A 144,179-nucleotide genomic window follows, 5' to 3' on the forward strand; every position below is an offset into this window, starting at 1 on the left:
TTGCTGCCTGTAGGCTCTTTTGTTATCATTAGCTGGGGAAGTTTATCCTGCACCCATGGAATGTGTGGAGCACAGGGTTGGGTATGCTGAGGTTGGCTGTTACATGGGTCATGAACTCCTCCACATACAGTGGTCTTCTGGTCAAGATTGCCCCAGTGCGTTCAGAACTGGTCCTCTCCCCCATGTCCCTCACACTGGTAGGTGATGATATATACATATTTAATTTACTTTCTTTTGTAATCATATAATGAGAAGTAGTTCAAGTTGTGAGCATATTAAAAAGCTTTGCTATTCAGAGATTTTAGGTACACTGAGGATGGGTACGTGTGGCAAAAGTAGGTGATCACAGTACCTTCTAGTGGGATACAAACCCTATGGAACAATAGCAGTTTTGTTTTTTACAAAAAGGGAAAACTAGGTCACTACTTCTGATGACTGGTAACAACTCAGTCTCTATCCAGAAGGATGCCTCTCCTTGGCTGCTAACCTGTAAATGATGCTGAGGAGGGGTGGATCCAGGCTCCACCCCTTCTGATCAAGGTGGATTGCTTGCACCTGAACTCCTGGGTTACCTACGCCTTCCCACTTGGTGCTCAGCCATTCATTCAGGCTGTGACCTGGCAGTTCCACTGCAGGGCTTGCATTTTAGGGTTGTTTTTTTTTTTTTTTAAGAGCATTGTTATTAAATGATGAGTATTCACATATAACTATAGAACTGAGATGTAAAATGTCATCGCTGTAGATGCTATTGATCTGCTCACTCGTTTTGTTTTCCTTACAGAATCAAGGCCATTGAAAGTCCCAATAAAGATGATGACACACAGTGGCTGACTTACTGGGTTGTGTATGGTGTTTTCAGCATAGCAGAATTCTTCTCTGATATCTTTCTGTCCTGGTTTCCTTTCTACTACATGCTGAAGGTATTTCAGTTAATGTACCACCACCCCTCCTAAAATATAGACCTACAACCTAACTACTTTAATGTATTCAAGAATAAATAGATGTCAGCAGTTTCCCTCAGAATGACTTCTGGGTCACATTTTATTTTTAAATGTTGGTTACACTTTAAAAATATTTTATTATATATAAATACACTTTAAAAATAAAAACAGTATGCTGGAAACCTCACAAAGAAATACAGAACTACTTATGTTATTCAGATGAGTTTCAGATGATGTAGTGCTAGCTTTGAAAGCTCTGTCTTTCCATTGCTGGTGATACTGATGTGAAAACAGGAAAACTGAAATACAAACTATACAAATAAGTCCTATTTGCCACAGTTACTGAAAAGTAGCATTACTGTTTTAATTTCAAAGCAGATCACTAAAGTTGCTTATAGTTACTCTGAATTTTAAATGTCTAGTTTGATACTTCTATACATACTTTCAGAGCTCAGGCAAATTTAGTTGTGGCACTTCCTGCATTTGAGTGTTTTGACATTATTTTATATAGCCACTTTGTAGTGTGTATGACGTTGGAACTGAGGACATATAAAGGTGCTTCTGTGATGAAGAGGCATGTAGAATTGTAGTAGGTTTTTTTTGGTTGGGTTTGTTGGTTGTTCCTTTTTTTTTTTTTTTTTTTCTTTCCTTAGCAAATTGTAGTATAAAAGCTCTATATAAACTGTGCAATCCAAAATAATTACCTGGTCTTGCACAGTGTGTATCTGTATCTTTTCATCATGTTGTTTTACCATTGGGATGCAAGCACAGTCTTTCACCTGCAACATGTCAGAGTGAGGAAATAGATATATATCTTAGCTTGATCTAAGTGATGGAAGAACGTAAACCATCGGTTGTGCCACGTAAGTCAGAAGTAGCTAGAGTCTAGTGTTTTGTCAGCTTTTATACTACTTCTGTACCTTAGGATAAAAGAAAAACAGTATATGCAGTCTTGATACACTTTTTACCAGTTCCGTTTTACTGCTACAGCCCACCATCTTCATCAGTATGCATAAAATTATTATATAAAGATTTATCGTGTGAAACAACTGATGTGCATGCTTACAGGCTGTGGCCATACAAAATGGAGTTGATGTAGTGTTTTAAATGAATACACTGAAGTCTGTGGCAGAGTTAGGAGGGCACATTCCCCTAGTCTCCTACTTTTCTACTGATGCAGCTGCTCTTCCTCCTCCTAGTGTGGCTTTCTGCTCTGGTGCATGGCTCCCAGTCCCTCTAATGGAGCAGAGTTCCTCTATCACCGAATCATCCGGCCCTTTTTCCTGAAGCACGAGGCTCAGCTGGACAATGTTGTCAAAGACCTGAAAGACAAGGCTGCAGAGACTGCAGATACCATTGCTAAAGAAGGTGAGTAAATGACCATTCACTGATCACACCATGTAGGAAGAATTTTCCTTTGCAGCTCTAGTCTAAAAGTTAATATTCACCATTTCTGGATTAAAAAAAATCCCTAAAAGATTATTCTGTTGGCTTTAATGAAGAAATTAATTTGTGTGAAGCTATCAAGAGAAGAGAATTCAAGTGAATTTTGCTTTCTAGGGTTAGAGTTACGCTAGAGTAAACACAAGCTGTATGAATATAAGAAACAACTAAATAGGTGCAGTATCTTCCCAATATACATAGCGTTATCAACACTCTCTCTAGGCAGGTGTCTAAACATCCTCACAAGATATCTTGCATAAAAACAGTCATTGTTTCTGTGTATTCTTGCATCTTTTAAAATACTGCCATTTCCAGTACCTGGTACTATAGAAGAGCTGCTACTTGTCCAGTCCTTGAACTGTAGCAAGTGACAACACTTGAAATGAAGGTTTCCTGTCAGTAAGATTTTGTATTTTCCCTTCCTTTGGAAATTGAAGATTTCTGAGCCAATTCTTAACTTAGATTTTTATTTGGTTGAATAACATAAGCCTGGAGTTGTGTAACTTTTGCTTTCGTTGCCTTGCATTGAAAGTTGGACACTTGAAAATATCTGATGGTAATTTTATGAATAAAAGAATGTAAGTAGCTGAAAAAAAAAAATTTTAAATAAATCTTATCTATTAGATACCTGAAAGCACATTATATCTCCTTTATCCCAAACAAAATACACAGTTTGATTTCTTTTTATAAGCTTCTTTTCTTGAATGAACACTACTTAAATGGTCTGCCTTTCTCAACTACTCTTGGAACTTTTGCTGCTTTTGCCTTAAATTATTATTGTTAGATAGGTATCTTAAACATTAATGACCTTCCATGTTGCTTATGTCTCATTTTCTCACTTATTCCTTTTAGTTTATTCTCCAATATATCACTTATTCTTTTGGTAAATACCTGAAGGGAGGGTGCAGAGAGAACTGAGCTAGACTGGTTTCAGTAATGTCCAGTGCCAGGGCATAAACTGGAGCACAGGAGGTTCCCTTTGAAACCAGGAAGCACTGCTGTGCTGTGCTGGTGATGAAGCACTGGCACAGGCTGCCCAGAGAGGTCTTGGAATCCTCCCTAGAGGTCTCCGAAAGCTGACTGGATGTGGTCCTGGGCACCCTGCTCTGGGTTTCCCTGCTGGAGCAGGGGCTGAGCCATATGGACCCAGAGGACCCAGCCAGCCTCAGCCATTCTGTGATTCTGTCATTGTATGATTCTTCCCTGCTTTACCATAAAACGGTTTCCACATTCATACCTTCTTTAAGAAGTAATGCACACAAACACATATTCTAGCATTGTTCCATCCCCATTTCAGCAGTTTGATTGTTGTCTTGCTATAAGCCTGTATGTTCTAAGGACCATCAGCAGCTCTTATTTTCTCAGTAAAATAATTGTAATTCACTTTGTGCTGTTAATTATGCTGCTCCTGGGATCTGGTTTAATTTTGAATAAAATAATAGTTTTTGTAGTTTCATCACTAAAAGCTATTATTTCCTTTTGTAGTGTAACAGGTAAATAATTTATTTCTGCAGCTCATGAACACTGAGTAAGCTGCTTAAGAATGTAGGAGCACTGCTAAGATTAAACTTTTATTTTTCTGCAGCCAAGAAAGCAACAGTGAACTTGCTGGGTGAAGAGAAGAAGAGCACTTAAAACTTTTAACTGGATAAAGCTTCCCAACCACCTTTATTATGAAGCTTGATGTTATGGGGATCTGTGGTATACTTTTAATAATGTTGCCTTGAAAATGTTTTGATATATTAAAGGAATGTGATACAAGTTTGCTTGCTAGTTTGCTGTTGTCTGCATAGAATTAATGCATTTTTATTTAAAAGTAATGCAGTGGGCAGTATCTGAAATTTAATGAAAATATTTTATTAGTCTTCATGGAAAAGTCTTACAGTAATCACCTTCTCCAGTAACATAAATAAAAAGTATATATCTCAGAGCCTCTGCACTTTAGTTGTCTCTTTATGCATGTAATTACTTTCAACATTGACTGTGTTGCATCTAGTAACATGACATTATTTTGCAAGGAAGATATTCATCTGAACAGATTTTCTGGAATATACAGAGAATTACTGAGACAGCTGGTGTAGCAAATTTATTCCTTGCTAGTAAAGTTATGAGTGATGATAGGCATCTCGTGATAGAGACTGTGTAATGTTGCATGTTTCAGTATAACATAATATTTACTACAGTGTTCATTTTCTTGAATGGATAGATACAAAATGTGGGAAGAGTAGTTTTATTCAAGTGATCAAGCTTATATTAGTGTGGGGTTATTTGCCAGACATGGATGCGTTATATTGCAGAAGATAAGCACAAGATGACTAAAGATGGCATGTACTTGCTATCTCTTTCTAAATAAAGTTGTCACCTAAAATTGTAAATGGAGTGCCTCATAATATCACACTCAAAAGCATAAACCATGTTTCATAAGGAGTGCCATTACAAACACTTGTTTCTATGGGCCTTTTGAAGTTTTTACTGTCTTAGGTGTTTGTTGGTCTCCAGAACTGCATTGTTACTGGGTCAGCCTGGAACCTCCCCAGGCTTTTTGTGCGCATTAACATCTGCAGTCTGTTCTGATTGTCCAAGAAAACTTTGTGTGAGCAGTGAAAATTCCAGAGTAGAGATACAGATTTCCTCATGTATCTTCATTTCCTCGTGACCAATTGGTAAGAATGGAGCTAAAATAAAGAAATAAATGCTTTTTCACAATTGATGGCCTTTTTTTTTTTTTTTTTTTTTGGTAAATCTGAAGCTGTACTTAATATTTCACATTACAGTATTTTCAAGAAATACAGAATTACTGAAGTCATGGTTCTCATATCCATGCTGGTATGTCTTCAGAACATGCAGTAGTGCTGTGACTGTTCTTAACTCACAAAACACAGACAAGACAGAAGGCAAACTTGAACTTCTGATGTGATAAGAAGTCATAATCTCTGGTCCTCAATCTTTCTTTAAATTAAATAGTAAACCTTAAAATGGACTCCTGAGGATCTTGGGATTTTCTCTAAGTTGGTGTAGGATTATTCACTAATTTTTCAGGCACAAGAACCATAAATGAGCATGCAGTTTGTCCGCAGATTTAGCTTTAAAATTGAGAAATGCCTATTATAAAAAGCAATGTAATAGTGTCTTAAGAGTATGCATGTAAAACATCAGGCTGTAAAACAATCCCTTACAGCTGTCAAAGAGCAAGATGAACAGGGAAGTATGAGGTCCACTACGCATCATTTTCTGTAGGACAGCATACAGTTTGTCATTCGTTAGAAAAATGAATAGTATTGCAGCTTATGATTTGCCAACATTGTTTTATTATGTGTGGATATGCTGTAGAGAACACATGGTAAAGCAGACTTGTAGCTGTGAGCTACAAAGTTTAACCTACAAATTTGGTGGTTTCATTTCTTGTCCTGTTTTTCAGTCTTTTACCTGCTTAACTTTTTTGTAAGCCATAGTAAATTATAATGTTGTGTTTTAAACGCTGTTACAGAATCACAAAATGGTTGAGGTGGGAAGGAAGTATTTGGGATTATCTAGTCCAACCTCTTTGCATTAGGGTCACATTTTGCCCAGGATCACATCCAGGTGGGTGGTTTTGGTTTCTCCAGTGATAGAGACTCCACAACCTCTCTGGGCAGCTTGTTCCAGTACTTTGTTAAGCTCTCAGTAAATGAGCTTTTCTCTTGTTCAGATGGAACTTTTCATGTTCCAGTTTCATGTTACACAGCTTCTTGCCTGGTACCACAGAAAACAGTCTGATTCCATCCTGGTGATTACCTTCCCTTAGTATATTTGTATACATTAATAAGGTCTCCTCTGAATTTTCTCCAGCTGAGCAGTCTCAGGTCTCAGCCTTTTTTCATAAGGCTTCCAGTCATCCGCTGGACTTTCTCTAGAAGTTTCCTGTCTATTGAACTGAAGGACCCAGAACTGGACACAGCACTCCAGATGTGGCTTCACCAGGGAAAAGCAGAGGGGAAGGATCACTTCCCTCGACCTGCTGACCATGCTGTTTTTAATGCACCCCATGATACCATTGGCCTTGGCCACAAGGGCACACCGCTGGCTCATAGCCAACCTGCTGTCTACCAGGACACGCAGGTCCTTCTCCACAGAGCTCCTTCCCAGCAGGTCAGCCCCTAATCTTTAACACGTGGTTCTTCCTCCCCAGATGCAGGACTCTACACTTGTTCTTACTGAACCTCATTAGGTTCCTCTCTACCCAACTCTTCTTCAATCTGTTTAGGTCTCACTGAATGGTAGCACAGTCCTCTGATGTGTGAGCCACTCCCACAGCTTTGTATTGTCAGCGAACTTGCTGAGGGTGGACTCTACCCCTTCATCCAGCTTACTGATGAAGATGTTGAATGAGACCAGAGCCAGCACTGACCCCTAGGGAACAGTACTAGTAACAGGCCTCTAAATGGACTGCACATCTGATTATAAGCCCTGCTGTTCACCCAGTTTTTAATTCACCTGGCTGCCCACTCATCTAACCTGCATCTTCAGATTTTGTGAGGATGTCAAAAGAGGCAGTGTTGAAAGTCTAGGTAGGGGACACCCGCTGATCTCCCCCAGCTAAGCAGCCAATCATTCTGTCGCAAAAGGCTAGGAGGTTGATTAAGCTTGATTTCCCCTTAGTGAATCCATGCTGACTGCTCCAATCACCTTCTTGTCCTCTATATGCTTAGAGATGACCTTCAAAATAAGCTGTTCCATTATCTTCCCCGAGATGAAAGTGAGGCTGACAGGCCTGTAGTTTCCTGAGTCCTACAGCCCAGTCAACCACATATAGAAGAGTTGCAGTCAGAGTAGTTTAGTTTCACCTCTTGAAATAATTTTAAATAAAGGTACTTAAAATTTTGATTCAGGTTACAAGTTACTTGTCTGAGACCAACAAGGAACTTGCCCTGTGCTGACTCAAACAACTCAAGCAGAACACATTGCAAGAAGGGAAGGCAGAAGGACGGATCGAGCCTTGCAGAGGCAGAGTGGCAACATGCTTTTCTCTACTTCTTCTTACGGACAGCACGTTTCCTCCTGTGGCTGAAAACCATCAGCCTGAGTAACTCCACACACTGAAAAATATTGGTTTGAGCAAATCATTGAAGAGGGTGTGTAATAACTGGAGACCCTTGCTGAAGACTCCTGAAACTTTTAGAACATCTAACTGCAGAGACATGGGGGAGCTGACATCCCAGCGGCAATCTTGGACCATCTGTACTATATAAAAGTGGGCATGCACGTTTATCTTTGTTGACTCACTACCACAGATCAAGACAACACCAGATCTAAGGAATGGCGGAATACTTAATATCTCTCTCTTTTCTTCTCTTTCCTCTAGATCATCTTCTACTCATTTTTCTTCAGCAGCCATTGCCTAAGTTTGCCTTAGAGTAGTTGATAAGGAAAAAACATTCAGGCCAAGTACCCTATCCATAATGCCTGTAATTGCTGTTAGAGTATTACCTAATTTTGCTTCAAAGTAGTTGGTTAATTGTTGTTAGAAAGCTCAATAAACTGTATTGCATTGTTCCTCTGAGTCACTGTCTGACTGTTGCAGGGAGTGCCCTATTCAAGGGATTCCAAAGACTGACCTTCCTTACAAGCTGAGTGGCATGAGGCAGTACTGAATAAGTCATTTCTCTAAAAGCTCTTAAATCTGAGACTTTCCATCACTAACCAAAGCAGATTCAAGACTTCCTTCTCAATTCCTCAAACTAGTCAACATCTTCTACTGTCAGTTCATTGTCATCTTGCGCTCTTGCTTCCCTCTCTTGCTCTTGTCTCTCCACAGAGCAGCAGTAGTAACCTCTGACCACCTCGTTGTTTCTAGTAACAAAACCTTCAGCTGCTTCTGCAGTGTCCATGCTGTTGTTTGTGCCATGTGGCATTCCACTGGGTCAGAGCAACTCCCTCAATACAGAATGGCTTAGGTTGGAAGGGATTTAAAGTTTATTTCTAACCCCCTCTACTGGGCAGGGTTGCCATACCTGTGTGTGTTATCAGAGAGATAATCCAAAGATCATTTGTGTAGGAAGTCATATTAGCAGAAAAAAAATTGAAGATGTTTGTAACAGCCATGCCCAATTACAGCCTCAGAGAGTAAGATTTCCTTTCCAAAGTCATTCTGCTACAGACTGTGTGTGTACTGGTAATCTGACAGTCAAGGGAGTGGCACGTCAAAGTCCACCAGGGCAGCTTTTAGATTTGATACAGTGGCACTGAGAATAAGCATGCACCCTCCTCCATTCAGTGCTGCAATAGAACAACACTTAAAACATCCTCCTAGAGGAAACACAACTGAGCCTCTTGTAAGTTGGGAGCTGCCATGCAGTCTGCTATAAATGCCTAGCAGCAGCAACTTTGAAAAAAGAAAAAAAAAAGGGTAAACTACCACCTATTAAAGCATTTGAATAGAACAAAAAATGAAAAACATAAAATACCTCAAAATACAAGCATGACTAAGTTGAGCAAACATATCATCAATAATAACTTAATGAAATTTCATTACTTTAGACTAGTCAGATATCCAGATGAATTCTGAATGCTGCTTATCTGTAAAATATGAAAAGAAAAATCAGCTTACCTGGCAGACAGATGAAAACAGAATATTGCAACATGAAAATTTTATCAGAATAATCTGATGACTTGTTACCAGTACTCATCTATGAAGCAGTGAAATAACTGTTCTCAAATACTAAGAATTAGAGAAGCCCATGAGGGATTTTTTTTTTAAACTTGAGAGAGGTAGCACTGTGTCTTTTTCATTCTCCTTACATTAAACTATCCCTCATTCAACTTGTTCAGTAATTTCTTCAGTTTCTCCTAGTGACAATTGTTCTGATCAATTAATCTCCAAATAACATCATATCCCTGCCTGCAGACTACATAAATATTTTAAGTTCCCAGACACTGCATGGCCTACACATCTGAAATAAAGCTAGAAAGCGTATTTCATGAACTCTTAAACGACAACCTGAAACAGGATAATACAGTATTCAAAGAAAAAAAAAAGGAAAAAAGTTAAATTGTTCAGTTATCTTAAGCAGTTAAAATACAAACCCTACAGTATGCCTCTGACTTCTTGAAATAAGCTGCAGAGGAAAGGTTAAGAAACAAAATAAAAGTCATCTTCTGACAAAAGGCTTCAAGAAAAGTTTTTCAAAATTACTATGCCACCTTTATTAGTACATTGACAATCATAAAAGATGATTAGGAAGTAAAGTTTACAAAGTCATAATTTTACTGATTTGCGTTTTTTATTGGTGATACAGACCCTCCAGAGTCAAGACAGTCAGTCAACTAGCACAGATAAATGGTTAACCAACCTGAAAACTGTTTGCTTATCTAGTCTGCATAAGACTTTTTATTATTTTTAAAAAGCTGCATATTAATTTTGGAAAAAATGATTCTCCCATTTACTTATGTTGTTCCACTTCCAAAACTGGATGTTAGCTTCAGACTTGCAGTGTGTGTGTGACGGTAGGTTTATTGTTACACAGACACAAAGCAGTTACATGCATTCCAGCTCCATAGTAAGCACGCAGTTCTATCTGTCTTGACCTGTTTATTTCATTCCCGTATCTTTCACCTCGAAGTTGCATTAAGTAATGTGTCCATCCATATCTGTTGTAATACAGCTATTACATATTACACTTATTTCTGACGTGGAGTCATTTCTTTTTCTTCCCTTTACCTTTCTTGCCTCCTTCTCCTTGTTGAAGACTTTGATCACTACCTCCCATCTTTTGAGTTCTTGTTTTCAGCTTGGGAATGGTTTCTGCAGCGTACAGCATCACTGATTTACCTAAAAATACAGGGAGGGATCATTGCTGATGATTGCTGATGTTCTGTTAAGAACATCCACACCATTTTCAAAGTTAAAAGCTTCATTTTCAGCTTTCTGTTACAATGAAAAAAAAAAAAAAAAAAGCCAAGGAGTTCTCTTTCATGTGCTGGATAGCTTCAAGTTCGGAAAAAGACTTTTGCCAGTTTTGTTTTGTTTTTTTTAAAGTATTATTATTTAAGCACAGGAACAGCATCACAGCAGACCAGAACAGACATAACCCCTGACAATACTCAGTTACTCTCTTTCCTCAGGTCTTAATGGCCTAAAATAGTGAGGACAGAATGACCACGCAAAAAGCTACAAGCACTGTTTACAAAGACACCATCATCTTCCTACAGGAACATGGTTTGAATTTGTCTCCAGATGCTTCAGCTACTCTCATATTGGTATTCTTCTTGTTCTTTCCCTTAGACATACCCTTCTTTGGATACTTGTTTGCTTCCCTATTATATACTGATTCCTTGACAAGAAAAAAGGAAAAGATGAACAGTTCATAATGAATGACAAGTAATTTTTACAGGGAGCTGCTCCAGGGCCTGCCCTTTATAACAATAAGCACAGCCTTTATAATAATAAATATGTGCTTCAATATGAAAATGCCAACATAAAACTGAACTGCAAACTCAGTGTTTTATTTTATCTGTTTGGTACCTGTACAAATGCCTAATGGATGCATACAGCCTACAAGTGGAATTTATCAATTTTGATATCAAGTATTCCATTGTGTCTGTCAAGACAACAGTAAGCTAAAACTGTATACTGAATATACCAACTATTGCTATCACACAACACTCTCCTAACTTCTTCTCAAATCAAGTACTGAAGAAAGAGCAGCATTTTTACAAACTCTGCTCACATAGACTTGATTTAGCTGACTTACAGAGGTAAAGAGATTTAATGCAATATTCTACAATTTTTGACAGTAAAATGAATTAATCAAGACAAAATGAAGTCTTTCTGGTTTAGTAACAGATAGAGTTTAAGCAAGATATTCTACTTACGTGTTGGAAACTGAGGTAAACATGGATTGCCATCATCCTGTTTGAGCTGAATTCGTACTCTACCTCTGTACTGCACATCACGATTCCACTCTCTAGGATACATCTTATTTTTCTGTCATACAAAAGGAAAACTCATTTATGTATTAATTACTGGAACAATTTTCTGCAAAAATTGTCAGGGAGCATTTCATCTAAGTCACAGCATCATGGAATTCTTAGCAGATCCAAACAGCAACTGCAGCTCTCCATCAGCCTCATCCTCCAAACACTTTGCCACTGTAGTAGCTAGAGCCCAAAGCTACACAGTGTTACATTTTCAGAAGCACTGCTGTAACTTACTGTTCATTGCTGGTAGGTAACAATTCAGTGAGTAACCAGCTACAGGGACTGTTCTACATGCCTACCAGCCTGGAACGCACACCTAAGTTTCTGTCTCATCTCCATGGCCACAAACATTTCTGGACATCTAGAGACAATCTCTAGTAAGTTGCAGTAGGTCACAGACTGACATCCACAATTAATACTCACTGCCCTTATTTCTGCTACAGGCTGATTTCTGGTACTGGCTATTTCACAAGTGAGTGTGCACTGATAGGAAAGTATTTGTCTTTCAAAAAGCAAAGTGAATTTCTACAAGCTTTGGGATGCCAGTCACTTCTGAAAGAAAACATCTACAGTAAAGAACTGATAGAAAATTCCACAGTATTTTAAGTTATTAATCACTTCAGAAAACAAAGAGTGCTAGAAACACAAGCTCATTCCATCAGGAGAAAATTAATCAAGAAACTGAAGACCAAGCAAGTATGGCAGTAAATAACCACTGCATACTGCAACTCTAGTTGAAACGTAACTCCAAAGGACCGTGAAGATTTTAAGCAACAAAATTCTGTTATTATCAGACACTAGTTCCAAAAGGTAATACCTTTCAATACAAATGTGCTTTTTAAAATTTGCAGAGTTGCACCTTGCAAGATTTGCTTTTATTCTGACTGTTAGGAACTTTTAAGAAACTAGGATAGTCTTCTAAGAAGAGCAGTTAACAGAGTAATCTTTTTATAAGCATAAAAAGTGACACTGACTTAGAGATCCAAGCAATTCTTGCCTTGCATTCTGTTTTCAAACATTTCCTTCATCGTTTTACTCAGTTAACACTCAAAGGAAGAAAATATCTTGGCTGCTATAAAAGACTTTATTGCGATTTATTCTGTCGTAAGAAAAAATAAAATCATAGAAGACAAGACACATACCAAGGTGTCTGTTTTTTTGTGGTTTTGGTTTGGCTGTCTGGGGGAGGGGAGGGGCCTGGTTTTTGTTACCTCTAATAGCACGTTGAATCCAACTGCTGCACACACATCTTGGATTTCAGTAGATGTGGGATTTTCAACAGCCTGTTGAAACAACATGCTAAACATTAGTTAAACATTTTTGAGACAAGTTACCTATACAGAAATAGTGGCTTCTCTATATTGTGGAACTAGAAAAAATGGATGGGAAAGGGAAAATTCTTCAAATAGTGACAAATCCACTGCAAAAGTCACCTGGGAGCCCTTCTACAGTCCACAACACAAAAATAAGCAGACAAGGATATAGAGAAATCAGTGAAACAGAAAGCAGATGAGAGAATTATTTAGGACAGAGGAACAAAGAAGGAAACAGAATTGCCTAAGAAAAATAATTGAGATGGCATACAGTTACACAGAACTAAAAAAGATAGCTGAGTAAAGGACTAAAGGGAAATTTACAGCAACAAGTGCAGGAAACAGTGGAACTTTTTTTTTTTTTAGGCACAGGGCAGCAGATCCATTCCACAGGTAGATCTTTCATTGGCAGTGTATAAGCTGTATAATTATTTTTACTTTTTAAACTACTATCAGGAAAACAGACAAAAAACTAACAGTGAGAAAAGCCCTTAACAAACTCAGCATTTGCTTGTTAAAACTATTATAAAGAGTGAGAATCAAAACTATTCTGGACAGATTGAAAGCAACAGAAACAACTGCATGCCATATACATTTTCAGTTCCATCTTTGACAGAGACCAGCAAAGGAGACAAAGCACAGAATATGGGCATACTTAGGGAAGTCAGCCACCAAGCTCACAGTCATCAACTAATTATTCTTTCCTGCATCTCTTCCAAATTTGGCACATCAATTCTGTAGTAGATGGAACATGGCTGATTGTCATTACTTCAACATCTTGCCAAAGGTGCTGCTCAGATGAAAACAGAAACCCAGGGCTCTTCCATCAAACTAACTTGCCACGTGGGAATTTGGAAGATAACTTTGAAATTTAGTTCTATTTTCCAACTCTCTATAGAACTACTACAGAACAAAACAAAATATTCTTTTTTCCTGCCATCCACAAACTTACTTTGTCTATAGGTATCCTTCTTCCTTCCGCTATTGTCTTCTTGTTGTTTAAATATGCTGGATAAATGCAGATAAATCTAAAAAAGAGAAAACAACCAGTTTAAGCTGTATAAATTCTTAAAATTGTTCACATGTTCTCCTAGTAAAACAACAACAACAACAGAATGAGTATCACTGCCAAAGCACAGAATCTTCCACAGCAGTTCAGAACAACCACTCATTTTCCCAATTTGGTAAGGTGTTACATAGTCCCACTCTCAGTTATTCAGTACACAGCCTGACCACTTGGCAGAAACCCCATTTGCATGACTGCACTCAAGAAGAGTGCACAGAGGACAGAGATACCAATTTGAGGGGAAAAAAAGAGAGGTGAAAAAATTTTTTCAAACCCAAACACTGAGAGAAGAAAGCATACTTCTTTGATTCAATTTCACCGAATCAAACATATTCTTTTCAGTGAAAAGAATGAATAAAAGTTTCCTTAAAATGAGGTAGTACCTCTATTAGTGATTAAATACTTCATCAAAGAAAGAAGTGCTTTTTTCTTGTGTATTTGAGTTTTTTTCTATCCATGTACAAGAAGCTGGATTTCCTAAGTTACAAAGCCTCTGAAAAAAACCATACTTAAAGGTTTGCTTAAGTTAAATTATGAGTTTTCAAGATATTTAATCCCATCAAGCACATACAGGTACACAGAACCTCAATTATGCTTCCCATTAGAAAGAGAAGAAAAAAAAAAAGGCTGAAGTCTACAAGAAGGACTGCAATTATATGAGGAGTTATGGCAGTATAAGAAAATGGGGAAGAAGAGGTAAGCAAGTTATCTGGGGCAGTCTGAAGCCCACTTAGTTGGAGACAGACAAGGACCTCTGATCCTTTCTGCTCCAACCTCGTGGGCTGAGGGAAGAGAAGAACTGTACAGGCAAGAAAACTTGCGGATCACAATAAAAACTGCTTCATATGTGAAACTGAAGTGGAAGAAGAAAGAAAAGCAACAAAAGCAAACTGCAGGGGGAAGGCAGTTGCTCACCACCTCCCATGGGCAGACCAGTGCTCACACAGTTGCCAAAGAGAAGGTAGCTTACCTCCCTCTGATTACCCTCCCTTCACATCGCTGAGCACAGCATTTGGTGACTCTGACTCTCTGCAAGCCGACTACCTGTATCTACATGGAACAGTTCTGCACAGGAAAACGTCAGTCTTGCAACTGGCATTCTCAAGCGTCAACACGCTACACTGCCCACCAATTCTGTCCTGGCTACCTTCTGCGAGCTTTAAAAACGACGTGCTGTTTTACAGGAGTGATAGCACAGTGCGGCACCGAGCCACAGAGACAAGAGAACGACACCTTTTAACAACCTCACTTCAGCCGCACAAAATGAGCCTCGTTGACGTGGATCTCTGAGGGAAGCAGGGGCGACGGCGCAGCTCCTTGCTTTCAGCAGGGCGCGAACGCCGCTGACCCGCGCCGCCGCTCGGGGCCGGCCCCGTTACACCCGCACAAACTGCGCGGAGCGGCCGTGCCACCTCAGCACGTGGCCATGTTACGTCGCGCACAGAACGCCCCGAGAGAAAGGGACCATCGAGTCCAGCTGCCGGCTCCGCACACCACTACCCAAAATCCAAACCCACCGTCTGAAAGCGTTATCCAAACGCTGCTTCCACTTGAAGCCACCGCCCGGAAGCCTGTGCCACGGCCCGATCACCCTTCAGCCCCGTCCCGCCCCGCCAGCCCATCCCAGCACCACGGCCTCCCGCAGACACCGGCCGGTTGTGGCGGCCCATACATCGAGCCGCCCCTTGCCTCACCTCTCCTTGTCGGCCGGCGAAGCAGTAGCGGCCGCAGCCATTCTAACACGGCGGCCCTGACGGCCAGGCCGGCCCGCCTTCCCTCAACCCGGAAATCCCGCCCCCTCCTCCCATTTCCGGGGATTCGATTGGACAGTGCTGCCATCTGTAAAGCACAACGGCCTATCAGAAAGCGAGGCGTATCCGTCAGCGCCGGAAGTTTGAAGAGAGCCGGACCGTGCGTGGCAGCGGCATCCCGCAAGGGGCGGTGCGGTGCTGCGGGTTGCCCTAGAGTTCCCTGCGGGGTCTCGGTTCTGTATCGGGGACGTTCTGTGCCGGGAGGTCAGAGTGTGGCTTTCCGGCGCCTCGGGGCCCGTGGCACAGCCCATGTCTGTTTGGCCCGTGCTCGCTCGGCGCTTACCCTGACGGGGTGCTCAGAGGGTGGCTGTTGGCCGGCCACAGCGGTGTCCCTCAGGTTCACGGACGGCCCCGGGGCTTTGCGTCCCCCCCTGGAGATCTTTAGAACTGGTCAGACTCGGGCTGCGCCTGCCGGAGGACGCGATGCCCCAGACGGCCTCCTGAAGTCCCTGCAACCTCAGCTGTGCTGTCGCTGCGAGTCGCACGGGTCTGACTTCGTGTGCCGTTGCACTCGGCCGTGAATTTTCACGCAGCAGCTGTGTGCCAGGACACGCAAATAAGTGAAGGTGTTCCAATTCCCTGTTACATCGTTACTGAATATCAGAGCATCCGCTTCTGCATGAAGTGCTGAAGAGGAGGATGCTGAGTCCCACTACAGCATAGGTGTGCTTGCAGGGAGGATTTGTTTGTGATGTTACTTGTGATGTGATTCCTGAAAACGGGAACAGCTGAGTTAAAACTTCAGAAAGAAGCCGGATGGCATTTGGCACCTGTCAGTGTGTTACTTGAGCTGTTCAGTCCTTTGAATGATGGGCAAATTTATTGTCTTTCATCTTTGCTCTCGTGTCAGAAGTGAATATGCTGCACAAAGTACTGCAGAAAAGCAGTGTGAGCAGTACAACTATGTGGTCTGTGCAGTAGCAGGTTTTGGAACTCTGCAGCTGTTCAGGAGCAAGGCAGGTCTACACAAGTATGACACAACATGCTCTGCGGTTCAAAGGTTACACAAGCAGAGGAGAACCAAGTTACAAGAGAAGCTTTTGATCCATTGGTAGCTCAGTGCTAAGGATGAGCTACTGGAGGGTGGTCTGATTGCCATCAAGATGGATAAAATGGAATGTAGCTGTCTAAGGTTATTATTGCAAGCAGTTATTTAGATAGCCATTTTCTGTTCTCATTTTGTTAGCTCTGGATTGATAATGGGTTCCCTATATTCTTGCTTTGTACAGTCTTTGTTGTATACACATACACACATGCATGTTACAGTTTAGATCTTCTATCTAAAGATCTTTCTAAAAAGTGTCAGTGCTACCAGGACCTTGCGAGCTGCTACGCAGGATGTCAGCGCTTAATCTGCTCATCCATCAAAGTGGCCACAGCTTGTTCTCTCAGCTGTTTTGTTTTGTTTTGTTTTCCTGGGTTGAAGGGGGAGGGAAGGGGAGCTGGCCTCCAGCATCTCTATCCCAAAGGTTTACACAAGAGATAAGTAGTCAACAGTGTTTTTAACACCTTACACGCAAATTCCACGCTCCCATTACTTTATGTGCAATGTGAAGTGTGGACAGACGAGATTTCATTACATTCACAGAATCACAGAAATGACAAGGTCGGAAAAGACCTACAAGATCATCCAGTCCAACCATCCGGCTGTCACCAATAGTTCTCACTAAACCATGTGCCTCAACACAAAATCCAAACGTTCCTTGAACAGGATCAGTTCTGGGACCTCACCAGTCAGCAAGGAGTGCTGATAGATAATGGAAAGTGGCTCGGCTGTCACCTCCGCCAGTTCCTTCAGCACTCTCGGGTGAATCCCACCCTACCCCATGGACTTGTGGCAGTCCAGTTGGAGCAGTAGGTCTCTGACTGCATCCTCCTGAATCACAGGGGGTTCATCAGCACCCCAGCCAAGACTACCAGGTCAGAGAGCGGAGTACCCTGAGGATAACTGGTCTGACCTTTAAAGACAGACATAAAGAACACATTCAGAACCTCCGCCTTTTCCTTATCCTCAGTGGTCACATTCCCAGCCTCATTCAGTAAAGAATGGAGATTCTCCTTAGTCCTCCTCTTACTGTTGATGTGTTTGTAAAAGAGTTTCTTGTTCCTTTTTACCCCAGCGGCCAGGTTGAGTTCAAATTGGACTTTTGCCTTTCTCATTTTTTCTCTACACATCTTATTTTATTTTTTTCTCTGTGCAGACATGCATTACCTACTGCCTAATCTGTCATGAAACATGGTAATCACTGTAACACATTATCAGTCAGGCTTACTGCAGTTTGTTTTTGTCAAATAACTATACACACACTTTCAGGGACACACGTTTCAATACTTTAAAAATGTTTAGAGCTAAATCTCCATCTGCAGGATGATACTCTAGCAAAATTTAAATTAAAGAACTATTTAATTGTTTGAGGAAAAAAAAAAAAACTGAGTTATTTGACTTCATTAAAAAAAAAATGTCTAGAACTTACAGAAGTTTTAAAAGTTACTTCTTCATCCTGTTTTTTCCCCCTTTTTCTTTCTGCAATATTTTAATTTCTATGTTACTTTTTAAAACAGATTGTGGTACATAATTGGACACCAGCTTGAGAAACACTGCTTTAACATTAAAGAAGGCACTGAATGTGGTTGCAATTTGTGAATGGCACAGTATTGCTACTGAACATTAACTTTGCTCTCAGCACACTTAGTTCAAGACAATAATTTTGTGCATTTGCTTAATGCTGTTATATTTATCAGTTGCATGCAGCTTTTTAATACCAACATATGGGAGTAATGGCTTTTCTTCTAAAACAATGTTTAAATTTACCAAAACAAAGCAAACACTACGTAACCTGTACTCTGGTAATAGCAAAAATGTTTATTTGAATCTTTTCCAGATGGAAAAGTCATGAAAAATCATTGGGATTTTCCGGAGTTATGGATTGTATCATATGGTGTATGTGACTGATCATGAGAGAGGTGAGTCTTTACTGTATATCCTATTATTACAAACCAACCTTATTTCTTGATGCGTGATATTTTGATACTACCATTCCTAAAATGAAGCATTCGGTACAAACACGGCCATTTAATCATAGAATCATCATTATAGAATGACTGTAGATGCCATTCAGTTGCTACATTTGTTCTTGGTTATAAGAAAAAACATTTCAGATTGGAGTTCTGTGCATTTCTTGCCTGAAGATTTCAGGGACAGAAGTAGGTCACAAAGCAGACTAGCTCAGACTCATTGCATCTGCTGTCCCTGATATCTGAAATTGGATGACAAAGCAAGGAGAACTTAAAGAGATTTTAAACACTAAAAAAAAAATAAGATGTAGTTGGTGGTGATGATAGGAGTCACGTAAGTTTGTAGCAAAATTTCAAGACTGCAAACAGTGTCTTTGCTTAGTACCAGGGACCCTCGTCTCTGAAGCTGTGTAGACTCCTGAAGTTATTCCCTTTGTTGTATGTGCTCTAGAAAGGGAAGTGGCAGGGAGCAGTAACCATTGCATTGCACGCATTCAGAAAATTCCCTCACTGCATATACCGTCAACAGCAAGTCATGTGTGCTTAGTCAGAGGCTGTTTTACTGTTGTTAAGCACAGCTAGGGAAGAAAAATAAAATTAAAAAACCTCAAGGCCCCTATAAAATTAAGTAACAGAAGTTCAAAGTGGTTTTGATAGAGACAGTACATTTCACTTGGGGTAAATCCAAATGGTTTGCACAAAAGGGGCAGAACAAGCACAAGCAAATAGTTTGAGCTAAAACTGCTGTGTTTTACTGAAAATGTGTGGAGATGGCAGCTGATTCAGACATAGCTTACATGTTCAATTTTCTCTGACTACATGTTACCCTGCATAGTTATGCTAGAAATGTCTGTGTGATTGGGACTAGTGGATATCATTCAGAAGGCGTGTTTTCAGCTAAATTGGTGCAACAGATTTGTAGTGATCTGCAGAAAATACAAAATAAAAAGGGGTTCAGAGTGAAATCTCAGTTGGTCCAATTGACACCGAAAGGAAGGAGCCAAGCTAAGAAGATTTTATCTGCAAATCATGTAAGCAAAGATTCAAAAGTATACATAACAAAAAAATGGAAACATGCTTCATGAAACGCCACTTTAAAATACTGCGTATACCATTTACTTGAAATCCAGGGACTACTCTTAAGTTCCTTCCATGTTAGCAAGCCAAAATCTTGTCTTCTACCCTAGCATTTCGAGATGTACTACCCACGCTTATCCTAGAGCGACAACAGCTACAAAACTGTATTTTGTAATCAGCAGAAACACCAGTTTTGTTCATCTCAGTGGTAGAAGCACATGAACAGTTGATATCCTGTATATCATTAAAAAGCATAGCTATGCTCAAGATTTCCTTGTTACAATTCAGCTGCCAAGAGCAGCTGACGTGGCATCAGATATTTGCCTAGAGACAGATCTCCTCAGCTGTACTCTGTTGAGAGCTCCAAGTTTTTTTGATTACATCACCAGAGCCCATCCCTTGATTTACATGGAGTAAATAAGTAAACACAGCAGACACTGCACACAGAATTTCACTGAGGCACGCAGGTGACTTTCTGGCAACACATTGCCAATGGACTCTATCTATTTAGCTGGGAACAGTAGAACCAACAAAATACCAAGAGAAAAACAGTGATTTCTACGCAGCTCTAATTCCCCAATAATTGCAGTCCTCAGTTTTACATCCTCTTACTCAGTGTCCTGCTCTCATCTTGTAGAACAACTGACAGCTACATAAAGTCAGTGTGTAGGATAAAAGACACCATCAACCATCCACATATATATGACACAATAACACAGTATTTGCACTGAGCTCATAGATTTCACTTAAGCTAGGGGGTTTCTGTTAGACTTCTAAATAAAATTAAACACTTGAGTGTCAAATAATCAGAAATGTAGGGACTGGAAGTGACCTCTGGAGAACATCTAGACCAACTCCAAATCTGATATGACTGTTTAACTGCACAATCATAGAAGGAACAGAAAGACACCAACCCCCTTTCATCATGCAATGGAATAAAAATAAATAAAAATCCCCCACATCCCCTTTCCCTCCCAGAAATAAAAATGACATGTTTCTAGACATTAATATTAGGGCTTTCTGTGATTCTGGGCAGCCTGCTTTAGTATTAAATGTGGAGGTTGGTGGCCCTACATGCAGCAGGGGGGTTGGAGATTCATGATCCCTGATGTCCCTTCCAACGCTGGCCATTCTGTGATTTTGTGATTCTGGGCTTAATCTTCTACCTTCCTGCCCTTCTTTACGTCTGCCATCACAGACCTTAGTTAAAGGTCTAAGATTCACAGGCAAACCCAAGTTCTGTTTATTGTATACACAAGCTCCTTTTTCCTTTTTCCCTCACCCTAAGCGATGTTATTTTGTACAGAATTGTTAAGAAATGTAAGCACTCAAAATCCTGTAGTTTCCAAAATCTCTACTGACGTTAAGCTGCCTTTTCTACATTCTGACTATAAACTTCTCTTTCTGCATATAAATTAAGACCAATACGTGTATATTTCTCTGGAACACTTCAAAAACAGGGTACCAACTAATCAGTCTAGAAATCAGAACTCTCCTTCTGAAAGACAGAGTTACAAGTATTAGGAAAAAAACCCCAAACAACAACAATGTAACTCGGCAATAGAGCCTTTTTTTTTTCCTTAAATGCTTCCAGTTGTGTGTCAATCCTAGAGTAAATAGAGGAGTGTAGAATAAGCATATGTATGTAAATTCATGTTTGTCTGTGTGTGCTGGGAATCAGCAAATCTAGGTCCCCTAACAGTCTCCCATCAGGGTTTAGATGCAGTAAGGAGGACTGAAATTAACTAAGCTAAAAGTCATAAATAAATAGGCTTTCTTGTGAACTTCTGGTAAAATAAATACGATGTTATGGAATTACACTGTGTGAGAAATAGATTTTGTGTAGTTTGTTTTGAAATGAAACATGGAAGAGAAGAGAGAGGCCTATTGGTGAGATGTGCATCTCCCTAGGCTTTTATCCACTTTAAAATGTGACTACTACCAAAATAAAACTGCATTGTTTCTTATATGGTTCTGATGGTTATATGGTTCTGATATGCTTTGTCATCATCTTAACAGCAACTTTCTTTTTAAATGAAAATATATTTCTAGTACAGCAGACACCTAAGATTTAGTTACAGCCAAGAAAAGAATTCCACTCTGACAAGGTGCAATCAGGAGGAAATTTTATATAACACCACCAGTAATAAGTTATGCATCGCAAGACTAAATTCAGAATTAGGATACTGTGAAGCAAAATACATCAGAATAATTGAAGAAATAATTAATTACAGAGATAAGAACAGTAATGCATCTCAGGCAGAAGCAAACAACAAAACTGAAGGAAAGATAATTGTGGGCTGAGTTCATCAAAGAGAAACAACATTCATAGGTGGGAAAAATGTATTTGGTATCAGAGGACAACAACTTATTTGCTTGCAGTGAGCCAGCTCAAGCTTTACACATTTAATTCCCACCAAGAAGTAGGGCCCAAGAGATGCTCAGTTTGTATGTATGTCTTGAGCTAATAACTTTGGATGGAAGTGCATTTCACTGAGTGAACAATTTCCCCCTACACCTTCATATCTTAATTGCAATTTCATGGCCACTCAAAAAAAAGAATGCTTTCACCAACAACAAAATTAAATAATTTCCTTAACTCCTGGAAGTGGCAGAAATCTGTAAATACAAGAATCTCCAACTATATGGAAATCTCCTAAGGAACAGATGACTTGCAAAACAAGGCTAGGGAGGCATTACTCAGTCTTAGAACGGACAAACTGCACATCTGGTAAACTGAAAGTTGACAGCAGAAAACGCAGATATTAAATACATACTTGGTATTGATCTGGCATCACAAATTTACTGACACCTACATGACTGTTGTGAACTCTTAAGCTCTTCAGCACCACACCAAATCCCCTTGCACTTCCAATATGTAGCCAAATACAACACACAACCAACTTACATTCAGACTAAAAACTCAACCTTATCTACATCAACATTCTCTAAAACATGTTTACAGATAAAATCTGTTACTCTGCATATAGTAAACTATGAAGCAAGAATGACATTTCTATACGTGATTTAAAATGAAAAAAGTGGGGACATCTCTTTTGGTGATACTTAAAAGTGCAAAGGAGATGGCTGTGGTAGCAGCGAGTGAACACATTTGCGTGATGAGGTTAATAAAGTCCTCAAAGGTCTAGGCATGGGAAGGAAGTCATGCTTCATATAAATGGACACCTCACTTCTGATTCGTCCAAATCACACATCCAGAACAAAGCTGTCAGATAGGTGGATTGGGCTTTGCATGGTGTTACTGCAAGTAGGTGAAATTACGTTTAGGTCCAAGTTTACAAAGAAATGTTAGCAACATTTATGTTTCTGGGTACTATTTAATGGAAAGTGTGAAAAGACATTTGGGAGGCACCTAGCAACAAAAGACTGCAAGAGGATGTTAAAGTTCTCTTCAGCGTTCTTCTAGATCGTCCCTATGGGTAATACTCTCTTCATTAGGGACAGGGTAATGTCTCTCCCCTTTTTGAGCCCCCTCTAGAAAACAGCTAACTACAGTAAATCATTCTATTGGAAGGATTTAATATTGCATTTAATATTGCAAATTTAAAAATTAGAATTTCACATATGGTAGAAAAAAATATTTCGTAGTTTGTGATGAAGAAAAAAAATTATTTTCTACAAACATCATACTTCTGATGTTAACTGTCAGAATTTCCAGGGTAAAGGACTTCCCTGGAACACAGCATGTTAAAAAAGCACTGTTAGGCCACTTAGCCAGAAATTTAATATGAAGAAGAGTACAAAACTTTTATTTGCTTTTGCCATCTCAAGAAGGATTAACAGCTGTTCTTGAGCTTGGGTGTACTGGCTTACAATTGCAAGTGATGGTTTGATACAATCTCCTTCCATCAACTCTAGCTGTTTTCTTCTTTTCTGCTTCCCTAGGCAGATTGTCTGATCTTGCACTGAGCAAATTCAGCATACTTAAGAGGCTTTAACCCAACTCCTTCCAACCAGTTCTGCTAGGTAAGAGCTGATCTGGACTACTGACGGGTCAGATGAGTGCTGTTGCTTACATTAACTGATGCTTATTGAAGAATAGCATAATTGATTACTTGCATTCAGAAGCCAACTCCCGCTTAAACAATATTCCAGTCTTGTCAGGAAATCATGGCAAGGCCATGGGCTTTCAATTTTCGAGCTACCAAATCTGACAGTTTTAAGAATTATCTATGAAGTTTCAAAGGAAAATATTCTGACAGAGAACTGTACGTGAAAAATACATATAGGTAAGTTCCTTTTAAAGTTTGCAATATTTAGTCAGAAAAGCTTCCATAAAAATTACATTAACTGTGTTAATTACAATAACATTAACGGTGGCATACAGCAAGAAACTAGAATAAACATTTTAAACATAAAAAACTGCAGAAAAGACATGTTCCCACTTTTCACATAAAGAACACAAAGCTTTATTAAACTAAATAAAGGACAACTGCAGGTCGGCATTCCAATCACTAAAGTTCCATCAAAATGTATATCCCCAAAAAACAGTAACATGAATCTTGGTTTCCTTAGCTCCTTGCTATCCCTTGTTTTGCCTCAACACTGATGATGTTCGGGTTCATGCTGTGCCATCCTCATTATAATAAAACCAAGGAGCAAGAGAAAACTTCAGCAGCATAAACCAAATCTGGCAACCATTAATCTAGACATTGTTTAACAAAATACAAGACTAAATATACTTAATACAGCCATTTTCCATTTTTCTGATTTTATATTTCCTGGACTCATTTTTATAGTTAAGCGTAAAATCTACCTTTGTATCCTAACCACTAATATGAATCAAACATCATGTATGCCCTTAAACATTCTAGTAAGTCTCTTAATGGATACTAAGCATTTTAGATAAAGAATCAGAGAAATGCTTTGGTAAGGAATTTCAAAAGATCACTAAGCATCTCTCTGCACAAAGGCAATGTGAAATACACTGAAGTCCATCCCCTTATGTTTCCTAACCTTCTTCTTAAAACTTCTGTAATGGAAATTTAACAACTCCCATGGGAAGCATATTTTAGTGTTTCACTACCCTTATACTTGGAAAGTTTATCTCATCGGTCTTTGCTACAAATGTAGGTTAGTTATGAGGATATTAAGAGAAACTTCCCAATTAAAAAGAAGTACCTCCTAGACTATCTAAAGAAGCCACTACAACTTTCAAATACATTCTGGTGTTTGATATGCATACAATTATTTATTTCACCTCATGTTTTCATGTTCTTTAGATTACCTCAGTTACAAAACTGAAACTAGAATTTATCTATAAAGTTTACCTTTAAATTCTTAGATAAAGGAGATGCAAAGCTGGTATTAACTGACTATCCTGGGTAAAATGGTATACCTTCAGAATATTCTATTCTACGTTATCAGTTACAAAACATCACAAAAAAAAAAGTATAACATACTTTGTAATAAAGATGGTCTTCTATTTTAAACGTAAGGATGGAGTATTCTACTCCAACAGAAAGTCCTGACTTCAAAACAAATCAGTCTGTCTCTATTTCATCTTGAAAAGTACAGTGATGTTCATATTAAAAGTTTTGTGAAGATACCACGTGCAAAATATTACGAATGCTAACATGCTGTTTGTTAAGAGCTACACCAGGTGGTGTGGAAATGTAGTATGTCTTGAAAAATTTGACAAGAGGCAAAGAATGAAACAAAATAAAATACCACTTGTTCAAAAAATCTGCATTTTTGGTATTGGCTTTGAACTTACTGCTGACAGTATCTCAATTCTGTTCATAAACACTACAAGTCTTATTAGGAATTCAAGATAAAGTTGATTAATCTTAATAGCAGATGAAGCACAAAAGCCACAGATGTGAAACACTGTAACAATGTTAAGCCTACCATAATGTTAAATTACTCTATTTCAGCGCTACTTAAAATTAGGGAATCTTGAATCCTGAATACCAACTATTTAGAATGCTAACTTAAGAACAGTCGAGCTGACACAGAACAAAACTGAAGCAATTTTGTGGTTTCTTCAATCATGCACAAATGGTTAATGTTCTATTATCTCATGTTTCTACTTTAAATGAAATCTTATTTAAATTCAATCTATTTATATATTTAAAGCACTAATCTACCTTTTCAGCATTATCCTAACACAAACCATATTTGCATCAAAAAGGCTTGAGGCAGCAAAGGTCCTGGTTTGCATACAAAATCATTTTTCCACTACAACAAACGTTCTGTGATGAAATTCTTGTGGTATTTTTCCCTTTATAATTTTTTAAAAAAATAAAATTGCATGAAGATTTCAAATAGAATTAAAATTTCATCTCACAGTAGTCACTATTTCACATTCTACATTATATCCCCAATTAAAAACAAAAAAAGTTTCAATTTATAAATATCATTTTTATACATGTAATATTGTTTCGGTTTGCAGTGATGAAAGCAATTATCCCACTTGACTGCTTGCAATACCCTGCCTTTAGCCTTGTTATGCACCTGAGATGGGTGAAACTGTCTCCATTACAATTATATTACAGAAGACCTGAGGCCTGATCCTGCAACTGTTACAAACATCCTACAACAGCCATTTCAGTCACTAAGAATGAATATTGAGGGTGCAAGATTCTCCTGCATCAGGCTGTAAGTGTAAGTGCATTATACATATTAAAAGGTGACATCTCAAAGTAAAATACTGTATTTTTATGTAATGCAAAAGTAACACACACGATTTACATATAGTAATAATTTATTCTGAAATGTTCATTTTAGTCTCTGTTGAGACATCACCCATGTCTCATTAATAAAGAGCAGCCATCTCACCTCAAATACCAGAATATACAGCAAGTTACAGCATAGCAAAAATGAAGAAAAAAAAAAAAATCTACCTACTTGGAGATGAAATCTAGTTCAGGTAAAATAATTTCAGTCAAGGTTTTACAGTTACACAGTTTTTCTTTTTTTTCCTATATGTTTTTTTCTTTTCCCCAGGGCATAAAGAAAGTGTAAATCGTTACACCATACCTATCTATGCACATTATGTGACCACAAATGTTATCGTTACTTCAGAAAATAACCGTCAGTTCCATTCATGCAGAAAAGCAGGCTGGGAATGCTTGTTCAGCAGAAACAATATTACTGTGAATTTCACAGCCACATGATTAATTACTGGGTTAGATGGACTCACAAATACTAAAACTGAGTATATTTTTTTGCATAAATAATACCAGTTCTTCCCTGATGTAGTTTAGTCAGTCTGTAGTCTAGAAATGATTGATAAAGCAGTATGACTCCATCATCTCTATATGCAATGTTCAATGATTTCAAGACAAGCAATATTTAAAGGATTATGGGATGGGATGCTAATTAAATACATGTTAAACATACTGTACAAATATACTTGCATTAGCAATTTTATTTCAAACTGTCAATCACATTTTCCTCCAAAATATTACCAGTGAAGACAAAGTATACTATCAAATATGGCTTCCAGAACAAGGACTCTCTAACAAGAATCAAACCTATTTACAAAAACAAACAAACGAACAAACAAAAAAATCAATCCCCATCATTTGAAGTTTCATTTGAAATAAAACTTCTAAGTAGCTGCTGTGTTTAATACATCAGTTTTATTTTTTGATGTATTTAAACAGAAGTCACCAGGTAAGAGCCAGAATGACGTTTGGGACTCTGAGTTCCACTGGAGTCTGTATTTTCAGACTTTGAGTCACGTTTCTTTGTGCTGTTATTTACTGGTGTTGGTATCTGGGATGGCCGAGCAGAACTATTGTCCACACTACTCTTCCTACGGCTTGGATTGTAATTGAAAGGAGTTACTCTTGCTGCAACAGCACCAATCGGAGAGCTATGTTTGCTTGAACTACTGGAACTGAATGGTGCACGCTCGCTCACAGTACTTTCGTTGTTTTCTGGTGCAGGAACAGGATTGGTCTGCAGAGGTTTTGTTTCATTGCCTTTCTTGTCTGGACTGTCCATCTGAAAGAAAGAGTTCAGACGATTTTCTAAACCAATGGTACGAACAGGAACACTTCCATTCCCTGGATTTTGTTTTTCTTGAATCTCTTTAGAATCTTTGCCATTCACAACCCCATTCTCTGAAACACTGTCAATAACAGGAGGAGTATTTCCAGTTGGGGACCTTCCAGATCGAGGATTGTTAATTGGGCAGTCCTCAATCCTCACCCAAACATCCTCAGTCTTAGAGACAGCTGGTGCCATCTGATAAATTAGAGTTTTGGAATCAGAGCTACTTGCGGCACTCGAGGAAGGATGCTGAGGATCATTCATTATTTGGGGGATTTCATTTTCTTTTATTTTTCTCCAAGTACCTTTTGCTGGTGCTTGGCTTTCTTTACTTTGCTTCTGCCCAGAAAGAGAACTTCCATGTTGCTTTTCATCTTCACTTTTTGCCTTTTCACTGGATTCTGAAGAAGCTGACAGAATTGAGGAAGAACTTCCAGTTCTTCTCCAAGTGCTTACACGAGGAAGTGATGAGGAATGCTTACTATGTTCACGTTTCCATGTTCCTGATCTGTTGATTGGCAATCTAGATGGACTCTCAGAATGAGAACGCGTTATATCATGACGTTTTGCTGGTCTCCCATCATATTCTACAGAAGGGCTCAGATTAGGGGGTAATTTTCGCCAGCCACTAGTTTGGGCAGTTGAATGAGTGGATAAAGACATATCAGGAAGTGAGGGACTTAAAACTGGAGTCTGTAGTTGGGATCTTGTGGGAGAATCTGGTCTGGAAGGAGACAGAGATTCAAATGAAGCAGACTCTTCCAATTTACGTCTTAGAGTTGGGCTCGGAGCTTCTTTAATAAAAGTCGACTGGCGAACAAGAACAGGCCTCTCAGACCTGTCAGACTCACTTCCGCTAGATTTTGCTGATGACATTCTGGATAAGTCAGTCTTTTTGTTTGATGCACCACTACCAAGAATTTGATTCAATCCTTTGGAAGCAGACTCACTTCTTGGAATGCTACTGGTATTCTTAGTTAAGGCAGTTTGCTTTGTAAGGTTTTGCTGGCTCATCTGCCTGCCTGGTGATGTATATGACATCCTACCTGAACTTGAAGACTTAGTTGAAGCAGTGCTAGGAGATGATGTTCTTGGCAACTGAGACAGTTTGTTGGGAGGACTTATACCATTTCTTCCTGGGGAAATTGAGTTTCGGCCTGGAGATTGCAGAGGCCTGCTCAATGGCTGCTGTTGAGGTCTAGAAGGAGTGGAATCTCTAGATCCTGATCTAGAAGGTCCTTTACTTGATCCACTCTGGTTCAATCCTGACAGTTGCCTAGTTACAGGAGCTGGCTCAGGTTTTACTGATGACTTGACTCCTCTTGGGGAACTAGCTGAACTCTGGCCTTCACTGGGACTCTTGGAATTTGTGTTTTTGAATGGGGGGCCTTTTTTGGAAACAGGACTAGTACTTGAAGAACTATTTCGAACTCCCGGAATATGAATCATTGTCCTGCCACGTGAAATTGAAGGCACACTTGTTTGTTGTGGTTGCTTTAACTGACTTGAAACTTCTGAATTGGAGCGAGTTTTTCCTGTAATTATACTTTTATATACTCTTTTCCCTCCTTTGATTCCCTTACTTTCGGATTCTACTTTTTTAGATTCCAGTGTACTTTTCTCTCCTGGCTTAAGAATTCGTGGACCTTTATTACTAGTAAAAGGTTTCTCTTCTTGGTCTGGGGTAAGATGGAATGGTGATCCCAGAGAAATACCAGATTTTAGTGAAAGGATAGAATCAGAGTCTGATGAAGCTTGTCTAGATAGCGATGCAGCAGCTGCAGCTTGATGCAGGCTACTAACTATAGAATTTGCACCTTCCTGTATAGCTTTCCAATCAAAGTTCTCTGAATCGGGTGAAAAACCATTTTCTGAATCTGGCCTCTGTATCTCTCTCAAATCCAGTGTTAAATCTTCTGCCAGCATACCACCTATATTTCTGGAATTACTTTTTTCACTTTCACTCTTTATTCTTGATGGTTTTTTCTTTTTAGGCATGGCAGAACTAATGCATTCCTGCAAAAGATCATCTTCTGAGTCAATACTTAGAGAACTCAGAGAGCTATTTCTAGAGAAACATACTGGTGTGTCTTCAACATGAAATGATTTAGGTGCATAACCAGAAGTCTGTGGTCTGTTTGATTCTATCTGTGAATCAGGAGCCTCAGTTCGCTTTACTGGTTCTTCTTCTTTGCTGTTATTGTTTTCTTGATCAATATCACTAAGGGAACTAAGAGATGAATTGCGAGAAAAACAAACAGGTGTGTTTTCGATAGCAAAATTCTGCATCTTCTCATCCGTAGCTGCCCCTCTGTCTGGAATATCTTTATTTGGCTGACAGAAAGTTTTAGACTGGCTTCTGCTTGTTGGGTGTTTTTGGCAAACTTGTGTCCTATTACTTGGTTGCTGACTTGAAGGCTGTTCCACGTTAGGGCAGTCTTTAGTTTCTATTTCCTTTGCTTCTTTTCCTTTTCTTAATTCTGCCTTTTCCCTTGAAAGGTCAACATCATCATCATCAAAATCCAAAGAACTTAAGGAATCATTGCGTGAAAAACAATACGGAGTTCCCTCAATAGGTGTGTAATGATGAGGGGAATCAAATGTAAAGCTTCCTCTTACACGCTCCTCATTATTTGAAAGTTTGTCATTAAAATCTCTAGAATTATTTTTAAGATTCTGTTTCTTTGTATCTCTGTTCTCTGGATAGCTTCTTTCATTATTAATTTGGCTTTTAGACTCTGTGTTTTTTCTTACACGTGCTCTATATTCACTATTTTGGGGAACAGGCTTTACTGGTGATGTTGGCTTCTTTTTCTCAATTTCTGATTGATTTTTATTATTTAAAGATGTAGATGCTTGTTGGATTTGATCCATTATTTTCTTCACTCTAAAAGGTTTGTGACTTTTACCTTTCGGCATAGCTGAGTTAATGCACTCAGCCAGAATATCACCCTCTTCTGTTTTGTCATCATCCAGTCCTGGGCCACTTACACTTATGCTTTTTACTTTCTGAGCATCATCTGTACTTCTACCTTCTGTAGGAATAGTATCCCTCTTCTCAAATTCCCCTGACTCTGCCCCTGTACCCACACTGTCTACATTGGCCAACTCATTTGGTGGTGATTCTATTGTGAGATCACTCAAAGATGTAGCTGTTGAAAAATTTATTGGTGTACCCTCAACACAATATACTCGTGGCATATCATCTCCTGGTGTAAAACTCACATGCTTTTGGGATTGCAATCGGCTTTGGGAAGGCAGAAGTTTATAAACTGGCAGCTGGCTTGGCTTTCTGGCTACAGGAGGAGGTATTTTTGGAGCAGATGCTTGAGAAGGCTTTTTGGCTTTACGTGAAGACTTTGTAGGCATTGCAGAAATAATACATTCTTCCAGTATTTCAATATCATCGTCATCAGAATCATCCAGAATGTCTTTTTCTGCTTCAGAAGGCTTCTCTGCTTTATCCTCTTGGTTATCCTTTGTATCATCTGACTGTTCAGGCTCTGCTTCATTTCCATGTTCATTTTCATGTACAGGAGGCATTATTCTTAACTCTACATCTTTCTGTATAAATGGCTCATCAAGACTCAGAGCACTCAGGCTAGAAGAGCAAGAAAACCCATCTGGTGTACTTTCTGTGGCAAAATGTAATAGCGTATCAGCCTCTGGCAGTACCTGAACTCTCTGAACTGCTGCATTTACAGCTGCTTGTCTAGGACCAGGCTCTCTCTTTTCTGCACTAGGTACTTTACCTTTAGCTACATCTCTTTTCACCTGAACTCCTTGAGCAGGGGGTGGTGTTTTACTTCTGCTTGGAGGCATTGTTTGTCCTGGGCTGTCTGGAAGATCACTTGGACTTATAATACCACTCACCATTCCACTGCAAGGCTCACTCTGAACCGAACTAGCAATTGAACGGCTTTCAAAACTATCCAGGGAACTTACAGAAGTACATCTACTGAACATGAGAGGAGTTTCCTGTACATAATGTTCTGGTGGGCTTTTAGGAGTCTGTGCACCACTCTTTGAGGGAGATTTGGCACCTGAAGAAAATTCAACAGCTTTATGTCTGGAGGAATCAGAAGGTGATAAACTGGAAGTTGGAAGTCTACTGGATTTAGTTCTGATATGTTGTGATGTTGATGTGATTTCACTTACTGCAGCTTCTGTAGATAGAGCCCCACTGTTTTCTTTCAGTTCTGCTATCTGTAGTGTATTATTAGTATCAGTCACACGTGTGGATTGATCACGCCCTATTTCATCTTCAGCTGATGACAAAGATGACAAAGAGCTACACCTTGAAAAACATATTGGTGTATCTTCCACACAGTAAGTTTGTATAGTTTCCTGATTAATGGAAGGAGTCTTACAGGAGGCGGTCTTTTGAGCATGACTGCCTCTGCTCTGTGCAGAACTTGGATGAAGCTGATTCTGCCTCTTTGAACCTGCTGAAGGGGCTGATGTACTTCCACTGCTTGAGGAAATATGGTCAGTTTTAGTGCTCTGCACCGAAGAAGTCTTTGAAAAAGTAAAAGATGGCTTCTGAGAAGAGGGAGGAACTTCTGTTGAATACTTCAGACTATAATCAATGGGTTGATCAACATGATGTTCTTCTTCATTGTACTTTATGCTGTAATTGGTTGGTCTGTCTTCTTCTTCATGCTGTTCCTCCTCAGAATAGCGTTCACTGTAGTTGGTTGGCTTATCATCATCATAATCATCGACTTGGCACAAGGACTGATTTACTTTCTGATTGATTGCAAGAGTTGACCCTACTCTGTTCTGATCTGAACCATTGGATCCTCTTGATCTAAATGAAGGAACACAGTCTTGTTGTCCAAAAGGTGATTGATATTTCATGTGTTTATCATCTCCACTTTCAGTGTACACAGGGTATGTTGTACTTTGGCTCCTTGACTGCCTTTGGTCATTTTGTTTCATTTCATCATCTATTATATGCTTAGGCCTTGCCCATCTTTCATTCTGAGAAGGACTCTGCCTTCCAGAATTTAACTGTTCATCTGAATATTTAAGACTATAGTTAATAGGAGTGTCTAGTTCTCCATCATTGTCATCCATGTGATTTGCACTATGTATCTTATGTGCCAAGTCAGCTGGATATTGCCCATAACTACAAAATTTACTTTCATCATCCTCAGAGTAAGATTCAATGGAAGGTTTCATTTGGCCTCTTTTACCATAGCCATCACTGCTGCTGACACTATTTAAGCTGTCATTTGATGCTCTCTTGTATTCCATTTTTGTGTAAGGCACAGGACATGGCCTGCTTGAATTCTCAGATTTTGGAAAGTATGTATTCGAGTGTGTATGGGCACTGGCTGCTCTCCTTGTGGTATTTCTGTCTTCTGTCAAACAGTGCATTTCAGAAGTGGAACTGGAACTTCTGTCGTCTTGTGGAATATGCATGCTTGTCACTTCTTCCATAACCTTGGCAATTTGAGCTGCAGCTGTAGAAATTTGCATTCCTATTCTCTTAGAGGAGTTTCCACTGTTCTCTGTAGCTGGATGATAGGCATTTAAACCTACTGCTCGATCTCTATCAAGACTTCTGTCTTTCTCAGACAGACAATTTTCTATGTTTCCTCTACTAGAAGAAGAGGATCCAGGCAATACTGTAGAATTTAAATATGGAGAAAGTACAGTCATGTTACCAGTACTAAAACTCTCTGTTCTGCATACCCCATCATCATGACGATTAGAGTCCAAAACATACTCACTGTATATATTCTGCTTATGTCTCTGCTTATTACGGTGAGATGCTTTTGGGCTTAAATTATCAATATTGTCAAAAGTCTCTGATAAATGTTGTGCATCTAATTCTGCTTCCAGTGCCTTTTGTTTTCTAACATGAAGAGATGGTAAGCTTGATCCTGGAGACATAATGTTAGCATCCTTATACTTTGCTGGCCTGTTTGCCATGAGATTTCTTAGAGCTGCAGCACTGCCCATTGCTATCATTTTGTGTTTTGAGTGAATGAGATTTTTGAGCATGCTGACCGCTCCCATGTCCCAAAGTGCCTCCTGATCCTTTGCATTTCGTGCAGAAAGATTCCACAGGGTTCCACATGCGTTACTGACTATTGTCAAACTGTGTGACTTCAAGTGTTGTAACAAGGTTTGTAAGCAACTGTTCTCTCGCAAGATTTGCCTGATAATAAGTAATCGAAAACAAAAATCATTAAGTGACATTTGCAACAGATCAGAGACAAACAAACTAAAAACTTACTACACTGCAAGCAATTTAATCCTTTAAAAGGATAGTTACAATTATCCAGTGCAAATTTATCTTATTTCTTCTCTACTCCTATGGAATCTATCTAAATGCTAATCAAATGCTACTATAAACACAAATTGTTACTCCCACCCTACCCTCTCGAAAATATTTCTCCTTCCAGATTGCTTCCTATGGCTGATAATGACTTTATGAATCTTTTATTCCCATGAAAAGACTCTACTACTATTCATCATCTATAAGCAGCAGATATTTATCTGTTTGCTTATTTCTGTTACCTAAGTGGAATGCCTGCTAATTCATTACAAATTATTGTATTTTATATTACTCTACCTGCATTCACATTAAGACTCAGCGTACAAACTGTGTTTTAAACATGCTTTTAGTATCACTACATTTTTTCAGAAGTAGCATACCCACCTGTGGTCCTCATTAGTAGCAATTAAGCTAGAAACATTTCTTAGTATTCCTCCTCCACTTTCTATGATGGCAAGTGTGTTTGTTTGGCTCCGGTATGTCAGTGTACCAACTAGAAATGCAAGAGCACCATCAACAGCACATATATCGGCTTTGTTCTCAGTACAGTGTGCTGACAGATTCCATAAGGCACTCAAGACACTTTTTAGGGTTGATTCCTAGGAAAATAACAAAGTGACAGGATTAGAAGTTTTTCAAGAATTGATCAAAAGACCTCAGAAATACTGACATTAGCTACAAGGAGTTTGTCACAAATCTCTTTCTAATTCCCAATGATCCAAAGATGGACCAAGAATAAACCTGCATGAATATAGCCTATAGACTAGGAAAAAAAAAAAAAAAAAAAAAAGCCTCATTAATTCTAACATACATTTGCAAAGAAATAAAATTCATTAACCATAGAATTTGTTTTAGAATTTGTTTTTCCGGTCACCAGCACAATTTATTTTTGTTTGATTTTTGTTTGGATGAAATCTCACTTGTATGCTAATGCCTGATATTTTCTTTCTATTTTCCTATATCTGCCTCTTTTTATTTCTCTGGCTTTTCCTCACAGTACGAGTTACTTATGTTCCAATTTCTGTTTTCTGGGCTGATTAACTTATCAACCAAGGCGTACAGCCGTGCAGGCAAACTTTTGTTTGCTTCCCTCCTTCCCTCAGCAATGGATTTATTGCTTGCCAGAAATTTTTTGAAGTATCAGCCACAGTACTTGCTAGCTGCCATAATGGTAAACTGGTTTGAAGATTAGCTAGCAGAGGACTCTGGGATAGAATATAATCTTGTCTGGATACCAAGAGTACATCTAGAAAATGACAGACTTGGAAGTTATCTACTCACTAAAGTCAAAAGAGGTTTTATTAAATTGTAAAATTATAAGAAACAATGTAGCTGAAGATCAAAAACTGTCAACCATCAAAAAATAAAATTACAGAAATACCATTAGTTTTGAGGTAATAGCATTATTTTATGATCTGATGTTTCATTAACTCAAAGCAATTCTATTTACCAATTCTAACAGAACTTTAGGTAACTTAAACTCTGAAGTTACTTGAAACATTCTAAACATTTGACATACTGCTTATGTCAAAAAAGACCACAATATATTTATTTTGTGTAAATTAAATGTAATGCCTCAAAAATTTATCTCACAGGCATTTATACACAGTACCTTCTTAACTTCTAAAGCACATTCCATCAGTGCTTTCACACTCCCAACTTCTCGTAGTGTCTTTTTACTGTTCACATCTGCACGCCAGGACAAGTTCCTCAACACACTTGCAATGACCTGCAAAATATGAAAAAAAAATGTTTTACTACGTATGCTTACATACCTATATTTCATATACATATAAAAGCACATTTAATGGTCTCAAGTTCTGCTGCAGGGGATTTAGACTGGACATTGGGAAGAATTCTTTCACAGGCAGGGTAGTCAAGCATTGGAATGGACTACGCAGGGAAGTGGTGGAGTCCCTGTCCTGACAGGTACCTAAGAGATGTGTGAAAGTGGCACTAAGGGATGTGGTTTAGTGATGATTATATAGTGTTACTTTGATTCTAAGATAATAGAATAGATAATATTGTTTACAATATTATATTAATTTCATATTTAATAATTTAAAACAAGCTTCATACGAACATACAGTTCTGTGTTCTCAAGTCTGTGTATCATGCTAGGCACTTACTACAGACTTTATTTCAGGATATTTTTCTCTACAAAGCAGGAGCCATTGGAAGAGACACTCAGGTGTCACACCACTATGCTGAAACTCAGAAAGTTTCTCTAGGCGCTGCTGTGGAGAACAGGTATGTATGTACTAAGAGAACATCCTTGTGAAGTCAAACGTACATTCTCTTTTGAAGTAAAGCTTCTTTTACTATTATTCTGCTATTATTTACTTTCTACTATTGCAGAAGGAATCTCAATATTGCACAAACCCTCAGTCCATTAGCACTGTCACTAGCAAACTAGAGAATCCAGGATTGTTTAAACTTGTCTTGAGATATGGACTTCCATCAACAGATCAGGGTCATAAAAGTTTTACAGCCCATGCGTTGGACATACTTTGATGAAAAAACAGTATGGCCAACAGGTGGGCATTTTACTACAAGAACTGTACTTCATAATTTGTAGAATGAATACAGGTGCTAAGTTTGTTATGCAGATAAGACAATGCAAGAGCTTTGCATTCAATTAATGATGAAAAATCGGGCTACAATGAATGTAGCATATTTCAAAGAGACAATCTAAGTGAGGAGAAAAAAAAAAGGCTGTCTGTGAACAGCACCCTTGTAACTTCATGACAAAGACAGAATTCAAGTACAAAAAGAAGTGACAGCAAGGCCAAATAGATAGAAGGAAAGTAAATACTAAGGAAGGAGATCAGAACTACTGTCTTTCAAATTACTGTAGTGAAATGGAAGTGCTGCAAATTAGTGGAAATAGACAAGAAGTATTTCGTCTCACTGTTACCTGCTGTAAGTCTTCACTTTCAGACTTCAGTTGGGCTACAAGAGCTCTCATGCAGCCCTTCATTGAACATAAAGTAGCCTGATAGGAATCAGAAAGAAATAGAAAAGATATAGTTTTATGACAACATTAGATGGCTTACTGGTGCATAATACTTTGATATTTTAAGCTGATCATCTCTGAAGTTCAAAAAAGCTTAGTAATATTTGTTTGCAATAACAAGTATTTGGTCCACCACTACTGAAAACTAATTCAGTTTCTATTCTTGAAAATCCAAAGTGGTAGAATTGTGATAAATTTTATAATTTTTACAACAGGCCTAGGACCAGATCTGGAACATTACCAGTTAAGAAGCTTTCTTTACTATGCCTTGGATAATATAATGGACAGTCACAACATTTATGATATCTAAAGAACAGCTTTTAAAGCATATATAAATTAGTGAAAAACCGTAAGGCTTACATTAGAAATTTGCCTGTGACAAAGTACAATAAAAAATTCTTTACAAATGAATGATGTGTTAGAACTGTACTACTTGTCAGCTGGGCAGAAAATGTGAGGGCTACTCCAGAAGCAATGGCTTCTTTTTTATTATATTGGCTCAGACATTAGAGGCAGAAGTCAGTGGTATGGCAGTAGAGGTTGAACATTCCCTCCAATATTCTGTTACACGTTCCTGACGTCTGACAGATGGCAGCAGAGGAACAGTCTGACAAAATGGGGTCTGATATGGCATTGCCTATGAAGCAAAACTGCAGTTGTTTTTGTTTGAAATTTCTCCCTGGAGCCTAAATCCAATATCCTATCACAAAGATTTCTTTACCTGTCTGAGAGCTGCAATTCAAACACAGCTATCAACTGAAATTACTGTAAGTTTATTCTTACCTTGTTTGCTACATCTCCAAAAGTCAGGTTTGTCAGAGCCATTCCAGCATACCTCCTCAATGTGACACTATAATGATCATTTGTAAGCCCATACATTTCACAGTCCACTTGCAGCAGTTCAGCAATGGCTTGCAGACCTCCTTAGAAGCCAAGTAAACAAACAAAAAAAAGCCAACAAATTTAAATCCTGATATTCGTATGAATGCCGTAACATCTTAAACATCTGAAAAATGGAAGGCTCTAAAAATAAAATAAACTTCTAAACAGATGACTCTGGATCTCAAATTCCATGGTTTGTACAAGCTGAAAGTTTTGTTAACAAGATATTGAGATCTGGAGGAGGGAGAAACTGGGAACAGAAGTGTTTATGAAGAAGAAAAATACTTATCTTTTAATTTCAGCTAAAGTTGCAACTGATGATATCACACCAGTAACACAAAAGGTTATATAGTAAATCTGACAATTATCAATTAATCATTATCACTTAATGTTATTTTGTAAGGAAAAAGTACACAGAATATTTTCACATAGACATTGCAAAGGAAACCTCCATGCACAGAACTGACTGAGCATGGATAAAAAAATACAGGCTGCTGAACAGGAATCTACTTATAATACAGATACTTCAGAAAGTGGCTTCCACTGTAAAGACAGTGCTTCTAAAAGTCACAAGAACTTCCGCGATAATAATATTCTTCCAATATTCAGAGTTAATGTCAAATAAAAGAGTAACTTGAAAGATAACCTGTACACTGGGTGATGGACTAGTTAATGTAATCTGCATTAATCACTTTGAGGTCACAAATGAACCTATGACTTGCTTGAACCAATGGTAGAACAAAGTTACATATTCTCTGAAGTAATCCTTACAAGCAATGAATGTCAGCATTTCTAGCAAGCTTTTCAATGAAGTCAGATAAAAACATTTGGTCTTACCAAGCTCATTCATAGCATGCCTATGTTCTTCATCAAATGAAAGTTTCATTAAAACACACACTGCAGGACAGATTTGATGATCAACTGGTGCAGGCACTGATCCAGAAATAAGTAGCAGTTAGTATTTTCTAAGTGTATAATTTGTCCAAATCATAAGATTTTCAAAAAGAATCAAAACTTAAAGAGAAATCAACTGCGATTTTGTTTGGATTTTGTTTCTTCCTTTTAACTCACAAATAGACAAATACTTATCAATATTGCTAATAAATGTGTATACATAAGATGCCTGAATATATCTATATACGACCAAGAAGACATACATGTACTAGAAATATAGTTGGTGTAGAAAAAAGAAGTTAGAGAGAATCAATGTATGCGTTACAGAATAACTTCTGGTAAACTTCTGGTAAAACAAACAAACGAACAAACAAACAGACAGACAGACAGACAGACAAAACACCAAAAAATAACTGTAACAACAACAAAAACCTTGTTAGTTTTGAAAAACAAAAAACTTACTGAAAATAAATCAGTAAGGTTAACTCTTCCAGCAGTATTAAATAAATAATCCAAAATGAATGTTTCTTCGGTTGTTAAGTCCTGAGAGAACTGCGACTACTGTGGTATTTTAATACTGAAATAGTTTCATGTACAGCATTAGAAATAATAATTCACATAATATTGCCTAGATTGAGACTTTTTCAAACTCTTCTAAATGAAATGTGTATCTCCTGAATACATCTGAATGAAGAACAATTTGGGATTATTTATTTATTTAGATAGACTGCATTATGCACTGACATGTAAAATAGCACTAAGTAGAAATTTACTGTTAATTCACAGATCATCAACGTAAAACACTGGGGTTATTACTCAGAATGCATCTGAAAGTCTTATAACTTAAAGAACAAGTTTATAAATGGAGTTTCATACCCGTAATAGATGATACTTCCTAATGCTACCTCAACATAAAAAGCCTATCTATACATGCAGTCACACATACTATACATGCTGATAGCCAAATGTTTCACAAACCTCATGTACATTTACCAAGAAGCTAAAGTCAGCTGTATTCTTTATAAACTCGCTGTTTATCAAAATTTATAAAGCTGAAAGAACGTACTTGGGTTTTTATCTTGGTCCATGCCTTGTTCGTGTGCTTCCTGCCATTCCCAACATGTTTCACAGTAAGCACGGATCTGCTCCAAAAGATGGAGCACACGGATTTCCCGTCTGCCTCGCTTATCATCAGGCTGGGAGTGAATGATGTTATGCAGCGCTGCACTGGCTCTGGCACGGGCCTCCTTACTACCACGAGAGTTCCCTAACAAGACAGAGTCTTTATCGTTGCCATGTAAAAGCTGGATGAGAAGAGGAAGACATCCAGACTGACGCATAGCTATGCAGCTGTCTTGAGAGCTAGACATTGCTAGCAATGTTCTTGACATGTCATCTTTATCATGAGTACCAAGCATTGATAACAATGAGTACACCATTTCCACCTGTAGGTCAAATGATTTCAAAAAACAGAGTTATATTTTAAAACTACATTGTAAAATAAGGTTAACTGAAATCTGAATGGTACACATGAGGAAAACAACCCGCAACAAACGATTTAATGGTGTGAGAGCCTGTGCTATTTAGAAATAATTAAGTACTATTACTACTTCACCATCTATTACCCTAACAAATCTCACTTAGTGGTTAAATAGCTAGAACAAGTTGGCGGTAACTGTAGGCAGCTGTTATTAGTCTGCAAGAATAATGGTGAAGACTTCTAACTTTCCATTGCGCAAAACGATTAAATAAACAATCATGAAAATATATTACTTTGAAAATGTAAAATGTATTTAAAATTAACTCTATCTTAAAAAAGTAAATTTTGTATGAATTGCACTTTCACGTAGAAATGCTCTTCAGTGAAAAATTATTTCTTATGTTGGCATTAAAAAAAGTATCAAGACAGGGTAAGAGTGATTACATGAATTTCTGCTTTACAATGAAGTAAAATACCTTGCATCTATATATCCTCAAGTTTTCACTTAAAACTGTTTCAAATTAACCAACTATTTTTTGTTGCGAGTGACTTGCATATGGACCAGGTTACTTACAGAAAAGCAAAACTGGAGAATTAAGTTAAAACTTTCTTCAAGTTTACCAAAGTAAAATCAGAGAAGGAAACAAACGCTCATTTACTACATACTATCTGTGTACAAAGCAGTTGTACAATTAAATAAAGCCGTACAAACCAAACAGTACACATTTAACTCAAAACAACAAACTTTCACATTAAAAAACATGATTGATTCTTCAGGGATTCCTCTGTTGATCTGTGGTCAATGTATGGTTTGATTTGTCTTTCCCATTCTGTTTTCCTCATTAGTAAATTTACATTGAGAACTGCATTTGGTTCCTTCAGTGAGCTTTTAGTAGAATAACATAGTGTAGAAGATGGTAGAGATAATAACTCTAGAACTCCTGAACTCTATCTGAACTCCTACAGCCAAGAAAAACAGCAAAATTCAAAATCACAGCACAACATAAAGAAACTATCAAAGGGAATTGTGGGCATTTCTTTAGAATGTATTAACAAAGAAATTACACTAAACCAAGTTTTCTATAAAAAGTCAGATTTTTGTACTAGTAGACGAATGAATGATTTTGTTTCTTCCCAAAAGATTCTAACGTATCTGGGATAAGTATAAATACGCAGTTATACAAAAATTGTATGGCAGTGAATAGATTAAGCAGCAAATCTGCTAACGTGTGTCTCCTAAAATGTCATAGGACTGCTGGAACAATGGAAGTCTTGATGTCTGTGGAAGTGTATTGATCCCATGCAAAATCCACTGAGTCTTGGAGCCTATCTTCTAACAACCCAGTGTCCTGATTTGGAAATCCTTGGTCTGGAAAAGCTCATATGCAGTATTAAAACAAACTGCTTGAATAGAAGACAGTGAATTTAATATGCTTTATGTATGCCTTTTGACAGGTATTTCAAGTGGCAGCTTTAATCCGCAGTAATTTAGATCTGAAAGATAATTCTTCTGTCAGAGAATAAAGCTGAAGAAGCCACCAAAATCTGACCTCTGAGTTGTGGCAAAGGCAGTTTATGGGAAAAATCATGAAATGTTTTTCTCTCTCTCCTTCCCTTTATACACACACTGCACATAAAGACATCTCTTTCTGCATCTGAAAATACACTGCTCCTATTTAGAATCTGTACCACATGTTCATGTGTATCAGCACTAAGCTTTTCTTATCTTACAGTACACTAAGTTCAACCTATTTCTTTGCATGTATTTTTTTTTACATCTTCCATGCATTCATCCATCTGTCTACAGCTTCAGTAAATTCTAACATTTGCAGTGAAAACCTGTTAATAGACTAACCAAAATCACATCCATTTGTGGCATGCATAAAGTGCAAGACAGAAGTTCCAACATTATAGCAACATATTAAAGGCCCAAAGTAATCAATACGATGTCAAGACAAATGGCTCATGGAAGACAGGGCTCAGTACCCTGCCCATACTACTGCTGAGTCCAGAGGCAATACAAGCTCCAGTGTTTCATGAACTGGTGTGCTACAAATCTGTGATTTTTTCCATCTCTTTTTCATGCTGCACATATACTTTTGAACACATTTTGTTACAAATAGACACCACTGTGAATATTTTAAATAACTTCTTAAAATTTCTGGTCTGTTTAATTCCTTAACAATTGCTGTTTTGTGAATTTGGTCCCTGAAAAGTATTTCAAGAACTGATTTTAAAAGTTTCCATTGTGGAATACAAATCAACATCATGGAGTTTTTAAATACTCTAGGAACTTCTAGCAATTGCTTCTTCCATACTGTAGTAACTTTAAATTAATTGTCAACAAGTAAAAAAAAAAAGTAATTCTGTGCATACATATAAAAGCTAGAAAATACTGTAAAACTATATCTCCATAAAATTACTACATGTGAATAGATTATTCAGCTAATATTAGTACTACTGCCAGGAAACAATGAGGTTATTGTATTAGTAAAAATGTAGCATTAGCGACCTGTGGTTTGTAATCTTCGGTTACCTTGGTACCCAGATGACTTGTCAGTCTGCGAGGTACAGAGTAGTTATTACTAGAGCTCATAACACTGGCTGTCTCATGGTCCATTCGAGCAGCAGAACCCTACAAATTAAAACAATTCAATACAGTACAAAGTCTAACTGAATTAACAATTATTGTCTAATTGCATCCCATTTCAGCACTAGATCATGAAATCATAAAAATCAGTTATGAATTCTCAATATATTTTGGCTAAGTTAGGTCCTTGCCGCCTTGACACTGCATAGATGTCACTGTTAAGCTGGACTTCATTACAATTTCTCCCAAAACCCACTGTCAATGGGGTTCTATTTTCAATGGAATTCACAGAATCACAGAATGGCCTGGGTTGAAAAGGACCACAATGATCATCTAGTTCCAACCCCCTGGTGCAGGGTTGCCAACCAGCAGACCAGGCTGCCCAGAGCCACATCCACCCTGGCCCTGAATGCCTCCAGGGATGGGGCATCCACAGCCTCCTTGGGCAACCCGTTCCAGTACTTCACCATCCTGTGTGTAAAAAATTCCTCCTAATATCCAACCTAAACCTCCCCTGTTTCAGTTTAAAACCATTCTCCCTTGTCCTCTCACTATCCACCCTCGTAAACAGCTGTTCCCCCCCCTGTTTATACAGTACTGGAAGGCCACAATGAGGTCTCCCCAGAGCCTTCTCTTCTCCAAGCTAACCAAGCCCAGTTCACTCAATCTTTCTCCACACAGAGGTGCTCCAGCCCTCTGATCATCTTAGTTGCCTGATGAGCAATCAGTCTCTTTGTCTTTGTGTGCTGGGGGCCCCAGGCCTGGACGCAGTGCTGCAGATGGGGCCTCACAAGAGCTGAGTAGATGGGGACAGTCACCTCCCTCTCCCTGCTGGCCACCCCTTTTTTAATGCAGCCCAGAACACAGTTGGCCTTGTGGGCTGCAGGCACACACTGCTGGCCCGTGTCCAGCTTCTCATCCACCAGGAGCCCCAAGTCCTTCTCTGCAGGGCTGCTCTCAAGGAAACCTTCGCCCAGTCTGTATGAACACCTGGGATTGCCCCAGCAATTCATTTATAATTCACTTATAATCTCTATTTTCATTGAAAAAAAGGAGGATTTTGCAACAAGCTGAATTAAGATTTTAAGGAGTGAAAAAAGGTTGACTCTACATTTATGTCAGATTACATATTGCGTAAAACTGTATATACATCTCTATAATACAATCAGATAAGCAAGAACTGACAAGATAAGAGATTCATCTGGACAAAGACTAACCATACTTAAATCTGTCTGTATCAAAAGCAAATTATAAATGGATTAAACTGTTTTATTTTTTAATAGAAAGCTATAAAATGATGATAAAATTTCCTGCAATTTTCCTGAAAATTATAATGAATAGCATGTCCCTACCTATGTTAGCAAGACCTCTTATTAGCATATTTGCCCTTTAAATCTATTTTGTGTATTTACATTTTTTCCTTCACACTGGTGTTATCTACTCACTCTTTATTTTTTGTCTTTGCTGTTGCTCTTTCTTTGTCTCTTCTTCCTACTTGTGAAGTTTCCTGATGCCACTCCTTCCTCATTCAGTTTGGGAAACTAAAATAAGTATCTGAGTAGCCAACACTTTAAGAGAATAGTGTTCTATTTACTTCACTTCTGTACAGGTGAAATTCATCTTCTATTGCAACTGAGAAGAATGCTTTACAAGATTTAAGTCTTCTCAAGCGCAGATCTGTTCCCTGTACAGAAGGAATGTCGTTTTTCCTCTAACATAAGGAAGAAAATTTTCTAAAAGTTCTCCACTTGTTCTGCATACTTAAGTGAATGTTACCCACCATGATGAAAACAGATGTTGATAAATATTTATTTGGAATCATGTTTGCTCTTTCAATGTTATATCTGCTCCACCCCTACATAAATCCCATAAGTTGAAAAATCATATTCTGTTTTTAAACACTAACTGTGAAGGAATCACAAAAGTTTCACAAGCATAAGAAATCATACATACAACCATGACATCTAAAAAGTCACGCAAAAAATAACAATTTTAAAGCATGTTTTAAAGTCATGTTTTAACATGACTGGATTGACAGAAAAAAAGTACCAAGCATTTTCTCTGCTTTGTGGTTATTCATGAAGTAGGCAATCTAGCTGATTTCCTTCATAAAGCTTGAAAAATAAAGGAAAGCAAAAATTTAACTTTAATGCCAATACAGTATAATGGAAGACAGTTGGAAGAAGGTACAGAAAAGCACAACTGAATCCTGAAAAATCCCAGCTTCAATTGGTAGTATTTCAAGTGACACTGATTATATGACTACAAAATAATTAGATCTAAATAATTTGGTTGCGTTCTACTTGTAGTGACTGCTCAACAGAACAAAGTGTATTGAGCTGGTTTATCAGAAATAAACATTATGCACAACCCATTAAGCCTCCTCTCTCTGGACTTGTACTGGAAGTAAATAATCCCCAGATGTCTTAGAATACAGATTCAGATCCCTGGATCTATCATCCTCCAGAAGGAAAGGATATATGTTTTAAACATTTTTATGAAGCAAAGTTAAAAATTGCTAAAAACACAGGAGCTCAAAAGAAGAATGAATGAATCCTCCACTTAAAAAACTCTGCCAGAATATGACAATCCATTCTTCCTTCCTTCCCTGTGAAGTATTTGTTCCCCAAAATAACTCCAGATTCACACAATAAAGATTGATGATGCACCCACAATGCATCAATTATTTAAGTACATTATGCTTTCAACCTTCAAGCTGTGCTGAACTATTTATTTTCTCCAAATAACACTGTCCTAAGATTGAGAGTCAAAGTCCCAAGCAATTGTTCAGAGACGGGTGACAGAAGTTAATTCCAAATGGTTATCAAATATATTTCAATATGCTTAATGTTTAATCAGATGAAATATTCTAGCCACGGCAAAATTTATACTGTTTCTGGTAAATCTTCTTGTACAGAATACTCTCAGAAGGATTTAAGTAATTCTGTTTCTCTAAAGTAGCAAAAATATTTTGCAAATGAATTCAACTATTAAACTTCAAGGGCAAAGTCCGAAAATCCAAATTACTATTGGGAATGTGTCACCTACAGTTAGAAAGTGAATGAACATTACTGCATGGTAAATAAATATTTTTACCCACAGAAGGAAGCCATACATTTTGATGTTTCTTTTAAAAATACAAAAAGAATTTAACACAACCCTCAAAATAATTCTTGACATGTATTTCACTAATAAAAGGAACAGCAGTGACTGACCATTGAGAAGCATTTAAATAACTCTTCAGCACGCTTTCAGATTATTTCATGAATACTACTGTTTCAAAGCATTATCTAAAATAGTATTAAAGAACCACTAATGATCAGCTTGCCATTTAATTCTTCTATTTAAAATGACTGATGCTATAATGATCGCTTCTGATGTAAAAATTGAACCATTTCTCATAATTAAATCATACTGCTATTGTTAAATTTCAGCTACAATAAAATAACATTCTCTGTAGTCACTTTTGTTACATTTTTTCTTAGCATTAGGTGAATTAATTATTTTAACCAAAGAAAACCATTTCCTGTATTACGAAATGCTTATATTTCACCTCATAAAAAACATTTCCTTCCACCAAATACAATGAATTACTTAGTTCTAGACGCAATGAAGAAATTCATAAATCTTTTTAAAATATGCAGGCATGCAAACACTGTACAGTATATAAAAACACGTAACTCTGTATTTCCAGAATACATCAATAAACAGAACAATCAATTTACCTGACCAGTATTGCTAGTTGACATACTGATTTCTGGTGCTCCTTGACCTTCGCTCTGCCTCTCTGTATCATGGGAACCTGCATCATGCTTGCCTTGAGGTGCTCTCTGTCAACGTAACAGTTTATGAAATCATATAGAGAAATTTAATATGCAACCATTCAATGCCCTCTAGACTGTGAATCAACAATGCTGCATCTTCACAAAATCACAAGACAGTATTTTGTATTTCATGTCACTTCGCTTCAATAATTAACAGCTGAGACTGTCTTAGAAAAACTGAAAGATAAAAGTAAAGCATGTCCTCTGAGGATTACAGCCCTGCAAGACAAAGGATTTGCTGTGAGACACGGAAACACCATTTTCCATCAGCTGTGCTCATGTTGCTATCAGAAATGTAACAGAATTGGAGCAAACAGCTGTCTTCCCTGCACTGTCACGTGATCCATGCATATACCAGAGACCACAGCGAGCACAGTTAAATTAAGCTTACACTGGAAGACAAACAATTTCTGCCTGAAAAGAAGGTCAACCTAAATTTTAACAGCAAACACTGCAGGAATAACTAGCTTGATACCAATGAAATTTACATAAATCTCCCACCAAGATGTATCAGCAAATCAACACCAAAATCAGGCCTTTAAATACAGTTCCTTTAAGAAGGAAATAGAATAATTGAGCTTTGTTCAGTATGCGAAGTATCCAACATCACCCACTAGCATGCTTTCAAAACAGCACATAAGCCTGCCCTTACTGAAGTCTGGAGATGAAAAGGTATTGCCTTACCTCAGAAACAAGATTCTTTTTATAAAATTAGTTTTGACAATTTCTATAAAATTTGTTTAGAGGCTACTGCCATACACATATCCCTCTCATTTGTTTAAATAAAATTTCTTATGTTCAGTTACTACAGCGTCCTAAAATGTTTTTGGGCAGTACAGTCTGCAGTCTGCCATGCTTTATGGAAACATCTCTTTAATTTTTAGCAAAAACGTACTTTTCTTAAATGTACACACATTAAAATTTTTTCAATTACCTAAAATATGTTAGCTCCCTTAGGCATGTGGTGATCAAACACAGTATCACCAGTATGCCCCCTGAATTTGTTCACACAGACACTAGTGTATGAAACCCAGAAAATATTTAACACTAAACGATATCAGAAACCATAATTACAGTTCTGTACCATAAAAACAGTATTGTACTGTAAAAACAGTCATTAACTAACTAAATGTTTAAGACAAACATTAAAAAATGACACATACATCCAATGAACTGATGGAAGAAGACTTGTCAAAGAACACAAGGAAATTACGTAACAAAACTGAAAATAATGATTGGTAATATTTTTCTTAAACTGCGTATTTAGTTATGGAAAATAAGCAGCCCATAAAGGAAAACTCACAATTTTGGAAACAGCGTTCCTGTTGTTTTAACCAAATTTTTCATTTAAAAAGTCAACAACTTTGCCAGTATACACAAAATTTTATGGCTATTTATGTTCACATAATGACTAAAGACATTTCAGTTCCTGATGCAAGAGTAAGAGCTCAATCAAGATCAGGCCTTGCTGTAAAATATACAGAATACAGCGTATGATGACTATCTCTCTCACAGTATTTTCAATCTTGAGTGAAGTGTAAGGGTGAGTTTGACATAAAATTTGCACCCAAGCTTCCTCTGTAAGTAAGGACAGTATTTTCCAGTCACTAGATAACAATAATTTTCAATCTCATGAATAAAGCAGTATTCAGTGTTCACAGAGGTCAAAAGCAGAAATGTTCATTAGCAAGGCACAGGGTTACCCTAGGGGATAGTATTATTCTTCCAACAATAGCCCTGAATTAGGGGCACACTTTCTTTGAGAGCTGATGGTAGAATGTTTATCAAAAAGCTTTGATGCACCTAGAGCACAAACAGGGAGACATTTCAATCTTCCCAACTTCCAGCAGAAGTCCCCTCAGTATTCTCTGTTTCTCTCTTCTCACTGATCTAAGTTGTTTACCACATGCTATTTGTTAAAGAGGTGGCATCTCATTCCCCCTAAAAGACCTCAAGAATATGCCAGTATAAAAAGTAATCAATATAACATCCAATTTCATTCATAATTGTAAGATCATTCTTAACATTAGAAGCACAGCTGATCATATTTTAAATGCAGTGTGCACTCGCAGCATGCATAGAGATACACACCCATGTTATTGTCACATGATTCAACTACGGGACTGAATGGCAAATCTGTAAATTCACACCAAAGATTTTTTACCTCTTTAGCTACAGAAGACTGGCATAATGGAGTTAACAGTAATATGGGTAGGAGATAGCAGATATTTACTGAAAAACAATTCCTTCATATAGACATCTACCAAATTAAAGTATTATATTACATATATGTATTATATAAAAAGTGTATGCACATGTACAAACATGGATGATTAAAATAAATTCTGTATAGACACAGCATTACTGTAAGTCAAATAATATTAATCTCTGACAGACTAGGGCTCGTATATTAAGAACAGTACAACCCTAATAGCATAGCATAATATAATATGATTCTGTAACACATCTACAAACACATAAGTATATATTACACACATATATATTGCATATATACATATATATATATGCAATACAGTATATAATGCAGACAGTGCAGCAAGGATAATGTAACCACTGCAAGTATGCTGCCTCTGTGCATTACTTTTTACTGAAGATAGAACTGGTGGGTGAAAATATTTAAACCAATCACATCAACAAAGAATCAAAAGAATGTATACAACAGCAGATCCTGTAATCTCTACACATGGTGGAGAATCACACAACAGTTACAGAATGAATAGTGCACAGACCCACAGTGTTAAATAGAACTTATTCTGGAACATGATTTTTGCGCTTACAGCCACCTGTCATTTCTGAATTCAGGCATCACACTACAAAAGTAATTATAAGCTTTGAAGTTATAAAGCATGCTTGTTTGCTTTTGTAGTAGCAAAATGGTTACATATGTGCCTATTTTACCAAGATTGGAGTAATCTCTAGATCTTGTCTCTATGCTTTCAATGTTTCTCAAGTCAACAACTATCACATCACATAATTTTGCAGTATGTACTAGCAGAAGAAAGGAAAAATCTCTACATTTCAAGACATTTGCAAGTACAAAAGGACTTGATCATTTTTGCTAAAATAGCCAATCAAATACTTAAATGCCTTGTAATTGTGAGTTGTAATAGCCTCCTGTGTATTTATTAGGACTAAAGACTTTACTACACATTGAAGAATTTTTTTCAAAATATTCAATGACTATTATTTTCTGAACACTGAAAACTAATTTTTTCTTCTCTCTCAAAAGATAAGCAAGCCCTGAAATTGTTTATCAGAAATTCCTCTTCAGAAAGGTATGTACAACTGATCATTTTATTACTTGATGAAACCAAGCCACAGCCTTTATAACACACTGCATTTTTGTCTTTTAACTGCAAATGCTAGTAGAACTTTTAACTGACTTATCATTAGTGATTAATACTCAATAATAGCATGAAGAGTAATTCCAGTATTTCTTCCTCAGTTAATAGATGAGAGAACAAGTAACTGACTATGCAAACTGACTAGTTCAATAACTGTGAAATCACTAGTTTCTGCAAATAATCCTACCCACCAGCTTATTGAAATGATTTCTTTTTAATAGATATACCAGAAACAAAAGAAAGCTCACTAACCTCTGCTTCTGCTGCTTGTGATTGCAGGAGCTGTCGTATACGAAGAATATCCTTCTCTATCTGCTGAATTCTTGCCACCCTCACCTGAAAGGAATGTTTTTATTCAAAAACACCTTTTACTTATTCTGTATAATGACAACATGGAAAGTTTATTGCAAATACAGCTAACTACAACAGCTTATACAAACAGAACTACTTCATTCACGCTGTAATTCAAGTGTTCTTCACAAGAAAACACAGGCATGATTGCAACATTGAAAATATAGTGGTTAGTTAGGTCTCTAATAAAGCTAATACTTTTTAGCAAATTTTTTCACTGCACTCTCCACATAGAAATTTGAAAGAATTTATAATGACCAAGCATCTTCAAAGTAGATAATACTGAATGACTTCTATTATGTTCAGTGATTATGACGATTTGGGTGCTCTGTTAACGTGAACAGTCTCTGAATATTTTCTGCCCCTACAAATCTCAAGGAATTTACAAGGCAAGTTTTAAAGCTACATAGTGCTTCTTTGGTCTGTCTGGGTTTACACAGACATTTCTGAATCAATCTGGCTTTCTTTATAGGAAGCTGTATTGCTACTCATTTCTCAGTGCAATCATTCTGTGGTTCATAAATGGAATGCTGAAAAACCAAATTTTACAGGATGCACATACAAGCTGTATTGTGAAGCACAGGATGAATTATGATTCTCTGAAACAGCAAGTGAATAAAGAAAGAGTTAAATAATTGTGTGCGCTTGATAATATACAGTCGTTGACTCCAAAAGTGGGCAGAGAATAATTAGCCCAGTAACATCAGGATATGAACAGAACACTGAACTGATTAAATACTGCTGTTTTATCTGATGGATAGATTAATAAAATCCTGATTGTTGTACCTAAATAACAGGTTCAGTGTTATAGTAAAAAAAAAAGAAAGGTTTTGTGCATCTAGTGGATGCTGAAAGGATCGTTATAACCAACCTTATTTAACATCTTTACAACCTGAAAATGAAAATAAGATGAACTTTTTAAAAAGATGTTTCCACCAAAAGATACCCATGGAATAGAAACACAATGTAATCTCAACATCTTAGAAATAAAGCATATAAATACAAAGTGGAGTGAATTCCTGAAACATACATCATCATAACCTGTGGGAAAAGCATCATGAACACCAACACTTAGCAGAGGTGCACAGCTACAAACAGAGAAGCAAAATTTTGAAAGTAGTACATAAAGAAGCTCCACAAGAGTTAAACAGATCACTCATTCGACAAAAAGGAATTACTGGAAATAACTGTACACTGGTGAAGTGATGACTGACAATGTGCCATATGTCTGTAATTCAGAAGAATCCTACAGAGCTGCTGGAGTGAGTCCAGAGGAGGCCAAAAAGATTATCAGAGAGTTGGAACACCACACCTGCGAAGATGGGCTGAGGGCTTGTTTAGCCTGGAGAAGGGAAGGCTTTGGGGAGACCTCACTGTGGTTTTCCAGTATTTACAGGGAGCTTACAAACAGGAGGGAGACAAGTTTCTTACTTGATGCGATAGCAATAGGACAAAGGGGAATGATTTTAAACTACAGAGTGGAGATTTAGGTTAGAAGGCAAGGTGAAGTTTTTCACTGAGAGGGTGGTTTGGCATTGGCACCGGCTGCCCAGAGAAGCTGTGGATGCCCCATTTCTGGAGATGTTCAAAGCCAGGCTCAGTTAGGCCTGAGCAGACTGATCTGGTGGGGAGCAACCATGCCCATGGCAGTGGGATTGAACTAGGTATTTTTAAAAAGGGATTATTAAGGTCCCTTCCAACCAACTCATTCTATAATTCTATGGCACAACACTTCTCTGTCTCTGAGAATGACTTTGGAGTTTCCCTTAAATTTCCCTTAAATTGAGTCTCCTCCTATGTCATCAGCAATTAATTGCATAAAGTACATCAAGGGAATCTGAATATGTATACACACACATCTGAGCATGGGAAAATATTTTTCAGCAGATGAGAAATATCCAATATTGCAATCTGTCAACTACCACTGACAAAGTTTTCAAAAGAGAAAAGATCTGAATCCACATTCACCACATTTTACTTGAAAAATGTAAACATTAGACAACTCTTTTTAATTGATAATTTGTGTTAAAGGGGACTTCAGAAGTTCCATCAATCAGAAGCATGCTTTGTATCAAACAGTGAACAAGCACAAAAAAGAAACTTCTACTGTAAACAAAACTTTAAGAAATTTAATGTAATTTGTTCAGTAGTGAAACTGAAAACAAGCCTGAAGTCAGCATATCACTTAAGGAAGACAAATTATACTTCTTCCTATGTAAACACAACATATCAAAGCACCTCAGGATACTTATCAGTAGCAGTATATGGGCCTTAATTTGATGAAGATGGTAAGGGGAACGCAAAAAAAAATTCAAGAGAACATTCATTTTATTGCATAACTTACAAGAGTCCTCACAGTAGTAAGTCAAACAAGCTTGAAGATGAAAGACAAGATGAAAGAGGGCTCTAAATTTTGAGAAGAATCATTATTTAGTACTCTGCATCTCTGCACTGCATTCATGCACTGCCATGTTTATTACATTTTTTTTATTACATTTTTAACCACACCATTGGATTATTAAGGCATCTGTGTGTCTAGGAATGAATTTTCCAGTGTCTGAATACACTCAGAAAATTGTTTAAATTTTAGAAGTTATGTAAGTAACATCATTTATCTCTATTCATAACATATTCCTACTCATTCTGTAATATTTATTTATCACTCTTATCAAAAGAATATTGTTAGATAAAGCAAATTAACATTTAAAGATACAAATTACTTAGAAATCACTGCTCCAGTAGCACTTTCTAAAAAACATTCCTTCATTTTCTGAAAAATAAGGTCTCATATTTTCTTTTAAAACACTTTGCTTTTATAAAGGTTATACAACTAAGTATACGTGTTAAAATATTAACACTTAGAGATTAAATTTAAAACCTTTTAAAAATCTTTCTTTTTCTCTCAAATGAGAAATGCCATGTTATTAACATCAGGTAAGTGTTGGTGTAGATAGTTAAACAAGTTAAAATAAAGTCCTCTCTTGCATCTTTCTGTGTTACCACTGGTCATGTGGTCATATACAATCCTCAAAAGGAGTAACAAAAAATGACTGCTGTGAGCTGACTTGTGTCAGAGGGAAAAATTCAGAGGAATCAATAACAAATGAGAGGGAGAGAAGATCATCATTTTAAGGTCCTCCAGAAGAAAAGGCTAGTACATGAATTAACTGGCAATAGCAGCTACCAGCTCTCACACAGAATAAATCTCTGGGAATCTTCATGCAGAGAACTCTGCAGTGCTACCTTTTATATACATCGTTTCCTTCCTTCAACTCAGATTTTGCATTGTATTCCGTATAACAAACAATTACAGTAGAAGGAAAATGCAGAACAGTAAGGAGGTTGAAAAACCAGCAAGTTCATGGCACATTTGAACATCATAGTTCAAATATACATGATACAGAATTTGCTTTTATGTGTCTGCACTCCAGAGTACATCTGAACAGCTCTGGCACCTATCCTTCGTATAATGAAACCAAGGGGAATTACCAGTCAAAGCCCACAAGAAGAAAACATGGATATAGTCACTGCTTATTTTATCATCTTTACATAATTAAAGTAGATGTCATTTTTCTTTTTTTTTTTTTTTTAAGTAAACAGGTGTTATAAAGAACAAAACATCTGTGATAAACCCACAGGGAAACACTAACTCAGAAAACATACAAAGATTTCAACATCCTCTTGATAGGACTTTTTCCCTCCTGAAATTCAGGAAGAACAAGTAGGGAAGCAGCTGCCGAAGAGAAATCTTACTTTCAGAGTGAGAGAACTACAGTCAAATAATTTGTTCTAACAATTTCAATTATACTGTCTGCATAAATAACTTGGCCAGTAGCATAGTGCCTGTATCCATTTTGCTTACTTTACCTTATTCTACATTAGCCTGTTAGTAACAAAACTCTGAAGTTTGATGACATGCTGCTAGGTTATGCAACAGAGATAACCAGACATACTCAGGCTGAGCCTGTTCTGCCTTCACTCACAACCAATTGACAGAAGTTGCACGGCTGTATTCACACAGGACACTACTGTAGCTGCTAAACATTGATAGCACAGCCATACTGCTTCCAGATCAGACTAGGTTATTATCCAACCAGACTAGAACAGGGAAGAATGAACTTGGTTCTGTCTTGAGTACATCAGATGAACAGATCCTTACACATCCATTATGGATATACCTGACAGCATATTAGCTGTTTTATTTTATATTAGCACTATTACGGGACATGTATTTTGCAAAAAAATAAAGCCACATAGTTTTTCTGAGAAGTTTAACTCAATGTAGAAAACACTATAAACTCTGACTACAAACAGAACTAGAAATGCTCCATATGTAGCAAAATTTCTGTTCATGTAAACCTGGAGAAAATAGCACTTATTTATTGAAAAGATTTGTTCTTCAAAACATAAAACCAGATTATTTTACCTACTTATTACTTAACATCCATGGAAACAAGCAGTAATAAGTAGCTCAAATAAACAGCCATGGGAGAATAGTTTTTACAACCAGCGAGTAACTGATTATCCTACTTACAGGTTTCACAGTTATGTTTTGGGTAATACTTCCAAATGTGGCTAATATGATTTGCTTACAAAACTGTGCGTGTACTCATCATGAATGCAAAACAACTCTTGGTGAGAGTAAACAACTTCAAGTTACGCATATGAATTGAGGTATGGCCTCTGGTTAAGAAAACCTACCAGATCCTCACTGGATTTTATTCTGAACATAAAGAGGTCTCTGACGAGCATCTTGAGAACTCACTAAGAACTGCAACCGCTTCCATCATACCAGATTTTGATACACTAGTTTTAGAAAACCAAGGTCAAATACCCAACTAGTGCTAGGTTTTTGTGGCCCTCTTTTTAATGTTTTAATAAAAATATATTTTTAAAAACAACTTTTGTTGTTTTTACATTAACTATATTATATATTTTATACACACCCCAATTTGTCTTTCTCAGTGCAGTCCAGGCAAGCCAAAAGGACACATGCTCTAAGCTATCACTGTGCTTACAAACTGTTTAAAGATACAACTATCAATAACTTGATAAAATCACAGAAAAACCTTTTCTGTTCTTTCTAATAAAAACTATACCTGTGCTCGCTTCTCCATATCCTGACAAGTACCCAATTGCTCTTCCATTGCAGCTCTGATTTGCCTTGCCTCATACTCCAGCTGCCTTCTGGTCATATCTGTTTGCAAGGAGAACTGAAATCGAATTACAGAGAAGGCATTTTAGTATCAAATTTATGTAAAAGATGAATGTCTTTGAACAAAAGTGGAACTATTTTTCCACAGCAAAATTCATAAACAAACAGATTATGAATAGTAGATTAGTAAAATATGGTTATGTTATTAAAAAGAAGAACACAAATTGTGTTTCAAACAACAAGCTACCTGCAAGTTTTGCCAAATGACTACATGCAATCTATAAAAATTGAGACATTATTACTCATTACAAGCCTGGAATATTTGGTTACTAACATACATCTGCATGTCAGTAAAACTGTTACACATTCCAGGAGAATCAGTATTTTTGAAAATATCCAGAGGTACAAAACTGTTATTACGATACTATGGCCTCATTCTTACTTTTGTTATCTATCCTATTTTTCAATATCCAGTGAAAAAAACCCTAAATGTTCAATTTATAACAACCACATAACTGAAAGGCACTCCAACTAGTTTATGATATTTATGTAGATGTAAAACAACAGGTCTGCGCAAGCAGTAAAAAAAAAAAAAGCAAGAAAATCAAATTAAGTGCTAATTTTAAAGATGACAAAAAACAGGAAAAGAGGTGGCAGGAATTGCTATAGGACACCTGGTCCCACATTCTGTCAAAAGCAGGGTCTTCAAGTTAGGTATCCAGGCTTAAGTCAAGCCAAGTTTTTAATACTTCCAGCAAGACAGGTTTCACCACTTCTACAAGCAACCAATTCCAATAGTCAGCTGTCCTCATAACAAAATCTTTTTTTCTTATATTGACACAGAATTTCCCATGAATAACTTGTGCCCTCTTGTTCTGTCACCACACATCCTTGTGAAGAGTACCTCTGTCTTCTTGACAGCTACTTTTTAAGGATGAGAAGACATAATTAGACCTCTAGGTCCTTCTCTAGGCTCAACAAGGTGATTGCTTCAGCTGAAAGTTCAATTATTACCCGCATGTACATATGTCATATATTTATTTGAACATGTCAGAAACAGAGAAAGATCCAGTAAACATGTCTGTACATGAAATGAACTAGTTAATATTTTCTGAAACACACCAATACCTTTCTGACAAGACGAATGTAAATTTACTGAACTTTTCATGAGGTCAGCAGTTTTTGAAACTACATAGCAACAAGGGAGTGACAAGTAAAACAAAATGAATTCTATGGAGGATTAAAGTTCTTTCACTTAAAGATCAGTGAAAGTTGCCTTTCTGATGAGGACAGAACAAATTCTTTCAAAAAGGAGCAGTGATGAGCATCACATCTATTCTTAGTATATGGAGACACCTCTGTAACAGGAAGTTACTAGAACAGAGCACAGATGAAAAACAATGACAGCACGAATGAGATAAACAAAACTGGAAGGCAGAAACTTTCGCATAATCTGTGTAGCACTATGTAATCAATAATTACTGACAGAAAAGAGAAATGCTTCTCTGATCTAAAACTTCCTCTGGTACGGAAAAAGGAAATATCCAATCTAGTATATTCTACTAGCTATTTTTCCACCAATAATATGTAAAAATCATATGAAAGTAGAATTTATAAACCATTTTGATTTTGGGAAAGGAGCTTTTAAGAATGTCAGAAGGAAGCTTTCAGCTACTGACATACAGAAAGAAAGGAAAAGATTGAAGCACAATCATATAGCTCCATTACGGCAGCTGCACAGAAATGAGAAGGTTGTGGATTTCAGAGTGCATTTCATAGACAAAGCTATGGACTAAACTGAAGAAAAATCTGAAACACAATGAAAATTTTTCAAAGATTAAGGCTTTAATTATTCTTAGAAAATTTAAATAGAACTACTGCACCTTTACATTGCTTCTAGAAGCCTACACTACACTGTTTTTGGATGATTATTCAGCTTGCAAGTAAGTCTTCAAGAGCAGTTCTCAGAAAATACTTCAATATTGATCACAGAGAAAGTCAATCTCAGAAAATAGTTCAATATTGATCACAGAGAAAGTCAAAACAGTCAAACATCTACAAATACATAAAACGCTACTAAAAAGACATCAAAAAAATAGGGTCTGCACAGTGTAGACACATTCACAATACTATCCATTGCTGATGGATAAGCAGTAATGAATAAATTGCAACAAAACAGATTTTATGTAGATATTAAGAGAGACATCCTCGTAAAAAGTGTTAATTTAATTGATTACCTGTTGAAATTGAGAGATTTGTATCTTAAAACCTACAATACATTTACTGTGACACAGATACAACTGACAATGCCTTTGAGATCTTTTTCATGCTTTCTCTTACTCTGGTTTTCTGATTAAATTGGCCACAATTGAATGTTATAAATGCTGATGTCCAGCTACTTCACTCCAGTTACTAAAGTGCTTCCATATTCTACTTCCGTTTCCAGGAGGTGGACTAATGCCTAATCAGATTTGACTCTGTCAAGATAGGCAACTAAACTGTACGTGCAATTAATGCACTGCAAATACATCCAAGTTTCTGAGGTCTAACAACCAGAAAACGTCAATTATCTTGGAAACCAGATATCTTCATCTATATGAATATTCATTCGTATCAGAGATCTTAATTAATCAAGATTTGACTACAAATTATTTGGAGATGCTAAGGCAAAAGATTGGAGCAAGAGTATTTACACACATTATAGCACCACTTGTCGTTTTAAAAGAAGAGCTCTTACATAAATTGTGTCTTAGGCTAATACTACTCTCAAAATTAAAACACTCTATTAAATAACAAAAAATTACAGAAAAAAAAGATCTCTGGAGGATACAGCTAACTGATGTGATTTATTTGTCCTAATAACTTTCTGGTGTCCCTTTCTAGTGCTGGCATTCATAGTGGTAGGTATGAATTTTAAAATGAATTAAATGTGAAAACATTATTTAGACCAAGTAAGCTTTACATACTAGTTTAAAATGATTTAAATGAAAATGACATTAGAGAGAATCACCAAGTTCATAAGATATACAAAGCAGCATACTACAGTTACTCACATTTTCAGTAAGGGGGAGACTATCAATCCTTTTAGTAAGGTTCTGAAGCTGGGCATAATACCAGTCCTTTTCTTTCTCTTCCTTCTCAAGTTCCGCAAGCAAAAGAGATCTATTGAAAACAAGCAAGAAATGTCTCATCAACAAATATGAATGCAGAAATGAGCACTGATACAAATAAAAAAGGTTAAGAAACAAGGTTTGAGGGAGAAAGCACTAACCAAGAGTTTAAGAAGGTTCCCTGGCCCCAAATAAACAAATTGCTATGCTGTGCTGAGCAAGACATTTTAATTTCATGTGCACCAGGCCCACAGTTATAGGCAAATATCGATATTTCTTCTATTATTACTTAGAAAACTACAGTTCAGCAGCACTTAGTGAAAGTTAAGCAAAGTTACTAGTCACATGCTAACTCAAATCCTGCTTCTTTTAGACAATAAGCTTTTGTACGTTGCACTGAAATACAGCTGCTATTTAAAAAAAGTATTGGAAATTTTAAGAGTGAATACATCTCAATATCATTTTACTAAATATGATTATTGTTACATCCATTGTAGTATCTCCTCATTAACTCTGTCACCCATAAAAACAAAAAACACCAAGGTAAAGCATGCAATATCAAGTTGTTTCTCTGGTTATTAAAACAACTTAAAAAGAGCATTTTCTACAAAATATTACAGTCAGGGTACATTTGTAGCCATTTAGAACATTTCAAATGGGTATTATAAGCATACTGTAGGCCTGAAAAATACAAGAGAAAGATAAGAAGTTGACTATGTGTGGAGTACCAAATGAAAATTCATTAGAAGTTTTACCTACTATTTTATCCATCCTTCATAAACTACACCAGTACAGTTCTAAAAGTTATCAATATGGTTACACATTATTTATTCTCATATCACTTTTCAAAACACGTAACATTTTCAGTCTTAGTCTGTATTACTCAGTATTACTGGCAAGCATTACTTCCTCTCCCTTAACTTTTACACCTGCCTCTCCTTAGTATTAGCTGTGGTCTGAACAAGAGCCATATGAACTTTTACAAAACACACCAAAAAAGTGTTATGGATAATTACTCTAAGTTTTTAAGGAACAAAGAGTGTACACAGCAGAGTTTTCCCTCAATCACTCTATTAATGCATCCGAAGCGCAACTTGGAAAGATGATAATCAAACCTCCTCATGAAAGAACACGCAGTAAAAATAATTTAAAAGTATGTATTTTAAAGAATCTGCTTGACTGACCTTCTTAAAAAATGCTTAAAACTATTTTTGATAACATTAATACTCCCAAAAGCAAGTATATGCCCTAAGGAATTCCTCAAGTCTTTTAGACAGATTGAATTAAATGTGAGTAGATTATGCTTTGAGAACGGCTGAGAAAGACATTCTTTTGGCCTTCCACTGCTCATTCTCTAACACACAGGACCTGCCCTGCCTGATCTCTGTGCACCCCTTTTCCTTGGTGCAAATATACTGTTGGGTGTTCAAGCACTAGTTGTGTCCTATTTGATAAATCAATTCTGCAGAAGTATAATTAATGCAATTCTTATTAAAAATATTTTTATTTCTAAAAATGTTTTCTAACAGCCTGATCACATTATTCCCACCTGTTGCTGTATCAAGACCACATAAAGACTTACAAATTAACTAGTTTTGCCTCTGGATTCAAAGACCTGCTTGTAGGAAAAATTACTTTCAGCTAAGTGAACATTGATTTTCTCCTGCAAAATGCAGTGTATTCAGTTCATGAGTGAGACTCATTTCGTTCAATCTGTTTTGACATGTATAATGGATGCTAGAAGCAAGAAATGAACTTAGGAACCAAAAAACAATTCAAGACCTGGGGGCTACTCTTTAAATTCAATAGCATCAATTTTTGCTTCTGAGCAATGCTTTATTTGGGCCTACTAGTTTGCTATTATTGCTCCAGGAGAATTTAGATTTTAATGACATCTTTAAGGTCTCTCAGTCCAATGTCTGAAGGAGTGCAGACTGCACTTCAAATTCCTTAAAAATAAGCAGTATGTCTCTGTAGATGTGTTTGATGAGTTGCTCCATACATTTATGTTACTATCAGAGGTTACATCAACCAGAAGTAGAGCTCCTTCTGCAACCTTCCAGAATTTCATGAGGTTAATTAAGAGAGAGCAGAGTTACTACACCTTTGTGCACTCCAAAACCGCTTCTTTCAGCACTGTCCTGATAACAGAGAATATTCTGTCTATCATACACTGTTAGAATCAGTGCAAATGCAACAAGGCAAAAGTAGTAAACTTTTGAAACATCACAGTTTTTATGAGTTAACAGAAAGATTCTAATTTGAACCACTTTTTTAATGGGGAAGTATTTAGAAAAAAGTTTGTAATGATTTTTTCTGAATTGACAAAAAATAAACAAAGCTGAGTCAAAAGGTTCCTTCTTTTATAGATCTTTTCTGGATGATTATGTCAATGTTATTGCAAGTTAAGAGAGAGAAGAGCAACAAAATACGTGCTATGCTACTTGCATTACATAATTAATACTTTCACTTCCATTGGTAGCTAGTATACAACAACAAAATCTTGAAAACCAAACACTTTCTAAGAGATGCTGTAAAGACATAGTTAAGTCATACAGTTAGCCATGAAGAGATAAAAATGTAAGTCCTAAGACGAGAAAATGCTAAAAATCAACAAATTAAGAAAAAAAAAATACAACAAACTGGAATAAAACAAGAAGAATAATCAAAGAATACACATATTTTCATAAAAAAATCAGCACAGCCCCATCACCTCTAGTATTATGTCACAGAGCTGACAAAGATGAGATTATCTAAATGATAGAAGATAAACCATAACGTAAGATAACTGTAGTTCTTAAAATATAGAATCATAGAATCATAGAATCACCAAGGTTGGAAAAGACCTAAAAGATCACCCAGTCCAACCGTTCACCTGTTCCCAATAGCTCCCACTAAACCATGTCCCTCAACACAACATCCAGCCTTTCCTTGAACACCCCCAGGCTCGGTGACTCCACCACCTCCCTGGGCAGTCCATTCCAGTGCCTGACCACCCTTTCTGAAAAGTAATACTTCCTCATGTCCAGCCTGAATCTCCCCTGCCGTAGCTTGAAGCCATTCCCCCTGGTCCTATCACTAATGACACGAGAGAAGAGGCCGACCCCCAGCTCACTACAGCCTCCCTTCAGGAAGTTATAGAGAGCAATAAGGTCTCCCCTGAGCCTCCTCTTCTCCAGGCTGAACATTCCCAGCTCCTTCAGCCTCTCCTCATATGGCCTGTGTTCCAGACCCCTCACCAGCTTTGTTGCCCTCCTTTGAACACGTTCCAGGGCCTCAATATCTTTCTTGCAGTGAGGGGCCCAAAATTGGACACAGTACTCGAGGTGCGGCCTCACGAGTGCTGAGTACAGGGGAACAATCACCTCTCTGCTCCTGCTTGCAACGCTGTTTCTGATACAAGCCAGGATGCCATTGGCCCTCTTGGCCACCTGGGCACACTGTCGGCTCATGTTCAGCCGAGCATCAATCAATACCCCCAGGTCCATTTCCTCTACGCAGCCCTCCAGCCACACCGCCCCAAGCCTGTAGCGTCGCCTGGGGATGAGAACCTGCACCATAGTCTGAAAAAGTGTCTGACCAACAACACCTGAAAATAGCCAGAGAGAAAGCAGGAGAGATTTATTAAGCAGTATATTCTAAGTTGGTAGCCTAAAACATTTTGGACTGGGCTCCAAGCAAACTGTTCAAGCTTTAGATGTTTCTACTCATTGCAGGGGAACTGGACTGCATGACCAGCCCAAGATTCTTCCAACTCAAATAATTCTATGATTCTAAAAATACATATTTCCCATTTCCTGCATCTACTGAGTTTAAAAATGGAGGAGAATTGAGTAAGTGGGAAACATGCAAAACATTTCTTCATACCAGTTGGTTAATTTCTTCCTTCTCAGAAGATCATTTTTCTTGTTCCTTATTTGTTTACATTTTCAAACACCTAGAAAATTTCTTTATTGATAAGCACCTCGTGATTTTGCCCAATTTATATACAATTAATACATGATGTGGTCCTTCCCAGACGCTGCTGCCCACAAGCAAAACATATTTTTCAGGGTGCTAAAATACTGAATGAAAATGTTCTTATGCTGCAGGATTCCAAAAAATGTTAAGTTTTTAAATTTTTCTAATGTTCTGACATCTGTGAAGTTCCACAAACTCTTAGAATACCTATTCAAATGCAACAAACAAACAAACAAACAAACAAAAAACTACCAGCAAGTAATCCATGTTAAAACACCAGAACTTAGCAACAAACACACAAGGCACAGCAAAGTAAGTGGTTAATTCCTTTCCGAATTCATACTGCTTTGAAATGCATAGACCTATATTCTCCACTCTAAATTCTGATTTTTCTGATTACCCGGGGCTCAGGTCAACACCTCAAGCATTTGCAGATGTCCTGCAAAACAGCATAAAGAGCTGGGCAGTAGTGATTATTATTTCAGTAATAAATTAAGCCAGATGTTATCTGGTCATGACTCTACAGAAGATCATCTTCTCAGCAGCACAAATCTTTACTGCCACGGTTGCAACAGTAACACTGTCAGAACTTTACTGAAATTAAAATAACCCTTTCCCTCCCATCACTCTGGACTTTATTGCTAAACAAAAATGTCCAAAGAACAATCACTTTAGAATCATTTTTTAGAATCATTTACTAATTGTAGTAAAAGATTACATTGTAAACCAGACGTATTGCAGTAACCAACCTGAACTCCAGTTGCTCTAAATTAATGGTCCCTTCTCTGAATGACCTGGAGTCCAATGACTTCTATTGTAACTGAGAGCCCCAACTACACTTAAAAGATTTAAGTACCATATATGGTAAAAAACAGCACTGGAAATAACAAAAACTTGTACAATATTTTGTTAAGGTGGATCATGAACTACTGCCAGGTTCTCAGTTTGGATAAGAAATAGGAGTGCCCTGTCCTTGTGAAATACGACATACAGAGAGCTCTACAAGCAATACTTTAGAGACTAGGATAAAAGACTCTAAGAATGGAAAAACTTGAGAGGGAAAAGCCATGAGTTCAAATGGCAGATACATTAGATTCTTTAAGACTGAAGTAAGCAAGTGGGAAGAGATTCCTGGATTCCTATATACAGCTTTCCAGGAGTCTGCATTTTGAAGAGGAAACAAACATGACCACTGAGTAAAATCTGAGATAAACAGAAGTGCTGCTAGAGAAGACTCACTATGGATCCATGGGAAATTACTTTCGTTTCAGCAAACGAGAGGGACCTAAAAATAGTATTTAAATCACAAAAGCTTTCCTCAACACCAGGAAAGGCCATTTAAAGTGGGAGTTCAAGGCTGCTGCTCCACAAACAATTTACTTCCCAACAAATTTTTGTATTACAGTTCCAAATAGGTTTTTTTTTTTTTTTGCTTGTTACAACTACTAAGCTTAAAATATAGTGCTGCTGATTGTTTTTCAGCCCCACAGAATTACACCCTATCAATCAGCAGCTTGCAATGACCAAATCTTTAGAAAACCCAAAAAGTATGCCTCTAAAAACATGTGGGATTTCAGACAGATTTATTTTTAGGTATGAGGATGTCTTCAATGGAGACAGCTACCTATCTCTTACATTTCCTTCAAAAGTGATTGATAACATACTACAGCTCTGCATTATGCCTGTGCACTTCTTATTAAGTGGTTTAAATAACTGACCAACCAGCCATGGTTGTCGTAACAATTTGCAAAACACAGAAAGAAATTGCACCATCACATTGCCAGTTTTAACGTACCAACTTACCAATAATGGTGAGGAGATACAAATGGGTATGAGATGCCATGACAGTCCAACATTTGTAAAATGCTAATCATCCGATCAACGTAAATTAACCTTCAGCCAATGAACAGTAACCACAGCATGCAAGAAGCAGAAAGCGTTTTATGTGTTTTAAGACTTTCCTTTTTCATCTAAATATAATACAAACTCCTGGTTTCCTTACTTGTTACAGTAAATATACCTTTACGATCACAAATCTTACAGCTAAATATATAATATTATAATATACATATTATGTATATATAATATATTATATGCGACTAAATTTATCCTACTGAAATTAAAAGTAAGCACATACTGGATGAACAGATAAAAAAAACATACCTCTCTTTTTCTAGCTCTTCTAAATAACCAGTGCTTTCTCTGCTTCCATTCATAAATCCTCTTCTTGGAAACGATCCCATGGGAACAGGACTGCACTCTCCTGAACGGCTTGACACAGACCCTTCCCGGCTCCCATATGAGCGCACAGACACCTTTGGCCTTAATTTCACTCCAGGAAAGCTGGTACTCTCCAGGTTCAGTTCTGGGTAACAGAAAGCAAATATTTTCAGAGATGAAGTTCAGCAGCACATTTGAAACATCTTTCATGTAAGCCCTAAAGTAACAGTAGCAAAAGCACAAAAGCAACTCAGAAGCATCATCTTTTGAAAGCACGTCTTCAAAATGCCCAGCAAAAAATAACAGACAGTGAGACTATGCCAAACCACCAAAGGCAGCACTGGAAAGAAGATGGAACTAAGCTAGAAAATACTATATTGAAGAAAGAAAGAAAGAAAGAAAAAAAAAAGAAAAAAAGAAAGAAAAAAACCTAAGAAACAAGTGAACCTACTTGAAACATAATTTTAAATTTACCTTTAAGTCGTTCCAGTATGTCAATTTGTCCAGATGATGCCATTGCCTCATCCTCAATACTTCCCTGTAGCTGTTTCAGCACCTCCTGCAAGGAATTAAGAGATCCTTAGAGTAATAAAGCACAAAGTGAATACACATAACCAGCACACATGTGCAGACTTATGCAACAGCTACTGAGACACTGGTATAAATTTTATTTCATGTGAGCAGTGAATATAACTTTAATTTCTGTCAAGTAGATCTGCAGTATTTCTCCAAACTATGTCACGATATAAAGAATAGCCTGTCTGGCAGTGCATCTATCAGCATATTTAAAAGTCTTTCTCAAAGTAAGTATTTATCTCTCATTTACAGATGAAGAAATAGGAACACAGAGAAATCAGTCAAATTTATTCACTTGTGTATCTAAAGTTAGCCCTGTAAAAATAAAATTCAGTTACCTAACTAAAAGTTACTACAGTATTTTGAATACCACATTTTTTAAACCCCCAAGATATCAGTAGAAGAACTTGACAGCAGCATAAGCCAGCAGGGATAGTCATCACTGTTCTTATTAATATTATTACTACCAGTACTACCATCATCAGATCTAAGGAAAACAATTAGGTTTTCCTCATGGTGTTTTTCCCTTTGGTTTACTTCAGACTCCTTTATGCAGCTGAAACTTCGAAGACAGAAACATCCTTGTATGTTATTGAAAATACATAGAATTACACTGTTGAAAGAACATATTTCTAATACACAAAAAGCTTCCAACTAAATGATTACTGCACTAAATGATTATTGCACTAAAGGGGTTCTGTAAGCCCCTGGGTCCCTAATGTTCAGTGACCTAAATTCAGGTACAAAATTAAATGCAAGATAGTGAATGACTGCTGCATAACACAACGATGGATACATTGATAGCAAAAATAAACTGAAAAGACTGGTGATAAAGCAAAAAGCCCCTACTGAAATTACTTTTCTTTACCCTCTATTATGACATAGAAAACATTTTAAGATGCAGTAATAGTCAGGAAATAAAAATTCTGAATAAATGGAAGGTACTGCTTACTTTTCACACACAAGATTCTACACTTAGAGTTATATTTCTCCTGCTCATGCCTGAAAGCTAAAGAATTTTAAATATCTTTAAATATCTCCATATCACTGTTAGAATGCAGCACATCTTAACACCAGTATTAACCATTCCTGCAACTTGTACAGAAGCTACCTTTTAAGGGCATTTTACACTCTTCAAAATCAACAAAAAGAGCGACTACAAGAAGTCAAGAGAGTCTTTATTTTGAAGAGGCATAATGTTGTGCTTTTCCTTACTCAAACTGTTGTTCTTCATTTAAAAAGGAGGGAGGGAGGGAGGAAGGAAGGAAGGAAAAGGATTTTGAGTAACATACTGTAAGTGATTCTGCAAATGTAATCTCCAAAAACTAGCCTCTGAAAGTTGAATTATTACAACTGTCATTTAAATAAAACCTATCCATACTGGAGAATTATATGAATGCTTCTGGAAATGGAGATTCAAACTTCCCATCATTTAAAAAGGTTTCTGTCTCCATAGTTCAGAGACTGCAAAGAAACAGAAGTTTTCTGAGGGTGGGGAAGGGGGATGGTGCTGCTTCATGAATATACTCTGGAGTTTACAACTAATTCATAGCTAATTAAATAAAAAAGATCAGATGGGTCAACAGGTAACTCGAAAGTTACTGGTAAGTACCTTAACAGCACAACGTACCCAGATAGGTAGCAAAGCAAACAGAATTGCTTAAGGGCTGCAGAAAAACTCAAACTACTACTAAAAAAAAAAAAGAAACAGAGAGAAGCAATGCTAATAATGCCAGATTCCAAATTCCAATGAGTTAAAATTTAGCAGCGTATTTAATTTTGGAGAACTGTATTTGTATTTGTATTTGTAAATATTTTAAAAGAAGGTATCTGTACAAAAAAGCTTTGGTTATCTACACTTCTCTCTGGCACGAAGAGGAGCATTTACAAAAATTCAGTCAAATCAGATAGCTTTGGCCTCTGTTTGGTTTCTAGCTTCCAACCCTTTTCCATCCCTTTCAGACAGAATAAGCTTTATTATTCATATTCACTTTTCATAAGGTTTTATGTATTCAGAGAATGCCCAAATGACTGCAAATCATGATAAATTTAAATCCAAGGGCAGTTCCAAAGGTAATGCCTCCTGTTTTATTATATTGGTCCACAGTATCAGAAGCAGATGTTGGTGGTATGGCATTAGACACTGAACTTTCCAGTCAATATCCTGTTCCCTGGTGTTGCCGTGTGACAGGTGGCAGCAGAAGGGCAGCCTGACAAAATGGCGTCTGACATAGAAGAAAAGCAAAGATGCACCGCTGAAATCCCTCAGGAGGAAGAAATGGCACTCACTGACATTCTTCAATGCTCAGTGAATGTTCATAGAGACCAAACACTGAGAGCATAGTGAGGGGTGGCTGGTGTGTTTCAAGCAGTGGAAACAGGGACAAGAAAGATGAGTCATGTTCTAGACAGCAATGCACAGCTGTCATACCATTAAATGAAGAGCTTCTGTTCTTTGTTGGTGAAAATACACAGCTAATGTTGGTGACCATGCAAAAACACTGTGTTGTAACTGATTATTTGCTCTATGAAGCAGCGTGACTGTACTCTTTGTATCTGTAGTAGTTCCCATGGAAATAAAAAAAAAGCATTACTTTCACTGTGACCTGCATGTATGAAAACACTGGGAGCAAGAGGCCAGAGACACTCATAGGTCAGTATCAGCTGGAAGACTTAGCAAACATGTTTTGGAATTCATTAGGTCTTTCAAAAGTAAACACGAGCCTAAGTTTTAATGTTTACCATGACTGCCTCTGTATCATTAACACTTGAGGACAAAAACAAGCTTAACTGCAAAAACATGGGCAGTGTTTACAATTTCAGACAGTAACTGAACATCTGTCTGTGTTCTGCACCACACAGAACAGGGACAGTGCACAGTGAATTACTAAATATTATTATTTTTAATCAAATCATCAGTGCTTTTAAATGAGAATATTTCTGACAGAAATTATATTTTTAATATACTATACTGAAAACTTACCATACAATTGGACTTTAAAGTGAAAGTGACTTTTCATGCACAACCCAGTATTGCACACAGTTTCAATTAGTGTTATCAAATGGCAGAAAAAAAGATAACACACTGAAAGCAAAACCATCACCCAAATTCAACAAAAATACTAGATGTCACAGCTGTAGTGGTGAAATCAAAATACTATTTTCCACAGATTTATACGTATTCAAGGTCTAACATGACCCTTCATAGCTGAACTTATTGTCTGAGTGAGCATTATGAAAAGATCCTTTAGTTCTGAACAGTCTGGTGATTTACACTGTTTCTTAATGAAGCCTGGTGGGAGCCTTTCTAATTGGCTGAAGTCTTAGGCAATTGCTCTGGTTGCTTGCCCCTATAACCAAGTCTAAACGATCACAATGATGACAGCACTGCTGACTGAGGCGAAACAAGCTCGTTTTTTAACCTTTTAGAAAGAATAAAGCATTTGTTGTGTGAAATGATGCTCATTTTCATTTCAAATAATGCCACTTACTAAAAGACAATTATTTACATGATGCCACTGTGCTTAAGAGCTGTCAGATGCTGTAACTACACATTCAAGTCTATCAAGATTTTAGTGCAAGTCTGCTGTCAGACCAAGTAAAGTATCCTATTCTGTGTTCAGAAAGAATACTGCCTGAGGTAAGTCAGTAACTATAAAATATCACCAGCTCAATTTCACTGAAATTTTAGAAAAAACTTTTTTCAGTTTTCCAACCAATCTGGATTCTGGAAGAATTGCAAATGCTATGCTTAATCAAAAACACAACAGAAAATGACAAATCTAACTCAATACAATACCACTGCAGGTTCTTTGCTGCCTGACTAAACCTACATTTTAAAGGTCTGAAATTCATAAGATACTAAGTCACTCTCATAACATTTTCCTTTACTTCAGTGCATTTTCAGTTTGCATGAACATAAAAAAGTTATTTGCAAATGTCTAACTGCATTACATGTGCAGGAACTGAAAAAAATTTCCACAGAATTGTTATTTGATTCAATTTGTAAAAACCTGTAAAGTTTAATGGAGTTTCTTTCACTGATATTAGAATTTATAACATGATAAACAAATGGTAATCAATATTTTCAAATTTACTGTTACTTTTAGAGGACGTTTCTATATATTTTCCCATTCCCTGCATATCAAATGTACAGTTGGTACAATATTTTCCTTCCCTGTGCCATGATTTTGCTGTGGCAGTTTCCTTTAAGTACTTTAAGGCTGTTGTCACTCCTGACTCTTCACTCCTATGAAAACCAGGGAAGCGTGGGATACAAAAAAAAAAACATTCTGCACGAGAAAAATCCAGCCTTAGGATAAGGCAATTACTTTAAGATGGAACAGAAAAGCTTACATTAGGAAAAATAAACAATAAAAGGAATATATGTATTTCCTATGCTAAGCATGAACAATATTATCCCTTGAAATACTTGGTAAGTTTAGTCGCTTACAGGTTTGAAAGGGAAATACTGAGATAAAATGGAAAACAAAATTTTGAAAAGAAAATAAGGTATACACTAATATAGCATGAGGTACAGAACCTCAGAATTTAGCACCTATTCCACAGATATTTATTCAGGCAAGGAATGTTTCTGCTGAATACGGGGTTCTACTCTATACTTTTTCAACAACGCGGTTGCAGTTACAATAGTATCTCCATAATACGAAATAAAAATCTTTAGAAATTTAGCCTTAAATGAGGCATTATCAACATCAATGTAAGATTACAGGAGGCAAAAATACAGTAACTAGTACTTTGTTGACGTGCACGTAGGAATTAATCAGAAAAGTCTTTCTAAGTGAGACTATTCACGGCTCATTACATTTTCATAATAGGCAAACATACTATTACCATCTACACTGTAAGATGGTTCCTACAGTTACATGCAGCAAGTATGCTTTAATATTTTTATTTAATACAAATAATAAAAAAATTACTATAAAGCAACATTTATTAGATTTACATTTTTAATAATGCAAGACTTGAAGCAAGAAGTGGAAAGTTACTATAGCTAGTCAAAGAACAAAACAAGTGTAATCAGTTTCTGTTCATTTTTATGATGCTTGTTGTACGGAATGGGGTAAATCTGAAGCCTACAAAAAAAGGGTTTCACAAACTGTGAAAGTATATACATACCTCTAAGCATGTGCAAATACCCACAGGGCCAACCATCTGGACATGGACTAAAAAGTTAGATCCCATGCTATTTTATTTCCCCATTTCTCCCTTATTAAATATGTATAAAGTGAGATGTACGTATATGAACAACTGCACTTCTACACAGATTGCTAACTTGCAGTGAATTTCAAAATTCCATATTATTTTAGAATACAGAACATAATTCAGTTACAGTGAATGCAAAATACTCATTATTGTTGAATTAGAATACTTTTGACAAATATAATAGAGTTTTGAGCTCTGTTTAGGATGCCACAGTGCCAAATGAGAGCTGTACCTCTGAATTTGCATTAAATTACATCCCAGTATCTTCAACTTACTGCCTATTGTATCTGGCTGTGATGTTTTCAATGATGCATGCTACCGACTCAGAAGGACCACAGCTTATCAAGGGGATACAGTCTGTCAGCTAGAAAACTCAGCTGACAGAGAAGGACATAAATGTACTTTGTTTTTAACACAGTAGATTGAAAATCTGTTTTTTTAAAAAAACATTTTTGATGAAAATATATCTTTTTCCTGCAGAATGCATTTCTGTCAAAAAGTGACTTTCACGAGAAATTTCTGACTCTAAATATCTCTTTATACATGAAAATCTGTGTTTAAAGAATTCATTTGCAGAGGTGAGTTCAAAAACAATTTAATAGAACAGTGTATTTACATCCTTAGTTTCAGCATGAAGCATGCTAACTTCAGTAGTCTTTTTTTGTTTAGTATGTAAAATCGTATCAAACTGTGTACAAACCAGCTGACAAAATATGAGTGGCACTGCCTACCTTAAGCATGCTATTTCCTTTGCTTTTAAGGGCACAAACTCAAGTAAGTCTTACATCTTTTTTTGTGTGATATTTTTTTATAGAAAGTAAAAACAAACTATTTTATAAATTACCATGCTTTTATAGTTTGTTTCACTATCAAAATTTGTTCATGTTACAGGCAAAGAGCAGACTGAAGAGTCAGATTCTTTGCGCCATTCCCACCTCTAAAAAATAATACACACAAGAATTAACAGAAGTTCCTTCAGTCTATGCTTTTGATTCATTAATTGCCTCCTAACAAGTCCTTTTCAAAGTCAAGAAATTTACAACACAAGCTGCTCTTGTTCACTGCTTGAGCCATTCTGCAGAACTTTCAGTTTCTTCTATATTTATCTTTATTGTCTACAGTAATTTGTTTCTGCTGAGCCACAAAAAAATTCAGTGAATTATCAAAGAAATCCAAACAAAGCCTTCTGTGTGCTAAATGGAACACGTATAAAACCAAACTTTCATTTTTAAAAGTCAGGAGAATCGCTCTTTTAAGTCAACAGAGGACACAGTACCACACAAACAACTCATAAGAGCCAAAATTACCACATACAAAAAGCTTTAACTTGGGTCACATCAGCCAAAATGCTGAAGAAAATCACTAGCAAAATGAAGTTGATTTATTATGAGTTGGCTGGAAGACACACGCAAACAGTGCCAAGGCAAAGACAGATTCAATGTAGGCACCACTTTCTGAGGAACACTATTTGCATGGCAACAAATAAATGAAGAGCATGCTAGAAGATCATTATCTGGTGACACACAGGCTAGTTAAGGAGGGAAAATTTATGTTCAACTGCTATTAGTAGCAAGTGAAAAATAAGGCTTTTTGTTGTTGTTGTTCTCATCTGTATCCGAGGTAAAAAAGGGTCCTTCTCCAAAAAGCTCTAAGACATATATACAAACAGAATTAGGACAACAGAAAAAAATCAAAACATTGAATAAAAATAAATAGAATCAAAAGATATTGTAAGATACGGAAATATTTCAAGAGTCTCACAGAAGTAATACAGTATGATCATAACTTGCAAGTGCTTTGCAAATTTTAACTAAGCTATTAGACCATACTGCGGAAAAAAAAAGAAAATAAAATCTCCACACCTACCAATTTTTATTATGACAAGTTTATCCCAGTGCCACCTCATACAGAACTTAGAAAGTTAAATTACCATACATTATTGTCCCAACTAACATAATGTTAGAAGTGCACATTTTCACATGCACACACACACAGTAGCAAATATAAATCTTTTCCATGAAATAACGCACTAGGGACTGTGCTACTATCAAGTTGTTCAGAGCTTTGCAAGTGACCTGCTTAGACCTTCTCATTAATACTTCCTACCGTTCTCCCAAATTTGACCGAAAATTTTTCAAACACATAGGTGAAGCTAAGCTATAAATCAAGAGAATAAGCAAATCTTATAATCAAAAATATTAACCACTTGAATGAAAAAAAAAAAAAAAGTGACTCGAAAAGACACATCAGTTATTCTTGAGTCTCGGTACAACTCTCCCACTTCCTATGGTATCTTGCAGGGCAGATGTGAACGGGAGCACACACTGTACATTGCCACCTGCTCTGAGAAACGACTTTCCATCACCAACCTGGCAGACCTCTTCGTTGCCTACTCTCCATGACAGTCCCTTAGGCTCTCTTCTTTAGCTATGACTCCCAGGCTTCTTTTTACCTCCTCCAACCCTCCATCCCATCCAGAGCCACTGAAGGCCCCTCCTTCTTCACAAAGTTCAGGAGCTCTAGAAGGGAGGCAAGTTTTCTCCTCCGAGGCTCTGCTCCAACCAGTCTTAAGAGAGCAGGACACTGTTAGGGAAAAAACTAACAAACTAGAAGCAAAAATGCAAACACTGTCCTTTGACGTCAAGTCAGACCAAATGCCAAACCATGCCATCACCCTATCTTAGTAGAAACTCAGAATTATGTTAAAAATAATAATAAAATTCTCCATTTAACTTATATATCGCTCTTTCCAGCTTCTATCTGTTAATATCTTGAAAATTCATCTCTGGTGGTGCTAACTCCCAGACAATTCTTTCAGCAGCCAAATGAGCTGAATTTTATCTTTCAGATATTTCTTCACTCTGCCATTTCTGAAATTTTTCTTTTCATTTTTAACCATACTGAAAAACTTTTATGTCTCTCCCCACACAAAGTAAGTTACAAATTAAGATGAACAAAACAGGTCACAGTAGACATCTCACTAGGTCACTGCTGGCTATCTTTAAAAACAAACAAACAAACGAACAAAAAATACACAAAAGACCATTTACTCTACTAATTATTTTTCAATCTTTAACTCAACTGCTAGTCAAAGACCTTTTCAAATCAGTTTAGGTTCTTCTCTGATAAAGGGACATTACTAAACTCATTTTGGAAGCAAAACTCATTAGGACTGTCAACTCAATGAACCTTCATAGAATTTAGGTCTGTAAGCCACAATTTAACAAAGTAATATTAACCCTTTGTCCAAAAGTAGTCTACTCTTTACTCTGTTTTCTAACAACACAGTCATTAAAAGCATCAGTCTTGTGGGTCTGTACATCAGCACTTTTTCTGAGGACGCCTTCTTAAAAAGTGAGATCAAATCTGCCATGGTGCCACGGCTATTTTATACATATAATATAAATCTTGTTATAACAAGAACTAAATAAGTAAGGGATCTTGAGGGAAGGTTATATACACAAAAATTTGATACGCAACATCACAGCAAAAGTAAGAAAAAGATAACTATTTTCATTTTGAATTCTACAGCTTGAAAGTGCATCATTATAATTATCTTTAATGGGTAAAAAAGAAAGGAAGACAGACGCACGTGAACATGCTGAGGAAGAATCCCAGAGGCTATCCCAAGCAATAAAGTTGGCACAGTGCTGATAAAACAGGAAAGCAAATTTGACAGAGAAGATATACTTGATGAATTGCTGCGAGAACCTACCATAAAGGAGCTTTATGAATAAACAAAAAACGACTAGCTGACAAATGAATGAAGACTGATGACAGATGGGAAATCATACGGATGACTATGGTTTTAAGCACCTTGATCTCATCAGTGCTCTGAGAAATTATTTCTCCTACTACTTAGGTTGTAATCCACCCTTTACTGAAGCCAAAGGGGTCGTACCTCAAATCTTCCCAAATATGGAAGAAAAGAGGATGGAACAGGAACAACCTTACAACTGACAATTTAGAAATTTCATATTCAAATTATTTCAGAACATTTGGGTGAGTAGGCACTTTTTTCTGACATTTCATTACTTCTGTTTTTAACTTTGTGCTGAAGTTACTGTTGTTAACAGTTTTGACACAGGATCCCTGTGAAGTTCTTCGTATAACAGCTAGCTGTCGCTGAGCTCCATACGTACAATTACTACAGACATTACTACGTTGTTTTTACTTTGCTCAGCAACTACAACCTCAATACGTTAACTGCAGGTAGCTCCAAAAGTAAGGCCTCCTACTTATTTCCACGGAAACTACAACAGATACACCTCTACTGCTCTGCCACCAACATTGCAGACCAGGAGACATTATTTGCAGAGCAACCTTCATATGACCTCACCTCTTTGTGAATGTCACTTGGAAATTAGATTTACATTGATAGCTCTGGAAACAATACTAATATTCAAATTTGTAACGGTATCCACAAAGCAATGCCTAACTTACTAAAATGTAAGATTCAAATACAAACATTTCTCAGTTACACCGATTTGCTTACTACCTGCAGTCTATTCACTAGCAAGCATTCCTGATGAAATCTATTTTTTCTCATGCATTTTTCTCTTCTGTGTACCGACTACTCTGCTTCTGTATCTCCGCATCATTCTTCAACATATTTTATCTCTGCATGACTTGCTAAAATACTCTAGTGTTTGTTCTAATGAACTATTCTAAACCTTTTCTCCAAAAGTGCAAGAAAAAAGAGAAAAGGCCAGATGAAGCTACGAAAACTCCCCTCTTTGGAAAATGATGGGAGAATTCTGCTTATTTGGTACATTAAGTATTTCCAGCAAAATATATAATCTCAGGTATTTTAGAGGAAAAACTGTTAATAGATAACTGAAGATGGGATTACAAACATGGGTATCTTCTACATATGTGTCCGTCATATGCCAGAGAAAGCTAATATACAAATAGATGCACAGTTTATACATAATACTCTCACAAATCCAGCACATCAGAAAGAAGATAAAAGACAAGCACCATGCCACTCGTACCTGCATACACACAAACACACACACACACACATACATGTAAAAATATCACACAACAAAATTTGCTGGCTGTGTTTTTCAGGGGGTTCTGTCAGGCTTCAAATACAACAGACTTCAATTTCTAATTTCCAATGACATACTTCATCATGATACACTGAAATAGATTCCTTTGCCAGATATAAAAATCTCTATTGGTATCTTCTGTGCTTTACAATGACAATCCTTAACGCTGATGATGAGAGACAACTGTGTAGAAAAAAAGCAGATTTTTTAGGTTAAGTAACAAAAAATGATGGCTAAGCAAAAGCCCGTTTGACCTTTAAATGAGAAACAAGTTAAAAGAAAATGCAATCACCTGCTTACCTTATCAGACAGACACTTGATAAAAGTCATGCAGGACTAAAGGGAGACACAGAAATATCTGCAATCTTATGTCTCTGCAAGCGTAAACTTTTTAAAAAAGAATATGATTCAGTAACTGGCATACTGGATTGTAAAAGATTAGCATCTGCTGTTGTTTAAACTCCTAAGACATACAGATCCCAAAATCCTGATCACCTGGGCTGGGCTCAACAAAGAATTCATGTCCAAAAAGTGTAACAGCGTGCTGAAACAGTGCAAGAAAGTTTGCTAGTGGAACACTCTGAACCCAGATCATCCCTTTTTATAAACAAACTTACACTAATAAGCTTCAAGTTGGAAGCAGTACACTTTTAAGATGCCCTGTTGTTCATTAAACAATCAAGTTACGCAATTCTCTGAAGTTGCCATCTTGATAGTCTCCTGTTTGTGCTAAGGATCTATGTCTATTCCTTTAAATAGTCGTAACAAGATACAATAGCAAGTTTAACTTTCAGAGAAAATAAAATGAAAATCAATCATATTTTATTATAATATGTGTCTTTGATTTGTATGTCTTTAAAAATGGAGGTCTTTTTCTGACAGAAGACTTTACATGTATGGGCAAGAAGTAGTAGAGCAACGGAGTGCCTTTTTTGAACTTGCTAGTTCACTTGTTCCTAAATTTGTCTGTAGTCTTTGTTATATGTGGTTATGCTTACTAACTGCATTCACACACTCAAACTGCTCTACATTTACAGGCCAACAGCTACTTAAATAGGCCACCAAACAGAGTATTTGTTTACTCAGAGAGAATGTTTTACCACACAGAACTGCTGTAGTTCTCATCTGAGAGTAAGCCTACAGTAACAACTGAATTTCCCAAGCTAGTCATAATACTCTGAGGGATTTCTTCTGTTTGAACAGTTAATCTCTAAGACAACACAAATTAAAAAACAAAGCATATACTGTTTTGTTAGTAACTTTGGCATGCTTGATAACATCTTCACCTTTCCTTACCCCTCACCTCCTTTTCTGGTCAACAAAAAGACAATTTGCCCTTTCAATTATGAAAATTAGCTTTAAAAATGAAGCATTCAAACACTGTTCATATATAGGTCAGTAGTAGTTTACAATAAATGCATCTGCAAGATGAGCTCACGTTAAGCTTTTAATTCCAGTATGATTATCTACATTTCTGAAAAAGGAGCGATTATAAAAATGAGGCACACTTGCACAGTATTTAACACTACTACTTACAGAATCAACTCCTTTAAAATTATTCAATATGAGAAATGCCATTCTCAATTATTGGTTTCCACAACTGATTAAAGAACATAAAGCAGAACAGTTGATATAAGCAAAGCTATTAAGTGTCCAAATAGTCACTATGAGATAATCCTACCGAATCAAAATGAAATGGTGTACGAATAGCAACACTGCTGTACGTAACATCACAGAAGCACATCTAGTTTACCTTATTGTCACTTCCCTTCTTCCTCTAATATATGGCACTTGGCAGGAGAAGCTGCTAGAGCCCTACATGTTATCCTGAAGGATTTGTGTTTCTAACTATTTGGACTTTCAACTATTTATATGGTAGCCAAGGGATTTTTAATCTACACTTCTCTGGTACTTCTACTTACTTTTCTTTTAATTATTCCTAATGACAACACTGGAACCATACAAACCATGGAGCAAGCAGTTTCTTTCAGCAGAACAAAGCAAACAAGTTATTTTTCAGAAAACTAAAATAATCTCCTGACCTAACAGAATCCTGCAATTACTCTCAAACTTTTTCACCTACGGGCTCCAGTGCCCACTGTGATTCCCATAACATTCTTCAAATTCAACAAAAGTTAAGGCAAGGTTTCTTAGTCTTTTCAAATACAATTAAAACAAACAAGAGAAAGAAACTGCTTCATGTCCAAGCACCCATAACAAATAGAACTCATCATCATTTTTCAATGGGGATTGCTTAGACTGATCTGATTCTTTTTTTTCTGTGCTCTATCTCAATTTAAAGAAATGACCTAAGTTTAATACTTGAGTTGAAGGGAGTTTAGGATAAGTTCCTTATATCCAGGACAGCATTCAAGGAGAGAAAAAAATGAGGTATCTACTTGGAATACATGTATACACACATTTCTGTAGAGTGCAGTGTAACCATGTTCAGTTTGCTGTCTGCTGCCTTTGTAGTAAAGGCATAAAACCGTTCCACATCCCAAAATAATGCCCTAGAAACCAGCTGATACAGATAGCCTCTTTCTCTGGGTCTCTGAGAACTTAATTATTGACACAAAACGAAAACAAAACATGTTTTTCCCTTTTACAAACTCTTTCTTCACTTCCTTATTTCAGACTGCGATGACAGGCAAAGAAACTGACTGATTTGCTATATTACCTCAACATTGGCAATATAACCAAACTGTGTAGCTCTCAGATAAAATTAAACACACAAAAAACTGTTTTTCTCAGTTGTTAATGCCAAACACAGTTTCAAGTAGTTTATGTGTGAAGGACTATTATATCACTTCAGTTTAGGTTGTGCAGCCATTTGGATTTTACATGTCAATGCAAAGATTATATGTAACTGAAAAAAAAACCAAAACCCTACCTCTTTTAAATACTGTTATACCTAATTATAGTGGTTCAAACCAAATACATGAATACATTGGTCAATCTACATGTTAAATGAAGTTCATTTTCTTTTTGTTACATTAATCAGATTATTTGTAATAAAATAACGACTAGCCATAAAGTAACAAAAAGTTTATTATATGAATATGGGAAAGCAGGGACACACAAATATTGCTCAATATTCACAAAAAAACTACGACATATAGTAGCATGAGAGCTGCTCTATAAATAATGCCAACTGTTTTATTGCACTGTTGGTGGAAGGGCAGTAGAGGTTGAACCTTCCCAAAAAATACTCAGTTACACTTTGCTGTCATGTGACAGATGGCAGCAGAGAGGCTGTTTGACGCAATGGCGTCTGACAAGACAGTGCAGATGAAACAAAGGTGTGTCACTGAATTCCTCCTTGCTGAAAAAAATGGCACCCACTTACATTATCAATGCTTACTGAACATTTATGGAGACCAAACAGTGGATGATGCGTTCAGCAGTGGTAACAGCAGCAGTGAATCACCTCTGTTGAGTGCAGCATGCAGGCTCTTGTTCACTGCTGGGAAAAATGCATGGCTAATGGTAGTGACTGCTTTGAAAAGTAGAGATTTGTATCTGGGAATTTGCTCCATCAAAAAGCATTGCTCTGTGTATCTGTGCTCTGTGTATTTGTTGTACTTTTCATGGAAATAAATAGGAGGGCATTACTTTCAGAGTGACCAACACATACGCAGATATTCACAGAATCACCAAACAGCCTGGGTTGAAAAGGACCTCAAAGATCATCTAGTTTCAAGCTCCCCTGCCAAGGCAGGGTCACCAACCACCAGACCAGGCTGCCCAGAGCCACATCCAGCCTGGCCTCCAGAGATGGGGCATCCACAACCTCCATGGGCAACCTGGTCCACTGCATCACCATCCTCTGAGTAAAAAATCCCTCCTAATATCTAACCTAAATCTCTCCTTAGTTTAAAACCACTCCCCCTTATCCTACCAATATCAATCCACATAACCAGTCATAACCCCTCCTGTTTATATTTCCCTTCAAGTACTGCAAAGCCACAAGATGATCTCCCTTGAGCCTTTGCTTCTCCAAGCTAAACAATCCCAGTTCCCTCAACCTTTGTTTACAGAGAGGTGCTCCAGCCCTCTGATCATCTTAGTGGCCCATCTCTGGACTCATTCCAAGAGCTCTGTGTCTTTCTAGCACTGGGAACCCCAGTACTCCAGATGCAGTATTCCAGATGGAATACTGAGTAGAGCTGAGTAGAGGGGGACAACCACGTCCCTCTCCCTGCTGGCCACTCCTCTTTTAATGCAGCCCAGAACACAGTTGGCCTTCTGGGCTGCAAGTGCACACTGCTGGCTCATGTCCAGCTTCTCATCCACCAAGACCCCCATGTTCTTCCGCACAGGGCTGCCCTCAAGTAAATCTTCCCCCAGTCCATATACATACCTGGGATTATATTCCAATGATACCAGCTTATGTATCAGTTCTGCTGACTGCTAGCAAAAAGCAGGATTTGTGAGCTCAGGAAGAGCAGCTAGAATGCTTGTGAAATTCTGCCTTGTTAAGTGCCACTATCACACAGATGCAGTTACTTCCCTATCTTCCAAAAGATTAAAATCCATATTAATTCCATCTGAGTCTAAGTGCTACCTGTTGGATAGGTGGCTTTGAAAGCCTACACACAGTCCTTAAATATTAGATGGGCAGATTAGGGTGAAATTATGAACTCTGAGTTTATGCCTTGGGAGAGGCTGGAGACTTGTGGTTTTACTTTATAATGAATTTTTTTTTGAGCGTAAGTACTGTAACTGTAAGAAAACAAAAAAACATTAAACTTACCCTAAAATAATGAAAATCTCCAGTCTCTCCCATGTCTTCATGCTGGGAAGTAGAGCAGTGCAAAAATGGTGGTGCTTATCATGACAAACCAGAAAAAACGCTATGAAAACTGGAAGGTGTTTCTAAAAACAGTTTTAAAATATTTTCATTTCCAAATTAAAAAAAAAAACAACAGTACACTTTACCAACTAAATCTGATTAGTACAGTTTTATTTTATACAGCCTATAAGAGAGTTTTTGTAGGACTCCAGAAGCATAGAGAACTTGTACAATGACCAGTTCACTGCAAGACAGTTAACTCCAAAAGGCAGCAACAAATGATGAATACAGAACTTGCAATACCTTCATGTTAGATGCCTCCGTTTCCAGTTTGGTTAGGTGATTTGAGTTGTCCTCTAGCTCTTGCCGAAGGTTGGAGTTCTCCATCTTTAATGCCTCAACTTGCTTTAACAACTGATCATAAGAAGCTGCGGCCATCCTGGGCTACCCTTAGACCTGAAAAATAAGAGAAAATACTAAATGTAAACTTTTTTGGAAAACAACAACAAAAAAAAATCCATTCCTAACCATAGAACTATCTCATTCCCATTTACCACCCAATTTTTTAAACATTTAACTTACATCCATAAAATCAAACTACTACTGTGAGTCCAAAGGCTTTTTCCTGTGGCCTTCGGTTTGATAGATACGATTAAGCCTGTGAAAGAAGCTCACCAATGACTGCACAAGGTATTAGGGAAAGGCAAACTACATGAAGGAAAATCACGCACTATCATCCTTACTATTAGCACTTCAATTCTAACAATGAGAAGAGATAATAAATCATATTTAGACATCTCTGCATAGTTATCATGCACTGTGAAACATAAGATGCTACAAGATGCTGCCTACAGATTTTATGAAATGAAAGCTGCAGATGCCCCAAATTCCTCAGAATACCACATATTAATGTAGATTTAAATAATAAAGAATTTTAACAGAAAAAAAGAATAAATGTATCAGTTATCAAATGTTTTATTAAAAAACAACAAAAAAAAATTCCAAGGCAAAAAGATTAAAGCATATATTCATGTAATTCTAACACAAGACACTGTCGTATTGTACTGCAGAAGAAACAGATGACAGATTATTAAGACACACTATTACAAATACAAAGAGCAAGTGCTATATATAGGTCATAAAACAGAAAAAAGTCCTGCTTTTATAGTGATTGCAGTAATACATTTTACACACATTTTTAGTAATGCTTTTCAAATTTAAAAAAAAACAAACAATTCAAAAAAACCTTTGTCTAACAAACAGCTAGAACATAGCTAACCACTTTTAAAGCTCTTTACAGTACAAATTTTTTCTTTTTCATCAGTCATTCCAACAGAACAAAGGAAGCCCACCACTTCATGTAAGCACAAGCTACCCTTCCAATATCACAGTAAGAATTTCTCAAGTACAGGAACTGTAACTCAGAAGAGAAAAATAAAAGAACTTCACTGAAGAATTTTTTTTCTATAACACTCTGGAAGGACGAAACAAATGAAAGCCTCTACTCAGTAGTTTTCCTACATCTCTGGAATATCGTGCAAATACAGATAGCAAGCCATCTGTTGAAAACTGCACTAACAGGAGAGCATTTTCTGTGTATACTCACATTAAACCTTTGACCTTGCTGCTTGTGTAACTCCTTGTGTAATCAAATTTGCTCTTCCGGATGAATCTTAATTGAATTATCAAGTCAACAAAAAGATAGGTAAAATTATGTTAGATTATTTGATTTTGTTCCCCAGGATAACTTCTGAATATTACACTTAATCTTTTTGAATTTAAACTCAATGAAACAGAAGGAATAATATATACCACTGGAGTCAGGAAGAAAAGTTAACACAAGCAGTTACAAATGATATGACTGGTTTATTTATTTCTCAGTAAAAAAGTCATGACTTAAACATCTGTCATCATCACAGAGAGGTCAAGGAAAAAGCTCACCATTTATGGAACTGTGATTTCCATGATGCCATTAAACAGTTGAAAACATAATTCCAAATACACTTATTTATATAATTTTATATTATTTATATACACGTATTCGTAATTTGGTCATGCTTTATGGACATGTCTCATTCAGAGCAATGAAGGCAATCTGAAACATTATTCCACAAATCCTATGCTTTCACTGCAAAATAAGATTCACTTAACGGTAAGCAGACTTAACAAAAACATAAAACTCCAGACTGTTTCCAATCCACTTAGTGCATGCGAGTATAGTTTCCATTCTTTGTAATAAAAACATTTAAAGTTTAACTTCTTTTCAGAACATAAGCTACATGGGTAATTCAGCACAAACACAACAAAAGACAACTTGAAAATATTTTCAATTCTAACAGTTATAAACAAGTATTGCATTATAATAAAGAACCACTTCGGCTGAATTGTTCAGGTTTGAAAAGACCCTTTAGATCCATACAAACCATCCACTTAACTACCAACTCCACCATAGAATCTACTGGTTTTAACTCAAGTTTACCATGTTTACTCATTTACATCTGCAGCTGCAGCATTCCATGTCTTTGGCATAGACATTTGTTCTAGTTAAAGTAACTATTTCTCATTAATTCATTATTAGTATGGAAGTACAAGCTGCATCTCTGTACAAGTACCAAGTATATAAAAAATACTTGGTTCTTCCAATTTCTCTACTCAGAGGAATTCTAGCCACATTAACAAGATGTGTAAATGCAAAGAAGAATGTGAAGAAAGATGAATGAAGGAATGAACTCCAAAGACAGCAGCTGAACAGCTCTGGCAATTTAAAGGAAAAATCAGCTTAAATATGGAGCAGTATAAAGAGGGTGAGATGAAGTAACGTACAATCTAAGGTTATATAATAACTATATAAATAACTACATCTGACACTGCAAGCTAAAACCTTGTCACTTGGAAGCACTGGCTGGTCACTCTGGGTCCTCCTCAGTCAGACAGGGTTTGCAGCCACATAACCCATCTTTCACAGCAAATACCACATCACCAGTGCTAAGTAAAGCACAGAATAATTTTCACTTGGCTAACAGCCTGAACTTGCACCAACGCGCACACACACAAAAGCATTCAAGACGCCTGGGGCCAGAATCAGCTGGATGAAGAATAAATAACTCTCTACTCCAAGCACGAAGCCATTACATCGGGAAGTGGAAGGAATAACTCTGTACTCCAATGTCAATTTCCCACTTTATTTAGCCCAAAGGAGAACACATGACATGGTGAAATCAACATATCTTTGGGAAGTTCACTATCATGCCTTATGTGCCAAAACCGTTTATTCTTTGCAGAGAGGTAAAGATTTAAATGGAAGAATGGAGACAACCCATTTTTCTAGACAGTCACTTCATATATACCTTGATATATGAAGCACCTAAAATCTCGTTTCTTAGTTCCCTTGCCCACATTCTCAGCGTTAAGAGGTTTCTTCAATCTCCTATCAAACTAAAGAATTTCATTCTGTACTGAATTAGCAGTCTGTATGAATATGTGCATTAAAGAATTTCAAGCTAGATATAACACCTTCACACACTACGACAAAAATTAACTAGGAGCCTAAATACATATGTACTGTTAGTATTTAAGACATACATTTTTCCACATGGGGGAAAAAAAACCAAAACATACAGAAGTTTGGAATCAGGAATTTACATAGCTTTTTTTACTCAAATCCCAAGCAGACAAAATATCCAGTATCTTCTGAAAATGTACTTTTTTACTGATTAGAGCAATTTTTTTTTTCTTTGAAATCAGTAAGCACATACACTCAGAATCCCTGGAGGTTCTACTTAAGAACCCTAAGCTCAGCAATTTGTGAAACATTAATTTTCTACGAAAATATTTCAGACTCCTATTACTGTTTTTTTCATCCATAAAAGCCGTAATTATTACCAGAGCATACAATTTCACAATGTAAACTCTGTAGAACAACTTGTCTTAGCCTCTTCAGAAGAGGCTAAAGAATAATCTGAAACATAACACCCTACCATGTGCTCTTCTAACAACATAGACAAAGAACTACTGCTGTCTGTATGTAAGGCTAGACAGCATTCTTTTACTATAATCTACTTGTTTCAGTACTAAAAAAAAAATCAGTTATTATTTTCACACATACTGTAACTGCATGAGGATGATATATAGATACATACACGCATTATATACGTATATACACACTACATGTGTGGATAGGGAGGGGAGTGTTGTGGGTTTTTTATGCTAGCAGGTAGGTTGTATAGCTACCTTAAAGAACAAAATCAGTAAAAAAGCAAAATTACTTTCTTTAACAAGGCCAGTCCAAAGAACACTAATGTTAGGTAGGGCTGCAGTACATTTTGCTGACTTTGGATTATGAACTTTGTTGAAAATAGTAAATAGTTCAAATCTCTAACAGCTCAGTATAATTAACGTTCTACTGCCACCACTACTGATAAGCAGATGTGCTCCTGTACTCTGCAGAACTTCCATATTGTATTCATCTTCTCAATATAAGAATTTGTAATCACTGTATCTACAGTTCATAGTTATCTACATTATAATTTAGTAATGCAGGAAAAGACCATCTGATCTCTTGCTGTATATGCAAATATCACCCAACTGTCCTGAGCCCAGGGACTTGTTCCTATTATTCTCTCCCATTCTTTTTTTTTTTTTTCTGTAGTTCATCCCCACGATTAATGGACAGTGGTTTTTTCAATGGCATATTACACTGAGTTCAGAAAGAAACAACATCAAAAACCCAGCATAGCGTCATTTAAGCACGTTTGAGATACTTCCAATTTGTTAAGCTTAAATGTATTCCAAAACAGATTTTTTGAAGCATCAAGTCTAAGAGTCCTTAAGACTTGGAAGGGATTAGCACTAACGCTGGCATGCCTGCAACAGTGCCTACCCCCAGCTGTCTGCCCTTCCCATTTACACAAGCTTCCCACCCGAGCAACAGAGGAGGGGTCAGCTGCTCATGTAGCAGCTGCTAAACCACTGCAGATTACAGCATGACTACCAAGGTAATCTAAAATAGGTGATGGGTTAATTTAACATGCTGGGTCCTTAACCACAATGGTTCAGCAGCTGTTACACAACTCTTCTGGAAAAAGAGTGGTAAGGTTGACAGACAGGAGCATAAATCTAGTACAGCTGTTCTACAGTAAACCAGCCCTCCCTCTTCCTAATCTCAGCGTTAAGCTTACCATTTTTACAGTTATCTTTATTAATATACTTAAGAGAATAAAGTGAGGGGCTTGGGGCCTTTCTTTGTAGGAACGTATCAAACTGGTATGTTGACTTGCAATAATTAAATTTTCTGTAGTCTAAATCCTTTAGTAGGTTTTCCAATACGGTTTACGCATACTCTTCTGCTTGTCCTTGTTCAAATCTGGCACAGTATCAGCACTCTAGGTGCTGTGTTAAGGATTTATTGCTGAGTATCAGCAGACCAGAGACTGTCTTCTGCAGTTCTGTTTGGGGCAAGACTTCCAGACCTGCTACTTTAAAAACTCTTATCCTTCACAGGCATCAATATTCTTCTTCATACTTGATAAATAAAACTCCATCAGCCTCAGGTCATTAAAGCCCATTATCTTGATTCTTTCACTTACACAAAAACTTTATTTCTGTTTTATGCAGCATCACATTAGACAACATATATTTACTCGTGAAAGACCTGTACTTTATAAAAATGACCCTCGTGGCCAACATATTTATGTTCTTAGACCTCTACCTACATTGAAGAACAAATCTTAAAACTTCAGTAGCTTCACTAGCAAAAGTTACTGCATTATTTTGTTCCTCACTTCAGCCACGTGCACAGACAAATGTAATAAGGAAACAGAAAACACTTCAAGGCTTTGGGTGTGGTCAGCCAGAATAAGAAATTACTCGGAACAGAACTAGAACTGCCCGTGTTTAGAACACCAGATCTTTCATCTTCTGTTCATGTTATTTTTTCATTCTGCATTTGCTTGCTTAGGCCATCAGGGAAGATGCAACAAGGAATAGAAATTGATTATCATGGAAAACTGTTCTTCAGTTGTTAAAAAGCCTGCTTCAGGAGCAAGGATTATGATATCAAAAAGTGATTTTCAAATTAGTTAACATGACCCCTTTTAACAGCTTTGAAACACTTAAAATAATAAACTGACAAAAAATAATAACCCCTAGACAAGGTGCACTGAATTACTGGGCATTTTTTTGGCCATAGAGAAGACAAAAGAGCTAGATGAAAAGCCATTCTCAGACATTCTACTACAATGTGTCAGAGTTAATCCCTTTAAAAGGAAGCCATGCTCAACTTTCCCTCACCTGTACTGAGAGGATTTTCTTCTCAGTTCTATCCACTTCTGCATGACAGTCATCTTTGTGACAGGACAGTGGAACAAAGCACAGAAGTGTTAATATACCTGACCTTCTTAAAATCCTTTTGACTAGGGAACAAGGTAAAGGGAGTTTTTCTGTGGTGTCTTTCTTTCCATTCTGTTCTCTGAATAAATTTGTAATTTGACAAGAGTTCTCCATCCATTGTTGCATTCTTCGGAGAATGCTCCTCAAATTCACTAACATGGTTAAATACACTACGAATTCTATAGCCCATCACATCTTCAAAGGTTACAGGAGCTTCATACATCACAGCACTCAACCTACAGCACCTTCAAATCCAGGTAGCGCAGAATGCTTCATATACTGTCATTCTTTACAGCTCACACTCTTGGCCTGTACTCATGAATCACTGCAAGCAGAAGCATCATCTGTTCCTCCAACCAAAATATAGCTTGGCTGATGAAGGTGCCAAAATAAGCAGTGGTCTGCATTCTTTGCATTCTTCAAAAGACCATGACAAGGAGAAGAATGAAGATGGTGGTTTAATCGGAAATCAAGACTTACCTTCCTTTGTCACAGGTGAAGTTTCACGGCTGTCACATTTGTTGTATGCATGTTTAATAGGAATGACTCCAGATTTAGTTTTTTCACCAAAAATTACAATCTAACATTCATACTGGTGCAAACAAAGAGAGTCACAGAACGGTTTAGGTTGGAAGGGAGCTTTAGGATCATCCAGTTCCAACCCCCTTAGACACCTCCCTTAGACCAGGTTGCTCAAAGCCTCACCCAGCCTGGCCTCAAATGCTTCCAGGAAGGGGGCATCCAAAATCTCACTAGGCAACATACTCCGGTGTCTCACACCATCCTCACGGCAAAGAACTTCTTTCTACTATCTAGTCTAAATCTTCCAGTCTAAAACCATCTCCGCTTAGGAAATCCACAACTCATTCATTTCAGGCTGTGAACAGTCAAGTCCAGCTTTCATTACATTCTCAAGACAAAAAGAAAACAACAAAAAACCTACTTCTGCCTTCAGAATTCTGAGTTGGGAACCTTAGCTGGTTAGTCATGCTGCATTCAGAATACGACCAAATACGAAACATGATTTGCATTTAAATACTATGTTGAACACAAAGCAGTCCAGACATTGTTTGAATCATAACTTGTGCTGGACTAGGGATGATTCACAATCCCGTACACTTATTCTTCAGCATGACCATTTTTGCTATTCATAGCTATTGGTGTATGTTCTCACTGCAAATGACCCAGAGCAGCTTAGTTTTTACTTCTCATCATCTTTTAAGGATTAAATTCAGAAAGTTTAAGCCATTAAGAAGTCTGAAAAAGGCCTTTTTATCCTCTTGTTTTAATTTACAATACAAAGCATTAATAAAATAAAGCCATTTTATTAAAGAAGAAAAAAAGTATTATTTTATATTAAGGAAATACAGAAGTTTTTCATCACATTGAGTAATCTACCAAGGTAATCTTCAGGGTTCACTTAAGTGTTTGCAGGGAACACTAATCGGGGGGGGGAACAGAAGACCACTTCTCTTGCAGGAACATACTATCATATGTACACACAGATCCTGCATGAATTTTGGAAAAAACAACCAGTGGAGACTTCCAGTGGTCTTCAATGACATTAATTTACTTTCTGCCATTTACTACTGTTATCACTACACCTTGTTTTAAATAAGATTTTGCTACGCTGATGAAAAAAGTAATTACATTTCATCAACATGTTCTGCTAACTAAGCTAAAACAGAAATCCAACATAAGAATTTGTAGAGCCAAGAAACCCATAAATATGGGCATTTCCAACAAATGCTGCATACTGTGAGAACATGCGTATCAGAAGACGTAACATAGCACTCTGTACAAGGGTTTACACTAGAGGAATGGAGGGATGATGCTAAAGAAAGTCTGCAGTCATGAATCATTCAAAATGTTATACTTCTGTTCAAGCTGCCATTTTTAAAAGTATGACAATTCACAGGAAGTACTTCACTTCTTACACAAAACAATACACACGCTTTCCTTTTTTTTTAAGGTTTACAGATGTAAGGAGAGAAGCATCACCATAATAGGGGTCATAATCATGACTATGCTTTGTCATCTTCAGAAAAAAAAATGTGGTGGAACCACCTATGCACCTATTCAATCTTCTACTTATGCTGCTAAAATGAACCTTTAAAATGTTACAGGAAGGACATCACCAATTTACCTCTTCACCCCTAACTACTTAAACTGGTAAGTTTATCAACTAGTATATTAAAATTGAAAATAATCCTTATCTTACTGACAGGCAGGAAGGCCACGATTCTGAAATTAGACTGTGGTCTAGACAGAGAATATCTTAAGAGGATATTTTCATATGAAAAAGTTAACATTTGACATCATCAAACCTTTTTGGGGCTTCATTTAATTGAACTAAGAAGCCTGCAAAACCAAGGCGACTTGGAGTCACCTTAAACATGCAGAAGAGCCTGACTGCAGGAAACTACTTTCAGTGCATATCCTTTTATGTATTTTTAAAGAGCTGCAACTGATAAACTACGTGGAAATTTTCTAATCACATTAGCAATAAGAGAAAAAAAGAACTAAATAATAGGAACATAACTAAAAATCATAGTAGGAAAAACACTAAGGAACACTTTCAAGAAAACAAACATCACATGCAGGAAGAGTATTTGAAAACCAAGATTAATCCATATTGTACTATTCATATATGTACAGTAATACATTGACAATAGTCCTACACAAGCTGAGAAGCTGTATATTTCCTGCTACGCCTTAAAAAGGCATCCATCAGTGCGTGACTATCCAGATCGAGTGAGTCAAAATGGGCTGTGCTGATTCCCTGAAGAACATTCTGTCAAATGAAGGATGCTCCTTACAGCCAGAAGCCAGGAGTCCTACGTGTAGGTCAAGAAAAAGATGTTCAATCTTCATTACAACAATAAATACGATAAAATAATGTGGCCACATACGCATCCTCTAAGAACCATCACGGATTTTTGTAGAAGGAGCGCTCTGCTGGCAGTGACCTAATTACCGGAATAAAAGCTGCACCTCTGACAAAGAGAAAGAAAGGACCCACTGCTTCATACATTATTTATTAAGATTTCCCTCGGCATTCGGGTTAAATCTCGGACCCAAGCATCTCTTTGTGATGTTAAACCAACGTGCAAGAAGTCAGCGGCTTTGGCTCCCCGCGGCTCAGCCTCCCGCCGCCCGGCTCCCCGTGCAGCCTCCGTTCGGCACCGACAAAGCGGGGCCGCAACCGCCGCCCCCCGGAGGGAGCCACCCCGAGGCCTCGCCGCGGAGCGCAGCGGCTTTGTGCCGGTGGTGGGGCCGGCCCGGCCGGCAGCCGCCCGTCTCCCCGGATGCTGCCCGTCCCCCTTTCCTGCGGCACCGGCCCTTTCTCCCTGCCCTGTTTTTCTCGCCACAAAAGCCGCTTTCTCCTCCCCGCCCGCGGCTTCCACCGCCTTGTCACAGCCACGAAGGGGCGCAGCCGCGAAGGGGCGCAGCCTGGAGCCGCCCAGCACCGCCCGCACTCACCCCATGGCCGCGGCCGCCGCGCCTCCATCCCGCCGCCAGCGCCCGGCCCGGCCGCTCCGCCCGCGCCCAGCTGCTGCGCCAGCGCCGCGGCCGCTACGGCCCCGCCGGTCACGTGCTGCCCGGCGCGGCGGCGCGGCCAATGGCGGGGAGCGCTCCGAGGATGTGCCCGCCCCCCCCACCGCCTCCGCGGGGAACAGCTGCGCCCCCGCCCCGACCGCCGCCCAACCGCCGCCAACAGGGCCGGAGCGCGAGGCCGACGGCGGACAGCGCGGCCTCTGCGGATTCACGGCAAGGGCACCTTCCCGCGTCAGGCCCGGCCCCGCCGCAGCGATGCGCGGCACCGCGTTCGTTAGCGCCGCGCCGTGGTGCCGGGCGGGCGCACCGCGCGCTCGGCTGCAGATGCGCCGCTCACCGCAGGCAGCCCGCGGAAAGGCAGCCTCTGCGGCGACCGCTAGCCCTTCTCCCAGCACAGGGCACCGCATGGCCCGCAGTGCTGCCTTACGTAGCAGGTAGCAGCGTAGCGCCCCGCTCGTACCGGAGCCGGGGCCAACGCACCGGCACCCGGCTCGTACAGAGAGAGCCGCTGGTTGGAGAGGCACCGCACGCGCAGCTTCTAAGGCTGCCTCGGATTTCCGTGTGGCTCAGTAAAATACTGTTTTCGTGTGCTTTCCTGGTACAGAGCTGTGGTTACACGGTAATTTATCAGCAGACCAAATACACACACACTGAACTTGTACCAAATGACTACAAGAACCAGTACAATGATGAATGCTAGGGAAAAAACCAACAACAACAGCACACAAAAGAGAACCCAACAAATCAACTTTTGAAATGATGTTAGAGCTTCCTTCCAGAACTGATCTCTCCTTCCCAGCAGAAGCAAGTAAGGAAGTACTGACAGAGAAGACAATGCCCTGCCCAACAGCAGAAGCAGCAGTAACTGCCATATCTCAGGTCCTTCACTTCAAAAACATTATACAGATAACAGGTAATAAAAAGGATGCTCATTAAAAAAAAATGCAGCTCAGTGTAAAAGATGGCTTTGTGGGAAAAAATGCATTAAAGCCTTTTAATCCTGTAGAAGACATGCTCTCAAGTGAATCTATCATCAGCATACTCCACAACAAACAGCGCCTGACACACCACACTGGGAAAAGTGCAACTGTTTCTTAATTGGAGATGATCAATGCCCTTCTTCTCTATGGCATTCCACATAAATTATGGGGTTCTTTATTTAAGCAGGTAGACATAAGAGTAGATTAGCTCATCAAAAAAACACACATCCTCACAGCCTGAGGAAACTTCATTCTTACCATTACTGCTTTTATTTGTATGAAAGTAGCAGGCTTACGATACCTCACGGTTGGGACCAAGCAAAATTAAAGCACTAAATTCCTGTGTATGAATGTAAGCAATTGCACCAGATACCTAAGCACCAGAATTTCCACTTCAACTGTTATTCCACACTTATTTTTCCAAATACAGAAGACAATACTCCACTTTCAGGAAAGATGCTCTGTATCAGGTAACCTTTTGACTGCAGAAGCAGAATAATGCTGTCTCATGTGCTGGCTTCAACATGGCATCACACAAAATCCTCTGACTTCAGAGTGCCTAACTACAGACATTCTGACTGGTGATAAAGCATTTTAAACAAAGTTAACAGGACAGCATTCAAGGGAGTTTCAGGCTATGTGATTTTTGTTACCATTGTTACAAAGCTCCAATTAATTACAGCAGTAGTTGACATCCTGTTAGTTTTTCATCTTTTGATCAGTTTCTTCTTAGACTTGGATATACTAAGAGACTGAATTAATAACCTGTCTGTAACAAATAATCATATTACTTTTAACAGGTTCAAGCTTATAACCTACCCAGGCGTTTTATCTAGAGTCAACTTGCCATGATACATTTACCTCGGTACTTCTTCAGAAAAACTGAACAAGATGTTCCCAGTTGTTGTTATGTGGCTCTAACTATCCTAAAATCATTCAGGTCAGAGTAAGCAATACACTTAAATGTACGCATCTCAACACTTACCAGTAGATGAGATGCTGCAATACAAGCAACAACTCACATACCAACAAGGTTCATCAAGAAATGGTTTTAAATAATGTTTGTAAATTTCAAGTTGCAGTTTATAACTAATTTCAGTGTGCAAATACCAAAGAATGATGCCAGAGAATAAATAGTTCTCAACGCTTTCAGGTAAAATGCATACTCCCAACCTAAAAACTAAGTTTGAGAAGTAGTAAGTGACTTTTTTCTAGAGTCCAAAATGTGAATATTGAAGATCAAAGGCCACAATGGAATACGCTCATTTACACATATAATACTGCGTTTTCTGCAACTTTGAAAAACTGTGGTTCTTGTTAGTCCTGGTGCTGGTTAGACTGGTACTCCTCTGTCACTCAAGTCTGAGTGAACTCTGTGCTGAAGAGAAACATCAGACACACTGCTCAGAAGCATGGAGTTCTATATTTACTCTGGAAAAAGTGGAGCTTAAGCAGAAGCCCAGATTCTCTAATACATTCTGCCAACACGACAGCTGAGTAGGAGACAAAGCTTTCCCTTCCTTCCTCATAGTGATGTCTATTCTATTCTAATTCATTTGAAAATGATGTCTTATATTTTATTTCCCGTGCACTTGTCTCTGATGCAAAATCCAACATTAAATGAAATTCATCTTACTATACAGCAATAATAAAATAATCTTCCTCATACTGTGTATTGCAGCTGTGCAAAAAACCAATATGCGGCTAGTAAATAGGACTGTGATACATACTCCATTCCACTTCAAAACTGATTTTTAATGTACAGTATTGGCATCTAATAGAACAGACACCAATAAAACAGTGTTTTATTTAGAAAGGTCAGGCTCTCAGAGGAAAAAAAAAAAAGCTCTGAAAAGAATTGTACAGGGGAAAGTCTTGCTTGGACTTAGAAAATAGCTAATCAAAATAAACCATGAGGCATAAAGAATATATTTTTCTCATTCTCTTGAAGATACCAGTGCGATAAACCAAGACGCATCAAGCAATACATGCTCAGTATAACTTCAAAGCCAGTGAAAAGAACAAAATCTCTGCATTGTAAGCTATTAAATCCCACAGACACAAAGTTTTAGTGTCAGAAAATCATCACCCAGTTTCTCAGCTCATAATGCAATTCTTCAAATTATTTTGAACTGGGTCCCTGCACTACACCTAGAACAGCAAACAGCCAGGCAGGAGTTGTGCTCCTGAAGATCAATTAGCAATCTTTTCATAAAATATTTGATGTAATCTGTACACTACTTTCAAATTAACCACATATATAAAAATCCAGTTTGAGACCAAGAATAATTTTAGCTATAAACTCAAACTTTTTTTAAAACTTCCTTACTTATCATCCAAATCTACTGATACCAAACAGAAGCTCTGAACAGATTGAGACCCACATGTTTTTAAAAACATAAAAGACATTCTCCCAAACATATACTTGCTTCATAAAAATCAAGACTACTATAACAAAAAATGCAAGAAATCTTCTGGTTTTAGACAGTTTAACCATAAATGGTCCTGCTATTATCTCTTTCTTATTGGTATCTCTCTCATGCACAGTGTTATTTCAGAGGCTCAGCACAGCGAGCAGGTGGGATAATGAGCTAAACTCTCTTTCTGCCCCTGTTGCCAGGCACTGTAATTATTATTCACAAATGTGAAACGCAGCATCACCAGTCTAAGAGATATCATCTTTAGAACTTCATTACTTATGGAAGTTTTACACATTGACTCAGATCAGTTTGCAACTTTTAGTAAGGCAGCATAAGCAGACTTTATTAACAAAGTACACTGAAAACACTTTACATCTGTTTAACATACTCAAATTTCACCTTAATACAGAACTTGATAAACTATTATAGCAGCTGCTATAACCAAAGATTGCCTCCTTTAAGTTTAGTTTAAAAATCACTGGAGCATAACATGCTCTTTGCTTTTCACCGCCCTGGAAATTGTGAAGGTGCTTTCACTTCTCACTGCTACACTAAAACTGAGCACTGTTCCCTCTGAACCTTGTTCTTATCACACAACTAAGACCAGGCATAGTTTCTATGTACACACAATTCTGATCCTCATAATATGCCCTATCAGCATTAATTATTTCTTGATGGTGTAGTGCTATCTTCCTACTTCGCCCATCATGTTCCTTTGAGAAACACTGTATGTTATTTCCCCATACCAAATGACTTCAGACAATCAGAAAAAAAAGGTTTTGTTAGGATCAAGAAACTGTAGTATCATCTTTCTCATTAATATGCAGAAAAGAATAGAGAAAAAAAAACTGTTCCTAATGCATCATTCAGGCCATCTGCACTCAACTTTTCTGACATTGGTCCTACAGAAATAAGCACAGAATTTCTGACCTGAATATAGAGAATCAGACAGTAAGTTGTTCTTGTACGATTTTGTTATGCTAATGTACTAAAATTTCACTAAGGCAGTGCTACAAGCTCCTGAGCTTAAAAAGATTCTTCCATAAAGGTCTGTCTTGCACAAGGTCATTTAACAACCAGAAAGTCACATAACATAGCATAAGTTGAATGAGAAAAGTAGGGAAATGTATTCTACTTAATAAACTCATAAATAAGTGAGATTTACAGAAAGCTATCACCTGTTCCTTACATCCGTTATTAGGTAATGCTCTCTATTGTTTGCCAGTTCCTCAATTTGTTTGGAAATACTGTACTCTGGAGACATTTCCCACTCATGCTTTTTTCCTTCTCAGTATTTTTTTCCATCTGCATGCAGGTTTCTTGTTGCAAATTAAAATAAATAAAGATTTAAGGAGAAAGACAGCTTCATTTTGGTCATGAGTTAGATCCAGCAAGGTGTCATAGGTCAATCTGTAATACTACAGATAAAGGACAGGTTGAGCAGAGCATGGCTTGAGAACAGTCCTGAGAAGGATTTGGGAGTGTCAGTTGATGAAAGACTTCATGTGAGCCTGCAGTGTGCACTTGCAGGCCAAACCATATCCTGGGTTGCATGCGTAAGAGAAGCATGACCAGCAGGTCAAGGGAAGTGATTCTGCCCCTCTACTCTGATCTCATGAGATTCCACTCGGAGCACTGCATCCAGTTCCAGAGCCCACAACACAAGAAGGACACCAAGCTGCCAGAGCAGGGCCAGAGAAGAGGCACAAAGATGATCACAGAGCTGGAAAACCTGCCTATGAGGACAGGCTAAGAGAGATGGAGCTCTCCTCAGAAGAGAAGGCTCTGGGAAGAATCACAGAATCACAGAATTGTAGGGGTTGGAAGGGACCTCCAGAGATCATCGAGTCTAACCCCCCCAAGAACCTTACAGCAGCCTTCCAGTACCTGAAGGTGATTAATCAGATACTCTAAACACAGTACAAGAATAATGGAAGAGGTTTATATAGCAAATGATAACAAAACAAACTTGACCATCCACAAACATTCCCCTACCTGAGGTATAAAAGGTCCATTAAAAAGTGTGGCCAGCAAGTGAAGAGAGGTGATCCTCCCTCTCTTAATTTGTCATGGTGAGGCAACATTTATGTCCAGCTCCGGGCTCCCCAGTTCAAAAAAGACAGGAGACTGCAGCAGAAGGCAGCAAAAATGATAAAGGGCCTGGAGAATTTCCCATATGAGGAAAGTAACCTGGGTTTGTTCAGCCTGAGGAAAAGATGACTGAGAAGGGATCTGACAAATGTTTATACCTCTTGGTGGTGTGTAGTGACGGGACAAGAAGTAATGGACTAAGAGTTGAGCATCAGTACCACCGTACAAACATGTAGAAAAACAACTTTACAGGAAGGCTGATGGAGCTGGAACACATTGCCCAGAGAAGTTGTGGAGTCATCTTCTATAGAAATACAGAAGACCTGTCTGGATGTCTACCTCCGCAACATACTGTAGGGTACCTGTTTCAGCAGGGGAGTTAGACTCTAATCTCCTGAGGTCCCTTCCAACCCCATTCTGTGATTCTGTGATAAGGAACCCCATCCCCCACTAGCTTAGTGTTTCATTTACTATGGTTTCCTCATCTTCTAATTAAGAATGCCACAGTATCCCTGTATTGCATTTCTTCTGCTGCAGCTCTTTTCAAGCATGTAAAATAGCGTACTGTATTTGTGTTGTAATTACCACTTTTTATTCCAGCCATGCCTTGAGGTTTTTTTTCTTTCTTAGCAAGATGCATGTTACTTTTTCAGCCTTTCCTCTGTGTTTTTTTAGGCTCTTTCAACAGTAACAAAGCACAACACTTAGTAGATCTCACTTCTAATTGACCTTAAAGTACAAGTCTTCACTAGAATTTTTTCTGTTCAAATATCATCAAAATGAGTTATGTAACCTGGGCCTGAACTCAAAGGCACCAGGAGTAAATCATATCAATATTCTACTTTATCTCAGATGAAAGGCAACACAGATGTTCAATACATACCTACATCAGCTCACACATCCTCAAACATGCTGCAGATATCTTCATTTTATCCAATACTGATGATCTGCATTATTTTTCAAACATTTTTGTATATGTACAAATACGGCAGTCCTTTACAAAGAGCTGTTTTTGTAACAAAACAAATGCAACAAATCAAAACTGATGGTGTTTATTCAGTCCACTAAAAGGCTGGGCTGTTGCAAAAATTTGGAAAAGTTTGAAAGAAAGTTCCTTGGTTTTCAGGTGCTTTTTTTTTTGTCACAAGCTAGGAAATTATCATTTGTCTGTAATATGTTCAGAAAGTAAGTTCACATTACTCAGGAAAACTTGAGTTAACTTTCAAGTTTGGTTTATTCTAGCTCACTGATTCATGTATGCGCCCATCTGATGATTCCAAATCCTCAGCAAGCTAAATATTTACTCAATTTTTTACTAAATTTCACAAAATTTTTACTCAATCTGTAGTGCTGAATATATTCTGTAAGAGTCCACGTCTAACGTACCTGTAAGATTCTCTAGAGAAAATGTTTCACGATAAAAATCTGCTCCCTAGGGAACATCCTTCTTATTTTTCCTTTCTTCCCTAACTGGTCTCTACAACAGAAAAAGATTACATGTTTACAGAAAGATCAAGAATTTTATATTTCCCTCTGCTTTGTGGGGAGTGCCAGGCTCTGGATCTGTCTCATCTTCACTAGAGTGACCTCATGCGAAGAGAACACTTCATTTTAGCCTACTCTGTTCTTAGCTGTAGCTCAGCTTTTGACTGATTTACATTCTTACCCATGGCTGCATAGTCACGAGCTGCTCAGAAACTGATTCAGAGTCAGACCCTGTAGAAGAGGCTGCGTAGACACACAGAACAGCTACGGTGGCCAGAATTACATGACAGAGCAACATTTTTTACATTCAGCATCAGCCATAAGACAGCATTCACATCTGCAAATGACAAACAGACGAATACATATGCAAATGAATAATCAGATTCAGTTCCTTAGTACACTGAGGATGACAAGAGGTCAGTATGAGAAACAGAATGCTACATGGTCATTTGAGCTTTATGGGCAGCTCGTGAACATCCCAGAACTTCATACCATTCTGACAAATGGAAGCTCTGTCATGTTGTTGGAATATTTACTTTTTTCTTCACAGTCATCTTTTTCAATCTTTCCTTTGTTTGGTTTGAACCAGATGTTCTTAACGCAAGAGCTGATTTCTTGTAAGCATTCTGACATTTCAGCAGCAATAAATCAGTTAAAAATCTATTTAGCTGAAGGCCATCAACATGCGCTATTCCCAGGATATTGAAAAGGAGAAAAGGTCAACTTTTGTGGAATCCTATAAGCAAAGACCTTTTACAAAAAGGTACGCTAACCATCACGTTCCATGTTTGCAGAGACAAAAAAGTTCTAGCTATTAACTTCATTATGGGTAGCTACAGGAAAAATTCTTAAAGACTGCTGTATTAAGAAAATACTGTGTCAAGGTCTAGAAACACCACCAAGATCTTCCTCAGTCATAGCTTTTAATTACAATCTTTTAAACTCTTGTATTTGAGTCCCAAAGGCTCTTCAATGACAACTATATAAAAATCAATCTAAAAACTGTCCACTACAAAATAAATTGTTGACAAAGAATCTGAGCATACATACATTTTCCTTAAAAAGCTAAAACAAATCCATGTTCTAGAACACAACAAAGTAACGAAAAGCTCACAACATAACCACAAAATGGCACAATTGCTAAGTAAGATTTAGTTGTATGGTTTATAGAGTGCAGCTTAATCAATTAGCAAGAAGCTGGTTTTTTTACTTTTGTATATTGGAAATATTTGTAAGTCTGTCAGGAAGTTTAAGGGGTCCAGTAGCCAGAAGTAAGATAAACTGGAACTGAATTTCCCAATACCTGCGTAATAAACAAAATCACAGAAGCTCAATAAGAGCTTATAAAGATGAAACTAATAAGTCCACAAGGTGAAACAAGGCATTTAAGAAATACTGCTTTTTAAGATACTGTATCTTTTATACAGACATCATACCCATCAGTACAGACTCACAATTGGCTTTAAATTGATTTAGTACCTCAAGAATGTAATTCCTTGCAATGTGTATACAATCAGTGTGTTGCAATACTTACAGTCAAGTCTTAGAGTATAAGCATTAAGCTGACTGCTTGGTAAAATCTGGAAAGGAAATCCTCCAGCTTAGGGTTTTTTTCCCCCCCTCAGGACCAGAACTTACTACCACTAGTTAAACTCTGTGAATACAGAGATAAGGCTCATGGGAAGCAGCACTCCTACAGAATGGACATGATACTATGTAGTGCAAAGCATCCCAGAGACAATTGGCTAGCACACAATTTTCTTGCTCATACCCATATTAATTAAGTGTAATGACTTACGTAAGATTTTTGGGTTAGGGTTTGTCTGTTTGTTTGTTTTTCTTTTGGAAGTGTTACTCCTCAGCTTAATTATTACAATAAAAAAAAAAAGCTTCCTTTGGTAGCTTGGGTTTCAAGCCCTTAGGGAACTGGTTGTGACACAATCCTTTAGGCACTGGTGGCATACTAAACATCTTTTTCTTCTCTTGTGCATAGCTTAGTGGATGTTTTCAAAACTGAAATCCACCACTTCATTTCAAAATGAGGGTTTATGGTGGTGCGAGAGGAGGAGAGACTATGAGTTGTTCAGTTTATCTTTCAGAGTTCAAGACTTCATTCCTGTAACACCAGCAAGGTTGAAAAACAGACTTTTCAAACCTATATTTTGGGGGATTCTTTATGTAAAATCCAAGAGGTCTGATACCTTAGGACACTTTCTCCTGATAATAAAGGTTTAGTTTGCTTAACAGTCAGAAATGAACAAAAATTCAAGGTGGGATGTATGACTCAGTCTACTCAAATTCTGCCAATTCAGACAGACCATGTATTTGATCAGTATGCTTTTTTCCAGTTCAGGAGAAAAAAAAATAATTGAATACTCATTAAACCTCTGGGCATACTGCTTCCAGAAGCAAGATTCATACATTTAACTAGTGCCAAATGTTCTGTACTTTCACAACTCACAAAAAGCTAGCTTTTCTATAGCCCATTCTTGATCTTGGAGACCAAATAAACTAAAAAAAAAAAGAGACAGCAACTGAGACAGTCCCTATGAAACATTTACTGCTGCCCAAGTTACTTCATAAGAGTACTGGGAAAAAAAAAAAAAAATCAAGGGAAGAAAAGAGCTGATGGGTGTCTGAGCACACATTTGAATGCTAGCTTCCCTTTTCCAGCTTGGACCCAGGACCACCACCTACTCATTGTAGACAGTCAAGATAATGAAACTGCATGCATTCAAACTTAGAACACATGATGTAATTGCACAATTGAAGTGTATAATATTGCAACTCCCTTGAAAGTCTCAGGCCAAAGTACCATATTGACTACAACTACATTTCCTAGTATTTCCTATTTTCCATTTTCAGATTCCAAGCCCTATAGATATGTAAAGGAAAAGCTTTAAACAATCACAACTAATATTAAGTTCTATTGCTAAGTGTACTAGAATAACACTCCTTTTTTCCCCGAGCATATGCTCCCAGCATTTTGATCCTGAATAAAGAAAAGTATCTTCAAAGATTCCAAGCAAGTCAGCTAGAACATTAATCTCAAACAGTTGAGATTCAAGGAAAACCACAATCAATAATTAGAACTTTCAGTTTAAATTCACCTCAGAATGAGTATTCCTGATTGAACTTTAGCAACCATAAGATGTGTTATTTTATGGAAGTAAAAATTTCAAATAAAACATTACCATTGGGATCAAGAAAGCCAAGGCACAGGCAAAACTGAACTTGGTAAGGGACGTGAAAAACAATAGGAAAACTTTCTACAGGTATATTGGCCAGAAGAGACAGGCCAAAGTGAGTGTATCTCCTTTGGTAAACTGAAACTGACTTCAATGAACGAAGACAAGGCTGAGGTACTGAATGAGTTCTTCGCCTTGGTCTTCACTGGCAGCTAGGACTGTAGTATTTCTCACGTCCCTGGGCCCTGCCTCTATGTGGAGACTGAGACAGTAAATCCCCCCTCACTGGGAGGGCAGAGCAAGTCTGAGACCATCTCATGAGACTGAACGTGTACAAGTCTATGGGGCCGGATGGCGTGCATCCCAGGGTTCTGAAGGAGCTGGCTGAGGTGGTTGCCGAGCCACTCTCCATCATCTTTGAAAAGTCGTGGCTGTCAGGTGAGGTCCCAGATGACTGGAGGAAGGGTTACGTCACTCCCATTTACAAGAAAGGGAGCAAGGAGGACTGGGAGAACTACAGGCTGGTGAGTCTCACCTCTGTGCCTGGGAAGACCATGGAGCAGATCCTCCTGGACGACATACTTGATGACATGAGGAATGGGTGTGTGATCCATGAACAGCAAGCATGGCTTCACCAGGGGAAGGCCATGCTTAACCAATCTGGTGGCCTTCTATGATGCAGTGACGGCATCAGTGGACAAGGGAAAGGCGACCAATGTCATTTAGCTGGACTTGAGCAAGGCCTTTGACATGGTCATCCACCACATCCTTATCTCCAAATTGGAGGGATGTGGATTTGATGGGTGGATAAGAAACTCGATGGATAAGAAACTGGTTGAAAGGCCGCAGACAGAGGGTGGTGATCAATGGCTCTATGTCCAGGTGGAGGCTGGTAACGAGAGGCATTTCACAGGGGTCCATCTTGGGACCAGTGCTCTTTAACATCTTTATCGATGACTTCAGAATCAAGTGCTCCCTCAGCAAGTTTGCTGATGACACCAAGCTGAGTGGTGCAGTTGTCACAGTGGAAGGAATGGATGCCATTCAGAGGGACCTCAACAGGCTAGAAAGGTGGGCCTGGGTGAATCCGATGAGGTTCAACACAGCAAAGTGCAAGGTTTTACACTTGGGCCAGAGGAATCCTAGGCATCCACACAGACTGGAAGGAGCAGTCCTTGAGAGCAGCCCCGCAGAGGAGGAGCTCGGGGTCTTGATGGATGAAAAGCTTAACATGAGCCAGCAGTGTGCTCTTGAAGCTCAGAAGGCCAATGGTATCCTGGGCTCCATCAGAAGAGGGGTGGCCAGCAGGGACAGGGAGGGAATTGTCCGTCTCTACTCTGCTCTTGTGAGACCCCATCTGGAGTACTGTGTGCAGGTCTGGAGCCCCAGATACAAGAAAGACAGGGAGCTCTTGGAGAGGATCCAGAGGAGAGCCATGAAGATGATCAGGGGATTGGAGCACCTCCCCTACGAAGAGAGGCTGAGGGAGCTGGGCTTGTTCAGTCTGGAGAAAAGAAGGCTGCGGGGTGACCTCAGTGTAGCCTTTCAGTACCCAAAGGGAGCCTACAAACAGGAGGGGAATCAACTCTTTGAAAGGGTTGATAACTGTAGGATAAGGAGAAATGGTTTTGAGGGAGGGAAGATTTGAGTTGGATGTCAGGGAGAAGTTCTTTACTATGAGAGTGGTGAGGTGCTGGAACAGGCTGCCCAGAGAGGCTGTGGATGCCCCATCTGTAGAGGTGTTCAAGGCCAGATTGGATGGGGCCCTGGGCAGCCTGGTCTGGTATTAAATGTGGAGGCTGGTGGCCCTGCATGTGGCAGGGGGGTTGGAGATTCATAATCCTTGAGGCCCCCTTCCAACCCTGGCCATTTTGTGAATTTGTGATGGCAAATTTTGTGCTGAGATCCCAAGATTTTTAATCACTATTAAATAGAATAGAAGGGGTTTATTTCTCAAGCTAATTGCTCCAGGGGGCAGAATAAAGAAATCTTCACAGTAGATATTTGTTCTGACAAGGATGACACAACAGGAAAGATTGGATGTCATTGACAAAATCTCTTCTGTCACATGAACAAAGTCCTTCTGCAGTAAGAAATGTCAGGAACTGAAATATTCTGAAGACTATGGATGAATTGTGCATCTTTCTCACTTCCTACCTTATTTCCCAGAATTTTTACTCCATTCTTGTGTCCAAACACGATATATAAAGTAATACAAAAAAATGTAACGTAACATTAATTGCATTATACTCATTCATCATGTGAGCAAACATGTATGTGATTAAAGTCACCTGGATGAATGATGTGAATGGAATGCCTAGACTCATTACATAGAAGGTTACACCTACGCTTCAGTCACAAACTAAAGCATGACTACAACGATCAAGTTAAAGCACTTGCACAAAAGGTTGTAGAGTATGAGCTCACTAAAAGACAAGTGAGCTACAAATCTCTGGCTGATACTGTCATGTTCTTTTATTTACACTGCATCTCTCAAAGAGCCAATGTTTTCACGAAGATCACTGTTAGCATTTGCCAACCTTACTTTTCAGCTTACGTACCCAGTAACAACCTAAAGGCTGGGAGCAATGTTGTTGCTTCAGACAGGAATTATGCCTTTATGGACATGAAGTTTGTCTAACATTGGTTAATTCAGACATTCCTGCAAAATAGTTGTAAAATAATTTGGAACATGCAGAGCAGAAGCAAGAATGATAAAAAGCACTATCCATGTATGTTTATTGTACCACTGGTAATAAACATGAATTGAATAAAATTCTTCAAGCAGTGAAGGTATAGACTAACTGGCTGCATGGACAATTGCCTGTCTTTGAAAAGAACTCCAACATTTGCAAGTACAAGTCAGAAAAGTCTGAAGCAGTGAAAACCTCAGTTTCACTGAACAAAGAACAAATTTGTATCTTTCTACGCTATCTACTCTCAGAGCAGTTGACTTTAAAGGCAAGAATATAATAGTGGAAAGTTAATGCAAAGCTAGTCATGATAACTAGCATGCCAAAGGCAGATGCTTTTCCAATATTCTTTTGAAAAGTGAGGTAGAACATTCTAAAATGGCCAAGTAATCTTAAAAATAATCAGCATAGCAAATTACCACCACATTTTGCTGTCAACTAGTTTCAAGTCTTCCCTGATGCACACACACTAGACTGCCACATGGACCGTTCACTACCTTTGTATCACTGAAGTCCCTGTTTCATTAGTAACGAAAAGATCTGGACATCTTGCTTACAATAAAATTGAGAGAGACTTGGAATAGTATGCACTTTTTCATGCAAATAAAGCAATACACAAATCCACTGGTTTTAGAGGAAGACAAGGTCTCTTTCTCTATTCAGTTCATTCTTTTCAGCTTCTAGCACTTGAAACATTTTTTGGAAAAGGCTTTATGAATCAAGTCTAGTTCTCAAGGTCTTAACAAAGACATTTAGACATTTAATTAACAAGCCATCACTTAGACTGGCATCTAAATCTTTTGTCAGAGACCTAATTCCATGCCAATTCAAACATCCTATTAGTCTTACATTAACCAACTGGAATTCTCATAATACTCTGGCTACTGGAGAGCACTCACATATTAGGACAATAACAAGCGAAGTCTAACTGAATGCAAGCACAGATCTACTGTGCACACAGTAAATTTTCAAGGTTATTCTAATATCCTAAAATAATATAATAGCCACACTTATTTATGAGCCAGTACTCAAGCATATTCTGCATCTCCTGGCAACCTGGAAGCAATCAGAATGACACCCAAGTGAAAACAAGATTTAAATTAGAACTGTTTCACTGATTCCAAACTGAGTTCCAGATCTTCAAAGTTTCTGGAGCTGAACAAAATTTAGAGACTTACACAACTGAATTTAGTACCACTATCCTATTCTGGCATTACTATCCTGAGTCATATTCAGAACATGGAATTTAAACTGATGAACATACATGACAATACATACGAAGAAATAAGCTATATTTGGAACCAAAGAATAAAATGCAATAGCTGATGTCCTTTTGAGCTTATATTTCTAATTAAGACCTATGGTTTCCACAGAAATCACAACAGCAAAATCCAAAATGTACAAAAATGTTAAAGCAAAGGGCAGGAACTCCTGCTTTTTATTGTTCTATTTGTGGAAACTAATTTCACATATATTTGAATCACCACTCTTCTTGATTCGACTAGAACTAGAGTTCTATACAATGAAGGGGTTGTATTTGAACAGCTTGGATACCGTGGAACAAAATCCCAACATATTAATTCTACTGAAAGAGGAGAGAATCTGAAGACTGCTAAAAAAAGCCAATTCAGTTTTGTGTTAAAAGCAAGATCATGGAAGGAATATGGTCATTCTGTTAGCCTCAGAACCTCACAAACCACAGCACTGCCTACTGACACTGCGTTTTTGGCAGTAACAGGTGCCAGTTGGTGCCAGTAATTTGGTCAGTACAAGTGTTCTCACTCCAAATCTGTAGAGGAGGCTATTGATGCCAGAAGTAAGTTCTAACAATCAGCATTTGTTTTCTTTTCTGCAGTCTAGATTTTCATATATTGCACTTGCCGACAGCCAACAGTTAAACCAAACCCATTTCACAAGCAAGTCTCTCATGATTAATACAAATTAAAATGACTTAACACGAGTCCTTGGGTTTGCAAATTCTGTGGGAAACAGTTTAGAAAGAGCAGAGATTTTGAGCACAGAACTTTCTGAGCAGCAGATAAGAAACTGAAAAAAATCTCAGTGAGAATGCAAGCATTTAACTCCAGAAACTCCATTATTCTAGGCATTCACATGTTTCCTTGGTGGAATGCTTAATTCAAATACCTAAACCTGTTTGTTCCTCACATTTAAAAACAAAGAACTACAAAAAGTTTAAAACAACGTTAGCCTTGTACCTAATATAGTAACAAACAACCACATCTACTTAGCCCTTCGACTTACATGCTTTGGGCATCATAAAAGGAAATTTTCTATTTTAGACTCTAAACATAAGTTAAGAGAATTCCTCCCCAAAGCTAGCAGTAAGCTCGAAGAGGATTACAAAAGAACTAAAAACATTTCTTTCTAGGAATGGTTGATAACTTTTCTTTCTCATGAAAAATGAAGTGCCTATCTAGTTGATGCCTTCACTGAATAGCTGGAAGATTAAATAGACAACATATTCACTAACATAAGTAGACTGCAACATGATACAACAAAGATTAAATCATACACTACATCATATACAGAATATATATTTTTACAGATATGCAACAATACTGTGAAGATCACCAACTTCCTCCAGTCTTTACAAAGCATTAAGACTTCTGATAATATTTCAAGGCTTTGGAACTAGAACTTAGCATTTAATTGCATGTAAGAAAAAACAAAGGAATCACAGAATCACTCAGGTTGGAAAAGACCTTAAAGATCGAGTCCAACCACAACCTAACCATACTACCCTAACTCTAACAATACACTGTTAAATCATGTCCCTGAGCACCACATCCAGATGGTTTTTAAGCACATCCAGGGATGGTGACTCAACCTCCCTAGGGAGCCTACTCCACTGCTTAACAACCCTTTCTGTAAAGAAGTGTTTCCTGATATCCAACTTAAATTTACCCTGGTGCAACTTGAGGCCATTTCCCCTTGTCCTCTCACCACTGAGAAGAGACCAACCCTGCTCTCACTGCAATCACCCTTGTGGTATTTGAAGAGACCAGTAAGGTTCCTCTCAGCCTCCTTTTCCTCAGACTAAACAACCTCAGTTGGCTGTCTCATCTTACATAACTTAATTCCAGTGAGTAAATATCAACATGGTAAATTTATTTCCCAGGATATTCTTCACATGTTCTCAAACATATCCAAAGAAGTTTGTAACTATACACTAAGGCATCCTAGAATTTGCATGTATCTTGTCACTAGTTTATATACAAAACAAACAGTTGATTTTGTATTTGATTTACAGACTGAGGTAAAAAAGTTACTCATTCCGTCACAGAGAACCTGTTTACACTCAGAAAGAGCCATTACATTATGTAGGCCTAATACAACAGCATGTACTACTGCTTCTCAAGCTGTGCAGTTTGTTCTTCAGGTCTATGCTGAGAAGTAGTAGTAACTAAAGCTTACCCTGACTCCCTCCTCACATAAAAGCACTGAAATACAGGTACAGTTGTATACTCACCTGAGTTTTTCAGTGTGCTTGTCCTGCAGCACACTCCTCAGTATCTCTTAGTTACAAGACGTAACTGCTCTCACCATCAACAGTTTTCCCTATAATCTCCTTCATACACAGGCATAATTGGCATAAATATATAAATAAATTAAATTCTCATAAATTCTCAGCCTTGAGAAAAGAAGACTGAGAGGGGACCTGATCCAGGTCTATAAATATCTAAGGTGTGGGGGGCAGAATGGCGAGGCCGGACTCTTTTCAGTGGTGAGTGGAGACAGGACAAGGGGAAACGGCTGGAAACTGCAGCACAGGAAGTTCCACACAAATGTGCGCAAGAACTTCTTTACAGTGAGGTGACGGAGCACTGGAACAGGCTGCCCAGGGAGGTGGTGGAGTCTCCTTCTCTGGAGATGTTCAAGACCTGCCTGGATGCCTACCTGTGCAACCTGGTGTAGGGAACCTGCTTTGGCAGGGGGGTTGGATTCGATGATCTCTGGAGGTCCCTTCCAACCCCTGCAATTCTGCGATTCTGTAAAATAACATTTCTCGCAAACCGCACAAACTTGGCAAATCTGTTCTGAGGACAGAGCTGCAAGGCATGGTGATCAAGAACTTTGCACCCACAACACTGCTTTCACAGCTACTTATAAAAAACAGGAGAACCATCATCACAATTGTTGAATTATGAAGAAAAAAAAATGTTCTAATAGAGAAAGCCAACGGTCATTACATAGTATTCATAACAAACTGTTAGTTGTAGAAAGCCCAGCTCAGCAACAGTAAAAAATAGTCTCTGCTTACTACATGCTGTGCTGCACTTCCTTTTTTTTTTTTTTTTTAAATACCCCTTGACTTCCAGGAAATAATTACAACACAAACCCAATCCTGGTTTCATGCAATGTGGAGACACTACTAGTAATAACTCCATTGTGGTAACATTTTGTTTCCATCAGAATAATGTTTATGGGGGACTTCAATCATCCAGATATTTGCTGGAAAAGCAATGTGGCCAGGCATGCGTGGTCCAGACGGTTCCTGCAATGTGTTGAAGACAACTTCCTGATGCAGGTGGTTGAGGAATCGACAAGGAGAGGGGTACTGCTGGACCTTATTCTCACTAATAGAGAAGGGCTTGTCAGGGAAGTAAAGGTCGGGGGCAGCTTGGGTTGTAGTGACCACGAGATGGTGGAGTTCAAGATCCTGAGTGGAAGAAGTAAAGCAAAAAGTAGGATTGCTATCCTGGACTTTAGGAGAGCCAACTTCGATCTCTTTCGGGGCCTACTTGGAGCTGTCTCATGGGCTAGGGTGTTGGAAGGCAAGGGGGCCTGTGAGAGCTGGTCGGCATTTAAGCAGCTCTTCTTCCAAGCTCAGGATCGGTGCGTCCCTGTGAGGAAGAAATCGGGAAAGGGTGGCAGGAGACCTGTGTGGATGAGCAAGGAGCTCGTGCACAAACTCAAAGGAAAGAAGAAGGCCCATGAAATGTGGAAAAAGGGTCAGACCACTTGGGAAGAATACAGGAATGTTGTTAGGGTCTGCAGGGATGCGACAAGGAAGGCTAAAGCCCGCCTGGAATTAAATCTGGCAAAGGGGATAAAGGATAATAAAAAAGGTTTTTTCAAGTACATTAACAGTAAAAGGAAGACTAGGGAGAATGTGGCTCCCCTGCTAAGTGACGGGGGTGTTTTGGTAACGGGGGATGCTGAGAAGGAGGAGATACTGAATGTCTTCTTTGCTTCTGTCTTCAGTGAAAAAGCTCCCCCTCGGGAATCTGAGACCCTGGAGATTAGTGAGAGGATCTGGGGAATGGAAGACCCCCCTTCTGTCAGGGAAGAGGTGGTCCGGGAGCACCTAGGCAACATCAATGTTCAGAAATCCATGGGACCCGATGGGATTCATCCATGGGTGCTGAAGGAGCTGGCAGAGGTGATTGCTGAACCGCTTTCTGTCATCTTTGAGAAGTCTTGGAGGATGGGGGAGGTGCCTGAAGACTGGAAAATAGCCAACGTCACCCCGGTCTTCAAAAAAGGCAAGAAGGAAGATCCAGGCAATTATAGGCCAGTCAGCCTCACCTCTGTCCCTGGAAAGGTGATGGAACAGCTTGTACTGGATGTCATCTCCAGACAACTGGAAGAAGAGGAGGTTATCAGGAGTAGTCAGCACGGGTTCACAAGGGGGAGGTCGTGCTTGACCAACCTGGTAGCCTTCTATGATGTTGTCTCTGGCTAGGTGGGTGGGGGGAGAGCAGTGGATGTAGTCTACCTTGATTTCAGCAAGGCATTTGATACTGTCCCCCACAACATCCTTATAACAAAGCTGAGGAAGCGTGGGATAGATGAGTGGACAGTGAGGTGGGTTGAGAACTGGCTGACTGGCAGAGCACAGAGGGTCTTTGTTGGTGGTGCAGAGTCCGGTTGGAGGCCTGTAACTAGCGGTGTTCCTCAGGGGTCTGTGCTGGGTCCGGTCTTGCTCAACATCTTCATCAATGACCTTGATGAGGGGATAATGGCCCACCCTCAGCAAGTTTGCCGATGATATGAAGTTGGGAGGATTGGCTGACACGCCTGAAGGCCGTGCTGCCATTCAGCAAGACCTGGACAGGCTGGAGAGCTGGGCAGAAAAAAACCGGATGAGGTTTAACAAAAGCAAGTGTAGAGTCTTGCATCTGGGGAGGAATAATTGCATGCACCAGTACAGGTTGGGGGATGACCTGCTGGAGGGGAGCTCTGCGGAAAGGGACCTGGGTGTCCTCGTGGATGACAGGTTGGCCATGAGCCAGCAGTGTGCCCTTGTGGCCAAAAAGGCCAATGGCTTACTGGGGTGCATTAAAAAGAGCGTGGCCAGCAGGTCAAAGGAGGTGATCCTCCCCCTCTACTCTGCCCTGGTAAGACCTCATCTGGAGTACTGCGTCCAGTTCTGGGCTCCCCAGTACAAAAAAGACAGGGATCTCTTGGAAAGAGTCCAGCGGAGGGCCACAAAGATGGTGAAGGGCCTGGAGCATCTCTCCTATGAGGAAAGGCTGAGTGAACTGGGTCTGTTCAGCCTTGAGAAAAGAAGACTGAGAGGGGACCTGATCCAGGTCTATAAATATCTGAGGTGTGGGGGGCAGAATGGCGAGGCCGGACTCTTTTCAGTGGTGAGTGGAGACAGGACAAGGGGAAAAGGACATAAGCTGCAGCATAGGAAGTTCCGCACAAATGTGCGCAATAACTTCTTTACAGTGAGGTGACGGAGCACTGGAACAGGCTGCACAGGGAGGTGGTGGAGTCTCCTTCTCTGGAGATGTTCAAGACCTGCCTGGATGCCTACCTGTGCGACCTGCTGTAGGGAACCTGCTTTGGCAGGGGGTTGGACTCGATGATCTCTGGAGGTCCCTTCCAACCCCTACAATTCTGTGATTCTGTGTTTCCGCAAGGATAATAAAAGTAGCAATGTGGACTCAGAACTCTGCTGCTCGATTTACCCAAGTAGTGTGTGTTCAGGTTCACCGTATTTTTGCCAAACAAAATGTAAATCAAATACAAGTCTGATGAGGCATTATAACTAAAGCTGTAAGAACACTTAATATTAGGCACAGTAATTTTCACTACCATGTTTGAACCCATTTGCCACATTATTATTCACGCTAAAACTTTTCCATATTCCCACAAAACAGGAAAGTGTTACCATACAAGAAATCAAGTGCCAAGAGACAAAATACGGAACAGGAATTCACTTCAGTGCATACAGTGACAGCTCTAAGTGTTATTCTGACATGCTTACTTAGACATTCAAGTAATTTTATTAGACAGAAGTCACCGCACTATGAAACAGGAAGCCTGCCATATAAATGCAAACTCCAGTGAAAACTGTAAACAAAGCAAGCCAGAGGGGCTTGGGGGCAATTTTCTCATTTTTCATCTGAATTTCAATTTAAATAATAAAAAGCAGAAGTTCTTACTCAAAAAAAAAAAAAAAAAAAAAAAGCTGCAAAACACGACCAAGTCATAAAACAATATATAACTTCCAGCTGAAGCTAGATGTAAAAGAATGAGTAAGAATAGGCAGGTGTAAGAAATACAGTTGAGCTTCTGTATAAATTTTATGTATGTTAACTCAAAATCTTTCTGTATACAGATATACATATTTGGTATACAAACACCTTTCATATATAACATGCAGTACTATTCCTAAATGGTCATAGCTCAAAAAAGTTTAGCTGAAGCCCTTTAAGTGGAAGAACAACAGCAAAATGGGATCTCCATGGCAAGTGTTTTAGAGAAGAGGAAAAGCTCATGTGATCCTGAAAACCTTTTTCAGTTAATAAAAGGAGAGCTAAGTCACACAATTTATCCTTTCATGATTTCTTTGCACTCTTGTTACACAACAATGAGAAGTCCTAGTTTTCTTCCAGTTCTCCCAACACGCCAGTTAGTACAAAAAGGCCAATCTATTAACAGGCAAATTCAGTCTTGCAAAACTCAGCACCCTGCAGAATCTATTTAAAGCAACCAACACTTGAAGCATAAACTGCATAAATAAGCATTTTATTTACATCAAACTTCCAGAAAAAGTGTGCAACTTTCAAGAAAAAAATTAATCTCACAAACTTAGTCTTAAGAGGTGCTTTACCGTGCCACAGGTGTTCTACCACAGATTATGAATAAAAACTTCACACTTTCAGAAGAAATCACAGTACTAAAACTGATATCACTACCCATCTAACACAAGCCTAAATTATTTTTATTCTGAATTACAAAGTCTACCCAAGTAAGGTCTCTTTTTCCAGAGGTTAATGTTCTACCAATTGGTGATTCAAGTGCATCCGAGAAAAACATCACTACATTTCATACTCCTCAAAATGCTATCTGTGCTCAGAATTTTTATTTATTTCACCATTTCCATAAATAAATCAAACTACTTTCTGCTCTAATAGAACTAATTGAAAAGATACCCTCATTTAATTTCACTTCTCACCTTCTGAAAATCCAAATGGAGATCATAAGGCAAAATATAAGCCTCTCCATTTTCAAGAACGTTCATGCTTTTAAAATTTCTCATTTCCACCAGCTTATATTTAAATAATAACAAAAAACAAAATGAAAATATTCATTGAACCCTACTAATCTCTGGTGATCAATTCAAATTGTTACATACCAGCCTGGTGATCATGGCAAGCAAGCAGTAGAACAGAAGCACGTGGAGATAATGAAACCTAACCTTATTTTTCTTCAATTGAAAAATATATCCCCACTAAACATCAGAGGTCTATATATTCTGTGAGTATTTACTGCCTTATAACTTCATTCTCCAGTTACACCTGATACAAAAGTTGCATACTTTTAATTAAAACTGAATGACAATGACTCAGCAAGCAAAATTCAACAATAGCACAAAAGCTATTTTAACACAGCCTTAACAAACGAAAGTTACAGTCAGAACTGAAGTTAATCAGAATCAAAACTCTAAGAGAATTAAGTGTTAGATCATTAAAAGAGGAGTATGTGAAGCAGGTTTCAAAGCTATGAGCATCTTTACTTTAGTACAACTGACAGTAAGTGGATGGTGAAAATAACATCAGTTTGATCAGCAAATTACTAGAAGATCTATTTGAAAATTAGCTACAACTACTGGATTCCATTTCTAAGCTGAGTACTTGCATACTCACTTTCATGTTGCATTTTCATACTTACAATGGAGATTTCATTGAAAGCTAAACTCATAAAATAATCCTAGGATAGACCTTTCTCCTTCTCTCATCATTCCAACAACCTCAGTGAAACATGAAAGGTTAGTGGTGTATATTGCTTTTACCAAGTTGTTTACCTACATAATTTCAGTACACTCATCCATTGCTTACTCATCATACAAGTAACTGAAAAGGATACTGTGAAAACACAATGATACAAAGAAAAAAGGCATTTCTTTCTATTGTCCAAGATAACAATTCAAAAAATATAAGCCCTAACCACAACAAAAAACTGAATCTCACATTAAGTTTCAGATGGGGTGAGTGAAGAGAAAATTAATGGACTTCCACTGCATAATGCTATGGAATAACTCCTGCAGTTTAGTCTGCAAGTTGAAATTATGAGATTCATACTACCCTATGCTTTCACATGCCACTCCTGATATTTCAATATTTCCTGTCATAAAATATTTCTAAAAGTGAGTAATTCCTCATTACTCAACTGCCTAAAACAAGTTAGCTGCTGTAGAACAGTACAAACTAGCTTGATTTACTTAATTTTCAGTCTAGTCAAGATAAAGTTAGTCAAATCAAAGCTTTTCCTCTCTTGTTCAATTATAGGATTAAGTTTTATTATTCTGTGTTTAAACATTATACAACTCTTTACATAAAAGATTATCTGGATAATAATAAAGTTCTAGCAATATTTACAAAAAAATACATCCACACATACATATAAATATTTTTCAAAAGTCATGAGGTACCATAAACACAAAATGTAGATGCTTGCTAACAGCAAATAATTTAACAATAATATTGAGTAAAACTGAGTATCTAAAGCTTTGCACACTCTGTGGCACAGCACACTGTTGATGGCATTGCAGTTTGATAATCTAAGAAACAGCAATTGTGACACTAGTTACTTGACAAATATTTTGTGCAACAGAGGCTCTGAGTATACCAAAGCATGCATTTCATTGCATTTCTTAAGGCACATTTTTATTCTCAATAGTATCTACTACTGCAATATTTAGAAATAAAATCATCAAGTATATTAGCATTTTAATTTCCAGAGTTCTGGCTTGTTTCTTTCATTATAACATTAAGTATAAAAGCTTTTACCAAATAACCCATTTATGATTGCTTTTGAAATGTAATGCATTCAAGGACCTCAAGTATTCACTACTGCAAAGTTCTTTTTTCCATGGCAGAACTACCCTATAATCTTCATCATAAATATAATAGGAAAAGAAATATATCAAGAAACTTGAAACCATGATATCAAGCAAATGTGGGCATGTCAACAGGCCAAAAAAAGTCAGGATTCTGAACTTCAGAAAAGCAAAATTCCATCTGTTAAAGGAATTATTGGATGACATCCCCTGAGACGCTGTCCTTAGAGACAAAATAACAAAGCAGAACTGGCAGCTCTTAAAGAACATCTTTCTGAGCAAAAGCTGTCCGTCTCCCAGGCATAAGAAATTGAGCAGGGGAGGCAGGAAACTGTCATGGCTGAGGAAGGACCAGCTGGTCAAATTGAAGGAACAGAAGTAGTGGAAGAAGGGATGATTGGCCTGGGCATGAAAACAAGAAAGGGATTCTACAGATACATTGATTAATGAAGGCTAAGGGGATTGTAATCCTCTGATAAACGAGAAGGGAGAAATGGCAACAAGAGTCATGGAAAAGGCTTGTGGAGTACCTCAGTTCTTTACCTCAGTCTTCACTGTCAGTCACATATTTCACACATCTCCAGACACTGAACAGCAACAGTTAGAGGAGGAAAAAAACCTATCCCCCCTGTAACAGAAGTTTGAGGACACCCAATGAGATTAAATGTGTACAAGTCTATGGCACAGACTATGCGTGTCCCAGAGTCCTGAAGGAGCCAGATGACATTGCCAAATCACTCTCCATTATAGGCGAAAAGCAACAGCTGTCAGGTAAAGCCCTTGGTGACTTAAAAAAAAAAGAAAGGAGAAACACTTGTTTCTACTTCCAAGAAGGGGATAAAGGAAAACCCAGGCTTGCTCAGTCTGAGGAGGAGAAGGCTCTGGAGAGACCTCACCATGGCTTAGCAGTACTTCAGTGAAGTTTATAAACAAGAGATAGGCTTTTTTTACGTGTTCTGATAGCGATAGGGCAAGGGTAGGGGAGTTTAGATTAGATGTTAGGAGAAAATTATTCACTCAAAGGGTGGTGAGGCACTGGCACAGGCTAGCCAGAAAAGCTGTGTATGCCCCATCCCTGGAGGCATTCAAGACCAGGCTGGGCGGAGCCCCGGTCAGCCTGACCTAGTGGGAAGCAACCGAGCCGTGGCAGGGGATTGTAACTGGGTGTTCTTGAAGGTGCCTTCCAGTCCAAGACATTCTGTGACTCTTTGATCTCCTGGCATTTACTGTAGATGACTAATGATTCTTATGTGCTCAGGACTGGCATGCATACAAATTCCTTCAAACTCATTTTAAAAATACAAGATTACAGCACCTGAATAGGAAAAGTTCTGCTTTGCTTTCAATTAATTATCTAATTTTACTTGACTTTTGCAAAAACCACTTGAGAAAAAGCTTTCAAACTAGTGCTTCTCCACTGGAGCAGAGAAACAAAAGAATCTCTTGTTCACATAGTAGTTGGAAGAAGTATTTATGTGAAATCAGCTTCTATAAAGCTTTAGTTTTTGAGAAGTTACATTTCCAGGACAGCTTTACCAAAATTTTTGTCTTCCCTGTTTACAGGCCACTACTAACACACTGTTCATTATTAAGGGTGACAGGACAGCAGCAAACAAATCATTACACAGTTGAGTAAATTTGCATCTCTACTTCTTTTGCCCTGCAGTTACACTGTGAGGCTGACATTTGCTCAAATCTGAAATGTTCTCTCTACATTTGAAAACTTCTGAAACTACAAACATCAGTTGAGGTTAGAATGACTTCAATAACTACAGTTTAGTCATACCTGTACAGATCCAACCCTCACCTGCAAGTCTCTTAACATCTTGTTAAAAAACCCTGACACACAGAATCAAAGACTGGCTTGAGATGGCAGAGACAATGAAGCCCATCCCCATAACAACCTCATCCCATGGCAGGGCTGCCTCTCAACAGATCAGGCTGCACAGGGCCTCATCTAAGCCAGCTCTGAAAGCCTCGAGGGGTGGCACATCTCCAGCTTCTCTAGGCAATCTATTCCAGTGCCTCACCGTTCTTTAAGACTTCCTCCTAAAATCTAATCAATTCAGTTTAAAGCCTTCATTCCTTGTCCTCTCTCCATCTAAAAAGTCAGTCTTCATCCTATTTGCAAGCTTCCCCTGCAGTACTGGAAGGCCACATGAGCCTCCCTGGAGCCTCCTCTTTGAAGTCAAAGACTGACAGCTAGAGGAAGGTTTTTGCAGGTTAAGGACTTCAAATCTTTTCAAGGAAGAGAGCTCATGGACTCTTCCTCAGAACCAGTCAGCGGGACTCACTACTACTGCCTTCCTATTCCAGCAGCACTTCAGTTAGCAAGTCTCCGAATACTTTGGGGACAGAGGTTTGGGTTCAAAACCAAGAAGTAAACTCACATCACGCAACACTACCGCCACTAACGGCTCCGTCGCGTGACCGACAATTCACGACCGGGGGCGAGAGGGACGACATCTAAGGGAGGCAGTCCCTGTGCGGAGCGGGGACGGCCCGGCTGGGCCACAGGGCAAACTGCAGGAGGGGAACAAGACCACGCGCCTGGGGACGAACCCAGAAGGGCTCTGCGTGAGAAGTGGGGAGAGCTGCGGCCCGGGGAAGCGGGCACGGTACTCACCTGCCTGCCTCGCTCCGCCCGCCCGGCAGCGCCGCCGCGGTTCCTCGACGCCTCCGCCGCGGACCCACGAAGCGGACCCCCAGGGCGGCCCGAAGCGGCGGCCGAAGGGCGCGCATACGCGGCGCGGGCTCCGCGACCGCTCCCCTCCTCACCGGCCAGGGCCGGTCCCTGCCCCGTCTCCCCAGCTCCACATTCCTTCGGCGACCTACGGGAGACCCCCCCCCTCCTTCCCGAGCGCCGCGGGGTCCCGGCCCCCACAGAGCGGCCGCCTCCCTCGGGCGCGCCTAGGCCGCGGCACCGGGACCCTCTGCCCGCCGCCCCAGCTCTCAGCCGCCCGTTTCACTCGCTTCCCGAGACCGGACTCCTCGCCGCCATCTCGCCCGGGGGAGAAAGGACCGCGCAGGCTCAGACGACGAAATCCCAGCTGCGGCGACGACGCGCATGCGCGAAGGCGGGAGAGCATCCGCCCCCGCCGTACGGCGCGCACCTGCTGGGGGGCGGGCTGGAGGGCCGCGTCCTGTCCTGTCCTCGAGTGGTGAGCGGGGGTTGGGACATGCCGTGCCGTGCCGTGCCGAAGTCGGTGGTGCGCCGGGAGCCTGAGGCAGCCTTTGCGTAGCGACAGAAGTCGGTCCTGAAAAGCGGTTGGCTCGGCTACAGAAAATAGCGACAGGTGTAGGAGATTTGGATTAGGAATGTTTCTCACCCTGCAGAAAGTGATCATATACGTGTGCAGTGAGGTAGCAGCAAAGAACATCATGAGTTGGAAGAGATCCACAAGAATCATATAGTCTAGCTTGTGGCTGCGCACAAAACCTCTGAAAATTGAAACCCTGTGACTGAGGACTGTTCAGCCACTCCCTGAACTCCAGCACTTGGGGTCTTGGCCGATGCCCTGGGGAGCTGATCCATGGCATTGCCACCCCCGAGCTCCTCTCTAAGACTTTTGTCATGAAGCAGTTTCATTGGGTTCATTACCACTTTTCTTTGATGTGTATAAGGACCCTTTTTTCCTGATGGTTTGAGCGTCCTTTGCAAAGCAGTCCTCAAATTCTTCCTTAACCTTCCTTATTCCTGCTTAGATCTGATACAGAGTATTTCATAGCTTTCTGTTCTCACTGGGCCTGGACAAGCTCTGCGCCTTCGTTAGGATCAAAGGAATTTCCTTGCCAAGCACACTCACATTCCTCCTTCACAGTCTGCCACAACATACTGTCAACTTGCTATGAATTGCTATGAATGTTAACCAAATAGTTCCAAAATCTAATACATTCTGATAAACAGATGAATCTGTGTGGTTTATGTTTTAATGTTATGTTTAGTAATGAAAAATTCCTACTATTTCAGTATCTTTTTTAGTTCTAGCAATTTCTGTCTCTACTGTGTTCCATTTCAACAGCCTCAAATTTGTATCCTACAAACCATGACCATGAGTATGAATGAAAATGAATGACAATGAAAATTAGTTTGACGAACTAATCTTATCTGCTCTGAATGTTTTGTTCTCCCTGATCATGTGCTGTGTCGCTAGCTACGGCTTTTTGAAAGGCAATAGCTCCTGCTAAACGTTTCTGTAAATTCAGTTCCCTTTACTTTCCCTGATGTTACTTAAAAGTTGAAGGATGAGACTCATAGGTTAATATTCTAAGGAGTTTGGAATAACTCAACAAATGTCCAACTATGCAATAGTCTGAATAAAAACAGTTTTGAATCTCTCTGTAAAGCACATATTAACCTTTCTTTTCATAATAAGAGAGAAACTTTTGAAAGATGTTGAATCCAGTGTATGAGGCTGCCTTCAAATAAGTTAAGTTTTTGTATTAGGTAGAGAGTTCTAACAATATTAGTTGAAACTAATATTGAAATTAAAATAATGAGTGCATCTCATTCAAGAATACTGACAACTGACAAGAAAGATGTGAGGTTACTTTTATTATTTATTTTCTTGTTCAGTATTTATTAGACTGCCTCTGTTGAAGAATTCATAATGAAGAAATCACAAACAAGCTGAACACAAGTAAGTTTAATAAAATAAAACAACAGCAGCAGTTGTATGTCATTTACAATCTCTTGGTTCCTTGAGATCCTGCAGGTAAATAAGCTCACTGTATGTATTTTACTATTAGCTACTCCTTGGCATTATTTTCGTGAAGTGCTGAAATCAGGACTTTTTTCTGATTTTCCTGATCCTCCAGGAAAAAACAAGGAAGAGTTTCTGTCCTACTAGCATGAGCCTGAGTAGCTCAGATTCACTGGCAACATTCCAAGCACCAGCCAGCTGCAGCACTTTTGCACTTACAGCTCCTCCCTGGCCCCCGTGGCTAAGCACCTGCTGGATTGCTAGTAAAGAAATAGTTTGCTTTATGCACCATCTGCCTCCATGAAAGGGAGTGCAAGTGACTCTATCAAATTCCAGAACTAATCTGCTTCGTACAGGATTAATAAACACTAGCAAAGTGAAAAAAAACAACAACTAGTTATGATTCTCGTGAGATCTGGCTGTAGCTGCTTTAAATGGTTCCATAAGGAAGCATACACTATCAGAAATCAGCAGGAATTTGCCCTAGCTGTGACCTCTCCTTTCCCTCCCATCCCTCCCTGTGCAGGAGGGATTTCCCTCCCATGCCTCCCTGTCCAACGCCTTTGTCCTTTCTGGAAGTAAACAGAGGATTTGCCTGTGTGCTTGCTGCTGGGTATTCAACTGAAAAAAAAATTTAAATCATATACCATAGTAACATAATAACAAACTAGAACACGTTTCTTAACGTAACTTTTGAAATAATCTGCTTTCTCATCTTTTTAGCTCGCTAGCCAGCCATTTTTCTAAAGACTATTCTGTTTGTGGTTTTCTTTTTTCAGAGCACTTTGATTTAATGACCAGTCTAGTATTCCACTGCATTGTTTATAACATACATAGTAGGTCAACTTCTGCCCCAAATCAGCAAACATAAGACAGCATCTCAGGAAGACCTTAAGAGCATAATGAGAGACAGAAAAGTGTAGTAGCACTAGTTAGTTAGCTTGATGAATTAATGAGATAATTATGCAGTAAGTAACATTCTGAAATGGTATACCCTATTCTAAGGGAAATTTACTCAGTAAGTGAAGGTCTCTCTGTTGCTCCATATCTTCAGTTATTTTTTGAAAGAAGGAATGTTATCACATGTGCTTTTCCAGGCTTGTCTCTACAGCTCACTGTGAAAAGTTTTTCTGTTGGTGTAAATTTGAAGCAAATGCATGGAAAATAAATTGTTTTTTATGATAACTATAAGCAAAATCATGCTCTTCTCACTATGAGAAGGAAATAATTTCTCGCAGTTCACATTTTGCTGTTCTGTGGATTCAGCTGGCATCTTCAGGAGCTATTTTGGCAGTATTTACCTTTCAAAATGAAGGCCTTCATCGAGTAAAACTTGAGCGAGAGCCAGTCAGGCAATTATTTTACAGATCTTTCTTTGTTCAAGGATTGCCATTGTAAAAGCAAATGAACCTTAACAGTTAGAACTGCCTTTTAAAGTTATTATTATTATTTTAAATATTTTGTTTGAGTACTTTATAATCCAGTTTTAAAATGTCACTGATAGTACATTTAGTCATGTGCTGCACAACAGTATCTAGTTAGCTACAGCGAACAGAAAGAAATAAGAAAGCAAAAAGCCACAATACTTTATGTCCAGGACTCCAAAGTATAAAAAATGGACAAACAAACAACAACAACAACAAAAAGGTGCTTTTCAGGGAAAATTGCGTGGATAAATAATTAATGAAAAATAAGCCTGGACATTCTGTAACCTAGGGTTAGGTTAGGGTATTTTTTTTAAGTATGATTTTTCTTTTCATTAAATATTGATCCATCACGTAGAGCAATGAGATATTCTAAGAACTGCTGATAGTTTGTCTGGTTGACATTAAGGTTCACACATTTAAAGCAAGGGAAAAAAGAACAGACTAGACACTAGTGTTAGAATTGAAATCCCATGTTAAAATTACAGAATTAAAAACAGAAACATCCACTTAAACCCAAACATTTTAGTATCATAGCATTAATTTTAACCTGTCAATATGAAGGAAAGTGATAGCACACTATAGTTTCCTGTGCTAGAAGTGAAGTGGGAAGGAATATGAAAGATAGGGGTACTTGAATATTTATGAAAAATGGCTTTGAGTTTACTTCAGAAAATGAGTCACAGAGTTAAGCTCAAGTCCAGACAGCAGAAGAGGTCTGGGCTTGCACACTAAATCTTCACCTTTCTAAGATACATTTTTTTTTTTTAATTTTTATTTTTTAAGTCAGCTGTTTGCATACTTAAAATTGTTATTAACCTGAAAAGGGAGAAAGGGAAGAGAGCTCATAAAGATCAAATTCAGTTCATGTGCTTGACCTGTTAAAATCTATAAGCCTAGCAAATTTTGAAGTAGCACTTGCTTTACAATAAGAGGAGGAAGCAACTGTAATAGCGAAAGGAAGCTCTGCGGAGTATTAGTTAAAGCTATCTAAATTGCCATAGCTACCAAAGTTCAGGGTACAAACAACAGAATTTTGAGGGAAATTAGGATATAATCTTCACATCTCAAATGTGAGCAATAGAGCAATTACATGTGGTTTACGCAATCATGAGCATATTAAAAATTTAAGACTGGCAGCCATCAGCATGCTGACATTTCAGCACAGAACAACTAGTAGTATTAACTGCTTTGCACAGTAGAGACTAAAACTAAATTCATAAAATATAAATATATAAAATACATTCATAAAATATAAATTTGCTGATGTGTTATTTGATAAACAAGAAAAAAATATAGCCAGGATAAAATCCTTCTCTATTTTTTGAAATACAGAGGAAGCTTATTGCTGCAAGTAGGAATAACAAGCTGAATTTCAAATGAGTCCTGGGCCTAGTGGAAACAACACTGTTTCAAAACAAATTCTTATGCATATTTTCAAAGAAAGCAAATTTTTTTGTTGTATTCCACCAATTTTCTTGTTTTCTGATATGACTTGAAAAAATTTTATCGTAGAAGCAACTCTACTCACACTTTTCTTCTCTTGGCTGTTAACTAGAAAAAATGAAATAACACTGATTGTATCTTTGTGGTGTTTTCATGGTGGAAAAATTTTAGGAACTGTAAGAGGGAAATCAAACATCACATGCAAGTGTTTTCCATAATATGACATTGTATGTTGAAATCTTCGTATTTAATTTAATCATGTTCGTTCTCCATTACATACTATAATAAGTCAATTTTAAGCCTTGATTTCTGTGCAATTTGAGCATGTGTAGCAAAAACTTTTTTTTTTTTTTTGGTAGGAGATAGTTTTGGATGCCCTGTGTAAGATTCATATCAGGCATCTGAAGTTGCACTGCCTGGAGCAATTCACAGAATCATAAAGTCATCTAGGTTGGAAAAGATCTTCACGGTCATCAGGTCCAACCATCAACCTGACCTGCTGAATCTCATTGCTAAGCCATATCTTTTAATGCTCCATCTACGCATTTCTTGAATGCAGCTTCGCCGCTTCTTTGGGCAGCCCATTCCAGTGCTTGACTCTTCGTACTCTCTCAGTGAAGACATTCTTCCTAATGTTCATTCTAAACTTCCCCCGATGCAGCTTGACACTGTTATCTCATGTCCTATCATTTTTCATCTGAGAAAAGAGGCTGGCACTCTCCTCTCTAACTTATTTCATCTAACTTATTTTAGATACTTGATATAAATTGCCCTCTTAGAGTTACTGTTTCTCTCCACTGATTGTAAGTTATAACCTACCTCTAACTTTTATGTCTAGCTTTTATGTTCTTAAACAAAAAGGTATGAATGTTGTCTCATATATAGATACATGATAAAACACAATATAATATTACAAAAAAAAAATTGATGTAAATAATGTAAAAAATAAGTAAAAGGACTTTCAGCAAATTATGTAAGTCTTGAAACAAAGAGACAATTTGATGTAAAGGATATACATTTTGATATTTTATTTTTTTCTATGAATATCCTCCACCTCTGTAGCCTAAGTTACCAGATTTAGTGATATGTAACTCTGTTAAACTAATCTGTCAATATCAGCCAGATCAACTGCTAGGTTTATGACAGTGTCTTCTCTAGGCATGCCTTCTTCTTGGAAGTCCATCACTGCTGTTAGTATTTTCTCATGTAAACTTCAAGATAAGCATGGTCTCTTTCTATCCTGAAAATATTCTGAAAAAATATTTGAAAGTTGCCTAAATTAAAACCTCATGAATGTAGCTACCTGATTGACACAAGTGGTAAATTTTGAGAGTAAAAATATGTAACCCAGTGGTCGAGATGATTCCTCATAAGGTTGGTGAAAGCTTGGTTCTGTGCAGTAGCAAAACTTTCATTTACATCATTCATTTGCTAAAGTTCAGATAATAATCAGTAATCTACAGTGAACGTTTACCTGGGAGTTAAGTATTTGGAAGCTGAGCATTTGCTTTACCTTTGATTTGACCATAGCATTTTTTGAAACTCAGAAAGAAAACTCTAACCTACTGCAGTTGGCATAGCAGCGATTTTCTTGGTCCAACAAGGCACTCTGAGCGTGGGTTGCTTTGTGGTGCCTAAGGGAGGCCACAGACCAGCCAGGTCTGTCCCACCACACACAGCAGGGAATGGGGCAGGCTAGGGACAGACCCTAGTCTGGGGTGTCCAGCACCAGCCCAGGGACTGAAATGGGCCCTCAGCTGCACCAACTTAAGATATGGGCCTGAGCCTCAGCCAAGAGAGGGTGGTTGCTCTGCTGGATGTAGAGCCAGCCTGGATCGTGCAGGCACATTAGAAACAGAGAAACAGTGGAAATTTAGGGGAGGAAAAAAAAAAGAAAAAAATACTATTTTACAGTAGGCCACATTCAAAAATTTGTGACTGCACTTATGCGATGAGCCATGTTATTTACAAGCCATCGTAAATCTTGTGGAATAGAAGCCAGCTAAGTTAGCAGTCTCCTAAGGAAAAATAAGTAAAAAAGATAGACAGTAGATATCTCTATTATTAAAGTAATCAACATGGGAAAGTCCTCAGAAAGGGCAATAATAAGCATCTGTAGCTTTCAGGATTACCAGATATTTTTATACTCTGAAGACAAAGTATTTCAGCTCAGCTAAGGAAGAAATAGTGTGTCATACTTTTTCCGGGATGAACTGTACTCATTTTGCTAGCCATCCTAATATAGAAGGTGAACCAAGTATTTGATATCAAACTATGTACCTCTTTGAGTTTCACTTTTGAGACAGAGGTACAACAACTGTAGAGGTAGTGTAGATGATACACAGTGATAAAGTTTTGAAGTCAAGATAGACTGAATCAGCAGGACCTTTCTAATGCACACGTTTCTAATTCATTCAAAGAATTACAGTAGGCTCATGTGTAAACAGAAGTCATACAATAATCCTACTGATTTTTCCCTTGTTTACAGCTTTCATTCATTCTTCTTTTAATTTCACTTCTTAAGTCTTCCAGCAACTACTCAAAGCAGCAGTCAGGTTGCTATGCAGTTCCTCTTCTGCATCTCGTTCGTAAGCTTTTTAAAAGTCAGCGTCACCGTGACCACTTTTCAGTCTTCTGATAATTAAGTCTCATTGAAAAGAAACTGCACAACTAGTCACTCAACAGTACTCATCTGTTTCTTTAGAGCCTTTTGATGAATATTATTTTGTTTTTCTTCTTCAAATCAAATAGAATCATGAATGGCCTCAATGTCTTTCTTGGAAGGAGGGGCCCCAGACTGAGCGTAGTAACCAAGGGAAGGCCTCACCAGCGCTACCTAGGGAGAGACTACCACCGCCCTGCTCCTTCTGGCTACACTGTTTCTGATGCATGCCAGAGTACCATTGGCGTTCTTTGCCAACTGGATGCACTGCTGGCTCATGTTCAGCTGGTTGTCAGCTCACACCCTCAGATCCTTTTCCACCGCACAGCTTTTCAGACACTCTGCCCCAAGCCTGTAGTGCTCCCTGGGTTTGTTGTTACCAGAGTGCAGGTCTTGCATGATTAACCTCAGCCCATTGATTGAGCCTATCCAGATCCTTCTGAAAGAGCCTTCCTGCCTTCAGGCAGAAGAATGCTTCCTCCCAACTTGACGTCATCTGTAAACTTGCAGAGAGTGCACTCAATCCCCTTGTCCAGATCATAAGTAAATATAATAAACAGGACAGGCCCACTACTGACCTCTGGGGAGCTTTATTCATTACTAGTTGCCAGCTGGATTTAGCTCATTCACCACCACTGTCTGGGTCAGGTCATCCAGCCTGGTTTTTACCCAGCAACGATTTCACCAATCTAAGTCATGAGTTGCCAGCTTCTCCAGGAGACCGCTGTGAGAGACAGCGTTGACGTCTTTACTGCGTCTAGGTAGATCATGTCTACAGCCATTTCCTCATCCACTAGGTAGGATACTGATCATAGGAGATCAGGCTTGTCAAGCAGGACTGCCTTTCATGAGCCCGCACTGGCTAGGTGCAGTTTCCTGGTTGTGCACATGTACATCACACTCAAGGTGATCTGCTCCATGACCTTCCCTGATGCTAAGGTCAGATTGATAGATCTGTAGTTCCCTGGATCCTCCTTCTCATCTTTCTTGAAGAAGCGCATCACACTGGCAAGTCCCCAGTGGTCTGACACCTCCTCATTTGATCAGGACTGCTGTTAAATGATGGAAAGTGGCTTATTCAGCACTTATGTCAGCTTCTTCAGTGACTTTGGTGGATTCCATCCAACCCTATGGACTTGTGATAATCTTAGGTGGAGTAGCAGGTCACTATTTCTTCCTGAATTATTGGGGTTTATTCTGCTCCCTATCCCTTTCTTCAGCCTCAGGGGGATGAGTACCCCAAGGATAACTGATATGACTATTAAAGACAGAAGTGAAGAAGATATTGAGTACTTCAGCCTCTTCTTCATCCCTACCATGTTCTGCTAGCATGTGCACTTAAGGTCTGTTCTAGAACACTTTATGTGTAAGGAAAGGTTTACATTTCCCTCCCTTTTTTCTTGTTTGTAATAAGATTGTAATAAATAAAATTGATTCTCACAGACAAATTCAAACATACGTTGATGTTTCCAGTAAGTTACGGTAAAGGTACAAATGAATCATATAACGTATTGAGAAATGCTCTTGTGGTGAAACAGAGATATTGCCAAGCTGATGGAAACACTGATAATTAAAAAAAAAAAAAAAAAAAAAAAAAAGGATTGGCTACCTATTTGAAACTATTATTTACTTTCCATTAGTCATCAAACTATTTTAAGAATTATAATTTAGGGGATTTTAAACCTATAAATATGTAAATACAGAAATTTCCTTATATCCAAAAATATTGCTGTTAGAGGGAAGGAAAGGGATACAGGAGACTTATGAAATCTAAGGAAGCTATGGAATCAAATCCTGCAGGACTTGAAAGGCCACATATAATTGCATGTTAGTAAGTCTCTAATGAGAAACATTATACTTTTTTGCTCAGATACATTGTCTAGGAGGAGCGCTGCATTTTCTTTGAGACTTCAGTCTAAGGAAATGCACCTGCATGCTAAGCTGTTCATATTTGCTTTGAGTGGTAAACTTACTTTTTCAGTGCTAGAAAAGTCCACCTGCTTCTATCTAGGGGCTGTTGTATCACATGGTGTAGCATAAGGAAAGAGATAGGGAACAAATAGGGCAGTAATGTGTCACTAGGACACATTAGGGCACAGCCCCAAGTGCCAGAGTTCCCAAAGTGTTTGGACAGTACTCTCAAACGTAGGGTTTGAATTTTGGATGGTCCTGTGTGGAGCAAGAAGCTGGACTAGGTGATCCCCATCATTCTCTTCCAACTTAGGATGTTCTATGATTTTCTCTGATCTCTAAGTCTTTAAGTCTGCAATTGGATGATTCTCACACTGTTTACTAGCCATTTCCTCCATAATCTCATGAATAGGTATTACAGTGAATTTACCATATCAGGTAATCATATCAGGATGAGCATTTGTCTCAGGGGGTTCAAAATTGAGGTGGCAAGGAGACATGGATCTTACAGTTGGGAGTGCTGACAATTCCAAGTTAAACCTTTAGACTGGAAGCTGAGCAACAAGAAGTGCGTTTCTGCTTTCTTACAATTACTGTATCAACTGTTCCTGGGTACCAATGCTGTGGAATTACACACAGTGTGTAATGATCTGTAACATGGAGGAAGGGTTGAGTATGTATATGACTTTTCTCTAAAAGCAAGTTGCTTTTTTCAAATAAAGCAAAGTGGTGTTTTAATTTTCCATTATCATCATGTAGGTTGCATCGATCTTATTTTCCAATACACTGCATTGCCTAAAGGGACTCAGTTGGTTTTGAGAAAGTCACTGACAGCATAATTATACTTTCTGGGATGTTACTGATTGCTGTGCCAGTGCAGCACGGACACACCTCGTGCTTAGTCTACGTTCTAGTCAGTCCTTTTGTAATGGCTTGTCATTTGTGTGTGTTTTATGAAAAAACATGCTGTTATGCATTGCCCCTTATACCTTCCAGTTTCTAAATGACTATTTAAGTGCTGAATGACTGTAATGAGTATAAATATATAACTCAGCATCATTTTCAAGTATTAGCATTAGGAAAAGGTGTTCAAACCTATACAAACCTGTTAGCTTTGTATAACTACTATGAGGGTGATTGTATGGAATGTTTGGAATATTTGCTGGTCACACCATACATCAGCGAGCAGAGAATTGATCTACCTGCCGTAACTTCTTCATACTGGATACTTTGTAAACAACAATTTGCAGCACTATTGAAGTATAAGGATTTTATTCACCTGTCTGTGATGTCTAGTGAATAGAGTTGAGCAATTTCTATTTACAAAGGAGATACAAATGAAAGATATGTGAAAGTGAACTCAAGTCTTCTGGTTTAGTCAGTCCAGTCTGGCTTTATTTGCAGCCTTACTATTCCAAAGAAAGAGCTCTGGAAAATAATTCAATCATACAATCAAGAATGGTTTCAGTTGAAAGGAACTTTAAGACCATCTAGTTCCAATCTCCCTGCTGTAGGTAGGGACATTTCCCTCTAGACCAGGTTACTCCAAACCCCATCCAGCCTGGCCTTGAATGCTTCCAGGGAAGAGGCATTGACAACCTCCCTAGGCATTGTTCCAGTATTTCACCACCCTCACAGTAAAGAATTTCTTCCTAATATCTAGTCTAAATCTACCTTCTTATAGTTTAAGTTCATTTCCCCTCATTCTCTTGCTACCTGCCCTCATAAAATGTCCCTTCCCAGCTTTCCTGTAGGCCCTTCAGGTGCTGGAAGGGTTCTATAAGGTCCCTCCATGAAGACCATGTTCAGTGGAAGTGAAGCTGCTCCTATCTGTTTTTAGAGGGCCTCATCCTCTTAGTCTTCCTGATCAGGTGGCCTGTAGCAAGGCCCCACTGTGATGTCTTCTTCCCCTGTCTTCCCTTTAACCCTTACCCATAAGCTCTCTGTCAGCTCCTTGTCTATCCTGAGGTGGAGCTCCATGGATTCCAGGTGGTCACTGATGTAGATAGAGGGCAACAGCCCCTCCCATTCTCCCATTCTCTGCTGCCTATCTTTCCTAAAGATTTTATACCCATCTATTCCTACATTCCAGTTGTAAGAGTCATCTCACCATACCTCAGTGATGCCAATGACATCGTAGCCCTGGAGGCAGGCACACACTTGCAACTCCTCCTGCTTGTTCCCCATGCTCCCCTCAATGGTATACAGGCACTTGAGTTGTCCAAGGATTTTCAGTTTGTTGCTGCCTATGCAACCATCTGCCTCTGTGAACTGTTGTAGAGGACTGCTGAAGGAAAACGACAACAACTCTGTCAAGCGAATACTTCCATGTTTGCTTGCACACTTGCAAGTGGTGTGGCAACGTGGGGACTGAACCACTTTCAGGGCCACATTTATTGTTTGAGCAGCATGAGTGTACTGCTAGGACAAAAAGCAGTTTTTCCTGCTCTTTGCTCCCCTATGATTAACCATTTCCCAGAGGAAGTCAGATTTCTTTTGGTATATCCTCTTACTGGAACTGATGAGGAAAAACAGAGGTTTGAATGTTATTTTCAAACAGAGAAACAATAAGAGGGAGGTTAGGTAAATGAAAAGGGGGAAACATGGACTAAGGAAAGGGAAAACACAGGGAAAAAGAGAAAGAAACAGAAGTCATGAAGGCTGTGTCTAAAAAAAGCAAGCAAGCAAACAGAATGAAAAAGGCAGTAAGGGAGCATTTCATTATTTTGCATTCTTCTGTCAGTCCCTGTATTGGCATAGTCACTGTACGTCCCTGTGTCATTTATATTCTGCAGCTTCCAAAAATATAAAAGTGAATTTAGTAATTTTGCATGAGAAAAGGAACGTAAAGTAGGAGCCTAACAGAGATGCTTTATGAGGGAAATGATTTCATTCAGTGAGTGAATGAAGGGGAAGAATGGCAAGAGCTTCATCACTTTAATTTATGCCTTTTGAGCTGTATCCATCTGGGAGCTTTTCTTCAATAGAGGCAGTTTCAGAGTGACTAGAAGAGAAATGCTAAGTTCTGATCTAGTCTAGAAATTGCAGATCGTATTTCTTGTGATGGGATATTGAGATTCATCTTTATAAATACTGTTAGAAACATCATCTTTTATATATATTTCAAAAATGAGCTTCATGTAATCTATTGTAACTCTACTTGGTTTTCACTTGTTTAAAACAACCACAGATGTTTCTGTGATTTCAAATCAAAACAGTTAAAGAAATCTTCAGAAAGCAAGATTCTTCTTTTTGAGTTACTGTGGGAAAAGAAGATTTGTGTTTATTTTCAAGCCTAAAGAAATTAATACACTTTTTGCTTATAGCAACATTTTAGCCACAGTGTTTATCTGGGTTGATCTTTTGGGGAGATTACTATTATAAGGAAGAATATCATTAGGAATGAAGCTCGTTTATTCGTAGCTTATGGCATTTGAAATATTTTTTATTAAAAAAAAAAAAAATCTAAAAAAACCTAAATGCATTTATCAACAGCCAAAAGGATTGTGGCATATACCTAGCCATATTTCATGAACATCTGGAATGATCACAGCAAAAACCAAACCTATACTGAAGAACCCCAAAGTTGTTTATTTGCAGTTTTGTCAGAGCACTGGTCAGAGATTCAGTCCTTTGTGTGCACATTCCCATCAGAAAAATGTTTCATGTTTTGCTTTAGATGTCCAATTTAATAGTTTGACTGGCCAGAAGGGATGAACCTTTGTGGGATATTTTCTGGTTTATGATGAATGAGTGATCATAAAACAAACAGTGTTGGGAGAATAAGAATAAGCCTAATAACCATAGAGCTATGGAGAATACATCAGCATGATACCTAGTGCAAACAGAAGCACTTTCTTCTGTTTGACCAAGAAGTCACATAGTGCAGATAGTAAGGGTAATGCTAAAGGACGTAAAAGTACATCTAGGTGACTGAAGTGGGTTGACTGGAAATAATGTGATGAATGTAGAACTGAACAATACCCCAGCTCCCCTGAGATATCCAGGATCCCGGACAACATCCTGACATTATGTGCTGAGTGCTTCAGAATTCATTCATTTTGCTGTTACATAGGTGTGATTAACTGAAAAACAGCAAAGCAAAGAAAACCCACAGCACAAAAAACTATGCTTCAAAACAGATCTTTTAATTTTCACATGCTTTGTTGTTGTTGTTCATCTTCGTTGTTGTTAGGTTTTGTTTTCCATTTGCTTTAAATTTCTGTATTAAAGGCTCTTTATTTTGGACTCTTGTCTATTAATCACGCATTCTACTCCATGTTATGTTGTGTTTTTTGTTTCCTTCTTTCAGATAGATGTATTTTCCCCCACAGACTGCTACTGATTGACAGCTCTCTAATCTTTAATGTGCTTTAATAACCACATTCTCTTTGTACAGCCATATGCTGTGCTGTAAATATGTCAGATACATGGCATTAATATAAGTAGCTATTTTACCAGATAATTCTTTGTTCTACCTAAGTGATTTGAGCAAAAATAGATAGATTAAATAGATCTATCTTGTTTTTTTTTGTTGTTGTTTTCTGTGTGTGGGGGGGGTGGGTGTGTCTGTGTTTGGGAGCTTACTGCAACTGTAGATATAGGTCTCTAAAAAGAAAAAAAGAAATAAAGAAATAAAGAAAAAAAGAAATAAAGGAAAAAAAGAAATAAAGAAATAAAGAAAAAAAGAAAAAAAGAAGGAAATTCTACCTCTGTATTAAAACACTCGGAGTTTGAAGACTCAAAAGCAATTAATTATGTGTAATGTCTGACTGCTTCTTTCCTGTGTCAGATTACAAAAGAATGCTCTTTATTTAACTTGATTGCTTATAACTGGAGAACAAAACAAATACAAAAATTTGATGCATTATTATATTGCAAATATATAATTAATAATTTCTAAATCTGAATTAAATAGACGGGAGTATTTTCCCCGTTGTCCTGTTTCAAAGTTTCATAACTGTGAGCTAGAGATCCTTCTTAACCTTTCAGGTACCTTAATGCTTTTCTTTCATGGGTTTGTCTCACGCTTAAGCTTTTGTTTTTGATATCCATAGCAGTCTGTGTTAAAAAAAACTCTGAAGTTTTAATAGTTATAGCTTGAAATTTGAATTCTTATCATTTTCTGAGTGGTAACACAGCTTGAAATACTAAAAAAAGATTCTGTAGAAGGAAAGAGTCACAAAATTGTTAAAGGATAAATATTTTTTAGCTTAGCTATCATTTGAGAGAATTGTCAAGATACCATTTATTAAAGCACTGTTCAAACTTTTCAATACTGTAGGCTACCCAGAAAATAGATCTGAGATCACTTTAAGCATATTAAAGTAACAATATTTCCTGTATATATTATATATTTCATAACTATTTCCCCCTCTTTAATCTCTATTCTCACAGAAATGAGTCTTCTGAATTTGCTGAAGTCTATTTTCTGAGTGTGCTCTGAAAAGTAAAAAAAAAAAAAAGAAATAGGAAAAAAAACCCAAGACATTGTATATCAAGGCCATTTTTATGTTTTTTGGCCTGGCTTGTGAATTCTCAAAATTGTCAGTACCATGGCATATTACTCTTTAACAACAGAAACATCAATTATGTGAGAAATTTATACAGTTTTGTTTTTCTGCAGTTTTATTCTAGGTATACATACATTCTGCGATAGTTTTGTGGCAGTTCGAAACACTTTTCTAAGTGAACTGTCTGCCATCAATCTCCAAATGAAGTTACTGATCCAATAATGGATATCGTTGTGCTATTTGTTTCTCGTTACATCACAGATTTAGTAAAATAGAAGCAAGGAATCAAGAAAAGATGCTAAATGACCTGCCAAAAATTGCAGAGATTAGAAGTCATACACGTAACAAGAACTGCTGTAAGAATCTGAAGGAGTGTAGACAGAGATCGATATTTTTTTGCTTTTCCCATAATTGACCTATGGAGATCACACCACCAGCAAAAGAATCTGCAGGTAGGCTCAGTTTTTAGAGCTTCTGCACTTGGAACTTCAGATTTCAGGTGCAAGCTGTCACTCCGTCTGAAAATTGCAGCCCACACATACCTCTTCTACTGAGGAAGCAATACAGCTGTCCTGACTGTGTTACGAGCTTCACAGAAAAAATGAACTGATGCCTTCAGCTTATAAATATATTCATATTTCATTATTCATTCTCTGAGGATCTCTTTCCCTCGCTATAAACCCACCTACTCTTAAATCTAATCAACATCTGCTGGACGGTATCCTCATCTACCAAACAGGTACAAGGGTAGTGAAAAAGCTTGCAGAGAAGTTACTAATACAGGAGAAATTAGATACAGTATTCACTGTTTTCCTATAAGCAACAAGAATCAGCAAAATATGTTGGTCTTTATCTTTCATTTTCTAATAGAAAAACAATATTAAAAGAGTGAACCATCTATTTAAACATTTCCTGCTCTGGGAAACTGTTGAGATATGATCATTGCTTTGTCATGATGGCTTAAAAACAGTAACCACATACAGGGATCCTGACCTTGAAATTCACTGTACATCATGATGCATATACATGTGGATAAATATGACCATGCCCCCCTTCTCTGAAGTTCAGAGTCTCCTTCTCTGGAGATGTTTAAGACCCACCTGGACACCTACTTGTGCAACCTGCTGTAGGGAAAACCTGCTTTGGCAGGGGGTTGGACTCAATGATCTCTGGAGGTCCCTTCCAACCCCTATGATTCTGTGATTCTGTGATGCTCAAGGCTGTGCTGCACTGGCATTCAGCCCTGTGCTATTCTGTTCATATTCCTGGCCATGAGATAATCTCAGCTGGTATACAGCAACAGAACCCGCAGATAGCTTCTGCCTGACACCGGCAATGATTCTAGTGGTCTGCCCCTCTCTGTCTTAAAGCTAACACCAAGTCCATGCAAACATTCCTCCTGTCTGGCAGTAAGAATGATGAATAGAGTTGTGGACTTCTAAAGAAAACTTACACTGGCTCAAATGATTGAAATGAGGTCATCTCATCCGAAGTATAGAATATGATTTGTAGCCTGTTCTATGCTGCACAGCTCAGGGTTCCAGCATCCATAGGGGTGTAAAACTATACTGTGTTTTTTTTTCTTTAAAGTGCTAGCTCTAACCACTAGCACTTTAAACAGTGCCTAAGAATGCCTTTCTTACTGGTACCATAGCTGATCAGCACATCCTGGTGCAACACATCCAGCACAGTCAGCAGGTCTTTGCGATAAATGCTTTTCTGGGCAAAGGATAGTGAAGGAGAAAGAAAAAGGGCACCTGGTCAGCTCTGTATACAGCTATGGTAGGCATAAATTTTCAGGAGAATTGGGAAAGGGAAGAGGACTTTTCCAAATGTCTCCTACCAGTTGAAGTACTAATTTATCTCAATAAGCATAAAGCAGAGAAAGGAAAATGTGAGGAAATCTTCTGCTGTTTGGTTGATGCTGATGTACTTAAAATGGATGTTTTTCACAGGGGAAAACATAGAGCCAAAGTGGGTGGGCCTGCAAGAGCTGCAATGGCAACACAGCAGCTCTTGGGCAGCATGCAGCAACTCCTAGTGCAAAACACTAATAGAGACAGGGTAAAATGTACCAGTACCATGAGCAGATTATTGTCAGTAGATTCTAAAACCAGACAGACTGGAAACGTTAATACCAGTTCTGTCCAGCATTTCATGATTTAGAGAAATATTTTCAGTCTAGAGATAGATGAGGGAAGTACAGTCACAATTTTGCAACATGTTGCTGTCTAGAAATCCCATACTGACAACACACTTCGGCTTTTTCAAGATATGTGGGGATGACAATCATGCAGTGAAACTGATGTAAGATGACTTATTCCAAGGGAGACTGAAATAATACCATATTCAATACAAACAAGTAACATTCTGAAAGGAATGGCTGTTCAAAGTTAATGTTTTTTACTGCAGTATGGTTTCAGAAAGCTTTCCCATTTTTAAATTGTAAATCTGCATTCAGATGAGTCCTCTTCAGAGGACTAAAATCTTCATCTTTGTGCCACTCTCAGTAGTCTTTGACTTCCAAGCTATTCTGGAATTTCAGCAGTGTGCATTTGGTTCTAAATGTATGAACGAAGAACCAAGAGTGTAGCTCAGAATTTTAAAATTCATTTACGTTATGATAACTATTACATTTATTTCCAAAAGGAAGTGATTTATCATACAGAAGCAGAAGGAATTACAGTTCTACAGTACTGTAAGGAGGTCAGGAGCGTAATTCCACAATTCTGATAACTAACTGCATTTATATTTCTGTTTGTTGTCTATACAAACATTGGTGAGTGCAATACAGTACACACACCTAAAACTTAGAGCCGTCTGGGCTAAAAGACCAGTTTTAAGGGTGGTTATTTATCCTTGAGAAAACAGTATGCAGTTAAATGTCTGAAGAAGCAGAGCTTTCCAAGTGAGAATAGTAAAAGCCCGAACACTAGTTAGTCACTAAGAGAGAAGATGTGTCCAAGGAAGGTTTAAATTTGTATGCAGAGGAGCTTGGCAATATATTTTTATGATATTAAGAAGAGGCAGATAAACTTGCTGTGTCAGAACTCGTGATTTTCAGAGCTTTCCACTCTGTCAAGGAAAAATATTACTTTTTTCTCCACTGCAAATGAATCCTTAACATTTCGTGTAAAGCCTATCTGATCCAAAAGTCTTTCATGCATAAAAAAAGTCAAGCTTATAAGGGAATTGTTCAACTGTGGAAAGATTTGGCATGTCTGGAACATCTTTCTGTATTTAAGATTAGAAAGCTTATAGTACTCAGAAAGAATAGGATCCATCTTAAAAGATCTGCTTCAAGTGCACAATACTGAGTTTTGATGAGTTCAAGGCCTGCTGGGCTACCTTTATGAATTATAAGGAGATGACAAGTTTAATCACAGGCTGCTGATTCTGCTTCTCTGATTCTACAGTGTTCAGCAAATCAGCAGAGTTGCACATGAGCTTCAGTCCTACAGAGCTCCTGATCACTTACTCTGTCTGCAGTGTTTAGTAGCTCAGCAAGACTCTACTAGCTGCAATGCTGCTGCGCTCCATAATAGTGCCTGTATGAAATGTGGTATCATGAGGTCCTTTCATCATAATAAGCTCTTTTTTTCACCCCTAGAGATGGCACCCGACTTTCTGTCAAAATAATTTCTAGGTGGAAGAAATGTTGATGTTTTAGTTTTGGTTGGATTGTGGGGGAAAAAAAAGGGGTGTTCAAGGTGACAGTTTTATACAATAGTTGTTCAGTAGCAGAAATGGAATGGTATAACCTCTTATCCTGTTAACAGAAACTACCACAATTGGTGTGACTGCAGGAGATTTCAACTGTTGAAAAGAGGAAAGAGAAATGTGTATCACCGTTATTATGTATTTATATGCTGTATATGGGCTCTCAGGAAAACTAAACAGAGTTCTAAAAATAATGAACAAGAACAACAAAAACAGTAGCAATCACTCGCTTGTAAAAATGATCACTTATTTTCTTAATTTATCCTATGAATAAACAGGAAGATCAGACAGTCACTTTTTGCAGGGTAGTCTTAGATGATAAATTAAGTATTGTTTTAGACTGGATGATTATTTTCTTTGTGGGAAACATGTTAGTTCCTAAGGGTTTCTGCTGTTAAATAAAAGTGTGATGTTGTAATGGCCATTTCTTAAATGCTACTTGTATGCTTTAAATATTCAAGGACTTTTATTTTGCCATTCAGTATAATGGTAGCAAACATAATTAGAAATGTTACCATTTTTGAAGATTATCTGTTAAGATTGGTCAGGTATTTGACTAGAGACAAAAATGTAAAGAGGCATGTCAGTCTCCAAACAGATCCAGGCAACACAGCATGAAATGCTCTGTGAAGCCTGTGTTCCCAAATGTATGTTGGCTGGAAGATGCTCTGTAGTTTTGTCTACAACACCATTTTCTTATATTTATTTATTTATTTTAATATATTTATTTCTGTGAAAGCAAAGGATATAAATTTCTATTAATGGAGTAAAGGCTTGAGTTCTAAATTCGTAGAATCATATCATAGAACAATAGAAGGGCCTGGGTTGAAAAGAACCTCGAAGATCATCTAGTTTCATAGAATCACAAGGTTGGAAATGACCTACAAAATCATCTAGTCAAACCATCCTCCCATTACCATTGCTACCACAAGCACTAAACCATATCTCGCAGCTCCTCATCCAGAGGATGAGGAGCTCTTGAACGCTGCCGGTGATGGCAACTCCACCACCTCCCTGGGCAGCCATTCCAGTGCCTGACCACTCTCTGAGAGAAAAAGATTTTCCTCATGTCTAACCTAAACCTCCTCTGGTACAACTTGTGGCCATTGCCCCATGTCCTGTTTATTTCCTGGGAGAAGAGGCCAAACTCCTCCTCATCACAACATCCCTACAGGAAGTTGGAGAATGCAATGAGGTCTCCCCTGAGCCTCCTCTTCTCCAGACTGAACAATCCCAGCACACTGCTGGCTCATGTCCAGCTTCTCATCCAGCAGGACTCCCAGGTCCTTCTCTGCTGAACTGCTCTCAAGGAGTTCTTCCCCTAATCTGTATAAATACCTGGGATTGCCGCAGCCCAAGTGCAGCACCTTGCACTTGGCCCTGTGGAACCTCATCAGGTTCACATAGGCCCACTTCTCAGCCTGTCCAGGCCCATCTGGATGGCTTCCCTTCCTTCCAGTGTATCGACTCCACCACTCAGCTTGGTGTCATCTGCAAACTTGTTGAGGGTGCACTTGATGCCATTGTCTATGTTGTTGATGAAGAAGATAAAGAGCACTGGTCCCAAGACTGACTCTTGGGGGACATCACTTGTGGCCAGCCTCCCCTCAGACATAGAACCAATAATTGCAACCCTCTGGCTGCGACCAGCCAACCAGTTCTTAATCCATTGAACAGTCCATCCTTCAAATCCTTACCTCACCAACTTAGAGAGAAGAATGTGGTGATGGACCATGTCAAAGACTTTGCAGAAGTCCAGGTAGTTGACATCCATCGTCCTTCTCCTGTCCACCAAAGTCATCACTCCATCATAGAAGGCCACCAAATTGGTCAGGCATGATCTGCCCTTGGTAAAGTCATGCTGGCTGTCTTGGATCACCTATTCATCTTGTACATGCCTTGACATGGTAACCTGGAGGATCTGTTCCATGATCTTCCCAGGCATAGAGGTGAGACTCACTGGCCTGTAGTTTCCCAGGTCATCCTTTCTCCCTTTCTTAAAAGTGTAAGCAATGTTTCCCTTTTTCCAGTCACCTGACAGCCATGATTTTTCAAATATGATGGAGAGCAATTTGGCAACCACATCAGCCACATCTCTCTCAGAACCCCAGGATGGATATCATCTGGCCCCATGAACTTTTATACATTCAGTTTCACGAGGCAGTCTCAGATTTATTCAACTGTTACAGTGGGATAGAATCCACTCCTCTCAGCCTCCCCTAGAGGTTCAGGGTCCTGGCAGACACTGAGAGCCTGACCACTAGAGAAGACTGAGGCAAAGCACTCACTGAGTACCTCAGCTTTTTTCATGTCTGAGGAAGCCAGTTCTCCATCCTCCTTTGTCAGAGGGGGAACACTCTCCTTGATCTGCCTCCTCCTGCTAATGTACCTGTAGAACCCCTCTCATTATTTTTCACATCGCTCACCAAGTTCAGCTCCATCTGTGCCTTTCCTGATCCTATCTCTACACATGTGGACAACATCCCTGTATTCTTTCCAGCTACACAAGACTGCTTCCATCTCCTGTACAAATCTTCCTTTTCCCTCAGTTTAAGCTGCAGTCCTTGCTTAGCCATGCCACTCACCCATCTCCTCAGCTCAACTTCTGATGGAGAGCTCTTGCGCTCTCAGAAGGATGTCCTTAAAGAGCTGCCAGCTCTATTCTTCTCCTATGCCCTTAGGGACAGTTTCCCAGAGGATCCAATCCAGCAGTTCCTTGAGCAGCTGGAAGTTTGCTCTCCTGAAGTTCAGGGTCCTGACTGCTTTTTGCCAGATTCGCATTCCTCAAGATAACAGACTTCACCAGGGCATGATCACTACAACCCAGGCTGCCTCCAATCTTAACCTCTCTAATGCTCTCCTCTGCATTGGTGAGCACCAGATCCAGTAAGGCTTCACCTCAGGCTCGTCCATCAAATACTTGGACCACGAATTTATCCTCAGCAGACTCCAGAAATCTCCTGGATTGTCTGCCAAGAGTTGCATTGGTAAAGAAGAGGAAGCCTATCAGCTTCTCCCAGTCTACTATTTCCATCAATCAGAATTGCTAGGTGAGCTTCTTGCGTGTTTCCTAAGCTGACTGAGGCATAGAGAACTAAGCTGGTAAAGATCTCTTAAGCATCCCGCAAGTTGAGCTGAGACACAGAAATGACACATTGCTGGGGGCAAGGCAGTATGTGAGTTCTGAAAAAAAACCAGTCCAATTACACAGGTACATATGGGAACACTGTTATGACAGCATGCATAAGCTTCTACTGCTCAGGCTTGTGCTTCAACATGGAAGCAGACTTTCTAAAAAGACAATGTGCTTGAATTATGGAGTTAAGAATGTATTAAGCTGGTAAAAACAAACTGGCACGTGAAGGAATAACATGAGTATGTAACAGTAAATTAAGAAGACTAAGGCAAAAAGTAGGTTTCCTTTTGTTGGGGATGAAAAACGTGAAAAGTTATGTGAACTCGTATGAATGGGTGACAAAGGGAAATATGATCTATGCAACGAAGATGAAAGAATGGAGGAAGCAAAGGCTACTGAAGTGTTCAGCTTTCTCTTTTTCTTCTCTCTCAACAGATAGGCAATTACATCTTATTTATGATGCCTGCTTGAACAAAACACAATTTTAACTAGGGATTAAAAGAACAGCTGTGAGACTGGAAGAAAGAATCTTGAATGAATACAGGCATTATTTGCACGCATCCCAATCTGCTCTCTGTAACCTCAGCAATTATTTTCAAGACACTTTTAAAGGAAAAGTAAGGGTAGAGGAAAGGTAACTATTGTAGTTATCTCTAGAAAAGACAAAGGAAAGGGACAATATGAAGAATTACACAGCAGTCTCACTTGATTCTTGGGAAGATACGAGAATAAATTGTGACCATTTCTAAGTATTTGGACAATATAACAATAAGACACAGCCAACGTAGGTTTATCAAGAACAAATCAGACAAAATAAATTAAATTTCATTCTTGAGAGGATGACTGTTATAATACAAAGTAAGACTGTTATAAAGACAAAGTAAGAAGCAGCTACTATGTCCATGGCTTTTATGAAAAGTTTTACTGATGCTGCATTTTACAATTTTTAAGAAAATTCATAAAAATATGTACCAGATTAAGTTACCGGTTGCAGTGGAATTGCCCGATCTTGGTCTGAACCAATGGTTGAGTGGCAAGTGGGAAGGTATGGCTAACCCAGGGGGCTGAGGTGCAAGAAGTGCATCTGAGTGACTGGGAGAGGTGGAGCCTGGATCCACCCCTCCTCACTGCCTCTTAGTAGGCAAGGGAGTAGCATTTTTCCAGATGGAGGCTGTGCTCCTCTTGTATTGTCGCTGATTATCAGAAGGGGTGAGTTAACTCTCACGTCCTTTTCCTTTGTAGTGCTTGTATCCCATTAGAAGGCACTGTCATTGCCTTTTTTTGCCATACGCTGTTAGAGAACCAGGCAGGAGAAATACTCGTAAAAGTATTTCATTTTAATCCTCCTGAAGGAGCATACTAAAAGTGGCATTCCTAAAGAACATGACTGAGAAAGACTACTACTCCTCTAGAAAAAGCCTTACCAGGGATATGTCCCAAGGTTTCTAGTATCTCCATATTATGGAATTGCTGCAGTGATTGAAAAATGGGGCCCCTTGTGGGATGGGGACAATATTTTTGAGACCCTGGTCTGAATGGCAGACTGTCTCCATGACTTCAGTAAAGATATACTGATTAAAAAAGAACAACAGCTGCCTGCATCCGCTGTGGAATGTCTGCTCTTAATGGCCTTGAATCAATCAGGAATATCAAATAACACTCTGGAAAATGGGAATCAATTACTATGTGACCAAATCAAAAAACTTGAATGCAAGATGCTATATGAACTGGTGGAGGGAGGAGGGGAGAGGACTAAGCAAAGTCACACTGGCGATTCATGTGCCCATACCCAGTATTGATTCTCTCATGGGTACATTAAGTAGAGAAATAGAAACATATCATTGTGTCCTGGATATGGCAAATGCATTTTTCAGCATTCCAATTGCTAAGGAATCCCAAGACAAGCTTATATCCACAGGGGAGAGCAGGCAGAGGACTTCTCAAGTCCTGTCTGAGGGGTTGGTACATTCACCTACCTTTTGTCATAATTTGGTGGTGCACAACTTGGCAAATTGGAACAAACTGTCTACCATCAAGATGTACCTTTACATCATCTATCTAATGTTACCATCAGGTTCAATGGAGGCATTAGAGAAGGCAATAACTTCACTAACTGCATATCTACAGGAAAAACAGTGGGATATAAATCTGTGGGAAGTACAAGGACCAGGGTTATCAGTTAAATTCCTAGGTGTTGTCTGGTTAGTTAAGACCACCTGCGTCTCACCCAGCATGATTATAGATAAGGTCCAAGCGTTCCCAGCTCCCAAGACACTGAAGTTGCAGGAGTTTTAGGGTATATTAGGAAACTGGTGATCCTTTATGCCTGCTTAATGCAACTGCTTATACCTCTATATTGACTAACAAAAAAAGGCCAGATATGGGATTGGGGTAGAATAGAAAAAGAACCTTTTCAACAGGCAAAAAAAGCGCCATGAAATAAGCCCAGGCACTGGATGTATTCAATCCAAAGCTTCCAGCTGAACTAGATGTGCATGTAACTCAAGAAGGATTCAGACTGTGACAGCCTCAGAGTGCTGTTAAAACCCCAATAGGACTCTGGTCACTGGTTTGGCATGAAAAAGAAGAAAGATACAGTATGGTCGATAAGCATTTATTGGCTACTTATTCTGCACTGCGGGTGGTAGAACCAATAACTTAGACTGCAGAGGTTATTCTTAAAACAACTTTGCCAGTTCAGGGGTGGGTAAAACATCGAGCCCACATTTGTAATACAGAGGTGGCCTAATCATGCAGTGGTATGCTGGGTCACCTATCTTAATCAGAGAAGCCATCTGTCATCATTTCCATTAATGGAAGAACTGCAAAGGATACTTAGCCCAGTAATATATCACAGTGTGACACCTGAGGAAATACTGGTCGTTTACCTGGAGAAGAGTCCCATACAGGAGGGGGAATATACTATTCCAGAAGATGCCTGGTACACAGATGGATACAGCAGAGGGAATCCAAGTGTGTGGTGAGCAGTCACCTACCATCCCTTGACCGAAATAATATAGATGATGTAGCTAGTGGGCTGAGCTACAAGCCACATGGATGGTTATAACTCAAGAGTTGGGCACTGAACATCCGCACAGATAATTGGGTGTTCTACTGTAGGTTCACTCTCTGGGCCACTCAGGATTGGAAAATCCACACTCAGCCTATCTGGGGCAAAACTATGTGGGTCAATATATGGAACATAGGCACAGGTCTGTACAAGCATACCACATCTCCGGACATCAACCCTTGCAGTTGCCAGGCAGTGATAAAGCTGACGCACTGGCTGAAAAATACATCAGCAGGAGACATCATTCACTGGCTACATCAGAAACTAGAACATGCAAGATAATAGACTACATGGGCAGAAGCCAAAGCATGGGGGCTGCCCATACTGTTACTGGATATTGTCACAGCATGTTAGGAATGTGATACTTGCATATGAATGAGACCAACACCTCTGCTGGAAACAGCGCTGCATCTTGCTAGAGGATACAACCCATTACAGTGATGGCAGATTGATTATACAGATCCCCTTCCTTCTTTGGGTAAGGAACTGGCTAGGGGGCTGTGCCCAGCAGGTAGTCGTTAATGGAGATAAGTCCAGCTGGCAACCCATTACAAGTCGTTTCCCCAAGGGGTCAGTACTGGGGCCCATCTTGTTTAATATCTTTATTAATGACTTAGATGAGGAGATTGAGTACCAACAGTAAGTTTGCAGATGACACCAAGTTGGGAGGTGGTGCCTGAGGGTAGGGAGGCCCTTCAGAGGGATCTAGAAAAACTGGATTGCTGGGCTGAGGTGAATGGGATGAGGTTCAACAAGGCCAAGTGTGGGGTCCACAGTAACCCCATGCAGCGCTATAGGCTGGATGACTGTGAAGAGGAAAGGAACCTGGGGTTGTTGGTTGATGCTTGGCTGAACACAAGCTGACAGTGTGCCCAGGTGGCCAAGAGGGCCAACGGCATCCTGGCCTGCATTAGAAATAGTGTGGCCAGCAGGAGCAGGGAGGTGATCATCCCCCTGTACTCAGCACTGGTGAGGCTGCACCTCGAGTATTGTGTTCAGTTTTGGGCTCCTCACTACAAGAAAGACATTGAGGCCCTGGAACATGTCCAGAGAAGGGCAACAAAACTGATGAGGGGTCTGGAGCACAAATCTTATGAGGAGCAGCTGAGGGAGCTGGGATTGTTCAGTCTGGAGAAGAGGAGGCTCAGGGGAGACCTCATTGCACTCTACAATTTCCTGAAGGGAGGCTGTGGTGCAAAAGGGTTTGGCCTCTTCTCCCAGGAAATAAACAGGACCTGTGGAAATGGCCCCAAGTTGCACCAGAGGAGATTTAGATTAGACATAAGGAGAAACTTTTTGTCTCGGAGAGTGGTCAGGCACTGGAATGGCTGCTCAGGGAGGTGGTGGAGTTGCCGTCCCTGGCAGTGTTCAAGAGGCATCTGGTTGAGGAGCTGTGAGATATAGTTTAGTAGCTTATGGTAGCAATGGTAATGGGAGGGTGGTTTGACTAGATTATCTTGTAGGTCGTTTCCAACCTTGTGATTCTATGATTCCGTGATTTCTATTAGGTCTGTTCCCATTTGAGTATATGTCAGGTGAAACTGCCATTCAATGTTGTTGTCTTTGGCCCACTTCTTCACAGCTGCATCTGTGAAATGCATTTCTTGGTCATTCTCAATGATCTGATGAGTCCCATATAGTGCAATCAGCCTAGTTAGTGCCTTAGTGGTATAGGCTTATTTTTCCCTTGGTACAGGATAGGCTTGCATCAATCCAAAGAGAAAGTGGAGTCATGTGCAGTTTGACATGCTCCTGTGTAGGGTCCATGTCCATACTGAGCAGGATCACTGCAATACAGTAGTGTGGGAAATTAGATCAGAGCAGGCCCCTCAAGTCTGCATTCCTCTACAGCTCTTCTCTTCCTTGTTCTTTGCCCCCAAGATGCCATTGAAAATAAAAGGAAAGAACTGTTGCCAGGCAACTTCTTGTCATTATCTTCAAGTCACTTTTTCCTGTTAATGCTAGTTGCTGGTGTCTGCATGGTGCTGTAGACATGTAATTCTTTCTGAACTGTTTATTAAAAATGAGTAATTATACCTTTCCCAATTAGATAAGAACTAGATAACAATTAGACTTTTTAATTATTGCCTTTCTTTACAATCAGCTCTTTCATTCATTAATCTTCATAGATTTGTGTTCAAAGTATAGCAAACAGAATAAACTTTCTACTTATGTGGGGTCAGGTAACCATTCTGTTGAATAATTAGAAAAGAAGAATGGAATCGTAACTGAGATTTTTCTCTATGATCTGCAGTCCTTCTGCTGTTTTGCTATCAGCTCATCAGTACTTAAATAAATTTAGAGAAATAATTCTCTTAAAATGTGCTTTTTAAACCAGATAGTTATTATTCTATGGATTTCGATTTTAATCTTAGGTTTCCTTTTTAGCTCAACAATTTGTTGTAACACAGCTCCCTACTTCCAGATGAGAAATATGAAGTAACCACATAATTCCATTTTAATCTTAGAAGTGAGGCGCAGAAGAAGAAAGGAATAGGGAAGTCTAATTGATCATCCAGGAAGAAAGAAACTTTTCTTCATTTCCTTTTTCCTAACTAAGTAATGCAATAATGGATGAATTAAACATACATATAGTGGGTATGGTCCTGTCATCTGTTCAATATCAGTATGACATGCATGCTTTCCTTTAGTTTAATTGTAAAATTGAAATAAGCACAGGAAACATTTGTTAGAATACATATTAAACTGGTCATATTTGAAGTAGCACTGTCTATGTTAATAAACAGTCATTTATTTTGCACATTGATTTTGGTTTTGAAGGTGAGAACTGATGATGACTTCTAAGAAAAAGGGATCATTTAACAAGTTATTCAGATTAAATGTAAAGTACATGGGAAAACCACTCCCCTGAGTTACATGGATATTCACTTATATTAACATTTTTGCTTTGAAAGTAAAAACAGGGTGGAATGTCAGAAATATCACTGCCTTGCCATAAAGAACCTTCTTTTCTCATTAGGAGGATATTGTGCTTTTGTTACTGCTCTGGTTCCAGTGTGAAGAAGTGAAATGGATATTAAACC

At 38.5% G+C, this 144,179-nt stretch overlaps 3 protein-coding genes and 1 long non-coding RNA gene across 11 annotated transcripts in view; 2 read left to right on the forward strand and 2 right to left on the reverse strand.

Annotated features, from left to right (window-relative positions):
• Positions 1 to 7,916, forward strand: part of REEP5 (receptor accessory protein 5) — a 21,843-nt gene extending 13,927 nt beyond the window's left edge. Inside the window, exons 3-5 of one of the 2 annotated variants that reach the window (XM_042866149.1) lie at positions 782 to 920; positions 2,141 to 2,309; positions 7,253 to 7,916. In XM_042866149.1, coding sequence (XP_042722083.1) covers positions 782 to 920; positions 2,141 to 2,309; positions 7,253 to 7,272 — 328 coding nt within the window. In that variant the 3' untranslated portion in view covers positions 7,273 to 7,916. Of the gene's footprint in view, positions 1 to 781; positions 921 to 2,140; positions 2,310 to 3,969; positions 4,760 to 7,252 lie in introns of those variants that run through there. The other variant, XM_042866148.1, reaches the window with a different exon arrangement.
• Positions 7,917 to 9,541: 1,625 nt separating this feature from the next.
• Positions 9,542 to 15,507, reverse strand: SRP19 (signal recognition particle 19). Its single transcript, XM_042866150.1, has 5 exons — positions 15,413 to 15,507; positions 13,605 to 13,680; positions 12,551 to 12,622; positions 11,235 to 11,346; positions 9,542 to 10,191 (listed from the first exon to the last, which is right to left on the reverse strand). Exons 1-5 carry the CDS (start codon positions 15,451 to 15,453, stop codon positions 10,058 to 10,060), a joined length of 435 nt encoding a protein of 144 aa, XP_042722084.1. The 5' UTR covers positions 15,454 to 15,507; the 3' UTR covers positions 9,542 to 10,057.
• Positions 15,508 to 15,888: 381 nt separating this feature from the next.
• On the forward strand, positions 15,889 to 50,347 carry LOC122177063. 2 transcript variants are annotated; one of them, XR_006177925.1, is made up of 6 exons: positions 15,889 to 16,192; positions 18,412 to 18,493; positions 26,140 to 26,248; positions 36,079 to 36,182; positions 49,869 to 49,914; positions 50,263 to 50,347. It is a non-coding gene; the product is annotated as an uncharacterized LOC122177063 (long non-coding RNA). The 2 variants fall into 2 exon arrangements; XR_006177926.1 differs by lacking the exons at positions 49,869 to 49,914; positions 50,263 to 50,347 and adding an exon at positions 41,455 to 41,801.
• Positions 26,331 to 116,217, reverse strand: APC (APC regulator of WNT signaling pathway). Of its 6 annotated transcripts, none has more exons than XM_042866124.1 (16): positions 116,177 to 116,217; positions 80,734 to 80,886; positions 65,254 to 65,338; positions 64,723 to 64,924; positions 58,543 to 58,651; positions 55,434 to 55,547; positions 50,236 to 50,319; positions 46,520 to 46,624; positions 42,741 to 42,839; positions 39,791 to 40,169; positions 38,668 to 38,763; positions 37,732 to 37,871; positions 36,850 to 36,927; positions 35,545 to 35,661; positions 34,317 to 34,531; positions 26,331 to 33,812 (listed from the first exon to the last, which is right to left on the reverse strand). In XM_042866124.1, the coding sequence occupies exons 2-16, from the start codon at positions 80,866 to 80,868 to the stop codon at positions 27,245 to 27,247; spliced, it is 8,526 nt and encodes a 2,841-aa protein (XP_042722058.1). In that variant the 5' UTR covers positions 80,869 to 80,886; positions 116,177 to 116,217; the 3' UTR covers positions 26,331 to 27,244. The 6 variants fall into 6 exon arrangements, with proteins under 6 accessions (XP_042722058.1, XP_042722057.1, XP_042722056.1 ...); XM_042866123.1 differs by lacking the exon at positions 116,177 to 116,217 and adding an exon at positions 114,094 to 115,568; XM_042866122.1 differs by lacking the exon at positions 116,177 to 116,217 and adding an exon at positions 114,081 to 115,568.
• Between the last annotated feature and the right edge of the window lie 27,962 nt (positions 116,218 to 144,179).

This window comes from Lagopus leucura, unplaced genomic scaffold (assembly GCF_019238085.1).
Source record: "Lagopus leucura isolate 7727_CA_CO unplaced genomic scaffold, USGS_WTPT01 Super-Scaffold_810, whole genome shotgun sequence".
In the NCBI taxonomy this organism is placed as follows: Eukaryota; Metazoa; Chordata; class Aves; order Galliformes; family Phasianidae; genus Lagopus; species Lagopus leucura.

Excerpts from the sequence above, each read along its gene's own strand:
- SRP19 (XM_042866150.1), bottom strand. The coding sequence starts at position 15,453 with ATGGCTGCGGCCGCTACTGCTTCGCCGGCCGACAAGGAGAG. Across the intron at positions 12,623-13,604 it reads GAAGGATACCTATAGACAAA|GCTGTTGAAAATCCCACATC; the intron begins GTAAGTTTGTGG and ends TTGTTTCAACAG. Across the intron at positions 11,347-12,550 it reads GATTCAACGTGCTATTAGAG|AAAAATAAGATGTATCCTAG; the intron begins GTAACAAAAACC and ends TTTGTATGACAG.
- APC (XM_042866124.1), bottom strand. The coding sequence starts at position 80,868 with ATGGCCGCAGCTTCTTATGATCAGTTGTTAAAGCAAGTTGAGGCATTA. Across the intron at positions 64,925-65,253 it reads CATACTGGAACGACTTAAAG|AACTGAACCTGGAGAGTACC; the intron begins GTAAATTTAAAA and ends TCTGTTACCCAG. Across the intron at positions 50,320-55,433 it reads ATATGGAGAAGCGAGCACAG|GTGAGGGTGGCAAGAATTCA; the intron begins GTATAGTTTTTA and ends CATTCCTTTCAG.